A 121333-nucleotide genomic window follows, 5' to 3' on the forward strand; every position below is an offset into this window, starting at 1 on the left:
GGCACTATGGGACAATTTAGCACGGCCAACCCACCCTAACCTGCACATCCCTGGGCACTATGGGACAATTTAGCACGGCCAACCCTCCCTAACCTGCACATCCCTGGGCACTATGGGACAATTTAGCATGGCCAATCCACCCTAACCTGCACATCCCTGGGCACTATGGGACAATTTAGCACGGCCAACCCACCCTAACCTGCACATCCCTGGACACTATGGGACAATTTAGCACGGCCAATCCACCCTAACCTGCACATCCCCGGGCACTATGGGACAATTTAGCACGGCCAACCCACCCTAACCTGCACATCCCTGGGCACTATGGGACAATTTAGCACGGCCAACCCACCCTAACCTGCACATCCCTGGGCACTATGGGACAATTTAGCACGGCCAATCCACCCTAACCTGCACATCCCTGGGCACTATGGGACAATTTAGCACGGCCAACCCACCCTAACCTGCACATCCCTGGGCACTATGGGATAATTTAGCACGGCCAACCCACCCTAACCTGCACATCCCTGGGCACTATGGGACAATTTAGCACGGCCAACCCACCCTAACCTGCATATCCCTGAATCGTGGGAGGAAATTGGAGTACCTGGAAGAAACCTGCACAAAAACGGGGAGAACGTGCAAACTCCACACAGACAGTCACCTGAGGGTGGGATTGCTCCTTGATCCCAGTTCCTGTGAGGGAGTGGTGCCAACCATTGAGCCACCCCACCACCTGCTGCTCAACGTAAAGAGAAAACGATGCCAACTCTCTCTTTGTTCTGTGAGCAACTGGCTTGGTCTTGCTGTGTGAGAATTTCTGACCAACGAGATCCAACATCCCAAGGGAACCTGAGCCAGATTCGGCTCTGAATCGCTGCCAGGTTCTCTGGCAAGAGATTGGATGCTCCTAGAACAGCGACAGCACGGAGTTAGATGCACATTTGAGAGTCGGTGTGGACTCAATGGGCCGAATGTAAGGATTCCATGAACATGCGAACCAAAAGGAGAGCATTAAACCCTTGAAGCAACCTCAGCTTTCGAAGAAGTGATGCCTGGACTGTATCTCAACCTGCCCTGATGGCTCCACATCCCATAATAACCTTCTCTCTCTCTGCTGTGCCCTGAAGGGACTATGGATATCTGTATTGGCCCAGGTTCAGGGTCTTTGTAAGGTGCTGCATTTGCCCACCATGCCCTTTGCAGGTAGCTGACCAGAGGTCTGTCCCGTCCTTACTGCCTGCCACACATTAGAAGAGGTTCCAACCTGTCCAGCTGCATTGTGAACATGCCCTCCCTGTGCTTCAAGACCGGGAGTGAGACTTGAACCTGGAGTTTCCATCTCAGAGCAAGGTAACTCTCCCTCCTTACCCGACCAGTCAATGTCAGTTAAGAAAACACAGCGGGACCTCACTGATTGGAGCAGAATCTTTTCCAGCTTTCAAAGAGGAATTGGGGAAATGTTGGAATAAAGGATAAGTTAGAAGGAAGGGGAGAAGGCCAAGGGCTGAATGACTTCTCTTTGTTGCAAAGTCCTGGGATTATAAGCCCCGAGTTCACAGCTCCAAACACGGGCTAGTACAGCCAAGGGAAAGACACAAACATCAGCCTGCAATGGGTAAACAGCCACTCCTTCTCCTTGTTCACACTCAGTATCCAGTTCACACTCAGTGCCCTGTTCACACTCAGTATCCAGTTCACACTCAGTGCCCTGTTCACATTCAGTGTCCTGCTCGCACTCAGTGCCCTGTTCACACTCAGTGTCCAGTTCACACTTAGTGCCCTGTTCACACTCAGTGTCCTGTTCACACTCAGCGCCTTATTCAAACACTCAGTGCCTTATTCACACTCAGTGCCTTGTTCACACTCAGTGTCCTGTTCACACTCAGAGCCCTGGTCACACTCAGTGCCCTGTTCACACTCAGTGCCATATTCGCATACTCTGCCTTATTCACACTCAGTGCCTTGTTCACACTCATAGAACATAGAACATAGAACAATACAGCGCAGTACAGACCCTTTGGCCCTCGATGTTGCGCCGATCCAAGCCCACCTAACCTACACTAGCCCACTATCCTCCATATGCCTATCCAATGCCCGTTTAGATGCCCATAAAGAGGGAGAGTCCACCACTGATACTGGCAGGGCATTCCATGAACTCATGACTCACTGAGTAAAGAATCTACCCCTAACATCTGTCCTATACCTACCACCCCTTAATTTAAAGCTATGCCCCCTCGTAATAGCTGACTCCATACGTGGAAAAAGGTTCTCACTGTCAACCCTATCTAAACCCCTAATCATCTTGTACACCTCTATCAAGTCACCCCTAAACCTTCTTTTCTCCAATGAAAACAGCCCCAAGTGCCTCAGCCTTTCCTCATAGGATCTTCCTACCATACCAGGCAACATCCTGGTAAACCTCCTCTGCACCCGTTCCAGTGCCTCCACATCCTTCCTATAGTATGGCGACCAAAACTGTACAAAATACTCCAGATGCGGCCGCACCAGAGTCTTATACAACTGCAACATGACCTCAGGACTCTGGAACTCAATTCCTCTACCAATAAAAGCCAGTACGCCATATGTCTTCTTCACCGCACTATTTACCTGGGTGGCAACTTTCAGAGATCTGTGTTCATGGACACCAAGATCCCTCTGCTCATCCACACTACCAAGTATCTGACCATTAGCCCAGTACCCCATCTTTTTGTTACTCGTACCAAAGTGAATCACCTCACACTTACCCACATTGAACTCCATTTGCCACCTTTCTGCCCAGCTCTGCAGCTTATCTATATCCCGCTGTAACCTGCCGCATCCTTCCTCACTGTCAACAACTCCACCGACTTTCATATCATCCACAAACTTGCTCACCCAACCTTCTAGCTCCTCCTCTAGGTCATTTATAAAAATGACAAACAGCAATAGTCCCAAAACAGATCCTTGCGGAACACCGCTAGTAACTGCACTCCAAGATGAACCTTTACCATCAACTACTACCCTTTGTCTACTTCCAGCCAGCCAATTCCTAATCCAAACCTCCAACTCACCCTCAACGCCATACCTCCGTATTTTCTGCAGTAGCCTACCGTGGGGAACCTTATCAAACACCTTACTAAAATCCATATACACCACATCTACTGCTTTCCCTCGTCCACCTCCTTAGTCACCTTCTCAAAGAATTCAGTAAGGTTTGTGAGGCACGACCTGCCCTTCACAAAACCATGCTGACTCTCCTTGATCACATTATTCCTATCCAGATGTTCATAAATCCTATCCCTTACAATTCTCTCTAAGACTTTGCCCACAACAGAAGTGAGACTCACCGGCCTATAGTTACTAGGGTTATCCCTACTCCCCTTCCTGAACAAGGGAACCACATTTGCTATCCTCCAGTCTTCTGGCACTATTCCTGTAGACAACGAGGACATAAAAATCAAGGCCAATGGCTCTGCAATCTCCTCCTTTGCTTCCCAGAGAATCCCATGTTCACAATCGGTGCCTTATTCACACTCAGTGTCCAGTTCACACTTAGTGCCCTGTTCACACTCAGTGCCTTATTCACACACTCAGTGCCTTATTCACACTCAGTGCCTAGTTCACACTTAGCGTCGTGTTCACACTCAGTGCACAGGTCACACTCAGTGTCCTGTTCACACTCAGTGTCCTGTTCACACTCAGTGCCTTATTCACACACTCAGTGCCTTATTCACACTCAGTGCCTTGTTCACACTCAGTGCCCTATTCACACTCAGTGCCATATTCACAAACTCAGTGTCTTATTCACACTCAGTGCCTTGTTCATACTCAGTGTCCTGTTCACACTCAGTGCCCAGGTCACACTCAGTGTCCTGTTCACACTCAGTGCCTTGCTCACACTCAGTGCCATATTCACAATCAGTGCACTGTTCACACTCAGTGTCGAGTTCACACTTAGTGCCCTGTTCACACTCAGTGCCCAGGTCACACTCAGTGTCATGTTCACACTCAGTGCCTTATTCACACTCAGTGTCCTGTTCACACTCAGTGCCTTATTCACACACACAGTGCCTTATTCACACTGAGTGCCTTGTTCACACTCAGTGCCATATTCACAATCAGTGCCCTGTTCACACTCAGTATCCAGTTCACACTTAGTGCCCTATTCACATTCAGTGTCCTGTTCACACTCAGTGCCTTATTCACACACTCAGTTCTTATTCACACTCAGTGCCTTGCTCACACTCAGTGCCATATTCACAATCAGTGCCCTGTTCACACTCAGTGTCCAGTTCACACTTAGTGCCCTGTTACACACTCAGTGCCATATTCACAAACTCAGTGTCTTATTCACACTCAGTGCCTTGTTCATACTCAGTGTCCTGTTCACACTCAGTGCCCAGGTCACACTCAGTGTCCTGTTCACACTCAGTGCCTTGCTCACACTCAGTGCCATATTCACAATCAGTGCACTGTTCACACTCAGTGTCGAGTTCACACTTAGTGCCCTGTTCACACTCAGTGCCCAGGTCACACTCAGTGTCATGTTCACACTCAGTGCCTTATTCACACTCAGTGTCCTGTTCACACTCAGTGCCTTATTCACACTGAGTGCCTTGTTCACACTCAGTGCCATATTCACAATCAGTGCCCTGTTCACACTCAGTATCCAGTTCACACTTAGTGCCCTATTCACATTCAGTGTCCTGTTCACACTCAGTGCCTTATTCACACACTCAGTTCTTATTCACACTCAGTGCCTTGCTCACACTCAGTGCCATATTCACAATCAGTGCACTGTTCACACTCAGTGTCGAGTTCACACTCAGTGTCCTGTTCACACTCAGTGCCCTGGTTACACTCAGTATCCTGTTCACACTCAGTGCCTTATTCACACTCAGTGCCTTGTTCATACTCAGTGCCCAGGTCACACTCAGTGTCCTGTTCACACTCAGTGCCTTATTCACACACTCAGTTCTTATTCACACTCAGTGCCTTGCTCACACTCAGTGCCATATTCACAATCAGTGCACTCTTCACACTCAGTGTTGAGTTCACACTTAGTGCCCTGTTCACACTCAGTGCCCAGGTCACACTCAGTGTCCTGTTCACACTCAGTGCCTTATTCACACTCAGTGTCCTGTTCACACTCAGTATCCAGTTCACACTTAGTGCCCTATTCACATTCAGTGTCCTGTTCACACTCAGTGCCTTATTCACACACTCAGTGCCTTATTCATACTCAGTGCCTTGTTCATACTCAGTGTCCTGTTCACACTCAGTGCCCAGGTCACACTCAGTGTCCTGTTCACACTCAATGCTTTATTCACACTCAGTGCCTTGTTCATACTCAGTGTCCTGTTCACACTCAGTGCCCAGGTCACACTCAGTGTCCTGTTCACACTCAGTGCCTTGCTCACACTCAGTGCCATATTCACAATCAGTGCACTGTTCACACTCAGTGTCGAGTTCACACTTAGTGCCCTGTTCACACTCAGTGCCCAGGTCACACTCAGTGTCATGTTCACACTCAGTGCCTTATTCACACTCAGTGTCCTGTTCACACTCAGTGCCTTATTCACACACACAGTGCCTTATTCACACTGAGTGCCTTGTTCACACTCAGTGCCATATTCACAATCAGTGCCCTGTTCACACTCAGTATCCAGTTCACACTTAGTGCCCTATTCACATTCAGTGTCCTGTTCACACTCAGTGCCTTATTCACACACTCAGTTCTTATTCACACTCAGTGCCTTGCTCACACTCAGTGCCATATTCACAATCAGTGCACTGTTCACACTCAGTGTCGAGTTCACACTCAGTGTCCTGTTCACACTCAGTGCCTTATTCACACTCAGTGCCTTGTTCATACTCAGTTCCCAGGTCACACTCAGTGTCCTGTTCACACTCAGTGCCTTATTCACACACTCAGTTCTTATTCACACTCAGTGCCTTGCTCACACTCAGTGCCATATTCACAATCAGTGCACTCTTCACACTCAGTGTTGAGTTCACACTTAGTGCCCTGTTCACACTCTGTGCCTTATTCACACTCAGTGTCCTGTTCACACTCAGTGCCTTATTCACACTCAGTGTCCTGTTCACACTCAGTATCCAGTTCACACTTAGTGCCCTATTCACATTCAGTGTCCTGTTCACACTCAGTGCCTTATTCACACACTCAGTGCCTTATTCATACTCAGTGCCTTGTTCATACTCAGTGTCCTGTTCACACTCAGTGCCCAGGTCACACTCAGCGTCCTGTTCACACTCAATGCTTTATTCACACTCAATGCCCTGTTCACACTCTGCCTTGTTCACACTCAGTGCCCTGTGCACACTCAGTATCCAGTTCATACTTAGTGCCCTATTCACATTCAGTGTCCTGTTCACACTCAGTGCCTTATTCACACAATCAGTGCCTTATTCACACTGAGTGCCTTGTTCACACTCAGTGCCATATTCACAATCAGTGCCCTGTTCACACTCAGTGTCCTGTTCACACTCAGTGCCTTATTCACACACACAGTGCCTTATTCACACTCAGTGCCATATTCACAATCAGTGCCCTATTCACACTCAGTGTCCAGTTCACACTTAGTGCCCTGTTCACACTCAGTGTCCTGTTCACACTCAGTGCCTTATTCACACACACAGTGCCTTATTCATACTCAGTGCCTTGTTCATACTCAGTGTCCTGCTCACACTCAGTGCCCTGGTCACACTCAGTGTCCTGTTCACACTCAGTGCCTTATTCAAAAACTCAGTGCCTTATTCACACTGAGTGCCTTGTTCACACTCAGTGCCTTATTCACACACTCAGTGTCCTGTTCACACTCAGTGCCTTATTCACACACACAGTGCCTTATTCACACTCAGTGCCTTGTTCATACTCAGTGCCATATTCACAATCAGTGCCCTATTCACACTCAGTGACCAGTTCACACTTAGTGCCCTGTTCACACTCAGTGCCTTGTTCACATTCGGTGCCTTATTCACACTCAGCATCCAGTTCACACTCAGTGCCTTATTCACAAACTCAGTGCCCTGGTCACACTCAGTGTCCTGTTCACACTCTGTGCCTTATTCACACTCAGTGCCCTGTTCACACTCAGTGCCTTATTCACAGTCAGTGTCCTGTTCACAGTCAGTGCCCTGTTCACACTCTGTCTTATTCACACTCAGTGTCCTGTTCACACTCTGTGTCTTATTCACAAACTCAGTGCCTTATTCACACTCAGTGCCCTGTTCACACTCAGTGCCTTATTCACACTCAGTGTTCTGTTCACACTCAGTGCCCTGTTCACACTCAGTGCCTCGTTCACACTCAGTTCGCTGGTCACAGTTTTGTGTTAGCAGTTGCTGGGTTCTTAAAGCTGGGTTTGGAAGCTGTAATCTGTCGCTCCCTGTTATTACATCCCTCTGTCAGAGATTTCTCTTAATGTTTATTTCCTCCTGAGCTGGCCGATTGCCTGTGAGACAACCTATGTTACTGAATTTGCCTTTGTACAGAGTCAGTGTTTATTCAGCAGGGTAAGGGTCACTCACTGTGTAACCGTACAGAGTCAGTGTTTAGGATCACTCACTGTGTAACTGTACAGAGTCAGTGTTTATTCAGCAGGGTAAGGGTCACTCACTGTGTAACCGCACAGAGTCAGTGTTTATTCAGCAGGGTAAGGATCACTTGCTGTGTAACCGTACAGAGTCAGTGTTTATTCAGCAGGGTAAGGGTCTCTCGCTGTGTAACTGTACAGAATCAGTGTTTATTCAGCAGGGTAAGGGTCACTCACTGTGTAACTGCACAGAGTCAGTGTTTATTCAGCAGGGTAAGGATCACTTGCTGTGTAACCGTACAGAGTCAGTGTTTATTCAGCAGGGTAAGGGTCTCTCGCTGTGTAACTGTACAGAATCAGTGTTTATTCAGCAGGGTAAGGGTCATTCACTGTGTAACCTTACAGAGTCAGTGTTTATTCAGCAGGGTAAGGGTCACTCACTGTGTAACTGTACAGAGTCAGGGTTTATTCAGCAGGGTAAGGGTCTCTCGCTGTGTAACCGTACAGAGTCAGTGTTTATTCAGCAGGGTAAGGGTCACTCACTGTGTAACCGTACAGAGTCAGGGTTTATTCAGCAGGGTAAGGGTCACTCACTGTGTAACCGTACAGAGTCAGTGTTTATTCAGCAGGGTAAGGGTCACTCACTGTGTAACCGTACAGAGTCAGTGTTTAGGATCACTCACTGTGTAACTGTACAGAGTCAGTGTTTATTCAGCAGGGTAAGGGTCACTCACTGTGTAACTGCACAGAGTCAGTGTTTATTCGGCAGGGTAAGGATCACTTGCTGTGTAACCGTACAGAGTCAGTGTTTATTCAGCAGGGTAAGGGTCTCTCGCTGTGTAACTGTACAGAATCAGTGTTTATTCAGCAGGGTAAGGGTCACTCACTGTGTAACTGCACAGAGTCAGTGTTTATTCAGCAGGGTAAGGATCACTTGCTGTGTAACCGTACAGAGTCAGTGTTTATTCAGCAGGGTAAGGGTCTCTCGCTGTGTAACTGTACAGAATCAGTGTTTATTCAGCAGGGTAAGGGTCATTCACTGTGTAACCGTACAGAGTCAGTGTTTATTCAGCAGGGTAAGGGTCACTCACTGTGTAACTGTACAGAGTCAGGGTTTATTCAGCAGGGTAAGGGTCTCTCGCTGTGTAACCGTACAGAGTCAGTGTTTATTCAGCAGGGTAAGGGTCACTCACTGTGTAACCGTACAGAGTCAGTGTTTATTCAGCAGGGTAAGGGTCACTCACTGTGTAACCGTACAGAGTCAGTGTTTATTCAGCAGGGTAAGGGTCACTCACTGTGTAACCGTACAGAGTCAGTGTTTATTCAGCAGGGTAAGGGTCACTCACTGTGTAACCGTACAGAGTCAGGGTTTATTCAGCAGGGTAAGGGTCACTCACTGTGTGACTGTACAGAGTCAGGGTTTATTCAGCAGGGTAAGGGTCACTCACTGTGTAACCGTACAGAGTCAGTGTTTATTCAGCAGGGTAAGGGTCACTCACTGTGTAACCGTACAGAGTCAGTGTTTATTCAGCAGGGTAAGGGTCACTCACTGTGTAACCGTACAGAGTCTGTGTTTATTCAGCAGGGTAAGGGTCACTCACTGTGTAACCGTTCAGAGTCAGTGTTTATTCAGCAGGGTAAGGGTCACTCACTGTGTAACCGTACAGAGTCAGGGTTTATTCAGCAGGGTAAGGGTCACTCACTGTGTAACCGTACAGAGTCAGTGTTTATTCAGCAGGGTAAGGGTCACTCACTGTGTAACCGTACAGAGTCAGTGTTTATTCAGCAGGGTAAGGGTCACTCACTGTGTAACCGTACAGAGTCAGTGTTTATTCAGCAGGGTAAGGGTCACTCACTGTGTAACCGTACAGAGTCAGGGTTTATTCGGCAGGGTAAGGGTCACTCACTGTGTAACCGTACAGAGTCAGGGTTTATTCGGCAGGGTAAGGGTCACTCACTGTGTAACCGTACAGAGTCAGGGATTATTTGGCAGGGTAAGGGTCACTCACTGTGTAACTGTACAGAGTCAGTGTTTATTCAGCAGGGTAAGGGTCACTCACTGTGTAACCGTACAGAGTCAGGGTTTATTCAGCAGGGTAAGGGTCACTCACTGTGTAACTGTACAGAGTCAGGGTTTATTCAGCAGGGTAAGGGTCACTCACTGTGTAACTGTACAGAGTCAGGGTTTATTCAGCAGGGTAAGGGTCACTCACTGTGTAACCGTACAGAGTCAGTGTTTATTTGGCAGGGTAAGGGTCACTCACTGTGTAACCGTACAGAGTCAGGGTTTATTTGGCAGGGTAAGGGTCACTCACTGTGTAACTGTACAGAGACAGTGTTTATTCAGCAGGGTAAGGGTCACTCACTGTGTAACCGTACAGAGTCAGGGTTTATTTGGCAGGGTAAGGGTCACTCACTGTGTAACCGTACAGAGTCAGGGATTATTTGGCAGGGTAAGGGTCACTCACTGTGTAACCGTACAGAGTCAGGGTTTATTTGGCAGGGTAAGGGTCACTCACTGTGTAACCGTACAGAGTCAGGGTTTATTCAGCAGGGTAAGGGTCACTCACTGTGTAACCGTACAGAGTCAGGGTTTATTCAGCAGGGTAAGGGTCACTCACTGTGTAACTGTACAGAGTCAGTGTTTATTCAGCAGGGTAAGGGTCACTCACTGTGTAACCGTACAGAGACAGTGTTTATTCAGCAGGGTAAGGGTTACTCACTGTGTAACCGTACAGAGTCAGTGTTTATTCAGCAGGGTAAGGGTCACTCACTGTGTAACCGTACAGAGTCTGTGTTTATTCAGCAGGGTAAGGGTCACTCACTGTGTAACCGTACAGAGTCAGTGTTTATTCAGCAGGGTAAGGGTCACTCACTGTGTAACCGTACAGAGTCAGTGTTTATTCAGCAGGGTAAGGGTCACTCACTGTGTAACCGTACAGAGTCAGGGTTTATTCAGCTGGGTAAGGGTCACTCACTGTGTAACCGTACAGAGTCAGTGTTTATTCAGCAGGGTAAGGGTCACTCACTGTGTAACCGTACAGAGTCAGTGTTTATTCAGCAGGGTAAGGGTCACTCACTGTGTAACCGTACAGAGTCAGTGTTTATTCGGCCGGGTAAGGGTCACTCACTGTGTAACCGTACAGAGTCAGGGTTTATTCGGCCGGGTAAGGGTCACTCACTGTGTAACCGTACAGAGTCAGGGTTTATTCGGCAGGGTAAGGGTCACTCACTGTGTAACCGTACAGAGTCAGGGATTATTTGGCAGGGTAAGGGTCACTCACTGTGTAACTGTACAGAGTCAGTGTTTATTCAGCAGGGTAAGGGTCACTCACTGTGTAACCGTACAGAGTCAGTGTTTATTTGGCAGGGTAAGGGTCACTCACTGTGTAACCGTACAGAGTCAGGGTTTATTTGGCAGGGTAAGGGTCACTCACTGTGTAACTGTACAGAGACAGTGTTTATTCAGCAGGGTAAGGGTCACTCACTGTGTAACCGTACATAGTCAGGGTTTATTTGGCAGGGTAAGGGTCACTCACTGTGTAACCGTACAGAGTCAGGGATTATTTGGCAGGGTAAGGGTCACTCACTGTGTAACCGTACAGAGTCAGGGTTTATTTGGCAGGGTAAGGGTCACTCACTGTGTAACCGTACAGAGTCAAGGTTTATTCAGCAGGGTAAGGGTCACTCACTGTGTAACCGTACAGAGTCAGGGTTTATTCAGCAGGGTAAGGGTCACTCACTGTGTAACTGTACAGAGTCAGTGTTTATTCTGCAGGGTAAGGGTCACTCACTGTGTAACCGTACAGAGACAGTGTTTATTCAGCAGGGTAAGGGTCACTCACTGTGTAACCGTACAGAGTCAGGGATTATTTGGCAGGGTAAGGGTCACTCACTGTGTAACTGTACAGAGTCAGGGTTTATTTGGCAGGGTAAGGGTCACTCACTGTGTAACCGTACAGAGTCAGGGATTATTTGGCAGGGTAAGGGTCACTCACTGTGTAACCGTACAGAGTCAGGGTTTATTTGGCAGGGTAAGGGTCACTCACTGTGTAACCGTACAGAGTCAGGGTTTATTCAGCAGGGTAAGGGTCACTCACTGTGTAACTGTACAGAGTCAGTGTTTATTGAGCAGGATAAGGGTCACTCGCTGTGTAACCGTACAGAGTCAGTGTTTATTCAGCAGGGTAAGGGTCACTCACTGTGTAACTGTACAGAGTCAGTGTTTATTGAGCAGGATAAGGGTCACTCGCTGTGTAACCGTACAGAGTCACTGTTTATTCAGCAGGGTAAGGGTCACTCACTGTGTAACCGTACAGAGTCAGTGTTTATTCAGCAGGGTAAGGGTCACTCACTGTGTAACCGTACAGAGTCAGGGTTTATTCAGCAGGGTAAGGGTCACTCACTGTGTAACCGTACAGAGTCAGTGTTTTTTCAGCAGGGTAAGGGTCACTCACTGTGTAACTGTACAGAGACAGTGTTTATTCAGCAGGGTAAGGGTCACTCACTGTGTAACCGTACAGAGTCAGGGTTTATTTGGCAGGGTAAGGGTCACTCACTGTGTAACTGTACAGAGTCAGTGTTTATTCAGCAGGGTAAGGGTCACTCACTGTGGAACCGTACAGAGTCAGTGTTTATTCAGCAGGGTAAGGGTCACTCACTGTGTAACTGTACAGAGTTAGGGTTTATTCAGCAGGGTAAGGGTCACTCACTGTGTAACTGTACAGAGTCAGTGTTTATTCAGCAGGGTAAGGGTCACTCACTGTGTAACTGTACAGAGTCAGTGTTTATTCAGCAGGGTAAGGGTCAGTCACTGTGTAACCGTACAGAGTCACTGTTTATTCAGCAGGGTAAGGGTCACTCACTGTGTAACTGTACAGAGTCAGGGTTTATTCAGCAGGGTAAGGGTCACTCACTGTGTAACCGTACAGAGTCAGGGTTTATTTGGCAGGGTAAGGGTCACTCACTGTGTAACCGTACAGAGTCAGGGTTTATTTGGCATGGAAACGTTTCTTTATTAGAATCAGATAAATCCGTTGTTTTTGGACCACTTCCAAGAGAGAATATGCTCAATTCAGCTGAGTGCATGATGCAGGTGGGATAAACACACTCGGATCACTGATCCCTGTGGTCAAACTGTAGATCCTAAAAATTAGAAAACAAAACCACAATGATTGAAGGTTTGTTCAGAAATATCCCCAAAGCATCTCACAGACATCAAACTGACGTTATTGTGGAGAATGCAGCAAACTATCTGAACTGTTCAGATTTTGCAAACAGTGAGAGCGTTTTTTTTTGTGACCTACTGCGCACTCGTGCTGGTGTTTGGCAACGGGACACTGGATTCCATGTAGCTTTGACCAATATCATAGAATCCCTGCAGTGTGGAAGCACGCCATTCAGTCCACACAGATCCTCCAAAGAGCATCCCACCCACACCAACTTCCCCGACCCTGTAACCCACCGAGCCTGCATCATGGGGCAATTTGGCACAACCGATCCACCCTAACCTGCACACCTTTGGACTGTGGGAGGAAACCCAATGCAGTCACAGGGAGAAAGTGCAAACTCCACACAGACAGTTGCCGGAGGGTGGGATTGAACCCAGGTCCCTGGCGCTGTGCGACTGCACTGCTAACCACTGAGTCACCATGCCACCCATGATGACCAGGAGCTGTCATATGGCTATCTGAACGGGCAGTCAACATAATGAGTCAAATGAGACAGCAAGTACTTGCATTTATATTGGGTCTTTTACTCAGCAACTCACAGGATTGTCAATCTGAGAGATACTGAGAGACAGAAGATTTGGACCATATAGGAATCTTCCTGAAGGTTGAGTGGACTGGGAATAAACTCAATGGAATTTTGAAGAATGAGGGAGGATTTTATAGAAACATATAAAACGATGAAGGGAATAGACAGAATAGAAGCAGGGAGGTTGTTTCCACTTGGGGGTGGGGGAGGAGGAGGAGGGGTGAAACTAGAACGAGGGGGCACAGCCTCAAAATAAGGGGGAGCGTATTGAGGACTGAGTTGAGGAGGAACCTCTTCATCCAAAAGGTGGTGAATCTGTGGAATTCCCTGCCCAGTGAGACAACCTTGTTGAATTTTTTTTAAGGCAAAAGATATCAATCTTTGTTTGAACAGTAAAGGAATTAAGGGCCACGGTGAGAGGGTGGGTAAGTGGAGCTCAGGTCATGAAAAGGTCAGCCGTGATCTGATTGAATGGTGGAGCGGGCTCGAGGGGCCGAATGGCCCACTCCTGCTCCTATTCCTCATGTCCCTACGGTCTCATTGAAGGAGAGGACGCAGAGAGGGAAGAGGTGGAGAGATGTTAGAAGAGAATTCCAGAGATTAGGATCCAGGCAACTGAGAGCGTGGCAACCACCAGCAGTTATTCAGGAGCTTTGAGCTAATGAAACGCGCAGCAGGGTTTTGGGATAAGCTCCTGCTTGCTGTAGGGAATTAACCAGGTCATGTGACGGTGTCCACATTTCAAAACAATGGGTGAGTCATGAGGTCAGGTGACCCAATGCCCGGCCTACCAGGAAGGCTTTCAGGTAGCACATCCCAAACCTTGACCCACCATGACCCCAGAGTCGAGACTCGACAACCGTTCACTGAGAGCTCTGTCAACAGGGGGTGCCAGCTTTGACAAAGGGTCAGTTCGACTCGAAACATCAGCTCTTTTCTCTCCTTACAGATGCTGCCAGACCTGCTGCGATTTTCCAGCATTTTCTCTTTTGGTTTCATATTCCAGCATCCGCAGTTATTTGCTTTTATAGAGATGGTGCCAGTTACCGTAGGACCGCAGCTGATGTAATGCTGTCGGTTTTCCGATAGCTCAGTGGTCAACACTGCTGCCTCCCAGTGCCAGGAACCTGGATTTGATTCCAGCCTCAGGCAACTGTCTGGGTGCACTTTGCATGTTCTCCCCGTGTTGGTATGTGGTTCCCCCCGGGTGCTTCAGTTTCCTACCACAGTCCAAAGACATGCACGTTAGGGTGGATTGGCCGTGCTAAATTGTCCCATAGTGCCCCAGGGATGTGCAGGTTAGGGTGGATTGGCCGTGCTAAATTGTCCCATAGTGCCCAGGGATGTGCAGATTAGGGTGGATTGGCCATGCTAAATTGTCCCATAGTGCCCAGGGATGTGCAGATTAGGGTGGATTGGCCGTGCTAAATTGTCCCATAGTGCCCCAGGGATGTGCAGGTTAGGGTGGATTGGCCGTGCTAAATTGTCCCATAGTGCCCCAGGGATATGCAGGTTAGGGTGGATTGGTCATGCTAAATTGTCCCATAGTGCCCAGGGATGTGCAGATTAGGGTGGATTGGCCGTGCTAAATTGTCCCATAGTGCCCAGGGATGTGCAGGTTAAGGTGGATTGGCCATGCTAAATTGTCCCATAGTGCCCAGGGATGTGCAGATTAAGGTGGATTGGCCGTGCTAAATTGTCCCATAGTGCCCAGGGATGTGCAGGTTAGGGTGGATTGGCCGTGCTAAATTGTCCCATAGTGCCCAGGGATGTGTAGGTTAGGGTGGATTGGCCGTGCTAAATTGTCCCATAGTGTCCAGGGATGTGCAGGTTAGGGTGGATTAGCCGTGCTAAATTGTCCCATAGTGCCCAGTGATGTGCAGGCTAGGGTGGATTGGCCGTGCTAAATTGTCCCATAGTGCCCAGGGATGTGCAGGTTAGGGTGGATTGGCCGTGCTAAATTGTCCCATAGTGCCCAGGGATGTGCAGGTTAGGGTGGATTGACAATGATTCTAGATTAGAGTGGTGCTGGAAAAACACAGCAGTTCAGGCAGCATCAGAGGAGCAGAAAAATCAACATTTCGGGCAAAAGCCCTGAGGAAGAGCTTTTGCCTGAAACATCAATTTTCCTGCTCCTCGGATGCTGCCTGACCTGCTGTGCTTTTCAAGCACCACTCTAATCTAGAATCTGGTTTCCAGCATCTGCAGTCATTGTTTTTACGAGTTCAGTTTTGGAAACCTGGTCAGCACAGACGAGCTGGGCCAAAAAGGCTGCTTCCATGACCTTGAGTTAAGCCATGAACCGTGACTGACACTCATAAAGGCTTGCATGAGAGGGAAATGAAGAGGAAAATCAGCTCAAGGCCTACACTGTCCACATAATGTGGTCCACTGCTCCCCGGTGTCCCTTACCGAACGAGAAGAACTAAAGGCTAACATTTACTTTCTACCTGCGGGTGTGCTGTCAAAGGCTGGTATCTGCTCAGGGCTTGTGGAGGTGCATGAAACAGTCTTTAGCGGTGAAAATCATTGAACTTTGAGATGATCTGGGTCCCTTGGATCTCGGGAGTGCGGGTTAACATTATCACACGCTCCATTGACCAAGGAATGTGAATGATCTCCCACCAACAATGATACACATGCTCCCTCTGGTGACCCAAATGGGTCATTACTGCAGTTGGTACCATACACCAGTGTCAGGTCGTGGGCAGCGTGCTCAATCCCTGAGCCAGACTCTGCCCCCAGGCCTTCAGTATAAAATTGAGGCTGAGGAGGCAGTGTCCCTACATCTGAGCCAGGGGGCCTGGGTTCAAACCCCACCTATTCCAGAAAAGCATCCCTGAACAAGGTGATTAGAAAATATCTATAACGGAGATTGACACTCTCAGTGCTGAGGGAGTGCTAGACCGTCAGAGGAGTCTTTCAGATCAGAGTCTTTCAGTGAGGTCACATCTGCACATATTTCAGAGGTGTTGAGTCAGTAAACAAGGGGATTGAGGGGAAGGTTGATATTAAGACCAGTAAATCAGAAAGAAAGGACAGGCAGAGACAGGTAAATGAGCCCCTTGGTACCAATGGACTGAAGTGTGTTTATTTCACTTCAAGGAGGGCGATAGGGAAGGCAAATGGGCTTCAAGCCTGGCTCAGTACCTGGGACTATGATGTGGCGGTGATTACAGAGACTTGGCTGAGAGACGGACAGGACTGGCTGCTCAGTGTTCCAGGGTTTCGTATTTTAGCTGAGGTGGAGAGGAAGGGAAAACGAGATGGAGGAGTTGCATTACCAATCAGGGAGATTGTTACATCTGCACTCAGAGAGGATGTATGGGACGGTTCATCCACCGAGGTAATACGGGTATATCTCAAAAATAAGATGGGTGCAATCACTCAGACAGGTTCCCCAACAGCCTCTTGAGGAACAGGTATGCAACTGAAAATGTGTTGCTGGAAAAGCACAGCAGGTCAGGCAGCATCCAAGGAGCAGGAGAATCGACGTTTCGGACATAAGCCCGTCTTCAGGAATGAGGAAAGTGTGTCCAGCAGGCTAAGATAAAAGGTAGAGAGGAGGGACTTGGGGGAGGGGCGTTGGAAATGCGATAGGTGGAAGGAGGTTGAGGTGAGGGTGATAGGCCGGAGTGGGGGTGGGGGCGGAGAGGTCAGGAAGAAGATTGCAGGTTAGGAAGGCAGTGCTGAGTTCGAGGGATTTGACTGAGACAAGGTGGGGGGAGGGGAAATGAGGAAACTGGAGAAATCTGAGTTCATCCCTTGTGGTTGGAGGGTTCCTAGGCGGAAGATGAGGCGCTCTTCCTCCAACCGTTGTGTTGCTATGGTCTGGCGATGGAGGAGTCCAAGGACCTGCATGTCCTTGGTGGAGTGGGAGGGGGAGTTGAAGTGTTGAGCTACACGGTGGTTGGGTTGGTTGGTTGGTGCGGGTGTCCCAGAGGTGTTCTCTGAAACGTTCCGCAAGTAGGCGGCCTGTCTCCCCAATATAGAGGAGGCCACATCGCATGCAGAGGATGCAGTAAATGATGTGTGTGGAGATGCAGGTGAATTTGTGGCAGATATGGAAGGATCCCTTGGGGCCTTGGAGGGAAGTGAGGGGGGGGGGTGTGTGGGCACAAGTTTTGCATTTCTTGCGGTTGCAGGGGAAGGTGCCGGGAGTGGAGGTTGGGTTGGTGCGGGGTGTGGACCTGACGAGGGAGTTACGGAGGGAGTGGTCTTTTTGGAACGCTGATAGGGGAGAGGAGTGAAATATATCCCTGGTGGTGGGGTCCGTTTGGAGGTGGCGGAAATGACGCTGTATGCAGGCAGATGCAATAAGGTGCAATAAAAACAGAGTTGTCATAGTGGGTGACTTTAACTTCCCCAGTATTGACTGGGACTCCCTTAGAGCAAGAGGCTTACATCAGGCAGAATTTGTTAAGTGCGTCCAAGAGGATTTGCTGAAACAGTATGTGAAGAGTCCAACTAGAGGATGGGCCATCCTGGACCTAGTAATGGTGAATGAACCTGGCCAGGTGACTGACCTTTCAATGGGAGAGCAGTTTGGAAACAGTGATCATAACACCTTAAGTTTTCAGATAGCTATGAATAGGATAAGTCAGGACCTTATGGAAAGGGCAAATTATGGCAGTATTAGGTAGGAGCTAGGGAGTGTTAATTGGGAGGGGCTATTATCATGCAATCCACAACTGACATGTGGGAGTTGTTTAAAGACCTGCTAATGAGGGTTCAAGACTGGCATGTTTCAGTAAGAAGGACAAGATGGCAAGGCAAGGGACCCTTGCAAAACAAGGGAGGTTATGAATTTAGTCAAAAGGGAAAAAACAAGCATAAATAAAGTTTAGGAAGCTAAAATCCGACAGGACCCGTGAGGAATATAAGGAAGACAGGAAAGTACTCAAGCTGGGAATTAGGAGAGCAAGAAGGAGCCATGAAATGACTTTGGCAGGTAAGGTTAAAGAGGATCCCAAAGCATTCTATAGATACATCAAAACCAAGAGGAGAACGAGGGAGAAGGTAGGACCACCCAAGGATAAAGGAGGGGACTTGTGCTTTAAGGCAGAGGATGTGGGTGAGATCCTAAATGAGTACTTTGCGTCGGTATTCCCCCAAGAGAAGGATATGGAGGATAGTGAGACTTTTGTGGAGCGTGCTAATCTGCGAGGGCATTTTGAGAACAAGCGAGAAGTGGTGTTGGATCTCTTGAAGAGCATTAAGGTGGGTATGTCTGTCAGGGCCCCATGGTACCTCCCCCAGGTTATCGAGAGAGGCAGGAGGGGAGATTGCTGGGGCCTTGACTAAGATCTTTGTATCCTTGCTAGCCACTGGAGAGGTCCCAGAGGACTGGGGAGTAGCTAGTGTTGGTCCTCTGTTCAAGAAGGTATATAGGGATAATTTAGGAAACTAAAGACGGTGAGTCTCACATTGGTGATTGGGAAACTGTTGGAGAGAATTCTTAGGGATAGGATTTACGTGCATTTGGAAAAGCATGGTCTAATTCGGGACAGTCAGCATGGCTTTGTGCAGGGCAGGTCATGTCTTACGAACTTGATGGAAATATTTGAGGAGGTGGCGATAGTGATCGATGAGGGTACCGCAGTGGATGCTGTTTACATAGATTTGAGTAAGGCTTTCGACAAGGTTCCTCAAGTTAGACTCATCCAGGAGATTAAGATGCATGGGATCCCCGGTGACTTGGCCGTGTGGATTCAGAATTGGCTTGCCCATAGAAGGCAGAGGCTAGTGATTCAAGTGAGTTTCTCAGGCTGGAGGGCTGGGACTAGTGGTGTTCCATAGGGCTCTGCATGGGACCTCTGCTGTTTGTGATATAAATAAATGACTTTGGATGAAAATGTAGATGGGTGGATTCGGAAGTCTTCAGATGATACAAAGATCAAGGGAGTTGTGGATGGTGTAGAAGATTGTCCAAGGATACAGCGGGATAGGGATCAGTTGCAGATAAAGGCGGAGAAATGGCAGACGGAGTTTAATCCGGGTAAATGTGAGGTGCTGCATTTCGGGAAATTGAATGTTAAAGGAGAAGTTAATGGCAGGACCCTGAACAGCGTTGATGTGCAGAGGGATCTTGGGGTTCAAGTCTATAGCTTCCTGAAAGTGGCCACGCAAGTAGATACGGTGGTAAAGAAGATGTAAGGCATGCTTGCCTTTATTGGTCGGGGAATTGAGTACAAGAGTTAGGATATCATGCTGCAGCTGTATGAGACGTTGGTCAGGTCGCAGTTAAAGTATTGCGTTCAATTCTGGTCACCACACTATAGGAAGGATGTGGAGTCTATAAAGAAGGTGCAGGAGAGGTATCCCAGGATGCTGCCTGGATTAGAGGGTAAGAGCTGTAAGGACAAGCTGGAAAATTCAGGTTGTTTTCTCTGGAGATTGAGGGGAGACTTGATAGAAGGCTATCAAATTATGAGATGCACAGAGGGTCTGGTTTATGGTCTGAATCTTTTTCCCAGAGTTGGAATGTCTAATATGAGGAGGCACCTATTTAAGGTGAGAGGGGGAACGTTCAAAGGAGATGTGGGGGGCAAGAGAAAGGTAGGAGTGAGGAACACATGGCCAGGGGTGATGGTGGGGCAGATATGATAGGGGCGTTTAAGGGGCCTTTAGATAAACACATGACTATGCCAGGAATGGAGGGATAGGGACCAAGGGCAGGCAGAAGGGATGAGTTTAATTCGGTGTCAAGCTTGGCACAACATTGTGGGCCGAAGGGCCTGTTCCTGTGCTGTGCTAGTCTGTGTTTTATGTTCTGAGTACTGATGAGGGGTTCAGCCCAGGTTTTTGCATTGCTGCCTCTGCAGTAGTATAGGACAGGGGACATCTTGTTGCAGTTGTGCAAGATGTTGGTGAGGACACATTTGGATTACTGCATGCAATTCTGGTCGCCCTACTATAGAAAGGATATTATTGGTCTTGAAATAATGCAGAAAAAAATTTACTAGGATGTGACCCGGACTGGAAGGTTTGAGTTATAAGGAAAAGCTGGGTAGGCTGGGACTTTTTTTTCCCTGGAAGGTAGAAGACTGATGGGTGATCTTATAGAGATTCATAAAATCACAAGAGGACTAGATGTGGTAGGTAGCCAACTGCTTCTCCCCATGGGAGGGCCAGCTAGAACTAGAGGTGAGAGGGGAGAGATACAAGAGGGTCCTGAGGGGCAATTTGTTCACACAGAGGGTGGTGAGTGTCTGGAACAGGCCTGCCAGAGGTAGTGGTAGAGGTGACTACAGTTTTGTCACTTAAGAAACATTTGGACAGCTCCATGGATGGGATGGGTCTGGAGGGATATGGACCACATTCCGGCAAATGGGACTAGTTTAATTTGTGAAAACTGGGTGGCCTGGACTAGATGTGCTGAACAGCCTTTTCTATGCTACAAACGTCTTTGACTGTATGGGTGAATGCAATAAGCACCTCCTACTATTACAGGAGAAATCTGCAAACAGCAGATTGGAAACATCCAGCGTATAAGGGCAGGGTAGATTGCATTTGGAGTCACAGAGATGTACAGCACAAAAACAGACCCTTCACTCCAACTCGTTCATGCCGACTGGATATCGTATATTAATCTGGTCCCATTTGCCAGCACTTGGCCCATATCCCTCTAAACCCTTCCTATTCATGTCCCCATCCAGATGCCTTTTAAATGTTGTCATTGTACCAGCCTCCACCGCTTCCTCTGGCAGCTCTTTCCATACACACACCACCCTCTAGGTGAAAAAGTTGCCCCTTCAGTCCTTCATATCTTTCCCCTCTCACCATAAACCTATGCCCTCTAGTTCTGGACTCCCCCACCCCAGGGAAAAGACTTTGTCTATTCACCCTATCCATGCCCCTCATGATTTTATAAACCTCTATAAGGTCACCCCTCAGCCTCCGATGCTCCAGGGAAAACAGCCCCAGCCTGTTCAGCCTCTCCCTATAGCTCAGATCCTCCAACCCTGGCAACATCCTTATAAATCTTTTCTGAACCCTTTCAAGTTTCATAACATCCTTCCTGCAAGAGGGAGACCAGAATTGCACACAATGTTCCAAAATTTAAGGCACAGCAGTGGCTCTGGGCTCAGGATTGAGGTGGGAGAGAATAAATACTACTCCAATCCGCACCTCCTGAAGGACAACATCTGTTTTGGTGCTGAACGGAGAGAGAGTGGGGCTCAGTCAGTCACGTGGCTGACAAACCTGTTCACTGTGAGCCTTTCTACCTCCAGCCCAGGGAGCATGAGGGGTCAGGAAGACAGGGGATGCAAGAGTGGGAAGGCCCAGATATAAAACGAAGACATAAACCGTTGGCCAACTCACGATTCAACAATCCATCCCTTCTCTTTACAGTAGTAGTTAATGGACAATGGTAGGCATCCATATGCAGTGAAGGTCAAGATGTAGGGAACTGGAAAACAAAACGTGATGGTGTCATATTAACACGAGAAACCAGCAACAGAAATGTTAGCAACATCTGCCAATTGTCTATAAAGCAATAAACGCTGGGAAGTTTGCAGAAGCAGGGCCGAGTCATACAATCGTTAGACTATTAATCAACTGATCCAGGACACGATCGGAGAGACAGGTCTGAGATGCTGAAATTTCAGTTCAATAAATAGCTGGAATTAAGAGTCGAACGGTGAGCATGAAACTGGTGTCCATTTAGATAAGATTAGATTAGATTACTTACGGTGTGGAAACAGGCCCTTCGGCCCAACAAATCCACGCCGACCCGCCGAAGCACCACCCACCCAGCCCCATTCCCCTACATTTACCCCTTCACCTAACACTATGGGCAATTTAGCACGGCCAATTCACACTAACCTGCACGTTTTTGGACTGTGGGAGGAAACCGGAGCACCCGGAGGAAACCCACGCCAACAAAATCCATCTGGTTCACTAATGTTCTTCAGGGAAAGAAATTTGCTGCATTTTGGTAAAACAAACGGGGGCAGGACTTATTCTCATCCTGACAGGATTCCACACGGTCGACTCATTCTAACTAAAGTTAGATCACATTGCATTCAGGGTGAGCTTGCCAGTTGGATACAAATTTGGCTCAACGGCAGGAGATGGAGTGATAGTGGAGGGTTGTTTTTCAGAGGCCTATTACCAGCAGTGTTCCGCAGGGTTTAGGGCTGGGTCCACTTTTGTTTGTCATTTGTCTAAACGATTTGGATGAGGATATAGGAGGCATGGTCAGTAGGTTTGCTGGTGACACCAAGACTGGTGTCATTGTGAAGATGGTTATCTAAGATCACAAAGAGATCTTGTTTGATTGGGTCAACGGGCTGAAGACTGGCAAATGGAGTTTAATTTGGATAAATGCAAGATATTTCATTTTGGTAAAACACACAAGGGCAGGACTGAAACAATTAAAAATAGGGCCTTGGGTAGTGTTATAGAACAGAGAGATCTAGGCGATCAGGTACCTATTTCTTTGAAATTTGCATCACATATAGATAGGGTGGTTAAGAAGGCATTCAATGCTCAGACCACTGAGGACAGGAGTTGGGGTGTCATGTTGAGGTTGTACAGGACATTGGTGAGGCCATTTTTGGAGTGCTGTGTCCAGTTCCAGTCACCCTATAATAGGAAGGATATTATTAAGCTGGAGATGGTGCTGAAGAGATTTACCAGGATGTTACCGGGAATGGAGGTTTGAGTTGTAAGGAATATTGTGCGCCGTTCTGGTCTCCCTCCTGCAGGAAGGATGTTGTGAAACTTGAAAGGGTTGAGAAAAGATTTACAAGGATGTTGCCGGGGTTGGAGAATCTGAGCTACAGGGAGAGGCTGAACAGGCTGGGGCTGTTTTCCCTGGAGCATCGGAGGCTGAGGGGTGACCTTATAGAGGTTTATAAAATCATGAGGGGGCATGGACAGGGTAAATAAACAAGATCTTTTCCCTGGGGTGGGGGAGTCCAGAACTAGAGGGGCATAGGTTTAGGGTGAGAGGGGAAAGATTTAACAGGGAACCTAAAGGGCAACTTTTTCACCCAGAGGGTGGTGTGTGTATGGAATGAGCTGCCAGAGGAAGTGGTGGAGGCTGGTACAATGACAACATTTAAAAGGCATCTGGATGGGGACATGAATAGGAAGGGTTTAGAGGGATATGGGCCAAGTGCTGGCTAATGGTACCAGATTTATATATGATATCCAGTCGGCATGGACAAGTTGGACTGAAGGGTCTGTTTTTGTGCTGTACATCTCTGTGACTCCAAATGTAATCAAGTCATCAAGAGGGATGTGGGCCAAGTGTTGGCAAGTGGAACTAGATCAGACTGGGATATCTGGACCGAAGGGTCTGTTTCTGTGCTGTACATCCCTGTGACTCTATGAGAGGTCGGATAGGCTGAGAGTTCTTTCACAGGGTATAGGACGGTTGAGGGGTGACCTCATAGAGGTTTATAAAACGATGAAGGGTATAGATAAGGTGAATGGCATGTGCCTTTTTCTTGGGGTGGGGGATTTCAAGACTAGGGGCCATACTTTTAAGGTGAGAGAGGAGAGAGCTTTAAAATGAACACGAGATGCAACCTTTTTACACAGGGAGTGGTTCGTGTGTGGAATGAACTTCCTGGGGAAGTGGTGGATGCGGGTACAGTTACAACATTTAAAAGACATTTGGATAAGGACATGGACAGGAAAGGGATTGGAGGGATATAGGCCAGGAGCAGGCAGGTGGGACTAGTTTAGTTTGGGATTGCAGTCAGCATAGACGAATCGGACTGCAGGGTCTGTTTCCATGCTGTGTGACTCTATGTTGTCCTTACCTGAGCTGGTTTACATGTGGCTACAGGCTCACAGCAATGTGGTTGACAATTAACTGCCCTCTGGGAGGGCAATAAATAAATGCCAGCTCGTGAATGAATTCTTTTTCTAAGCGTCAAAGGTCAGTCCCAGCAACTTTGAGAAGGGGACCGTGCTGTCTCAGTTTGGCACAGACAAAGACGGCAACCTCGTACTCATTCCTGTCACCAGCATAGAGTCATACAACTGTACATCATGGAAACAGACCCCTCCGTCCAACTTCTTCATGCTGACCAGATATCCTAAATTAATCCAGTCCCATTTGGCAGCAGTTGGCCCATGTATCTCATTGGTTCACCTCCACAATCCCAACACTAGAAACATCATATTCCCAATTGTTACTGGGCATGCTTCCGGAAATTCTTCGGTCCAACGAGTCTGTAATCCCAAACTAAACTAGTCCCGCCTGCCTGCTCCTGGCCCATATCCCTCCAAACCCTTTCCTGTTCATGTGTCTACCCAAATGTCTTTTAAATGCTGTATTGGTACCCACATCCACCACTTCCACAGAAAGTCTGTTCCACACGTGAACCACCATCTGTGTAAACAAATTTGCCCCTTATGTCTTGTTAAAATCTCTCTCCACTCCCATTAAAAATATGCCCCCTAGTCTTGAAATCCCCCCATCCTCGGAAAAAATCGACTACCGTTGACTTGATCTGCACCTCTCATTACTTTATGAACTTCTATCAGATCACCTTTCAACTTGCTACGCTCCAGTGAAAAAAGTTCCAGCCTTTCTTTATAACTCAAACTTGCCCTACCCGGCAACATCCTGGTAAATCTCTCCTGACCCCCCTCTCCAGTTTAATAATATCCTTCCTGTAACAGGGTGACCAGAACTGGACACAGTACTCCAGACGAGGCCTCACCAATGTCCTGTACAACCCCAACATGACTTCTTCTTTCAGAATTGAAGAGAAAAAAATGATCTAAGATCTAAAATTTCTTCTGCATACCAAGAGTGGTTAGGACATCTCTCTCACAAAACGGCAAGTATTGCTGGGTTAATTGCAATGTCTATATCTGCAGAACAGCTCTTGTATGTAAGTCAGATGAAAATTGAGGCGCTGGAAAAGCACAGCAGGTCAGGCAGCATCTGAGGAGCAGGAGAATTGACGTTTCAGGCATAAGCCCTTCATCAGGAATGTCAGAGACCTCATTTGGAACTCATTAGTCTTTGGGTGAGGCCAACATTGACCTGACACACGATGCCCTCCAAAGTGGCACACCCCTGCCAAGGCCCTGAAGTGCTGATGACGTGCCAGAGAGTGAACAGTGTCCGCACACAGAGGCAACACACAGAGCGCGAGCAGGAGTCTGCCTTTACACTTACCACCGTCACCAGTTTCAACGTTCCAGATATTGGCCAGCACCCCCTCTTGTGGGTCAGAGGAGCCTCCAACGTATGTCTGAATGATTAATGTTGCATTAGAGGGAACTGCGATGTGCTGGAATGGAGTACGGAGAGCAGACTTCACACATTTTCTGCTCTCTGGGTAGAACTGGTAGCGGACAGACTGCAAGCAGAAGGAAAGAGAGAGAGATCAGTTACACAAGGGAACTTTGTGCCACAACCCAGTTCTGAGTGGAACTACATCAGTCCTAATGGCTGCATTCTGGAACAACAGAGACAGAGGCTGTTCCTGTAGCTGTTTGATTAGATTCCCTACAGTGTGGAAACAGGCCCTTCGGCCCAACAAGTCCACACTGACCCTCCGAAGAGTTACCCATCCAGATCCTTTTCCCTTTGACTAATGCACCTAACACTACGGGCAATTTACCATGGCCAATTCACCTGACCTGCACGTCTTTGGACTGTGGGAGGAAACCAGAGCACCCAGAGGAAATCCACGCAGATACGGGGAGAATGTGCAGGCTGGAATTGAACCTGGGACCCTGATGCTGTGAGGCGGCTGTACTAACCATAATGCCACTATGGCTGATCTTGTAGGGAATTCTGTTCATAACTTTTTACATATGTATTTTCAGTATGACCTGTTGAGATCAATAGCAAACCATACATCATGAAATTTGAAGCTGGAAAAGGAGGATGTTTAGATATAATATTTGAATCTATTGCAGAATTGCACACGGGAACTGTAGACAAAATACAGGTCATAGAGTCAGAGAGATGGACAGCACAGAAACAGACCCTTCGGTCCAACTTGTCCATGCCAACCAGATATCCAAACCTAATCTAGTTCCATTTGCCAGCACTTGGCCCATACCCCTCCAAACCCTTCCTATTCATGTCCCCATCCAGATGCCTTTTAAATGTTGTCATTGTACCAGCCTCCACCACTTCCTCTGGCAGCTCATTCCACACACGTACCACCCTCTGTGTGAAAAAGTTAGCCCTTAGGTCTCTTTTATATCTTTCCTCTCTCACCCTAAACCTATACCCCTCTAGTTCTGGATGTCCTACCACAGGGAAAAGACTTTGTCTGTTTATCCTATCCATGCCCCTCATGATTTTATAAACTTCTATAAGGTCACCCCTCAGCCTCCGATGCTCCAGGGAAAACAGCCCCAGCCTATTCAGCTTCTCCCTATAGCTCAAACTCTCCAACCCTGGCAATGGCCTTGTAAAGTTTTTCTGAACCGTTTTAAATTTCACAACATCCTTCCGATATGAAGGAGACCAGAATTGCAGGCCTAAGCAATGTCCTGTACAGCCACAACATGACCTCTAAACTCCGATACTCAATACTCTGACCAATAAAGGAAAGCATACCAAACGCCTTCTTCACTATCCTATCCACCTGCGACTCCACTTTCAAAGAGCTATGAACCTGCACTCCAAGGTCTCTTTGTTCAGCAACACTCCCCAGGACCTTACCATTAAGTGTACAAGCTCTTCCCTGATTTGCCTTTCCAAAATGCAGGACCTCACGTTTATCTAAATTAAACTCCATCTGCCACTCCTCAGCCCACTGGCCCATCTGATCAAGATCCCATTGTACTCTGAGGTAACCTTCTTTGCTGGCCAGTAAACCTCCAATTTTGGTGTTATTTGCAAGCTTACTAACTATATGCACACATCCAAACCATTTATATAAATGATGGAAAGTAGTGGACCCAGCACCGATCCTTGCGGCACAACACTGGTCACAGGCCTGAAAAACAACTCTCCATCGCCACCCTCTGTCTTCTCCCTTTGAGCCAGTTCTGTATCCAAATGGCCAGTTCTCCTTGTATTCCATGAGAAGTCCACATAGATCATGTCCTGCTCTGCCCTCATCAATCCTTTTCGTTACTTCTTCAGAAAACTCAATAAAGTTTGTGAGACATGATTTCCCACACACAAAGCCATTGCTGACTATCCCTACAACATGAGATGAGAAGGTAAGGCATAATTGAACTCGTGCTGTCCCTGTCCTGGGAGTGTTTGATGGGACATAGCAGAGGGAGCTTTACTCTGCACCTAACCCCGTTCTGTCCCTGTCCTGGGATTGTTTGATCGGGGACAGTGTAGAGGGAGCTTTACTCTGAATCTAACCCTGGGCTGTCCCTGTCCTGGGAGTAAGTGAGGACTGCAGATGCTGGAGCCCAGAGTTGGAAAGTGTAGTGCTGGAAAAGCGCAGCAGGCCAGGCAGCATCCGAGGAGCAGGAGAATCGACGTTTCAGGCATAAGCCCTTCTTCAGGAATGAGGCTGGTGTGCCAAGCGGGCCGAGATAAAAGGTAGGGGGTGGGGGGGGGAGGGAATTTGGGGGAGGGGCGCTGGGAATACAATAGGTGGAAGGAGGTGAGGTTGAGGGTGATAGGCCGGAGAGAGGGTGGGGGGCGGAGAGGTCAGGAAGAAGATTGCAGGTCAAGAGGATGGTGCTGAGTCCGGGGGTTGGGACTGAGATAAGCTGGGGGGAGGGGAAATGAGGAAGCTGGAGAAATCAACATTCATCCTGTGTGGTTGGAGGGACAACGTCAGAGGGGATGCAGGAAGTGGAGGAGATGCGGTAGAGAGTATCGTTGACCATGTCCCGTCCAACGTGGTCGACGATGCTCTCCACCGCATCTCCTCCACTTCCCGCTCCTCCGCCCTTGAACCCCGTCCCTCCAACCGCCACCAGGACAAAACCCCACTGGTCCTCACCTACCACCCCACCAACCTCCAGATACATCGTATCATCTGCCGTCATTTCCGCCACCTCCAAACGGTCCCCACCACCAGGGATATATTTCCCTCCCCTCCCCTATCAGTGTTCCGGAAAGACCACTCCCTCCGTGACTCCCTCGTCAGGTCCACACCCCCCACCAACCCAACCTCCACTCCCGGCACCTTCCTCTGCAACCGCAAGAAATGCAAAACTTGCGCCCACACCTCCCCCCTCACTTCCCTCCAAGGCCCCAAGGGATCCTTCCATATCCCCCACAAATTCACCTGCACCTCCACACACATCATTTACTGCATCCGCTGCACCCGATGTGGCCTCCTCTACATTGGGGAGACAGGCCGCCTACTTGCGGAACGTTTCAGGGAACACCTCTGGGACACCCGCACAAACTAATCCAACCACCCCGTGGCTGAACACTTTAACTCCCCCTCCCACTCCGCCAAGGACATGCAGGTCCTTGGCCTCCTCCATCGCCAGATTATGGCAACACGACGCCTGGAGGAAGAGCGCCTCATCTTCCGCCTAGGAACCCTCCAACCGCAAGGAATGAACTCAGATTTCTCCAGTTTCCTCATTTCCCCTCCCCCCACCTTATCTCAGTCCCAACCCCAGATTCAGCACCGCCCTCTTGACCCGCAATCTTCTTCCCGACCTCTCCGCCCCCACCCCCTCTCTGGCCTATCACCCTCACCCTCACCTCCTTCCACCTATCGTATTCCCAGCACCCCTCCCCCAAATTCCCCCACGCCCCACCCTTTTATCTCAGCCCGTTTGGCACACCAGCCTCATTCCTGAAGAAGGGCTTATGCCCGAAACATCAATTCCCTGTCCTGGGAGTGTTTGATGGGGTCAGTGTAGAGGGAGCTTTACTCGAAATCAAACCCCGTACTGTCCCTGTCCTGGGTGTGTTTGATGGGGGCCAGTGTAAAGGGAGCTTTACTCTGTATCTAACCCCGTGCTATCCCTGTCCTGGGGAGTGTTTGATGGGGGCCAGTGTAAAGGGAGCTTTACTCTGTATCTAACCCCATGCTATCCCTGTCCTGGGGAGTGTTTGATGGGGGACAGTGTAGAGGAGGCTTTACTCTGTATCTAACCCCGTGCTGTCCCTGTCCTGGGAGTGTTTGATGGGGGACAGTGTAGAGAGAGCTTTACTCTGTATCTAACCCCGTGCTGTCCCTGTCCTGGGGAGGGATTGACAGGAGACAGTGTAGAGGGAGCTTTACTCTGTATCTAACCCAGTGCTATCCCTGTCCTGGCGAGTGTCGGATTGGAACAATTTTACAGCCGATTAACACAGGGCGTGGCACGTTATTTGAATCCCTCATGATGGTATTTAAATCCTGAAGGCTGAAGCTTGGATCGTGAATGGTTTCCTTCTGTGCTGTATGGATCCGTGACTGCAGGAATAGTCCCTTTGAAGGCCTAGGTTATGGAGAGAGGGAATCAGAGGGGTTAACCTCAGTCATCTGTCTCTTGAAAACTCACCTCCTGAAATAGCAGGAATTCCATCTCTTGCAGTGTAGTGCCATTTGAAAAGTACTTTACTTTGAAGGCAAAAATCCTCTTTTGAACAGCATCGTAAGAGAACTGCCCCCCTTCAATCTCTCCGCTCTGATCGAACTGTAAAACAAGATTGGCAACAATGCATAATGTTCATACAGATGCTTATATCAATCTGGAAGAAGAGTAGGCCATTCAGCCTATCGCCCTGCTCCTATGTTCACCACGATCATGTCTGAACCGATTGTGACCTCATATCCTCCTCTGATGACCTTTCACCCCTCTGTGCTTAAACACCTCAGCCTTAAAGATACTCGAGGACTCTGCTTCATTCATGCCGATTCATGGACAGAGTTCCAATGGCTTGCGATCTTCTGAGAGAACATTTCACCCCACTTCCATTTTAAATGGGCCACCCCTGACTTTTCAACAGCGAGCCTTGCATTTTGGTTGAGGACTTCCCACCAAAGGATCATCTTGTCCACATCTAGGCTGCCTCACAACACCATGGACCTGCGTTCAATCCCACCCTCGGGCGGTATGTCTGCGTGGAGCTTGCACATTCTCCCCCTCTGAGATTGGGATTTCCTCTGGGTGCTCTGGTTTCGTCCGCAGTCCAAAGATGTGCAGGTTAGGGTGGATTGGCCGTGCTAAATTGTCCCATAGTGCCCAGGGACGTGCAGGTTAGGGTGGATTGGCCGTGCTAAATTGTCCCATAGTGCCTCAGGGATGTGCAGGTTAGGGTGGATTGGCCGTGCTAAATTGTCCCATAGTGTCCAGCGATGTGCAGGTTAGGGTGAATTGGCCGTGCTAAATTGTCCCATAGTGCCTAGGGATGTGCAGGTTAGGGTGGACTGGCCGTGCTAAATTGCCCCATAGTGCCCAGGGATGTGCAGGTTAGGGTGGATTGGCCGTGCTAAATTGTCCCATAGTGCGCAGGGATGTGCAGGTTAGGGTGGATTGGCCGTGCTAAATTGTCCCATAGTGTCCAGGGATGTGTAGGTTAGGGTGGATTGGCCGTGCTAAATTGTCCCATAGTGTCCAGACATGTGCAGGTTAGGGTGGATTGGCCGTGCTAAATTGTCCCATAGTGCCCAGGGATGTGCAGGTTAGGGTGGACTGGCCGTGCTAAATTGCCCCATAGTGCCCAGGGATGTGCAGGTTAGGGTGGATTGGCCGTGCTAAATTGTCCCATAGTGCCCAGGGATGTGCAGGTTAGGGTGGACTGGCCGTGCTAAATTGTCCCATAGTACCCAGGGACGTGCAGGTTAGGGTGGATTGGCCGTGCTAAATTGTCCCATAGTGCCTAGGGATGTGCGGATTAGGGTGGATTGTCAGTGCTAAATTGTCCCATAGTGCCCAGGGATGTGCAGGTTAGGGTGGATTGGCCATGCTAAATTGTCCCATAGTGTCCAGGGATGTGCAGGTTAGGGTGGATTGGCCGTGCTAAATTGTCCCATAGTGCCCAGGGATGTGCAGGTTAGGGTGGATTGGCCGTGCTAAATTGTCCCATAGTGCCCAGGGATGTGCAGGTTAGGGTGGATTGGCCGTGTAAAATTGTCCCATAGTGCCCAGGGATGTGCAGGTTAGGTGTATTAACCATGGGGAATGCAGGGTTACAGAAATACGGTAGGGTAGTGGATCTGGATGGGATGCTGTTTGCAGGGTCGGTGTGAACTCAATGGGCCGAATGGTGTACTTCTGCACTGTAGGGATTCTATGATTTACCCTGCATTTACATGTGCAATTGATTCTCTACTTTAAACTTAAAAAAATACAAGTTTAGCCCGTCCAACCTTTCCTCGGGCAAGCCCCAAGTTCAGGTATTAGAACATAGAACATAGAACATAGAAGAACACAGCGCAGTACAGGCCCTTCGGCCCTCGATGTTGCGCCGATCCAAGCCCACCTAACCTACACTAACCCACTATCCTCCATATACCTATCCAATGCCCGTTTAAATACCCATAAAGAGGGAGAGTCCACCACTGTATTAGTTTGATAAAGTGTTCTCTGAGCTCCTTCAATGCATTAGCATCTTTCCTTACATAGGGTAATCGAACCTGTGTATAATACTTCAGAAGCAGTATCACCAGTGTCCTGTTCACCATAACCTCCCTACTTTGAGTCTTAGACATATCGTGAGTGGAAACAGACCCTTCGGTCCAACTCGTCCATGCTGACCAGATAGCCTAAATTAATCTAGTCCCATTTGCCAACATTTGGCCCATATCCCTCCAAACCCTTCCTATTCATGTCCCCATCCAGATGCCTTTTAAATGTTGTCATTGTACCAGCCTCCATCACTTCCTCTGGCAGCTCGTTCCATACAGGCACCACCCTCTGTGTGAATAAGTTTCCCCTCTCACCCTAAACCTATGCCCTCTAGTTCTGGACTCCCCCACACCAGGGAAAAGACCTTGTCTATTTTCCCTATCCACGCCCCTCATGATTTTATAAACCTCTATAAGGTCATCCCTCAGCCTCCGATGCTCCAGTGAAAACAGCCCCAGCCTGTTCAGCCTCTCCCTATAGCTCAAACCCTCCAAGCCTGGCAACATCCTTGTAAATCTTTTCTGCACCCTTTCAAGTTTAACAACATCTTTCCTAAAGCAGGGAGACCAGAATTGCACGCAATATTCCAATAGTAGCCTAACCAATGTCCTGTACAGCTGCAACATGACATCCCCAACTCATACACTCCATGCACTGACTAATAAAGACAAGTGTACCAAACACCTTCTTCACTATCCTATCTACCTGTGACTCCACTTTCAAGGAACAATGAACCTCCACTCCAAGGTCTCTTCGTTCAGCATCACTCCCCAGGACCTTACTATTAAGCAAGGCTGAACTTATGTAGACAATTACCTTTGTAATCAATGATAACATTCTCTTATGGTCCTTTTACTCACAGCAATTCACAAGATTGCCACTCATAGTGTCCAAGGGATGTCATATGGTCATATGAACAGGCAGTCAGGATAATGAGTCAGAGCGAGCATGTGACGACAAATACTGGCATTTACATTGGGCCTATTGCACACAGCAACTCACAAGATCATCAATGGATGGATACTGTGGGACAGAAGACTTGGACCATGTGGTAGACCTCCAGAATCTTCTTGTACTCATTAGAATTTGGAAGAATGATGGGGGATTTATAGAAACATATAAAATTATGAAGGAAATAGATCAGATAGAAGCAGGGAGGTTATTCCCACTAGTGGGCAAAACTTGAACTGGGGGCGTAGCCTCAAAATAAGGAGGACCAGATTTAAAACTGAGTTGAGGAGGAACTTCTTCACCCAGAAGGTTGTGAATCTGTGGAATTCCTTACCCAGTGATGCTACCTCACTGAATGCTATAAAGGCGAAGATAGATCAATTTTTGAACAGTAAAGGAACTAAGAGTCATTGTGAGTGGGCAGGTAAGTGGAATTGGGTCCATGGAAAGATCAGCCATCATCTTATTGAATGGTGGAGCAGGCTCGACGGGCCAAATGGCCTCCTCCTGCTCCGAGTTCTTATGTTGTTCTAATAAATCGTAGACATTAGTCGCTGCAACACAACACTTAGTACGCCTTACCAACCTAAATCATAGAATCCCTACAGTGTGGAAGTAGGCCATTTGGCCCATCCAGTCCGCACCAACCCTCCAAAGAGCACCTCACCCAGACCCATCCCTCTACCCCACCACTGTAACCCTCCATTTCCCATGGCCAATCCACCTTAACCTGCACATAGGAGAAAGTGAGGGCTGCAGATGCTGGAGTCTTTCTTATGCCAGAAACGTCGATTCTCCTGCTACTCGGATGCTGCCTGACCTGCTGTGCTTTTCCAGCACCACACTCTTCGACTCTAACCTGCCTGTAGAGTCATAGGAAACAGACCCTTCAGGCCAACCAGTCCGTGCTGACCGTAATCCCAAACCCAACCAGTCCCACCTGCCTGATCCTGGCCCATATCCCTCCAAATCCTTTCCTATTCATGTACCCATCTAAGTGTCTTTTAAAATGTTGTAATTGTCCCCGCATCCACCACTTCCTCTGGAAGTTCATTCCATGCACGAACCACTCTCTGTGTAAAAAAGTTGCCCCTCATGTCCTTTTTAAAATCTTTCTCCTCTCACCTTAAAATTATGTCCCCTAGTCTTGAAATCCCCTACCCTTGGGAAACGACAGTTATCAGTCACCTTATCTATGCCCCTCATGATTTTATAAGGTCACCCCTCAACCTCCTACGCTCCAGTGAAAAGTGTCCCAGTCTTTCCAGTCTACTTTCATACCTCAACCCTTCCATTCCTGGCAAATCATTGCTGAACCCTCGACAGTTTAATAACAATAGGTGATCCCTAATTGCTGGGTGGCTTGTTATCCACAGATTTTCAACAAACTGAAATTCTGAAGACGGGTCGCTTTTCCCGAAACACTAACTCTGTTTCCCTTCCCACAGACGCTGAGTACCTCCAGGAATTTCTGCTTTGGCGTTGGCTACTTTTCCCACCGGCCGAGAAGCCAGTTGGCAAGCTGAAGTCTATATTTGACCACTTAAGTGCCTTTATTGCTGGTGAGTCAAGAAACCCCCCTTTTCTCGCCAAGCAGTGAATCTCTGGGAGATAAAGATATCAGGGTGTGCGATGTTGATACTTACAACAGTCTTCTTACCTTCCAGGAGCTCTGGTGAAGCTGTCAGAGACAAAATGGAGAGTCAGAGGCAGCGTTCAATTTGGATAAGTGTGAGGTATTGCATTTTGGTGCAACTAACAGGGGACGGGACTTACACAATAAAAGAGGCAGAAGTGGGTACTGCAGATGCTGGAGATTAGAGTCAAGATTTCCAGCACCACTCTACTCTTGACCTTTTCACAATGGTAGGGCCTTCAGTAGCGTTGTAAAACAGTGGGACCAAGGAATTCAGGTACATAATTCCTCTACTTTGTAATTTATTCCAGCAATCTGCAATACTGTCATTTTTATTTCAATGTTTTCTAGATGTTTCCTTTTCCTAAGAACTTGTACTGAAGGATCTGTACCTGGGTACCATTGTACCTAAGATGGTGCCACCATGTGGCAACTTGTGAACTTTTCACTGTACCCATGTGACAAAAAACTAATTCAATTCACACTCTTCCCTCATGCTGGGGCCATCCCTGAGGGAGGACGTTCCCTTTGTACCCGGCCTTTTGGAGCCCATTGTAATATCGATAATCTTTCCGTCGGCTCACCCCTGTATTTTTCACTTTTTCAGGGAAAACGACGACTCTCCCCTTTGTACTGTTTGCAGTTTTATGCTGATCGAACAGTCAGTGTATGAATGTTATGTACAGTTTAGAACTTAGAATCCCTGCAGTCGGGAAACAGGCCCTTCAGCCCAACAAGTCCACACCGAACTACCAGACAGTAATCTGCCCAGACCCATTCCCTTATTTCTTTACATTGCACCGAACACTACAGGCAATTTAGCACGGCCAACCCACCCTAACCTGCACATCCCTGGGCACTATGGGACAATTTAGCACGGCCAACCCACCCTAACCTGCACATCCCTGGGCACTATGTGACAATTTAGCACGGCCAATCCACCCTAACCTACACATCCCTGGGCACTATGGGACAATTTAGCACGGCCAATCCACCCTAACCTGCACATCCCTGGGCACTATGGGACAATTTAGCACGGCCAATCCACCCTAACCTACACATCCCTGGACACTATGGGACAATCTAGTATGGCCAATCCACCCTAACCTGCACATCCCTGAACACTATGGGACAATTTAGCACGGTCAATCCACCCTAACCTGCACATCCCTGGGCACGATGGGACAATTTAGCACGGCCAATCCACCCTAACCTGCACATCCCTGGGCACTATGGGACAATTTAGCACGGCCAATCCACCCTAACCTGCACATCCCTGGGCACTATGGGACAATTTAGCATGGCCAATCCACCCAAACCTGCACATCCCTGGGCACAATGGGACAATTTAGCACGGCCAATCCACCCAAACCTGCACATCCCTGGGCACTATGGGACAATTTAGCACGGCCAATCCACCCAAACCTGCACATCCCTGGGCAGTATGGGACAATTTAGCATGGCCAATCCACCCTAATCTACACAACTTTGGACTTTGGGAGAAAACCAGAGCACCCAGATGAAACCAGACACAGGGAGAACGAGCAAACTCACACAGACAGTCGCCCGAGGGTGGGATCGAACCCGTCTCCCTGGCGCCGTGAGGCAGCGGTGCTAACCACTGAGCCACCGTGACTCCCCACAGGTTTGTTGTATTCGAGGTAAGACACTGATGGCCACATCATGTCTGGGGCTGCATTCCTGAGGGAGGGTTATAGCCCCAAGCTAACAAACCTCATGCTGGAAAGATACTTACTAATTTGGAGCAAACCCCTATAATGTTGGGGAAACTCTGGCAACTCCTGCAGAGAGGGAAAACCAGTCAACGTTTCAAGTCCTTCCGAAGGGTCATTGGGGTTGAAATATTTACTCTGCTTCTCTCTCCACAGACCTGCTGAGTTTCTCCATCATTTTCTGTTTTTGTTTCAGATTTCCTGCATCTGCATTTCTTTGCCTTATGTTACCAGCTTTAATGGCTTGGTTTAGACATCAAGATTCCTTGACATGAAACAAAGAAAGTTGTTTCCTTTTCCTGAAAAAAGGTATTTATAGGTTCTTGAATGCTCGAGACATTTAAATGTACCATTTAGAATTATGATGTGGAGGAGCCAGTTTTGGACTGGGGTGGACAAAGTTAAAAATCACACAACACCAGGTTATAGTCCGACAGTTTTATTTGGAGGTACTAGCTTTTGGAGCGCTGCTCCTTCATCAGGTAACTTAGAATTAAGCAGACTTACTGCCTCTTGTGATGTCAGCAGAGAGCTGTAAATTCAGCAAACTAACAGGGAAAAGCTGCTGCGTGAAGCATGATCCCATGATCTTAGAGAACCAGTCAAGAGGCAGAAGGAAGTAAGGCAGCTATTGCCCTCAGGAAACCAATCAGAAATTGGGCACTCACACTCATCATCGCCCTCGGAAACCAATCAGAAATTGGGCACTCACACCCATCATCGCCCTCAGAAACCAATCAGAAGGTGACGTAGGTAGTGGATACGGGTAGTGCTGTGGATGGTGTGTATTTGGGCTTTCAGGAAGCACTTGTTACGTTGCCCCATGGCAGAAATTGATGGGGCCTCGGCAACATGGATTAGAAGTTAGCTTAAACACAGGAAGCAGAGGATAAGGGTGGGTGGGCATTTCTCAGACTGGAGACGAGTTGAAATGATGTCCCCCAGAGACTGGTGTTGGGATCCTGGCCTTTCTGATTTGCAGAAATGATTTGAAAATGGGTGTTGAGGGATAAATCTCTAAACTGCAGATGATACAAAGCTAGGGAGGAAACAGAATTGTGAGGATGATGTTGCACACCTTCAGAGGGACATTGACAAGGTCGACAAATGAGCAGATACAAAGTGGAGTCTCAGGTAGATAGGAGAGTGCAGAAGGCATTTGGTACGCTTTCCTTTATCGGTCAGAGTATTGAGTACAGGAGTTGGAAGGTCATGTTGTGGCTGTATAGGACATTGGTTAGGCCACTGTTGGAGTATTGTGTGCTATTCTGGTCTCCTTCCTATCGGAAAGATGTTGTGAAACTTGAAAAGGTTCAGAAACTATTTACAAGGATGTTGCCAGGGTTGGAGGATTTGAGCTACAGGGAGACACTGAACAGGCTGGGGCTGTTTTCCCTGGAAGTTTACAAAACTATGAAGGGCATGGATAGGGTAAATAGACAAAATCTTTTCCCTGGGAGTTCAGAACTAGAGGGCATAGGTTTAGCGTGAGAGGGGAAAGATAAAAAAGAGACCTACAGGGCAACTTTTTCACAGAGGGTGTTCGTGTATGGAATGAGCTGCCAGAGGAAGTGTTGGAGGTTGGTACAATTGCAACATTTAAAAGGCATTTGGATGGGGACATGAATAGGAAGGGTTTGGAGGGATATGGGCCAGGTGCTGGCAGGTGGGACTAGATTGGGTTGGGATATCTGGTCGGCATGGATGGGTTGGACTGAAGGGTCTGTTTCCGTGCTGTACATCTCTATGACTCCAGATGAATTTCAATGCAGAGAAATGTGAGGTAGCGCAGTTTGGTAGACAAAACATAGGGAGACAACACAGGCCTCAATGGTACACCTTGGAGGGGAGTACAGGATGAGAGGGACCTTGGGGTTCATGTGCATGGTTCTCTGAAGATGGACAGGCAAGTTGAAACAGATCGAAGAGAACAGAATAGAAATTCCCTCAGTGCGGAAGCAGGCCATTCAGCCCATCGAGTTCACACCCCACCCTCCAAAGTGTATCTCACTCAGACCTATCCAATCCCTGTAAACCTGCATTTCCAACAGCTAATCCATCTAACCTGCACAAACTTTGGACACTATGGGCAGTTGTTGAAAGGCTTATGGTATCCTTGGGTTTATAAATAGAGACATAGAGTGTAAAAGGAAGGAAGTGCTGCTACACCTCTACAAATCATTGGTCAAGACACATTTGGAGTGTTGTGTTCAGTTCTGGGCACCTTATTTAAGAAAGGATGTTAAAGCCGCTGAGAGAGTTCAAAGGAGATTTACTACCAGGAAGAAGGGATTGTGGATATAAGGAAAGATGAGAGAGATTGGGCTTATTTTCCTTGGAGCAGAGAAACTTAAGTCGTGTTTATCGACATGTTCAAAATTATAAACAGGGTAATGAAGGATATTCTGTTTCCACTAGACGGTAAGTAAGAGGGTCACAATTTCAAGCAGAGTGGGATGAGGAGAAACGTCTTTACCCAGAGAGCTGTTAGGATTTTGGGGTGCGCTGTCTGGGAGAGTGGTGGAGGCAGATTCCACAGGAGGTTTCAAAAGACATCTGGAAACATGTTTGGAAGGGATGAACTGAGAGGTCTGCAGAGACAGGACTGGTCAGTGGGACGAGCTGGGCAGCTTATTCCAGGGGCAGATACAGCCATGATGGGTCAAATGGCCTCCTTCTGTCCTGTAAAATCCTAAAAGTTTTTTGACTTGCGCTTGTGATGCCAAGGCAATGGTCAAGTGCTGGGAAGTGGGATTGGAATAGTTAGGTAGTTGTCTTTGATCATCACTGAGCCTGTTTGCAGTGCTGTAGATCGTTATCTGGATCATGTGCTATTCATGTGTTGGTAAGTGCCGGGGTTGGGTTGCAAGGGTTGACGAGAGTGAGTAAAGCATTTGGAGCAACATGGTGGCTCAGTGGTTAGCACTGCTGCCTCACGGCACCAGGGTCCCAGGTTCAATCCCACCCTCGGCCGATTGTCTGTGTGAAGTTTGCACATTCTCATCCCATGTGTGTGTACGGTTTGCTCCGGGTGCTCTGGTTTCCTCCTACAGTCCAAAGATGTGCAGGTTAGGGTGGATTGGCCGTGCTAAATTGTCCCATAGTGCCCAGGGATGCGCAGGTTAGGGTGGATTGGCCGTGCTAAATTGTCCCATCGTGCCCAGGGATGTGCAGGTTAGGGTGGATTGGCCGTGCTAAATTGCCCCATAGTGCCCAGGGATGTGCAGGTTAGGGTGGATTGGCCGTGCTAAATTGCCCCATAGAACCCAGGGTTGTGCAGGTCAAGTGGGATAGTCACGGGGAATACAGAGTTACAGGGGTGGGTCTGGGTGGGATGCTATTCGAAGGGTTGGTATGGACTCGATGGGCCGAACAGCCTGCTTCCACACTGTAGGGATTGTATAATTCTTAGCAACCAGGTGCACAATAAGGAGAGCTGTAATCAATAGAATGGAGCAAGATCCAGTCAGCTAGGGTGGTATGAGACAGATGAGGTGCTTTAAGAGGTGGGGGAGAGAGAGAAGGAGAGAAGGAGAGAGAGAGAAAAGTACCCTAGTATTTGACCTCGCAACATCAACTGGGGTCCTGGCCTAACTTTGTGATTCTCTGCTCTAATACTTATTAGAGCCTTAAATTGAGGGGTGATTGATGTCAGAGGTAGTTTCTTTATTCAGAGAGCAGTAGGGACATGGAATGCACTGCCTGAAACAGTAGTAGACTCGACAACTTCAAGGGCATTTAATTGGTCGCTGGGTAAACGTATGGATGGAAATGAAATAGTTTCGGTTGGATGAATTTCAGATTGGTCAGTGCAAAATCGAGGGCCGAAGGGCCTGTAATGTGCTGAAATGTTCCATGTTCTATGTGAAGCCCAGCGTATTATTCCAACGGAAAGTGGACCTGTCTCTGTCCTATTCCCTTGGGTTCTGACAGGGTGAGGTGTAAGGTGTACTCACTACAAGGTTTCGGTGCACTTCCTAAAGCGCCCAGGAAGAACAAGGAGCAGATGAACAGCACGGCCGCCATCTTCCCACTGTCACCTCTTGGTGTTGGAATTTCAAATCCTGCGGAGACACAGAAACGCAAAACCAGGGTTTCTTTACTTTTTTAAACATCTTTTGGAGATTGACTCCTGGTGAATCCCTGCTCCAACACCATCCCCTTGGCCCTGGAGACAGAGGCTCAGGCACTGAGAAACCCAGCTCGGGGTTCGCAGCACCACGTCCGCCCTGGATTGGGGCGTTCTCGCGCTCGTGACAGGAGCCAGAACTGGCCTCGGTAAAACCCGGGACAGAGACGGGGAGAATGAGGCAGAGTTGATCGGCCTTTCCCCCACCTCCACCACCTCAGCTGGAAAGAGCAAGCACCCGCAGTCGAATAGCTGGCTGTTGCACCTCCCCGCACCGTGGATGCGTGAGGCACTGCTGGAAGGAGTCAGTAGCTGCAGAAGAGGGGAGTGCGGGTGTGGGGTAAATGAATGGGGAAGCCAAGTCCCCACAGGAGTTAAACCACAGCAATATATTCTACAGCACTGGGTGGATGAGTCAATGATCAGTACTTAAACCATGAGGCCCAATCGCCAACGTGACCACAGGCTCATATAGTGACACTTACTCCATTACCCTGCCTGCCTTTAGACATTGCACTGGGGCTGCCCCATCAGTAAAACACTGAGGGACCCGTCAGCATTGTCCCCTCTCTAACCAGGATCCAAAACCAAGGCTCCATCAAATGGCTCAAGTGGCTCGATATTAAAGACTCGGTGTGGGAATTATTTGAACAAGGGATCAGAATTGATTTGGCGCCTTCAGCCGCGATCGTCCTGAAGGGAAATATTCTGCCTGAGGCAGTGCCCATACCTTCAGTGGGCGGTGCTGCTACTTCAGCCAATGGCTCAGATAGGGACTTGGGGTTGGACTGTTCGAGATCAGGTCCCACAGGGGAATTTCCAACATCTCAACCCAACGCTTACCTTTTGCCAGCTGCTGGAAAGCTCTTAGAAGATCGCACAACAACAACAAAGACATTTGTGTGGTACCTTTCTCACAGAGGAGTGTGACAAGGACATTGTCAGAGGTAAATTACAGAGTCACAGAGCTGTACAGCACAGAAACGGAACCTCTGGTCTAACTCGTCATACTGACCAGATATCCGAAATTAAACTAGTCCCATCTATCAGCATTTGGCCCATATCCCTCTAAACCCTTCCTATGCCTGTACAAATCCAGATTCCTTTTAAATGTTGTCATTGTACCAGCCTCCACCACTTCCTCTGGTAGCTCATTCCATACACGCACCACCCTCTGGGTGAAAAAGTTGCCCCTTAGGTCCCTTTTAAATCTTTCCTCTCTCACCTTAAAACTATGCTATCTAGTTATGAACTCTCCAACCCTGGGAAAAATATCTTGGCTATTTACCCTATCCATGCCCCTCATGACTTTATAAACCTCAAGAAGGTCACCCCTCAGCCTCCAACCCTCAAGGGAAAACAACCCCAGCCTATTCAGCCTCTCCCTACACCTCAAGCCCTCCAACCTTGGCAACGTCTTTGTAAATCTTTTCTGAACCCTTTCAAGTTTCACTGCATCCTTTTTACAGCGGGGAGAGTGAACTGAATCCAGTATTCCAAAAGTGGTCTGACCAATGTCCTGTACAGCTGCAACATGACCTCTGAACTCCCATGCACTGGCCAATAAAGGCAAGCGTACCAACCACCTTGTTCACCAACCTGCCCACCTGTGACTCCACTTTCAGGGGGAACTATGAAGCAAAAACCCCAAGGTCTCTTTGTTTGGTGGTGAACTCCAGCTCTTTGTTTGGAGTTTACTGATGTCAGCTACAGCGACAGAGGGAGGTTACACATTGGCTGCACTGAGCCCGCGCCCTCCTTGGTTCCGCCCCCAGCCTCGGTCCATCCTTTTTGCTAAGACAATTGCTCCGATGCTATATGGCCCAGCCACCCCATGGCCTGCAGCTCCCTCCAAACTCCACTGCCTTGTATTATAAGCCAATCTCCTTTCTCACTGACCGACATGGTCTGCCCACCTCACAGCGCTTTTAAATTCTCCCCTTCATTTTCAACTTCCCCGCTCCCCATCCCGTTACCTTGCCTCTTCCCCATCTGTGCGTCCTTCCCCCCAGCTTCGCACTTCCCCAAATCCTTTCCGTTCCTCCAGTTCCGAGCTCCTTTTTCCCACATTCCTCAATTCTACCGTTCCCCCCCCTCAGCCCCCTCAGCCTCGAAGTCCAGGAACCCTCTCTTTAAAACCCTCACTGCTCCTCATACCTGGCTGTTTGACCTGGCTTTAGCTCACCTCCTTCCTGGCCTGGACAGGAGTCACATTTTGTGAACACTCCTCCGAAACACTTTGGGACGTTTCTCCCCAATCAAACGCAAGGTACTGTTGGCTGAGGAAAAAGCTCAGTCCCTCCCCGAGCTCAGGAAAAGCCCTTCAAATAAAACTCTGCTTAACTATTTCAGGTTGGCAGTAATCCTGACAATCGCCCCACTCTGACTGAAGTTAACAAGCTGTACAATATGGAAACTTTATACAGGGCTGCCATACGCCCCCACACTCACTCGTCAATCGAACAGCTCCGATGTTGTCACACTCCTGAAGATCAACTTCAAACTATTACTCTTTATACTTCCTCATCACGGGATAAACATCAGGTGACACCGCGGTTACATAACTCAACACAAAGACAGCCAATGGACTGAAGAGATTATTCTCAAAGCAGAGCAAATACTCTTTCAGACCGTGGCTCGATGTTGAACTTTGTGTGGGGAGGTATTGGGCAATATGTTGGCCCTGGATGAAGGCAGTGAAAGTTGATATAATTCACTTCAGTGCAGTAGATTCACATCTTAACCATGTGAGGGAGTCTCAGGATTATGGACAGTAACACACCTTGTGTATCTCAAACCTCTCCGGCAGGGACTGCCTTGTGAGTAGTAACATACTTACAGGGATATGTGTGAGTATTGATAAGTTATTGTGTGACTTTCTGCCGCATTATTCGTCAGGGTTTGAGACGGAATAGTTAAGAAGAAAGCAAAGTTTACCATGTTATTCTGCATCTAATTTCTTACTCACAGCATTTATTATCAATTCATACCAAATACAGCTTTTGTTGGGAATCAGGGATATATCAAGCTGTGTTCTTATCGTTACATTATTGATGAACTGTTTTTCTGCTGCACGTTTATATACGTCTGCTCTCTCATTCTGTTCAGTTCCACCTCCCCGTGCTGTTTATACCCAGTGAAGAACATCATAACACTGTTTTGCCAAGGTGCTAACACCCTTACACAATAACCGAAACAAATCCCAGAGTGGCTAGAATATTGGCAAATGCACAGAATTATATACACCATATTCACACACACACACACACACACACACAGGCCATTTGGGACTGAGATGTGGGGAGAAATGGTCTCACCCTCGGGAATGGTGACCTGCGGAATTCTCCGGCGCAGGAAACCGTTGAGAACAAAACAGTCAATATTTTCAAGAACAACGCAGAAGTAGTCCTTAGGGCTAAAGGGTATGAGGGAGAAAGCGGGGAACAGTGGTCTGAGTTCGATGATCAGCCATGATCCTCTTGAATGGTGGGACAGGCTCGAAGGTCCAAGTGGCCTACTCCTACATTCTATGTTCCTATGTTCCCAAGTCCCACCTGCTGTAGAGGTGTGTAGTAACGTCTGTGAACAGGCTGAGTAGGAAATATCCTGGGGTGATGTCCTGGGCTTGAGATGGCTGAGTTCATTCATGTGAATCTCTGAATGTTTGCAGTCAGTTAGGAGACGGACCATAGCCAGTAAATACTGAGACAGAATTGGACGTTCAGACACAAAAGGTGACAGAAACCTTCTTGATCGCTTCATGAGTTTCATTGATCCAGCTCTGGACACCTTTGGACTGTGGGAGGAAACCCATGCAGAGAATGTTCTGAGGTTGGAGTGAGTGCTAAACACTGAACCACTGTGCCACCCAAGTCATCGAGGCATACAGCAAGGAAACACGCCCCTTTGTCTAACTTGTCCATGCCGACCAAGTTTCCCAAACCAAACCAGTCTCATTTGCCTGCAATTGTCCCATATCCCTCAGAACCTTTCCTATCCATGGACCTATCCAAATGCCTTTTAATGTTATAACTATTCCTGCATCCACCACTTCATCTGGCAGCTTGTTTCACATTTGAACTCCCCTCTGTGTAAAAAGATTGCCCCTCAAATTCCTTTCTCCTCTCATCTTAAAATGATGCCCTCTAGTTTTGAACTCCCCTACCAGAGGAAAAACACGTTTGTCGTTCACCTTATCCATGCTGGTCATGATTTTATAAACCTAAATGAGGTCACCCCTCAACTTCCTACACTCCAGTGAAGAAAATCCCAACCTATCCAGCCTCTCCTTGTAAGTCAAACCTTCCAGTCCCATTAACATCCTGGTAAATCTTTTCTGAACACTCTCCAATTTAATAGTATCCTTCCGACAGCAGTGTGGTCGGAACTGTGCACTCTACTGCACCGTTGCCCTGTACTACCTCAACATGACGTCCCAACTATTCTCAGTGGTCTGAGCAATGAAGGCAAGCGTGCCAAATGCATTCTTCAGCACCTTGTCTGGCTCAACTTTAGATTCAATTTGAAAACAAAAAATGCTAGAAATTACAGCGGGTCAGGCAACATGTGTGGAGAGAGAGAGAGCAAGCTACCATTTCGAGACCAGACTCCACACCTATCTTTCCATGTGATGGAAATAAACAAGGTGATGAACGAACCAAAATATTATCTGCAAATATGTTTGTGGGGGGTGTGGGGACGCCAATCAACTCAAGTCGACTTCTCATCAAGTGTGATTCCACTGTGATTTTCAGCGGTTTTGGTACAGATTCCAGCACCTGCAGTAATCTGCTCCTACATTAGATTAAGGGGTGTGGGTGTCACTGAGTGGGCCAACAGTTCAGGGTCCAACTCATCACTATGGGTCTGGAGTCACATGTAGGTCAGACTAGGTAAGGGTGGCAGTTATTGGTTGAATTTTCTTTCAACAATAAGATTTCATGTTTTAATTCCAGTTTCTCACAATGGAGTTTATCACCGTCTGCCGAGCTTGGGATATGAACCTATGTCTCCAGAGAACACAAACAAAACTGGAAAGTTCTGGAGGACTCAGCAGATATGTTTTTCTCTCTCCACGGATGCTGCCACACCTGGTGAGTTTCTCCAGCAGTGTCTGTTTTTTTTGTTGCTGATCTCCAGTGTCCACAGCTCTTTGTGTTGCTTCAATTCCAGAATATTATCTTCGAATGACAACTTCTTTGATATTTAGCACAACGCCACGGCCTTCCCTCTAATTGCCGATCAGGATATGATTTGGTGCCAAGTTGTGAAATTGAATTCATTGCCTCAGATCACTCCCCACCCTACCACCACCATGCCGCGAGATTGAATTGTGCGGTGACATTGTTGCAAAATGTAGTTTAGTCATTGCATTTGGCCATGTCCCATGAGCAAACAAAAATATAAACACTATCTAAAGTTGCCTGAGGCCAAGAGAAATCAGATCGGAATGTTCTTTGAGGCAGGAGTTGAACGTTTACCCATGATATGTTCAGAGATTTACAGAAAGGGAATCTACCACTACTGCGAAAGGCAGGCCTTGCCCAATTTACCACACTCAGCCATAGAATCATAGAGAAACAGATCCTGCAGTCCACCTCGTCCATGCTGATCAGATGTCCTAGCATAATCTTGTCCCATTTGCCAACACTTGACCCATATCCCTCTAAACCCTTCCTGTTCAGAGGATGGATTGCACCTGAATTGGAAGGGGACTAATATACTGAGGTAGAGAGATTTGCTAGAGCTGCTCGGGATGATTTAAACTACTAAGGTAGAGGGGTGGGACCCAGGGAAATGGTGAGGAAAGAGATCAATCTGAGACTGGTACAGTTGGGAAAAGGAGCGAGTCAAATAGTCAGGGTCGGCAGGAACAAGGCAGTGAACAAGGTAGGATTGATAAATTAAACTGCATTTATTTCAATGCAAGGGGCCGAACAGGGAAGGCAGATGAACTCAGGGCATGGTTAGGAACATGGGACTGGGATATCATAGCAATTACGGAAACATGGCTCAGGGATGGGCAGGACTGGCAGCTTAATGTTCCAGGATACAAATGCTGCAGGAAGGATAGAAAGGGAGGCAAGACAGGAGGGAGAGTGGCGTTTTTCATAAGGGGGATAGCATTATTGTTATACTTAGTAAGGATATTCCTGGGAATAAATCCAGGGAAGCTATTTGGGTGGAACTGAGAAATAAGAGAGTGATGATCACCGTATTGGGATTGTATTATAAACCCTCTAATCGTCAGAGGGAAATTGAGAAACAAATTTGTATGGAGATTGTATGGTCTGTAAGAATAATAGGGTGGTTATGGTAGGAGATGTTTAACTTGCCAAATATAGACTGGGACTACCATGGTGTTAAGGATTTAGATGAAGAGGAATTTGTTAAGTGTGTACAAGAAAATTTTCTGAATCAGTATGTGGATGTTCCTGCTAGAGAAGGTGCAAAACTTGATCTACTCTTTGGAAATAAGACAGGGCAGGTGACTGAAGTGTCAGTAGTGGAGCTCTTTGGGGCCAGTGATCGTAATTCTATTAGTTTTAAACTACTGGTGGAAAAGGACAGACCAGCTCTAAAAGTTAAAGTTCTAGATTGGAGAAAGGCCAACTTTGACGGTATTAGGCAAGAACTTTCAAAAGCTGATTAGGGGCAGATGTTCACAGGTAAAGGGACGGCTGGAAAAGGGGAAGCCTTCAGAAATGAGATAATGAGAGTCCAGAGACGGTATGTTCCTGTCAGGGTGAAAGGAAAGGCTGGTAGGTGTAAGGAATGCTGGATGACTAGAGAAATTGAGGTTATGGTTACCAAAAAGAGTATCCTTCAATGTTCTGATATTTTGAGTGCACATCCAAATATTTTTCAAATTTTGTTCGGCTTCTGGCTTCCATTACCTTCTCAGGCTGTCCATTCCAGACTCCCAAATGTGATTTTTCCCAAATCTCTCGGAATCTCCCGTCCCTTCCCATAAAACTGTGCCCCCCCCCTCGTGATCGACCCCTCAACCAAAGGGCACAGCTACTCCATTCACCCTGTCCGTCCCCCTCATAATCTTACGCACCTCAATCATGTCTCCCCCTCCTCCCCTCGTCATAGAGTCCTGAAGCACAAAGACAGGGGCCCTTTGGCCCAAACTGGTCCGGGCCAACCAAAATATCCATCAACACTGACCCCATTTCCCTGCATTTGGCTCATATCCTCCTAAACCGTTCCTAACCATGGATCCAGTTTAGTCTTCTCCACTCGAAAAGAAAACAATCCAAGCCTATCTCCATTTACCCTGTCCATTCCCCTCATAATCTTACACACCTCCCCCTAACCTCCTCCACTCGAAAAGAAAACAATCCAAGCCTGTCCAGACTCTCCTTGTAGCTCAATTTCTCCATCCCTGGCAACATCCTGGTGAACCTCTGCTGTACCTCCTCTAGTGTTATCTCATCCTTCCTGTAGTGAGGTGACTGGAACTGTGCACAGTACTCCAGCTGTGGCCTGACTAATGCTCTGTATAACTCCAGTATTACCTCCTTGCTTTTATACTGTGTACCACGACTGATAAAAGCAAGTGTCCCATATTCCTTCTTAACTGTCCTATTCATGTACTCTGCTGACTTCAGGGATCTGTGAGTCACTACCCCAAGGTCCCTCTGTTCCTCTAAGCTACTTCCATCATCTTGTTTCTTCTTCCAAAGTCCATTACCTCACACTTATCAGGGTTAAATACCAAATACTGGATTAGTGGTGCTGGAAGAGCACAGCAGTTCAGGCAGCATCCAACGAGCAGCGAAATTGACATTTCGGGCAAAAGCCTTTTGCCTGAACTGCTGTGCTCTTCCAGCACCACTAATCCAGTATTTGGTTTTCAGCATCTGCAGTTATTGTTTTTACCAGGGTTAAATACCAGACTATTGGTCTATCTAGCCAACCCATCTTTATCTCCCTGTAACGTACAACCACCTTCTTCACTATTAACCACCGTCCCAATCTTGGTGTCGTCTGCAAATTTGATCAACATCCCCCCTCACCCCCCCACCCCCACCCCCCCACCAAAGATCCGTAATATATCTGGACATGTATGTATCGGCAACTTCAAGAGTTTACAAGTTACACTTATTTGTGTTGTGAATATAGTTGGGATCGGTGCATGTTAAACATAGCCCATTGTTGAGGTTTGCATAAAGGTGGAACAAATGTTTTGAGGACAGGAACATAATCAGCAGATCGGAGAAACCAGTTATTCAACTAACTACGCAACGTCAACACCCTTATCACCTTCTTCCAGTCATTCCTCAGTGACTCCTGTTGGTTGTTATGTAGATTGGACAGATCACAATGACGCCCACCCACTATTTTGTTGTAATATGAGATTTGGTACTGCTGCCAGAGAGGTTTTAAACTAGTTCCTCAACGGGGTGGGAGTTTATAGCAGCCTGGAAACATTAACTGTTTCCCTCCCTGGAGATGCTTACCTAGTTTAGATTGGAAGCAGACCACTCAGCTCACTGAGTCCACACACCACCCCATCCAAAGAGCATTCCCAGTCCAGCCCACCCCTGTAACCCTGCATTTCCCATGCCCAATCCACCAAATCTGCACAACTTTGGACTGTGGGAGGAAACCGGAGAACCGGGAGGAGCCCCCATGCGGAGAGTGTGGTTTGGGAGAGGGACACCACCAGTTGGCTGGAAGATCGGAGGAACCAATCATTCAAGCAGCCCTGGACGCTCTTATCACCGTACACCAGTCATTCCTCAGTGACTCCTGTTCATCGGTGAAGGGGTGTTTAATGAATAGCAGGACACTGGGTATCACAGAGGGACCTTGGGGTGATCATTCACAGATCCCTGAAGTTGACTGACAGTGTGAATAAGATAGTTAAGAAGGCATATGGGACACTTACTTTCATCAGTCATGGCAAACTCCACGCAACAGTTACCTGAGGTTTCCTATCACAGTCCAAAGATGTACAGGTTAGGGTGGATTGGCCATGCTAAATTGTCCCATAGTGCCCAGGGATGTGCAGGTTAGGGTGGATTGGCCGTGCTAAATTGTCCCATAGTGCCCAGGGATATGCAGGTTAGGGTGGATTGGCTGTGCTAAATTGTCCCATAGTGCCCAGGGATGTGCAGGTTAGGGTGGATTGGCCGTGCTAAATTGTCCCATAGTACCCATGGATGTGCAGGTTAGGGTGGATTGGCTGTGCTAAATTGTCCCATAGTGCCCAGGGATGTGCAGGTTGGGGTGGATTGGCCGTGCTAAATTGTCCCATAGTGCCCAGGGATGTGCAGGTTAGGGTGGATTGGCCGTGCTAAATTGTCCCATAGTGCCCAGGGATGTGCAGGTTAGGGTGGATTGGCCGTGCTAAATTGTCCCATAGTGCCCAAGGATGTGCAGGTTGGGGTGGATTGGCCGTGCTAAATTGTCCCATAGTGCCCAGAGATGTGCAGGTTAGATATCCCAATCCCATGTTCCTAACCGTGCCCTGAGTTCATCTGCCTTCCCTAACAGGCTTCTTGCATTGAAATAATTGCAAGTGTAATTTATCAATCCTACCTTGTTCTCTGCCTGCCCTGTTTGATTTGCTCCTTTTCCCAACTGTACCTGTCTCAGATTGATCTCTTTCCTCATTAATTCCCTGGGTCCAACCTCCCCACCCCCACCACCCCCCCCAATTAGTTTAAATCCTCTCGAGCTCTAGCAAATTTCCCTGCCAGTATATTGGTCCCCTTCTAATCCATCCTCTGAACAGGAAGGGTTTAGAGGGATATGGGCCAAGTGTTGACAAATAGGACAAGATTATGCTAGGACATCTGATCAGCATGGACGGGGTGGACTGCAGGATCTGTTTCCGTGCTGTACATCTCTATGATTCTATGGCTAAGTGTGGTAAATTGGGAAAGGCCTGCCTTTCGCAGAAGTGGTAGACTCCTTTTCTGTGAATCTCTGAACATATCACGGGTAAACGTTCAACTCCTGCCTCAAAGAACATTCCGATCTGATTTCTCTTGGCCTCAGTCAACTTTAGATAATGTTTATATTTTTGTTTGCTCCTGGGACATGGCCAAATGCAATGACTAAACTACATTTTGCAATAATGTCACCGCACAATCAATCTCGCGGCATGGTGGTGGTAGGGTGGGGAGTGATCTGAGGCAATGAATTCAATTTCACAACTTGGCACCAAATCATATCCTGATCGGCAATTAGAGGGGAGGCCGTGGCGTTGTGCTAAATATCAAAGAAGTTGTCATTCGAAGATAATATTCTGGAACTGAAGCAACACAAAGAGTTGTGGACACTGGAGATCAGCAACAAAAAAACAGACACTGCTGGAGAAACTCACCAGGTGTGGCAGCATCCGTGGAGAGAGAAAAACATATCTGCTGAGTCCTCCAGAACTTTCCAGTTTTGTTTGTGTTCTCTGGAGACATAGGTTCATATCCCAAGCTCGGCAGACGGTGATAAATTCCATTGTGAGAAACTGGATTAGATTCTCTACAGTGTGGAAACAGGCCCTTCGGCTCAACAGGTCCACACCAACCCTCCGAAGAGTAACCCACTTCCCTCTGACTAATGCACCTAACACTATGGGCAAGTTAGCATGGCCAATTCTCCTGACCTGCACATCTTTGGACTGTGGGAGGAAACCGGAGCACCCAGAGGAAACCCACGCTAGACATGGGGTGAATGTGCAAAAATCCACTCAGAGAGTTGCCCGATGCTGGAATCGATCCTGGGTCCCTGGTGCTGTGAGTCAGCAGTGCTAACCACTGAGCCCCCGTGCCGCCCTAACATGAGACTTATTGTTGTAAAGAAAGCATCTGATTCACCAATAACTGCCACCCTTACCTAGACTGACCTACATGTGACTCCAGACCCATAGTGATGAGTTGGACTCTGAACTGTTGGCCCACTCAGTGACGCCCACACCCCTTAATCTAATGTAGGAGCAGATTACTGCAGGTGCTGGAATCTGTACCAAAACCGCTGAAAATCACAGTGGAATCACACTTGATGAGAAGTCGACTCGAGTTGATTGGCGTCCCCACACCCCCCACAAACATATTTGCAGATAATATTTTGGTTCGTTCATCACCTTGTTTATTTCCATCACATGGAAAGATAGGTGTGGAGTCTGGACTCGAAATGGTAGCTTGCTCTCTCTCTCTCCACACATGTTGCCTGACCCGCTGTGATTTCCAGCATTTCTTGTTTTCAAATTGAATCTAAAGTTGAGCCAGACAAGGTGCTGAAGAATGCATTTGGCACGCTTGCCTTCATTGCTCAGACCACTGAGAATAGTTGGGGCGTCATGTTGAGGTAGTACAGGGCAACGGTGCAGTAGAGTGCACAGTTCCGACCACACTGCTGTCGGAAGGATACTATTAAATTGGAGAGTGTTCAGAAAAGATTTACCAGGATGTTAATGGGACTGGAAGGTTTGACTTACAAGGAGAGGCTGGATAGGTTGGGATTTTCTTCACTGGAGTGTAGGAAGTTGAGGGGTGACCTCATTTAGGTTTATAAAATCATAACCAGCATGGATAAGGTGAACGGCAAACGTGTTTTTCCTCTGGTAGGGGAGTTCAAAACTAGAGGGCATCATTTTAAGATGAGAGGAGAAAGGAATTTGAGGGGCAATCTTTTTACACAGAGGGGAGTTCAAATGTGAAACGAGCTGCCAGATGAAGTGGTGGATGCAGGAATATTTATAACATTAAAAGGCATTTGGACAGGTCCATGGATAGGAAAGGTTCTGAGGGATATGGGACAATTGCAGGCAAATGGGACTAGTTTGGTTTGGGAAACTTGGTCGGCATGGACAAGTTAGACAAAGGGGGCGTGTTTCGTTGCTGTATGACTCGCTGACTTGGGTGGCACAGTGGTTCAGTGTTTAGCACTCAGTCCAACCTCAGACCACTGTCTGTGTGAGGTTTGCACATTCTCTGCATGGGTTTCCTCCCACAGTCCAAAGGTGTGCAGGTTAGGGTGGATTGGCCAAGCTAACCTTCCCATAGAGTCCAGGATAGGTGGGTCAGCCAAGGAAAATGGAGGGTCGCAGGGACAGAGCAGGCGGGTGGAGTGGGGCTGGCTGGGTTGCTCTTCAGGGGGTCGATGTGGACTGGATGGGCTGAATGTCCTGCTTCTCCACTGTAGGGACTCGAAGTGAAATCGGATCTAATATTCCTTCGATGCAGGAGCTGAATTGTTACCTGTGATTTATTGGCAGTTTCAAGGGTCCATTAGTTACACCAGCTTTGCAAAGACAAATAAATACCAGTCCCATTTCCTTGTAGCCTCACACTTGGACTGCTAGGGGCCTGTTCCATGAGAGCTGGATCAATGAAACTCATGAAGCGATCAAGAAGGTTTCTGTCACCTTTTGTGTCTGAACGTCCAATTCTGTCTCAGTATTTACTGGCCATGGTCCGTCTCCTAACTGACTGCAAACATTCAGAGATTCACATGAATGAACTCAGCCATCTCAAGCCCAGGACATCACCCCAGGATATTTCCTACTCAGCCTGTTCACAGACGTTACTACACACCTCTACAGCAGGTGGGACTTGGGAACATAGGAACATAGAATGTAGGAGTAGGCCACTTGGACCTTCGAGCCTGTCCCACCATTCAATAGGATCATGGCTGATCATCGAACTCAGACCACTGTTCCCCGCTTTCTCCCTCATACCCTTTAGCCCTAAGGACTACTTCTACGTTGTTCTTGAAAATATTGACTGTTTTGTTCTCAACGGTTTCCTGCGCTGGAGAATTCCGCAGGTCACCACTCCCGAGGGTGAGACCATTTCTCCCCACATCTCAGTCCCAAATGGCCTACCCCTTAATCCTGAATCTACAACCACCAATTCAGGACTCCCTGGTCACTAAGAATATGCTTTCTGCATCTGCCCTGTATAATCTAGTTAGAATAATTCCAGTTCTATGGTCGAATTTTGGTAGAATTAGTCCACCTACCACCCCGTTCTACAACCTCTCGTGAATATTATCATCGTGTTGGGGAAGGTGATGGCCTAGAGGCATTATCGCTCAGCCAGTATTCCAGCGAGTCAGCGAAGGCTTTGGGGACCCGGTTACAAAAACCGCCATGGAGGAAGTTGGAATTTGAGTTCAGTGAGAGAAGTATCTGGAATCCAGACTCTAATGATGACCATGAATCCATTGGTGATTGCCAAAAAAACCAAGAAGGCAATTCACCATCAGCTGCTCAAGGGGCTAGACTGTTAATCCACAGACCTAGGTAATGTTTTAGGGACCTGGGTTTGATTCCTATCATGGCAGATAGTAGAATTTGAATCCTATTAAGAGTCTAATGAAGACCATAAATCTGATCTTGATTGTTGGAAGAGCCCATCTGGTTCACTAATGCCTTTAGGGATGGAAATCTATCGACCTTACCCGGTTGGGGCCTACATGTGACTCCAGACCCACAGCAATGTGGTTGACTATTTACTGCGCTCTGGCCATCTAGGCACGGGCAATTAAATGCTGGCCCAGCCCACTTCCCAGGAACCAATAAGAAATATCTTTCACACTATATGCATTCAGGCAAACGGCTCTGTTTCCAAGTCAAAATGGAGTAGTCCTCACTGAGGTTAAGAAAGTCACCCTTCAGTCGGGGGGGGGGGCCAGTAGAGTAAGGCAAGGTCAGTGAACACTACCAGTCCAGGCGCTTGGGCTCAGTCCATCTCCTGCTTGAGGTACTCAGGGTCAGGATCCTCTCCTTGGAGCTGGTTGGGAGCTGAAGTTGAACACTGCACGGTGCACCTTGGCTTTTTCTGCCCTGTTATGGGCTACTTCCTCCTGGAAGGACTGAGGTAGGTGTGGGTTGGCACAGCAGTTACGGGGTCGGTCTAGCTCACTTGGCGTGATCGCAAGGATGCCAACATTTTGAGGTCAAATCCCACACAAGCTGACATCACCATGAAGGACTCTCCTTCTCAACCTCTCCCCTTGTCTAAAACATGGTGGCTCTCAGATTAAACCTCCAGCAGTCATCTCTCTCTAATGCGAGAGCAGCCCTTTGACCTGGTTAGACAATGGCAACTTTACCCTTATTGCAGATATGGGAAAGGTGGTGAGGCATCCTAAGGATTTTTTAAATTCACTCATGGGATGTGGATATTGCAGGTTGATCTGCTTTTATTGCCCATCCCTAGTTTCCCCCTTGAGAAGGTGGGGGTGAGCTGCCTTCTTGAACCGCTGCGGTTCACCTGCAGTAAGTTGACCCACAATGTCCTTACAGAGGAAATTCCAGGATTTTGACTCAGCGACAGTGAAGGAATGGCAATATATTTCCAAATTGTGATGGTGAGCAGTTTGGAGGGGAGCGTGAAGGTGGTGGTGTTCCCATGTATCTGCTGCCCTTGTCCTTCCAGATGGAAGTGGTCATCTGAGGATCTTTGGTGAGTTGCTGCAGTGTGTCTTGCAGATGGTGCACACTGCTGCTACTGAGCGTTGGTGATGGAGGGAGTGGGTGCTTGTGGATGTGGTGCCAATCCAGCAAGGGCTGCTTTGTCCTGGATGGTGTCAAGATTCTTGAGTGTTGTTGGGACTGTACTCATCCAGGCAAGTGGGGAGCATTCCCTCGTCCTCCTGCCTAGTCCCTTGTCAATGGTGGACAGGCTTTGGGGAGTCAGGAGGTAAGTTACTCGCGGTGGGACTCTCTGACCTGCTCTTGGAGCCACTGTCTCTATGTGGTGAGTCCAGTTGAGTTTCTGGTCAATGATAACCCCCAGGATGTTAATAGTGGGGGAATTCAGTGATGGTAACACCATTGAATGTCAAGGGATGGTGGTTAGAATGCCTCTTATTGGAGATGTTCATAACCTGGCATGTACATGTGCCAATGTTCCAGGCAATGTGTCAATGTTCACAGTGTGTGTGTGTGTGTGTGTGTGTGTGTGTGTGTGTGTGTGTGTGTGTCTGTGTTAATATGGTGTGTATAATTCTGTGCATTTGTCAATATTCCAAGCATTCTGGGATTTGTGTAAGGGTGTTAGCATCTTGGCAAAACTGTTTTGATGTGACAGAGCTGTTCATCACTGGGTATAAACAGCATGGGGAGGTGGAACTGAACAGAATGAGAGAGCAGACGTATATAAAAGAGCAGCAGACTGAATAGCTCATCAATAATGTAACGATAAGAGCAGAGCCTGATATATCCCTGATTCCCAACAAAAGCTGTATTTGGTATGAATTGATAATAAATGCTGTGAGTAAGAAATTAGATGCAGAATAACATGGTAAACTTTGCTTTCTTCTTAATTATTCCGTCTCAAACCCTGACGAATAATGAGGCAGAAAGTCACACAATAACTTAACAATACTCACACATATCCCTGTAAGTATGTTACTACTCACAAGGCAGTCTCTGCCGGAGAGGTGTGAGATACACAAGGTGTGTTACTGTCCATAATCCTGAGACTCCCTCACATGGTTAAGATGTGAATCTACTGCACTGAAGTGAATTATATCAACTTTCACTGCCTTCATCCAGGGCCAACATATTGCCCAATACCTCCCCACACAAAGTTCAACATCGAGCCACGGTCTGAAAGAGTATTTGCTCTGCTTTGAGAATAATCTCTTCAGTCCATTGGCTGTCTTTGTATTGAGTTATGTAACCGCGGTGTCACCTGATGTTTATCCCGTGATGAGGAAGTATAAAGAGTAATAGTTTGAAGTTGATCTTCAGGAGTGTGACAACATCGGAGCTGTTCGATTGACGAGTGAGTGTGGGGGCGTATGGCAGCCCTGTATAAAGTTTCCATATTGTACAGCTTGTTAACTTCAGTCAGAGTGGGGCGATTGTCAGGATTACTGCCAACCTGAAATAGTTAAGCAGAGTTTTATTTGAAGGGCTTTTCCTGAGCTCGGGGAGGGACTGAGCTTTTTCCTCAGCCAACAGTACCTTGCGTTTGATTGGGGAGAAACGTCCCAAAGTGTTTCGGAGGAGTGTTCACAAAATGTGACTCCTGTCCAGGCCAGGAAGGAGGTGAGCTAAAGCCAGGTCAAACAGCCAGGTATGAGGAGCAGTGAGGGTTTTAAAGAGAGGGTTCCTGGACTTCGAGGCTGAGGGGGCTGAGGGGGGGGAACGGTAGAATTGAGGAATGTGGGAAAAAGGAGCTCGGAACTGGAGGAACGGAAAGGATTTGGGGAAGTGCGAAGCTGGGGGGAAGGACGCACAGATGGGGAAGAGGCAAGGTAACGGGATGGGGAGCGGGGAAGTTGAAAATGAAGGGGAGAATTTAAAAGCGCTGTGAGGTGGGCAGACCACGTCGGTCAGTGAGAAAGGAGATTGGCTTATAATACAAGGCAGTGGAGTTTGGAGGGAGCTGCAGGCCATGGGGTGGCTGGGCCATATAGCATCGGAGCAATTGTCTTAGCAAAAAGGATGGACCGAGGCTGGGGGCGGAACCAAGGAGGGCGCGGGCTCAGTGCAGCCAATGTGTAACCTCCCTCTGTCGCTGTAGCTGACATCAGTAAACTCCAAACAAAGAGCTGGAGTTCACCACCAAACAAAGAGACCTTGGGGCTTTTGCTTCATAGTTCCCCCTGAAAGTGGAGTCACAGGTGGGCAGGTTGGTGAACAAGGTGGTTGGTACGCTTGCCTTTATTGGCCAGTGCATGGGAGTTCAGAGGTCATGTTGCAGCTGTACAGGACATTGGTCAGACCACTTTTGGAATACTGCATTTAGTTCACTCTCCCCGCTATAAAAAGGATGCAGTGAAACTTGAAAGGGTTTAGAAAAGATTTACAAAGACGTTGCCAAGATTGGAGGGCTTGAGGTGTAGGGAGAGGCTGAATAGGCTGGGGTTGTTTTCCCTGGAGGGTCGGAGGCTGAGGGGTGACCTTCTTGAGGTTTATAAAGTCATGAGGGGCATGGATAGAGTAAATAGCCAAGATATTTTTCCCAGGGTTGGAGAGTTCATAACTAGATAGCATAGATTTAAGGTGAGAGAGGAAAGATTTAAAAGGGACCTAAGGGGCAGCTTTTTCACGCAGAGGGTGGTGCGTGTATGGAATGAGCTCCCAGAGGAAGTGGTGGGGGCTGGTACAATGACAACATTTAAAAGGAATCTGAATTTGTACAGGCATAGGAAGGGTTTAGAGGGATATGGGCCAAATGCTGATAGATGGGACTAGTTTAATTTCGGATATCTGGTCGGTTTGACGAGTTAGACCAGAAGGTCTGTTTCTGTGCTGTACAGCTCTGTGACTCTGTAATTTACCTCTGACAATGTCCTTGTCACACTCCTCTGTGAGAAAGGTACCATACAAATGTCTTTGTTGTTGTTGTGCGATCTTCTAAGAGCTTTCCAGCAGCTGGCAAAAGGTAAGCGTTGGGTTGAGATGTTGGAAATTCCCCTGTGGGACCTGATCTCGAACAGTCCAACCCCAAGTCCCTATCTGAGCCATTGGCTGAAATAGCAGCACCGCCCACTGAAGGTATGGGCACTGCCTCAGGCAGAATATTTCCCTTCAGGACGATCGCAGCTGAAGGCGCCAAATCAATTCTGATCCCTTGTTCAAATAATTCCCACACCGAGTCTTTAATATCGAGCCACTTGAGCCATTTGATGTAGCCTTGGTTTTGGATCCTGGTTAGAGAGGGGACAATGCTGACGGGTCCCTCAGTGTTTTACTGATGGGGCAGCCCCAGTGCAATGTGTAAAGGCAGGCAGGGTAATGGAGTAAGTGTCACTATATGAGCCTGTGATCACGTTGGCGATTGGGCCTCATGGTTTAAGTACTGATCATTGACTCATCCACCCAGTGCTGTAGAATATATTGCTGTGGTTTAACTCCTGTGGGGACTTGGCTTCCCCATTCATTTACCCCACACCCGCACTCCCCTCTTCTGCAGATACTGACTCCTTCCAGCAGTGCCTCACGCATCCATGGTGCGGGGAGGTGCAACAGCCAGCTATTCGACTGCGGGTGCTTGCTCTTTCCAGCTGAGGTGATGGGGGTGGGGGAAAGGCCGATCAACTCTGCCTCATTCTCCCCGTCTCTGTCCCGGGTTTTACCGAGGCCAGTTCTGGCTCCTGTCACGAGCGCGAGAACGCCCCAATCCAAGGCAGACGTGGTGCTGCGAACCCCGAGCTGGGTTTCTCAGTGCCTGAGCCTCTGTCTCCAGGGCCAAGGGGATGGTGTTGGAGCAGGGATTCACCAGGAGTTAATCTCCAAAAGATGTTTAAAAAAGTAAAGAAACCCTGGTTTTGCGTTTCTGTGTCTCCGCAGGATTTGAAATTCCGATACCGAGAGGTGACAGTGGGAAGATGGCGGCCGTGCTGTTCATCTGCTCCTTGTTCTTCCTGGGCGCTTTAGGAAGTGCACCGAAACCTTGTAGTGAGTACACCTTACACCTCACCCTGTCAGAACCCAAGGGAATAGGGTATGGAAGGTTTGAGTTCTAAAGAAAGGCCGATAAGCCAGGACTCTTTCACTAGGAGGTTTAGAGGTGACCTTATAGAGGTTTATAAAATCCTGAGGAGCATAGATAAAACAAATGGCAGGTGGCTTTTCCCTCAAAAGGACAGTGTCAAGACTAGAGGACATAATTTTAAGGTGAGAGGAGACAGATTTAAAAATGACATGAGGGGCAATTTGTTTTCCACAAATTGTGTGTGGAATGAATTTCTGAGAGGAAGTGGTGGATACAGGTACAGTTACAACATTTAAAAGACATTTTGATCAGGACACGAATAGGAAAGGGTTTGGAGGGATATGGGCCAGGTGCAGGCAGGTGGGACTAGTTTAGTTTGGGGACAAAACCAGAAATTGCTGGAAGAGCTCAGCAGGTCTGGAAGCATCAGTGGAGGGAAATCAGAGTTAACGGTTTATGTTCTGAGGAAGGGTCACTGGGCCTGAAATGCTATCTTTCCTTCAAAAGGCCCAGTTCAATCCCCCAAACCCTGGACATAAATCGGCATGTGGTATGGCAATGTGGCTCAGTTGCTGCTGTTTCGACTCCACCATTGGGTAATTGGCCAATGAGGAGATTGCACATTCTCCTCCTGTGTCTACATGGGGTTTCCTCTGGGTGCCCTGGTTTCCTCCCACAGTCCAAAGATGTGCAGGTCAGGGTGGATTGGCCATGCGAAATTGTCCCATAGTGCCCAGGGATGTGCAGGTTAGGGTGGATTGCCGTGCTAAGTTGTCCCATAGTGCACAGGGATGTGCAGGTTAGGGTGGATTGGCGGTGCTAAATTGTCCCATAGTGTCCAGAGATGTGCAGGTTAGTGTGGATTGGCCGTGCTAAATTGTCCCATAGTGCCCAGGGATGTGCAGGTTAGGGTGGATTGGCGGTGCTAAATTGTCCCATAGTGCCCAGGGATGTGCAGGTTAGGGTGGATTGGCCGTGCTAAATTGTCCCATAGTGCCCAGGGATGTGCAGGTTAGGGTGGATTGGCCGTGCTAAATTGTCCCATAGTGCCCAGGGATGGACAGTTTAGGGTGGATTGGCCGTGCTAAATTGTCCCATAGTGCCCAGGGATGTGCAGGTTAGGGTGGATTGGCCATGCTAAATTGTCCCATATTTTCCAGGTATGTGCAGGTTTGGGTGGATTGGCTGTGCTAAATTGTCCCATAGTGTCTAGGGATGTGCAGGTTAGGGTGGATTGGCCGTGCTAAATTGTCCCATAGTGCCCAGGGATGTGCAGGTTAGGGTGGATTGGCCGTGCTAAATTGTCCCATAGTGCCCAGGGACGTGCAGGTTAGGGTGGATTGGCCATGCTAAATTGCCCCATAGTGTCTAGGGATGTGCAGGTTAGGGTGGATTGGCTGTGCTAAATTGCCCCATAGTGTCCAGGGATGTACAGGTTAGGGTGGATTGGCCGTGCTAAATTGTCCCATAGTGTCCAGGGATGTGCAGGTTAGGGTGGATTGGCTGTGCTAAATTGCCCCACAGTGCCCAGGGATGTACAGGTTAGGGTGGATTGGCCGTGCTAAATTGTCCCATAGTGCCCAGGGATGTGCAGGTTAGGGTGGATTGGCCGTGCTAAATTGTGTGCAGACTCAGTCGGTTAGCCTGGGAATTACAGGGATGGGCTAGGTCTGGGTGGGTTGCCCTTTTGAACAGTTGATGTGGGCTGAATGGGTGTGTTCCCACACTGGACGGACTGTATGTTTACTCTTGCCAAAGGACCCTGCCTGTTTCACGTTCAGGTGGACAGGGCATTGAGGACCATACATTTCCTTGTTCCTGTTATTCTGAACTGTTTATTTCTTTATTTTTCAGATTGATTACTTTGACTTTGTACTTAAGAATCTGTACATTGGCTACCTTTTGTGCCTTGTAAACTCACCGTACTCACGTGGGTACTTGTGATAATGAAGCTCATTTGATTCAATTCCCATCGCCACTTTAGCTAATTTCATCCACCTTCTCAAACTTTCCCCAGGGGCCAGGTCTTAAAAGGATCCTGAAGGCGATACTGCAGCAGCCCCCATTCAAAAGGGGAATAAAAGACTTTGGAGTATTGCTTTCTGACCCTTCCTGTGTGATGGAAATAAACAAGATGATGAATGAACCAAAATATTATCTGCAAATATGTACATACAAGCCAGACCCAACCCCGAACTCATGTCATCGTCTGCAGAAATACACATTAGCAGCACTTGGCAATGGGAGTATTGTTGGTGTATGACCAGCCACTAGCTCTGAGGCTGTTCTAAACTGCTCCTCATCCACCTGATGCATCTTTTCCTCTCCCGTTCCCTCAGTTTGGGAGGTAGATAACAGGGAGAAAGGGAATGTGCATGAATTGAGTGGACAGTGGGGAGGCAGTAACATCACAATATTGTCTCTGGACTGGCGGTTCAGAGTCCCATGGATTCAGTTCCCAGCATGCTAAAGGGCGAAAGTTAAATTCAGTTCACGAATCATAGTATCCCTGAGTGTGAAAGCAGACCATTCAGCCCATCTAGTCCACACCATCCCTCTGAAGAGCAGCCCAACAGATCCAATCCCCTACCCAATCCCTGTAACCCCGCATTTTGTTTTTATCGTGGCTAATCTACACATCCCTTCACACAATGAGCAGCACTACTGCCTCACAGCACCAGGTACCCGGGTTCAATTCCAAACTCGTGTGACTGTCTGCGTGGAGTTTGCACAGTCTCCCCGTGTTTGAGTGAGGTTTCCTCCGGGTGCTCAGGTTTCCTCCGACAGTTCCAAAGACGTGTGCAGGTTAAGGTGGATTGGCCACGCAAAATTGTTCCATAGTGTCCAGGGGTTGTGCAGGTTCGGGTGGATTAGTCATGAGAAATGCATGGATTAGGTGGAGGGGTTGGGATACTCTTCAGAGGGGCAGTGTGGACTTGATGGGCTGAATGGCCTGCTTCCATTGTAGGGATTCCATCGCTACAGGGCAATTTACCAGTTGATTCCAGAGATGAGAGGGTTGGCTTATGAGGACAGGTTGAGTAGACTGGGATTATACACATTGGAATTTAGAAAAATGAGGGGGCTCTTGTAGAAACAGATAAAATTATGAAGGAAATAGACACGATAGAAGCAGGGAGGTTATTTCCACTGGTGGATGAAACTGAAACTAGGGGGCACCGTCTCAGAATAAGGGGGAGCAGATATCGGACTGAGCTGAGGAGGAACTTCTTCACCCAAAGGGATGTGAACCTGTGGAATTCCCTGCTCAGTGAAGTCATTGAGGCCACCTCGTTGAACGTTTTTAAGGAAAGATAGACTTTGAATAGTAAAGGAATTAAGGGTTATGATGAGCGGGGGGGTAAGTGGAGTGGAGGCTACGAGAAGATCAGCCATGATCTTATTGAATGGCGGAGCAGGCTCGACGGGCCAAATGGCCTCCTCCTGCTCCTATTTATGATGTTCTATCCACCTAACCCAAACACCTTTGGACTTGGGCAGGGGTGGGGATGGGGGGTGTGGTGGGGGAACAGAGGGGGAAGGAAACCCACGCAAACATGTGGAGAACGTGCAAACTCCACACAAACAGTCACCTGATTGTGGAATCAAACCTAGGTCCCTGTCACTGTGAGGCAGCGGTGCTAGCCACTGAGCCACCCCATCCAGAACTTGTAAGGTCAGTCTCGGAAATGTGGACCATGAAACTATTATCAACTATCACAGAATCTCAGCTGATTGACTGACGCCACCTACCCCCCCTCACCTTCCCCCCACCCCCCAACAACCCACATGAAGAACATCTGCTCCCTTTGGCTGGTCTAGCCTACATGTGACTCCAGATGACAAACAATGTAGTCAACTCTTCATGGCCCTTCTGAAATCACCTCACAACCCGCCCAGTCCGGAGGCATTTAGGGAAGACCAACAAATTCCGACTTCGGCAGCAATGCCCAGATCACTTGAATGTGAAAATACAGAATTTTGGAGCTCATCTCTGGAGGAGTCAAGTATAAAGACGATAAAATAATATTAAATGAATGTGGAGTCTCATTTGCTCTACATTTAGAAGTTATACGCGTAGTTCCCAGACCACGTCATTTGTTACTGAAAGCACGGAAATGATTCACAGGTATCGGGCCAGAGCTCTGAGAATAAAACGAATAGAATAGAACCCTTGCACTCTGGAAGCAGGCCATTCGGCCCATTGAGTCCACACCAATCTGTTGCATAGCATCCCATCTGATCCCCATAACATTTCCCATGGCTAACCCACCTAGCCTGCGCATCCCTGGGCACTACAGGACAATTTAGCATGGCCAATCCACCCTAACCTGCACATCCCTGGGCACCATGGGACAGTTTACCATGGCTAATCCACCCTAACCTGCACATCTTTGGACTGTGGGAGGAAACAGGAGCACCCGGAGGAAACCCCACGCAGACACAGGGATAACATGCAAACTCCACACAGACAGTCGCCCGAGGGTGGGATCGAACCCGAGTTCCTGGTGCTGAGAGATAGCAGTGATAAACACTGTGCTGCCCCTCAAGATGATCATGAATGACTAAGCGGGATGGGGCTCAACGTTTTCTGGCCACATGGTGTGGGTCACATCGATGTGTTTGAGGGACATGAGAGAAAAGTGAAGAAAGGATAGGGGGAGTAGAGTAGGAGAGAGAGCAGAGGTCATTTGAATGGAGAGAGGCTTGTGTTGGACATAAACTCTGGTATAGACCTGTCAGGCTGTATTCTGGAATTTCTGGAGAGTATGAGTGTATGCAATGGTCCTTCTGATAAACACATGTTGCCTTCTTCTCTCCATTTGTCTCTTATAGCTTCCCCAGATCTCTTGGAAGGTCAGAGATATATCGTGAGTATCAATATCTGCAGAGCCTGATGATGTACCAATAAAGACAGAGCAAAACCTGACCTTCTGTTGCAAAATAAGGGCGGGCAAGTGACTTAGATGTCAGTGGGGGAGCACGTTGGGACCTGTGAGCATAATTCTACCAATTTTAAAATCGTTATGGAATAGGATAAGCCTGGTCCACAAGTAAAAGTTCGAAATTGGAATAAGGCTATTAGACAGGAACATTCAAACGTTGATTGGGGGGGACTGTTCCCAGGTTAAGGGACGATTAGCAAGTGGGAAGCTTTCAAAAGTGAGGTAACAAGAGTTCAGAGACCGTATGTACCTGTTGGTGTGAAGGGCAGGTGTAGGGAACACTAGATGACTAGAGATATTGATGTTCTGGTCAAGAACGTGAAGGATGTATATGACAGCTGGGACCAAGTGAACCTCTAGGGGAGTCTAGACGGAGTAGGGGCATACTTAAGCAGGACATCAGGACAGCAAAAGGGAATATGAGATAGATTTAGCAGATAAGGTTAAGGAGAATCCATTGAGATTCTACAAATACATTAAGGGTAAAAGAACAACAAGGGAGAGAATAGGGCCCTCCCTTAAAGATCAGCATGGCTTTGTGTGTGTGGAACCGCAAGAGATGGATGAGTTACTAAATGCATATTTTGCGTCAGTATTTACTGTGGAGGAAGACATGGAAGCTAGTGAATTCAGGGAGATAAAATACAAATACAGTGATTTCTTGAAGACAGTCCATGTTGCCGAAGAGGACATGCTGGAGGTCTTAAAACACATAAAGGTAGATAAATCCCTGGGAGCTGATCAAGTGTATCCTAGGACATTATGGGAAGCTAGAGAAGAAATTGCAGGCCCCCCGAGCACAGGTATTTTTATTATCTCCAGCCATGGGTAAGGTGCTGGAAGACTGGAGGGTGGCTAATATGGTGCCTTTATTTAAGAAAGGCTGCAAGAAAAAGCCAGGGAACTACAGACCATTGAGTCTGATGTCAGTGGTGGGTAAGCTGTTGGAGGGGATTCTGATAGGATTTGCATGATTTTGGAAAGGCAAGGAATGGATTAGGGGTAGTCAACATGGCTTTGTGCGTGGGAAATCATGTCTCACAAACTTGATTGAGTTTCTTGAAGAAGATAGATGAGGGTTGAGCGGTAGACATGGCCATCATGGACTTTAGTAAGGCCTTCAACAAGGTTCCGCAGGGTAGAATGGTCAGTAAAGTTAGATCACATTGGATACAAAATTGGCTTGCCAGTAGGAGATAGAGGGTGGTGGTAGAGGGTTGTTGTTCAGACTGGAGGCTTGTAACCAGCAGTATTAATTTATATAACCACGTATAATCATTCATATAAACAATTTGGAGGATAATAGAGGAAACACGGTTAGTACATTTGTGGATATCACCAAAGTTGGTGGTACAGTGGACAGTGAAGAAGATTATCGAAGATTACAACAGGATCTTGATCAGCTAGGGCCGAGGTGTTGCAGATGGAGTTTAATTTAGTTAAATGCGAGGTGTTGCATTTTGGTAAGACTTACAGTTAGTGGTAGGGTCTTGGGGAGTGTTGTCAAACAGAGAGACCTTGGGGTGCAGGTACATTGTTTCCTGAAAGTGGTGTCACAGGTAGGCAGGTTAGTAAAGATGTCATTTAGCACGCTTGCCTTCATTGGTCAGAGCATTGAGTACAGGATTTGGGATGTCACATTGCGGCTGTACAGGATGTTGATGAGGCCACATTTGGAGGACTGCATGCAGTTCTGGTCTCCCTCCTATGGGAAGGATATTATTAAATTGGAAAGAGTGCAGAAAAGATTTACAAGGATGTTCCTGGGACTGGAGGGTTTGAGTTAAAGGAAAGGCTGTGACTTTTTTCCTCTGGAGCGTAGGAGATTGAAGGATGACAATTGCAACGGTTAAGAGACAATTGGACAAGTACATGAATAGGAAAGGTTTAGAGGGATATGGGCCAAATGCAGGCAAATGGGACTAGTTAGTTTAAGTAAGATGAATAGCCAAGGTCTTTTGCCCAGAATAGGGGAGTCCAAAACCAGAAGGCATAGGTGTAAGGTGAGAGAGGAAAAATTTAAAAAGGACCTGAGGGGCAACTGCTTCACAAATAAAGATGGTTCGTGTATGGATTGCGATTGTTTTGAGAAATCATTTAAAAAACTCGTTTAAGCCGAACAACACAGATCCTTTAGAGGTCGCTATTTAACCACATAACTGCTGTGATCTGCTGGTAAGAGTCAACAAATTCCTCAATGAACCTTCTCGCCACGCACTGAAACTCTGGGAGATTGAAGATAGAGTCACCCTTCCTCAGAACTGTTGGTAGTTAGGAAAAGCTTGATATTTATACAGGAGATGCTGGGGTGGGGGGGGGTAAGGTGTACCTCAAACAGACAAAGGAGTGGCTAAAGTCAGTCTGGGAGAATGAATGGGGCTATTAGTGAGTGGCACTGCGTTGTGTGTAATAGCAGACCATGTGATGACAAGGCCTGGTGTGTTGGGGGTTGGAGTAAACCCTAAAACTGATGAACCCCGAAATTGAGTCCAGAAGGCTGCTGGCGGAGCCAAGTGGAGAATGAGATGCTGTTCTTTCAGCTTACACTGAGCTCACTGGAGCACGGCAGCAAGCCCGAGACAGAGCTATTGGCCAGGGGACACAATAGTGTGTTGAAGTGGCAGGCAGCTGGAAGCTCAGGGACTTTTTTGTGGGCAGAACATGGGTGTTCTGCAATGCGGTCACTTCGTCTTTGCTTTGTTTCCCCAATGTAGAGGACACCACTTTGTGAGCAGCAAACGCAGTATACTCGATTGTGAGAAATGCAGGTAAAGCACTGCTTCGCCTGGAAGGTATGTTTGAGCCCTTGGATACTGAGGATTGAGGAGATAAATCTGAAGTTGCAAGAGAAGGTGCCATGGGGCTGTGGAGGTCTGGCTGGGAGTGAAAGAGGAGTGGACCAGTGCCCCACCCTTGACAACAGGCTTGATGACAAAGTCAGGGTTGGATCTGAGAGCACGGCGTGCAGTCAGTTCACGGGAAGATAGGTTGGAATGGGTGAGGGGGCAGAGAAATTGAGGCGACCAGTGTCATGTTGATAGTTCTCGATGAACGGGTCAGGTGTCAGAGGGAGCAGTCAAGGTGGAGGGAGAGTGTCAGAGGCGGGTGAAGGGGTCTGTGGGGACAAGCTACTGTAGCCTGTGGCCAAAGCACACATGTCCGAACACCTTGACCAATAGATCACTTAAACGCATTTACCCAGGTATCTTGAGGTATGGAGAACAATAAACAAGTCACAAGGCAGAAAATTGGTAAAACAGTCACAACCTTTATAGAACAAATAGTAAAAATGAACAATATTTAACGATAGTATTCTCTTTATTTTCCTGAGACTCCCCAGGTATGCTTCCTGTGTACACTTGAACATGAGATGGGCTGGTGAAACCTCGCGAGGTTCAGTAGTCTCTCTCTGTCTTCTCCTGCAGAAGTGAATCTTTCTAGGCAAAGTCCCTCCACCTTGGGTGTAGCCCCTCTGTGGTAATGCTTCTAATGCTTTTCCGAGGCTAAATCCAGGGTTATAGACCTTTCAGACAGACTTCCAGAAAATCCTGTTGAGCCCTCCGATCAGAGTGCAATCCTTAATCATCGGAAATCACTTTGGTGTTCCGTTCTGGGGGGGGGGGGGGTTAATCTTTGATCATTTGGATTCCTTCCTCTATTCTCTACCAGGGAAGGATAAAAATGCAAACACAGCCTTTGTCTCTGTCCCTACTATGTCTTATTTTTGTTGATTAGCACTTGCTTGAGTACAGAGGACTTCATTAGCACCATTGTGTTGTGGCCTAATCAAGTCTGCATATTGCCTGCGTTTTGCAGAGAGCATATGTGCCAATTTTGCTCAAACCCCATCTTTTATTTTGATGTGATTTATTATTGTCACGTGTACCTAGGGACAGTGACAAGTTTTGTTTTGCATTCAGTACAAGCAGATCATACCTTACGAAGTGCATCGGGGTGATAGAACAGAGCGAGGAATACAATGTTACAGCTGCAGAGAAGGTGGACGTGAGACCAACATGAGATTTGAAATTTGAGAGGGTCTGTTCAGGAGTCTGGTAACAGCGGGGAAGAAGCTGTTCTTGAATCTGTCGGTCCGTGTGATTAAGCTTTTGTCCCTCCTGCCTGATGGAAGAGGGTGGGAGAGATTATAACCCGGGCGGGAGGGGTCTCTGATGATGTCAGAGGAGTCTGTGATGATGTCAGAGGGGTCTCTGATGATGTCAGAGGGGTCTCTGATGATGTCAGAGGGGTCTCTGATGATGTCGGCTGCCTTCCCGAGGCAGTGGGAAGTCTGGATGGAGTCAAGGTTGGCTTAGGTTATGTTCTGGGCTGTGTTCACAACCAACAGTAGTTTCTTACAGTTCTGGGTAGAGCAGTTGCCGTACCAAGCTGTGATGCATCTGGATAGGATGCTTTCGATGGTGCATCAATGAAAATTGGTAACAGTCTTTATGGACATGCCAAATTGACTGAGTCTTGTTGGTTACCTATCTTTCCATTTCTGTACTGTTGGGTGTCCTTTCTATACACTGTTGCAGAGAGATTCAGCTACTGTTAGAGTGGGGGAAGTGCCTTCTATTTGGTTATCACTGTCAACATCAGAGACCCAAGTCTTCCCCGTGAAAGTTTTCAACTCTTGGCTCAATTTATGACAGTAACTTGAATCCTGAGATCTGGGAGAAACTATTAAACAGAACTTACAATCAAAGAGTCTAACTTTGCCTAAACACAGGTTTCAAACATCAAATAACCCAGCGGTGATCCCTGGATTAAATGTTACAGGCCCCATTTGGAATATTGCGTGCAGTTCTGGTCACCACACTACCAGGAGGACATGGAAGCTTTTGCAGAGGGTGCAGAGAAGGATTACCAGGATATTGCCTGGTCTGGAGGGTTTTAGTTATGGGGAAGAGGTTGGATAAACTCATGGTTTTCTCTGGTAAGATGGAAGCTGTGGGGGTGACCTGATGGAGCTCGGAAAAATTACGAGGGGAATAGATGAGCTGGATATTCAGGGGCTTTATCTGCAGGGTGGAAAGGTCGACTACAAGAGGTTGCAAGTTCAAGGTAAGGTAAGGAAAGTTTAGAGGAGAAGTGCAGGGAAACATCTTCCCCATGGAGGCTGGTGGGTGTCTGAAACGCACTGCCACTGGAATTGGTGGATGCAGACACATTCGCAACATTTTACTCCTATCTCAATAGGCATGTGAATGGGAGGCAAACAGAGGGATAGAAACTGGGCACGGGCAATTTGGGATGGATTGTGGTTCAGAGGGCAACAAACAGGCAGTGATGTTCCCAACAGATTCGCTGTTCTTGTCCTTCCAGATGGTAGAGCTTGTGGGTGTGGAATGAAGGAGGCTGGATTGTTCTAGTCATGGCTGCCAAGGTGGAAAGTAGGGGATTATGGTTGGTGTTGGATGGATCGCATGAATATTCCATAAACTCATTGCAGTTTAGCTGCTTCATCCTGAACAAACCACATCCCATCCCAGCAGACCCCTGTCCTGTTATATAACATTACACAGCTACAGGGCCACAAAATGTTTATGCTCCGCAGAAATCTCTACATCTCCTCATCTCACCCCAGCAGCGTAATTCTTCTCTACCTTTCTGGCTTGTGGATATCCAACTTCCCCTCTATCACTGTGGCTACACCTACACCAACATGGATTGGAACAGTTCAAGAATAGCATGTCCAGTTCCAGTCCGCCCAGTTATAGGAAGGATATTATTAAGATGGAGAAGGTTCAGAAGAGATTTACCAGGATGTTGCCAGGTATGAAAGGTTTGAGTTATAAAGAGAGGCTGGATAGTTTTCCACTCGAGTGTAAGTGGTTGAGATGCGACCTGATAGAAGTTTATAAAATGATGAAAGGTATAAGTAGAGTTATTGGCAGTTGTCTTCTCCCTAGGTGGGAGGATTTCAAGCCTAGGGGACACATTTTTAAGGTGAGAGGAGAGAGATTTTAAAAAGACACGAGAGGCAGTTTCTTTACACAGAGGGTGGTTCGTGTGTGGAATGAACTTCCTGAGGAAGTGGTGGATTGTGGGTACAGTGACAATGTTTAAAAGGCATTTGGATAAGGTCATGAATAGGAAAGGGTTTGGAGGGATATGGGCCAGGAGCAGGCAGGTGGGACTAGTTCAGTTTGGGATAATGGTCGGAATGGACTTATCACTCTATAAGGAGGCAGGCTCCTTAAGGGCAATTAGGAATAAACTCTAGTTTAGTCAGCACTGCTCAAAGGCCAAGAGTGAATAAGGAAGTTCAACCTTGTGATTCATCTCAAGCGACTGTGTATTCTATCTCACCTGTCCCTAAATTCTTGATTGCAGTTATCCAGCAACTGTCCCCTACTCATACAGCATGGAAACAGACCCTTCAGTCCAACTTGTCTGTGCTGACCAAGTATCCTAAACTGAACTAGTCCTGTTTGTTAATGAAATAATATTAATGTAATGCCATAGTCTGGCCTCGCCTTGAAACAGAAATGAATTTCTCTATGTCAGAGCTATCAAACTCCATTCTAATTGTCAAGACCTCTGTGCAGGCAAAGAGCTCTCAGCCTGTGTGACCTTCCCTGATGGGTATCTTGAGGTTCAAGTCCATAACTCCCTGAAAGTGGCTGGGCAAGTAGACAGGGTGGTAAAGAAGGAGTATGGCATGCTTGCCTTTATCAGTTGTGGAAGTGAGTACAAGAGTCAGGATGTCAACTTGGAACTTCATAAGACTTTGATTAGGCCATACTTGTGTTCAATTCCGGTCACTACATTACAGGAAGGATGTGGAGGCTTTAGAGAGGGTGCAGAAGAGGTTTTAATCCAGGATGCTGCCTGGATTAGAGGGTATGAGCTGTAAGAGGAGGCTGGAAAAACTCGGGCTGTTTTCTCTGGAGCAGCGGAGGCTGAGGGGAGTCTTGATGGAAGTCTCTAAACTTATGAGATGCATCGATATAGGGTTGACGGTCAGAATATTTTTCCCAGAGTTGAAATGTCTCATCCAGTGGGGGGGCACATGTTTCAGGTGAGATGGGGAAAGTTCAAAGGAGATGTGAGGGGTACGTTTTTCCACTGAGAGAGGTAGGAGTGTGGAACGGGGTGCCAGGGAGTGGTGGTGGAGGCAGATATGACTGGGGCGTACAAGGGGCTTTCCGATAAGCATATGAATATGCAAGGAATGGAGGGATACGGACCAAGGGCAGGCAGAAGGGACTAGTTGAATTTGGTGTCACATTCAGCACAACATTGTGGGGCAAACTGCCCGTTCCTGTTCTGTGTTCTATGTATAACCTCTCAGTCATGGTATCATCTTTGTCAATCTTTTCTCAAAGGGTGACCTGAAGAGAACCTTTGGAGAAGAGGAAACATTTTCCTATGATGCTGTTCAAAAGAGGATATATCTGTACAGAAGCATGTGGGATGCATCTGGCAAAAAGCTGGCTGTGATGGACATCATGCTATTCCAGCAGGTGGGTTCATTGAGCTTATGAGAGCCTGAAATTCAACTTGGAAAGCACAAGATCCCCCTGTCTCCCAAATCTTGACCCATTAAAGTGACTGCCTCTGGAATTTTGTCAATCGTGCACCAGAAAAGGAAGGCCTGCTTCAGCTTTGTTCCATGCTGAGGGAAATAAGTACTGGAATGATTGCCACTAGTGATTCAGACAACAAGCTCCCCACTCCAGGGTAGAAATATGTAAAACTGTCCACATCAAACACTGCCCAGGACAGGGACAGCATGGGGTTAGATACAGAGTAAAGCTCCCTCTACACTGTCCCCCATCAAACACTGCCCAGGACAGGGACAGCACGGGGTTAGATACAGAGTAAAGCTCCCTCTACACTGTCCCCCATCAAACACTGCCCAGGACAGGGACAGCACGGGGTTAGATACAGAGTAAAGCTCGCTCTACACTGTCCCCCATCAAACACTGCCCAGGACAGGGACAGCACGGGGTTAGATACAGAGTAAAGCCCCCTCTACACTGTCCCCCATCAAACACTGCCCAGGACAGGGACAGCACGGGGTTAGATACAGAGTAAAGCTCCCTCTACACTGTCCCCCATCAAACACTGCCCAGGACAGGGACAGCAAGGGGTTAGATACAGAGTAAAGCTCCCTCTACACTGTCCCCCATCAAACACTGCCCAGGACAGGGACAGCAAGGGGTTAGATACAGAGTAAAGCTTCCTCTACACTGTCCCCCATCAAACGCCCCCAGGACAGGGACAGCACGGGGTTAGATACAGAGTAAAGCCCCCTCTACACTGACCCCCATCAAACACTGCCCAGGACAGGGACAGCACGGGGTTAGATACAGAGTAAAGCTCCCTCTACACTGTCCCCCATCAAACACTGCCCAGGACAGGGACAGCAAGGGGTTAGATACAGAGTAAAGCTCCCTCTCCACTGTCCCCCATCAAACACTGCCCAGGACAGGGACAGCAAGGGGTTAGATACAGAGTAAAGCTGCCTCTACACTGTCCCCCATCAAACGCCCCCAGGACAGGGACAGCACGGGGTTAGATACAGAGTAAAGCCCCCTCTACACTGACCCCCATCAAACACTCCCCAGGACAGGGACAGCATGGGGTTAGCTGCAGAGTAAAGTTCTCTCTGCACTGTTCCCCCATCAAACACTCCCCAGGACAGGTTCAGCACAGGGTTAGATACAGAGTAAAGCTCTCTCTACACTGTCCCTATCAAACACTCCCCAGGACAGGGACAGCACGGGGTTAGATACAGAGTAAACCTCCTTCTGCTCTTCTGGACTGCAAGCAAAGCTCCTTCGACACTGTCCCATCAAACATTTCCCAGGACAGATACAGCATAGGCCCAATAATGACCCATTTTCTAATCCCATTCCATCTACATTTTGTTTAAAATCTCTGTGAACAATTCTACAAGCGATCCTACAGCCCCCTGTGTCATTGTTGTTCTGAAATGTAGCCATTAGCGCCCAAGGAATCCCACTAGATGCTGAGTTCTATCGTGGTTTCTGAAGTCGAAAATGTTTGGTAAATCGTCAATCAAGGTGCGCTGAGTGAATTAGCATTCTCGCGACAAATGCATGTGTGAGATTTTGAGTTCAATGAATGGGGTATTTTCCATGAGGCACACCGAGCTCCTTGCCTGGGTCTCCTGCTCTGCACATCCGGGTTTGCAAAGTAAAGTTCCCTTGTGTAACTGGTCTCTCTCGTTTTCTCTGCTTGCAGTCCATCCGGTACCAGTTCTACCCTCAGAACAAGACCTGTGTGAAGTCTGCTCTCCGTACTCCATTCCAACGCATCGCAGTTCCCTCTAATGCCACGTTCCTCTCTCAGATATATCTTGGTGGCTCCTCTGAACCACGGGAGGGTGTTCTGACCAATGTCTGGATGCTTACGACTGGTGACAGTGGTAAGTGTAAAGGTAGACCTCAGTGTAAAGGTAGACCCCACCTCCTGCTTGCGCCTCGTGGGTGCTGTTCACTCTCGGGCACATCATCAGGGCCTGGCAGGGGTGTGCCACTTTGGAGAGCATTGTGTTGATATTGGCCTCACCCAATGACTAGCCACTACCACCACACTCCAAATGAGTTTTAACACAGGAGTGGGAACCCTGGCTGCTTATTTCTTTTCCTTTGCAACTTTTGAATTGAACAATTTTATTGTCACTCGAATGAGTGCAGTGAAAGGTTTGGACTAGATTAGATTCCCTATACTGTGGAAACAGGCTCTTCAGCCCAACCAGTCCACACCGACCCTCCGAAGAGTAACCCGCCCAGACACATTTCCCTCTGACTAATGCACCTAACACTATGGGCAATTCACCTGGCCTGCACATCTTTGGAGGAAACCCACGCAGACACTGGGAGAATGTGCAAACTCCACACAGACAGTCGCCTGAGGCTGGAATCGAACCTGGGACCCTGGTGCTGTGAGGCAGCAGCGCTAACCACTGAGCCACTGTCCCCAATGTCCCCATTTATGGTGCCCTCTTAGATACCTAGGTACCGATGCAGAGGAACCTCGATTATCCGGTATTCAATTAACGGAACTTCGGATCATCCGAACAAAATTGCAAGGTCCTGATGCATGGCTACCTATGTTATCCAGCGTCGATTATCCAGCATTCAATTAACCGAACACAATTCCCCCCGACCGCGGTCGTCGGATAATTGAGGCTCCTCTGTATTTATGTATTTGATCCAAAATGGAAAGAAAAATAAATAGAAGCCCAGCATAAGAATAAGAAGGAAAGAAAGAACTCGATTTACAATCCCAGATACATGGATATGTGTCACTGTCCAAGGCAGAGCACAGCAGACTGGGATATCTCTGATTTGATTTGATTTGATTTATTGTAGTCACATGTACCTAAGTACAGTGCAAAGTTTGTTTTACGAACAGGACAGGTAGATCATAGCAAACAAGGACATACAGATGATAGGGTGCTTAGACAGAACGAGGCGGACAGGTTACACTGCATGGGAGGCGTGCAAAGACAGATCAACATTAGAAAGATCTGCATTATTTGAAGTTAGACAGTCCATTCGTTAGTCTTTTACGGCAGCTAAGAAGCTGTTCTTGAACCTGCTGGTGCGTGTGTTCAAGCTTCTGTGTCTTCTGCCTGGTGGATGAGGTTGTAGGAGAGCATTGTCGGGGTGGGAGGGATCTTCGGTGGTGTCGGCAGCCTTTTTCACAGCAACGAGAAGTGTAAATGGAGTCCATGGATGGGGAGTTCACTTCCGTGAGGGTCTGGGCTGTGCACACGACTTTCTATAGCTTCTTATGGTCCTGGGCATAGCATTTGTGTTCCAGGTCATTCCGCAACCAGATAGTATGCTTTCTCTGGTGCATCTGTCAATGTTGGTGAGGGTCCTTGTGGAAAATGTCGAATTTCCTGAGCTGCCTGAGGAAGAAGAAGCGTTGTTGTGTGCAATTGACTGTTGCATCTACGTGGAAAGTCCAGGACAGGTTGTCGGTTATGGTCTCTCAGAGGAGTTTAATGCTCTCGATCCTCCCTGCCTCAGTTCCAATTATGTAAATGAGAATGACGATTAGATTAGATTACTTACAGTGAGGAAACAGGCCCTTCAGCCCAACAAGTTCACACCGACCCGCCGAAGCGCAACCCACCCATACCCCTAACCTAACACTACGGGCAATTTAGCATGGCCAATTCACCTGACTTGCACATCTTTGGACTGTGGGAGGAAACCGGAGCACCCGGAGGAAACCCACGCAGACACGGGGAGAATGTGCAAACTCCACACAGTCAGTCGCCTGAGGCGGGAATTGAACCCGGGTCTCTGGCGCTGTGAGGCAGCAGTGCTAACTACTGTGCCACCGTGCCGCCCACTTCTTTTGTTTGCCAACATTGAGGGAGAGAGAAATTGTTATCCTTGCACCACAGCAGCAAGTCATACTCTGTATAAGTTGGGGACAGGAGGGGGTCCCTTTTAAGACCATAAGGAACAGGAGGAGGCCATTTGGCCCTTCGAGCCTGCTCCACTATTCCATGGAATCATGGCTGATCCAACATCCCTCACAGCCACTTTCCTGCCCTTTCCCTCGATTCTCCGATTGATCAAGAACCTATCTATCTCAGTCTTGAATACAGCCAATGACCCCATATGTCTCCGAGGCGAGGAGATCCGAAGACTCACAACCCTCTGAGGTAAGAAATTCCTCCTCATCTCAGGCGCCCCTTTATTCCGAGACTGTGCCCAATGATTATAGATTGGTGAAGCCTTCACCATTCTTGGTGGACAGAAGAATTTACGAGCTTCCCTTCTGAAGGATCTGGACCTGATTAACCTCACCGCACCGTGGCTGAACACTTTAACTTTCTCTCATTTCCCCTTGCCCCCACATCTCCCCTCCGACCTATCACCTTTACCCCACCTCCATCCACCCATTGCACTCTCAGCTATCTCCCCCCACCCACCCACCCTGCCCATCTATCTTTCCATCCCCGAGGCTCCCAGCCTCATTCCTGATGAAGGGCTTTTGCTAGAAACTTTGATTTTCCTGCTCCCCGGATGCTAGCTGACCATCTGCGCTTTTCTAGCACCACTCTCTTGACTCTAATCTCCAGCATCTGCAGTCCTCACTTTTGCTGTTTTTCAGTTATGACTTCAGTAATGACAGTTATTCTTTCCTGATCAGCTGGGTGGTACAGAAACCCATTACCAGGCTTCAAGGCCTCCAGGTCATTGAGAAATCCAATCAGCACCGTTTCTGGATGCCCTGGTAAGGAAGGGCACAGTGTCTCCTTTCCCACTCAGGTTTCACAACATCCTTCCTATAGCAGGGAGACCAGAATTGCACGCAATATTCCAACAGTGGCCTAACCAATGTCCTGTACAGCTGCAATATGACCTCCCAACTCCTGTACTCAATACTCTGACCAATAAAGGAAAGCATACCAAACACCTTCTTCACTATCCTATCTACCTGCGACTCCACTTTCAAGGAGCTATGAACCTGCACTCCAAGGTCTCTTTGTTCTATCAACACTCCCTAGGACCTTACCATTAAGTGTATAAGTCCTGCTAAGATTTGCTTTTCCAAAATGCAGCGTTTTCCCTCCTTGCCCTGCAGAAGCTGGTGGTGAGCTGCCTTCTTGAGCCACTGCAGTCCACGTGCAGTAGGCACACCTCACATCAATGTCAGGGATTGACCCAGTGACAGTGAACGGCAATATGCCTCTGAGTCAGGATGGGGATGTGTGGCCCAGAGGGGAACTTGCAAGTGGTCATGTTGGGACTTGCAAGCCATTGGCGAAGGAACCTTGGTGAGGTGTTGCAGTACATCTTGTAGATGGTACACACTGCTGCGACTGAGCGTTGCTGGTGGAGAGAGTGGAATGTGAGCATAAGAGGTATAGTTGGTAAGTTTGCTGATGACACCAAAATTGGAGGTGTAGTGGACATCAAAGAAGGTTACCTCAGCTTACATCGGGTTCTTGACCAGATGGGCCAATGAGCTGAGACGTGGCAGATGGAGTTTAATTTAGATAAATGTGGGGTGCTGCATTTTGGGAAAGCAAATCTTAGCAGCACTTATACACTGAATGGTAAGGTCCTAGGAGTGTTGCTGAACAAAGAGACCTTGGAGTGCAGGTTCATAGCTCCTTGAAAGTGGAGTCGCAGGGAGATAGGATAGTGAAGAAGGTGTTTGGTATGCTTTCCTTTATTGGTCAGAGTATTGAGTACAGGAGTTGGGAGGTCATGTTGCAGCTGTACAGGACATTGGTTAGGCCCCTGTTGGAATATTGCATGCAATTCTGGTCTCCTTCCTATCGGAAAGAAGTTGTGAAACTTGAAAGGGTTCAGAAAAGATTTACAAGGATGTTGCCAGGGTTGGAGGGTTTGAGCTACAGGGAGAGGCTGAACAGGCTGGGGCTGTTTTCCCTGGAGCGTCGGAGGCTGAGGGGTGACCTTATAGAGGGTTACAAAATTATGAGGGGCATGGATAGGGTAAATAGGCAAAGTCTTTTTCCTGGGGTCGGGGAGTCCAGAACTAGAGGGCATAGGTTTAGGGTGAGAGGGGAAAGATATAAAAGAGACCTAAGGGGCAACGTTTTCACACAGAGGGTGGTTGGGTACGGAATGAGCTGCCAGAGGATTTGAGCTATAGGGAGAGGCTGAACAGGCTGGGGCTGTTTTGCACAGAGCGTCGGAGGCTGAGGGGTGACCTTATAGAGGTTTACAAAATTATGAGGGTCATGATAAGGGTAAATGGGCAAAGTCTTTATGCTGGGATCGGGGAGCCCAGAACTAGAGGGCATAGGTTTATGGTGAGAGGGAAAGTTATAAAAAAGACCTAAGGGGCAACTTTTTCACTCAGAGGGTGGTACGTGTATGGAATGAGCTGCCAGAGGATATGGTGGAGGCTGGTACAATTGCAACATTTAAGAGGCATTTGGATGGGTATATGAATAGGAAGGGTTTGGAGGGATATGGGCCGGGTGCTGGCAGGGGGGACTAGATTGGGTTGGGATATCTGGTCGGCATGGACGGGTTGGACCAAAGGGTCTGTTTCCATGCTATACATCTCTATGACTGTATGACTCTATCTGAGAATGAATGTTAAAATATTGTGTTGCCAGGAACTTCTCACTCACACAGCAAGTGGCTCAGGGCTGAGGTAAACAACGTGAGAGTTTGCTGGAGGTAGTTTCACTCGGGGCGTAAAAGATGGTCATTGGTAAAGGAAGGATGTGCAGTGCCGAAGCAGGAGATCAGCATTGGGTGGGATGCACCTCGGGAGAGCTAGAATAGACCTGAGGGCCTGAACAGGAGACAGTGAGGACTGCGGATGCTGGAGAGTCAGAGTCAAAAAGTGTGGTGCTGGAAAAGCACAGCTGGTCAGGCAGCATCCGAGGAGCAGGAGAGTCGACGTTTCGGGCAAAAGACCTTCATAGGGAGACCTGATCAGCCTCTTTATGCTCTGTCATCATCATCATCACCATCGTCATTGGCGGTCCCTCACAGACCAGGATGACTCTCTCCCGCACTCAGGGTGAGTCCATAGGCGGCTGTACAGACCGAGGGGGCTACCACAGGCTCTGTTACACTTGGGGCAGAAGGTGGTCGCGGGAAGGGGTGGGTGGGCCGTTGGCATGGCAGTGCACCCCTTACGCTGTTTCTGCCCAGCTTCTGCTTTTTCCCTGACGGAAAGTCTCCGAGGAGCTCGACGCCTTCCCGGATGCTGCACCCCCACTTTGGACAGTCTTGGGCCAGTGATTCCCAGGTGTCCGTGGGAATGTTGCACTTCCCCGGTGAGGCCTTTGAGGGTATCCCTGAAGCACCACCTCTCTCCCACCCTGGAGCCGTTTCGGAGCTGGGGATAGAGAACCTGCTTGGGGAGTGTTGTGTCGGGCATGTGGACGACGTGCCTAGCCCCATCACAGCTGATCAAGGGGTTCAGTGCCTCGATGCTGAGGACATTGGCTTAGTCGGGACATTGGTGTTGGCGTCTCTGTCTTCCCAGTGGATTTGCGGGATCTTGTGCAGGCAGCGTCGGTGATGCTGCTCCAGCGCCTTGAGGTGCCCATTGTAACTAATCTGTGAGGAACAGAATTCCTTCGCTGAAGTGATGGGAGTTCACAACAATCAGTGATAGTTTCATGATCACTCTGACTGAGACCAGCTTTCAATTCCAGATTTCTCAAGGAGTTGAATTTATGGTGTGATTTGAACCCATGACCCCTAGAGCATTAACCTGGTTCTCTGAATTACTAGTCCAGTGACATTCTCACCTCTTGGCTGTCTACTCAAAGATTCCCAAAAGTCATTTCCCATCAATCAGTCGACTGCCACTTCTCCTGTGTCCGAGTGTCCCTGCCAATCTTGGCTTCTGTATCCCAGCTCTAAGGTGTATCAAGCTCTGGAGCTGGGTCAATGCCAGAGATCCCCCTTCAATGTATTCATCCAGCCAAAGAGAGTGATCACTAAGTCCAGTCAGGAACCAGGAGGATATACACACCAAGTGATGGCGGACAGGTGAGTAGCATTGAGGTTGCAACCAGTTATGCCACAACCTTATCGAATGATTGAGCAGGTTCGACGGCATGAATGGGCAATCTCTGCTCCGATTTCCTCCACTTGTGAGACTAGGTAGGGAGAGTTGGGCAGAAAGCTTGAGAGAATGTAAGGAACAGTTGCGAATGTGATTTTCGTAGCAGGAGGTTGTGAAGGTGATCTAATGAGACACGTTAAGGGGACAGGATAGTCATTGCCTTCCAGTTCGATCGGGCGATTGTGACGATTGGAGTCTTGTTCTGTGCCAAACCAAAGACAGCGTGATGACATTTTCAGAGTTCCTCAGTCTGATTTTTGACCTGCTCACAGTGTATTACTTTACTCCGAGTACAGGTCCTTCTGCTGTAGCGCGCGTGTTTCGTTAACGCAGATTCACTATAACACGATTGACGAGTCAGGGACACTGTTCCGAAAGCGCGATCTTTTAAAGCATGTATTGGTCATATTGGTCATTCCAGCCCCATTGATTAAATGGTGCTGCTATTCTGATAACACGGGGTTGCACAATAACGGAACTACTGTGTGTTAGCAGGACCGACAATCAGAAGACGATATCATTTCTGCTGCTGGTCCCTCGTTGAAATGACCACCTTATGGTTTATTTTTCAGAATATTGCTTCCTGTCTTTCACGGAATCCAATTGTCTCCCTCTATCAGAGGTCTGCTTCAGCAAAGACAAGAGCTGGGTCTTCGCAACGTGAGTTGGTCAATGCATTCTCTACCTTTGCCTTTTGTACCTGCACCCAGCACCCTCACCCGCTCTGGTGTTTGCTCTGCCTATGTCCAGCACTCCCTAGGTTCGAGGTAGAAAGGTTGTTGGGGTGATAGGTCAATTGGTCATGCTTTTGTAACTGAGCCCATTTTCCTCCTCATGCAGCAGTGGGACAGACTGGTTCATCCATTGGGATGGTGAGTGGTATTTGTAGTGGTTGTAATGAGGTCAGCCAGGTGGACCTCATAGAATGTGAGTTAATCAGATCCAATCAGGGAGCCCTGGCTGACAGATATAAACAGCAGTGTCAGAGGTTCTGCTCACTCTGAGAGCTGGCTCTGAGGAAACCAGACCAGTGTCAAGGACTTTGCGTGTGTAAATAAAAGGTGACTTGGTGATGGACCGTGGCCTCTGTGGAGCTATTTATTTATCCCCGACTCTGAGCCCAGAGCCAATCCCAATTGCCTTTCAAAGGCAATTGGGCCCCTTGACACTGGCTTCCAATGTTACTCTGCCCTTGTATTAGCTGAGGACATTCTCTGGGCTTGTCTTACCTCAGAGAAATCAACCCAAAAATCGAAACTCCCTCATAGCACCAATCCTCAAGGACTCCTGCATGCCACCAGAACTGCTGAGTTTCCCCAATAATCTTTATATTTTAAATTGAGATCTCCAGCATTTTGATTTTATTTAAGACCATAAGACCTAGGAGCAGAAATTAGGCCATTCAGCCCATTGAGTCTGCTCCACCATTCAATCAAGACTGATATATTTCTCAACCCCATACTCCCACTTTCTCTATGTAACCCTTGATCCCCTTGACAATCAAGAACCTATCTATCTCAATCTTAACTATACTCAGTGACCTGCCCTCTATAGCCTTCTGTGGCAGTGAATTCCATAGTTTCACCACCTTGTTGGCTGAAGAAGTTTCTCCTTATCTCCATTCTAAAAGGGCTTCCCTTTACGTGTGTGAGAGTGCTTATCAAACTTTGCTTTATACCTCATTTGAGAGTCCCCTCTGACTGTGAGCAGTCCCTCAGCACTGAGAGCATCAGCCTCAATTAAGACCATAAGATATAGGAGCAGAATTAGGCCACTCAGCCCATAACCCTTGATCCCCTTCCCAATCAGGAACCCATCTATCTCTGTCTTAAAGACACTCAATGACTCATTCTCCACAGCCCTCTGTGACAATGAGTCCCACAGACTCACCACCCTCCCCCCCCAACAGGCTGAAGAAATTCCTCCTCATTTCAGTCCCTTCCCTCTGAGGCTGTCCCCTCGGGCCCTAGTCCCTCCTCCTGGTGGAAACATCTTTTCTATGGCCACTGTATTCAGACCGCTCAGTATTCTGTACATTTCAATCAGATCCCCATCCCCCCCCCCATCCTTTTAAACCCCATCGAGTACAGACCCAGATACCTCAACCGCTCCTCATACGACAAGCCCCTCGTCCCCGGGATCGTTCTTGTAAACCTCCTCTGGACCCCCCTCTAGGGCCAGTAACATCCTTCCTTAGAAACGGGGTCCGAAACTGCTCACGATATTCCCAATGTGGTCTGACCAGAGCCTTATATGACCTCAGCAGCACATCCCTGCTCTTGTATTCTAGCCCTTTTGAAATGAATGCTAACATTGCATTTGCCTTCCTGAATGCCAACTGAATCTGCATATTAACCTTTAGAGAATCCTGAACTAGGACTCCCAAGTCCCTTTGTGCTTCAAATTTCAGAAGCCTTTCCCCATGCCTCTATTTTTCTTACTAAAGTGCATGACTCACTTTCCCACATTGTATTCCATTTGCTACTTCTTTGCCCACTGCCTGTCCAAGTCCTTCTCTAAGCTCCCCGCGTCCTTAACACTACCTGTATATGAGGATAGCATGGATGCCTACGGAACTCCATTAGTCACTGGCCGCCATCCAGAAAAAGACCCCATTATCCCCACTGTCTGCCATCTGCCAGTCAGCCGATCCTCTATCCAGGCCAGTACCTTCCCCTGAACATCCTGGGCTGTTATTTAGCAGCCAACCTTGTCAAAGATCTTCTGGAAATCCAAATAGAACACACTCATCGTCTCTCCTTTGTCTAACTTGCTTACAGCATCATAGAACTGTACAGCACGGAAACAGACCCTTCGGTCCAACCTGTCCGCACCGATCAGATATCCTAAACTGATCTAGTCCCATTTGCCAGCATTTGGCCCATATCCCTCTAAACCCTTCCTATCCATATACCCACCCAGATGCCTTTTAAATGTGTAATTGGACCCAACTCCATTGGCAGCTCATTCCAAACACGCACCAGCCTCTGTGTGACAAAACTGCCCCTTAGGTCCCTTTTACATCTTTCTCCTCTCACCTTAAATCTATGCCCTCTGGTTTTGGACTCCCCTAGCCTGGGGGAGAAGACCTTAACTATTTACTCTATCCACGCCCCTCATGATTTTATAAACCTCTATATGATCACCTCTCAGCCTCGACGCTCCATAGAAAAAGGTTGCAGGATATTCAATCCCTCCTTACAACTCAAACGCTCCATGGTACTTAGATCAAAGATTCCCTACAGTGTGGAAGCAGGCCATTTGGCCCATCAAGTCCACATCGACCCTCTGCAGAGCATCCCATCTGGACCAATCCCTGTAACACTGCGTTCCCCATGGCTAATCCACTTAACGTACACATCCATGGACACTATTGGGAATTTAGCATGGCCAATCTTCCCTAACCTGCGTGTCTTTGGACAGTGGGAGGAAACCGGAGCACCTGGAGGAAATCCCATGCAGACACGGGGAGACTGTGCAAACTCCACACAGTCAGTTGCCTGAGGGTGGAATCAAACCCAGGTCCCTGTGCTGTGAGGCAACAGTGCTAACCACTGTGCCACCACTCAAAGAATTCTCACAGATTGTCAGGGGTGACCTACCTGTGACGAAACCTTGCTGACTCGACATTATGTTTGTCTCCAAGGGCCGGGAATGGGACTTCAACCTGCAACTTTCTAGTTTAGGGCAAAAGTCCTCCCCACTCCCTCACAGTAGGCACTGGAGTACTGTATGTGTTGTGATGATTTGGAGATGCCGGTGTTGGACTGGGGTGTATAAAGTTAAAAGTCACACAACGTCAGGTTATAGTCCGACGGGTTTACTGTATTTGGAAGCTAGTGCTCCCAAATAAACCTGTTGGACCATAACCTGCTGTTGAGAACAAAGAACAATGAAAATTTACAGCCCAGGAACAGGCCATTCGGCCCCCCAAGCCTGACCTGATCCAAATCCACTGTCTAAACCTCTCGCTCAGAATGGAGGTATTGTGTTGTGTGATTTTCAAGTATGTGTTGTGGTGATGACCCACTAGGGTCACCAGAGGGAGCACACACATCAATTCTTGGCTCTCAGGTGATCTTCCCTGGTCAGTGCAGTACATGGTAATGATGACTCATGCTCCAGAGATTCACGTGTCATATGGAGGGTACATCATTGTACACTGAGGGCGCACCACTCAGACCCTGAACAAATATGCATCTTTAAAAACACAACTTGTACTCACCAGAGGGAGAAGCAAGCCATCCCTCCTTCATCCTTGGCTGGGGACTTCTCAGTTATGCAGAGGACATTCAGGAATTCATTGCTGGTGATCCACCCTTAGCCCAAGATTCCTCTTCATTTCCCACTTATGCGAGGCTTTACGGTTAGAAGCCAACGGGTTCAATATTTCAGCTTCCGACTTCACTGAAACCCTTGCCTTCGGAAGCTTCCATCTGGTTGATCTCTCTCCCTTTTCTCAGCCTGGGCTTATCCAAAACTCCACTCTCTGTAACATACAGTCTCATGCAGCACGGAAACAGACCCTTCGGCCCAACTGGTCCATGCCGAACATAATTCTGAGCTGAATTAGTCACACCTGCCTACCCCTGGCCCAGATCTCTCCTTTCCTATTCACCTACTTGTCTAAGTGTCTTTTAAACATTGTGACCGTTCTCATGTCATTCCACATCTGTGACATTGACCAGTCTGCCTTCGCCTCAGCCCATCTGCCAACGTTAGGTCTGACTAACCCAGCACATCCCTGGCCAATCAGCCTCCATAAACGTGAGATTACTGTAAATTTCTGCTGCCCCGTGTCCCATCTTACATGTTCATCCATCACCTCCTCTGTTTGCTTACTTCCCCTGTCTCAGTTTTCATCTTTAGATTAGATTACTTACAGTGTGGAAACAGGCCCTTCGGCCCAACAAGTCCACACCGCCCCGCCGAAGCGTAACCCATCCATACCCCTACATCTACATCTACATCTACATCTACATCTACCCCTTACCTAACACTACGGGCAATTTAGCACGGCCAATTCATCTGACCTGCACATCTTTGGAGTGTGGGAGGAAACCGGAGCACCCGGAGGAAACCCACGTAGACACGGGGAGAACATGCAAAGTCCACACAGTCAGTTGCCTGAGGCGGGAATTGAACCCAGGTCTCTGGCGCTGTGAGGCAGCAGTGCTAACCACTGTGCCACCATGCCGCCCACTTTTAACCTTCTTCTTAATCTTAATCTTCTTAACCTTTCTTTCAAATGCTCCCCACAGAGCCTCTTCTTCCCCGTTACCCCTTCCCTCCTCACAGCTCCCGCACCCTATCTCTGCAACCTCCTGCAGCCGAAACCTCAATCCGAACCCCAAGATCTTTCGACACTGCACCAGTTTCTGACCTCTTACACCTGCTCCATTTTCATGACTGCTATGTGTGAATGTGACCAAAGGTAAATTTCCCCTCGCCATTCTTCCCTAGCTATCTGGTGTCTTTCACACAGTTCACCATTCTTCCAGCATCTTTCCACTGTCATTCATAGTGTTGTACAGCACAGAAATGCAGACCCTTTGGTCCAACTCGTCCAGATATCCTAAATTAATCTTGTTCCATTTGCCAGCATTTGGCCCATATCCCCCCAAACCCTTCCTATTCATATACCCATCCAGATGCCTTTTAAATGTTGTCATTGTACCAGCCTCCACCACTTCCTCTGGCAGCTCATTCCATACACGCACCACCCCCTGCGTGAAAAGGTTGCCCCTTAGGTCCCTTTTATACCCTTCCCCTCTCACCTTAAACCTATGCCCTCTAGTTTTGGACTCCCCTACCCTGGGGGAAAAGACCTAGGCTATCCAAGCCTCTCCATGCCCCTCATCCAATACACACCCCTGCAGACATTAATGACATAGTGGGTCATCAACTTTATTAATCTTCACAATGGCATCACAATTCTTAACATTGGCCAACCTGGAGTTGTAATTCCGTCTGATGAGTCACCCCGTCAATTACCCCATTGTGGCCAACCAGCGTCCTTTCCTCCGTCTCTACTTATCTGGACTCCAGAAACTACACTGTCTCTCAGGCACAGCTCCAGCTTTTCACTGAGCGAGAGCTGCACTTGTATTTTTTTTTCTGAGCTCTAACCTTGCTCACTTGCATTAATCCTGCACGTGGATTCCCTTCACTGTTAGCATAGCTTCACTGAACTACGAGTGAAGTCACTATGGCTTCTTCTGAGCTGCACAGCTCCCAAGACGTTTCCTGAGCCCTAACTCCAACAATTTGTTGCCTCAAACCTCTACCAACAACTAGTCGTGGATTTCTCAGTGGGTTCCCCAGTACAAAAACTCAGTGCAGTTCAGTTGCGTTTTCAGCAGTGCCTCTAACAACAACCCAGCCTAACATGACGTCAACTTTTCTGTCTCCAATACTCATCGACTGTCCCAAGTGCGGTAACCTTGGATCTGCTCCTTAGTGACTTCCGCACTGTCCTGGGTAATCTCCTATAAACCTTGCCCTGCCCTGGTGCTGTATAGGATTGAATGCTATCTCCTAGAAACTCTTAGAATTGAGTCTGCTCTGAATGTTACAATTCAAGATGGCTTCCCCTGTTCAATTGGGTAAATTGTCCCACAGTGTTCAGGGATGTGCAGGTTAGGGTGTACTGGCCGTGCTAAATTGCCCCATAGTGTCCAGGGATGTGCAGGTTAGGGAGATTGGCTGTGCTAAATTGCCCCATAGTGCCCAGGGATGTGCAGGTTAGGGTGGATTGGCCATGCTAAATTGTCCCATAGTGCCCAGGGATGTGCAGGTTAGGGTGGATTGGCCATGCTAAATTGTCCCATAGTTAGGCAGGGAGACTAGGACCCGTGGGTACAGCCTTAAAATTAGAGGGGGTCAATTCAGAACAGAAATGCGGAGACATTTCTTCAGCCAGAGAGTGGTGGGCCTGTGGAATTCATTGCCGCGGAGTACAGTGGAGGCTGGGATGCTAAATGTCTTCAAGGCAGAGATTGATAAATTCTTGATGTCACAAGGAATTAAGGGCTACGGGGAGAATGCGGGTAAGTGGAGTTGAAATGCCCATCAGCCATGATTAAATGGCGGAGTGGACTCGATGGGCCGAATAGCCTTACTTCCACTCCTACGTCTTATGGTCTTATGGTGTGCAGGTTAGGGTGGATTGGCCATGCTAAATTGTCCCATAGTGTTCAGGGATGTGCAGGCTAGGGTGGATTGGTCGCGTTGAATTGCCTCAAAGTCTCCAGGGATGTGCAGGTTAGGGAGGATTGATCGTGTTGAATTGCCTCATAGTGCCCAGGGATGTGCAGGTTAGGGAGGATTGGTCGTGTTGAATTGCCTCATAGTGCCCAGGGATGTGCAGGTTAGGGAGGATTGGTCGTGTTGAATTGCCTGTCATATTAGCCATGGTAGATGCAGGGTTTACAGGGTTGGGTACAGCTGAAATGTGTCTCAGAGAGTTGGTGCAGAATCGATGGGCCACTTGGCCTTTTTCTGACTTTGGGGATTCTATGATTTCATTACGGAAGGCATAAATTATCACATGTTCTCTGATGACACCATTAATTCTGTTGACTCTCCTGTTGCTAATTTATCAGGCAACTTATTTGACATATGTCTTCATTAAGTTTACCTATTTCCACCTCCATTACTTTGTCCCCATCTCAACTCACTTGCTGGTGAAACCTTTGTCATGTTAATGCTCATCACTAGCTTGTTAGGGAATTGGTTTAGCTCAATTGGCTGGAGTATTGGTTTGTAGAGCACTATGATTCCAATAGCATGGGTTCAGTTCCTGTTATACGAAGGGCTTTGCTCTTCTTTCACCTGATGTTTGGTGGCCCTCAGGTTAAATCACTTGCTTCTCTCTAATAAGAGAGCAATACCGATGGTCTGGTAAGACTATGACAACCACCTTGTCATCAGTATGTATTTCATGGTCCAGGTATTCCAGTTTCAACCTATAGCGTTTAGATTGGGAATTATGTTTAACTTTAGGACATAAGATAAATGCAGTTGAAGTCTATTGCACTGAAACATTTAGGGTAATTTTGTTTATAAAGAGGTTAACAGCAAGGAAGGTGGGAGCTCTAAACACAAGGAAAGCATAGAAGATCTAATGACCCCTATTGGAAAGTAATTAGAGAGCTGTCTTTTTTCCAGATCTGAATAGTTGCTGCATTTTCTCATTTCGTGAACAATTATGTGAAGTGCTTTTTGGATATTTATGAACTAGCCTTCACTTCTTCTGTTTTTAATTCCTAGATCTTTCAACTTGACTAAAACAATCCAGGATCCAAGCGTGTTTAATCCTCCTTCAGAGTGTGCTTGAATACAAACTAATCTCTGAGAATATTCTCTTGGCGAACTAGTGGAACTATCTGATTTACTCTAATAAAGAACGATTGTACCACGTGTTTGTACGTTTATCCACGTCAATAATTTTCCTATTTTCTCTCTCTCTCTCTTCCCAGAAATACAGTTCATGGTAAAGTCCTGGGGGAGTATTGCCAAACAAAGTCCAAAGATGTGCAGGATAGGTGGATTGGGTTTAGATCAGAGTGGTGCTGGAAAAGCACAGCAGGTCAGGCAGCATCCGAGGAGCAGGAAAATCGGCATTTTGGGCAAAAGCCCTTCATCAGGAATAGAGACAGGGAGCCTCCAGGGTGGAGAGATAAATGGAGGGGGGTGGGGAGAAGGTAGCAAAGAGTACAATAAGTGAATGGGGGTGGGGATGGAGGTTATAGATCAGAGAGGAGGGTGGAGCGGATAGGTGGAAAGGGAGAATGGCAGGTAGGACAGGTCATGAGGACAGTGCTGAATGGGAAGGTTGGAACTGAGGTAAGGTGGGAGGAGGGGAAATGAGGAAACTCTGATTTCTAGCATCTGCAGTCCTCACTTTTGCCTAGGATAGGTGGATTGGCTATGACAGGTGGATTGGCCATGCTAAATTGCCCATAGTGATCAGGGATGTGCACATTAGGTAGATTAGCCATGGAAAGAACAAGGTTCCAGGGATAGGGAGGGGGGATGGGACTAGGTGGGATGCTGTTTAGAGAGTCAGTATGGACCCAGTAGGCTGCAACCACATTATAGACATTCTATGTTTCTATGAAAGAGACCTTGATGTGCAAGTTAATAGTTCCTTGAAAGTGGAGTCGCATGTAGACAGGATAGTGAAGAAGGTATTTGGTATGCTTGCCTTTATTGGTCAGTGCATTGAGTACAGGAGTTGAGATGTCATACTGCAGCTGTACAGAACATTGGTTAGGCCACTTTTGGAATACTGTGTTCAATTCTGGTCTCCTTGCCAAAGGAAAGATGTTGTGAAACTGAATGGATTCAGAAAAAAAATTACAAGGATGTAGCAGGCATTGGGTGGTTTGAGCTCTTGGGAGAGGCTGAATAGGCTGGGGTTGTTTTCCTTGGAGCATTGGAGGCTGATGGGTGATCTTATAGAGCTTTATAAAATCATGAGAGAGGTTGGATAGGGTGAATGGGCACTGTATTTGCCCCAGGGTAGGGAAGTCCAAAACTAGAGGACATAGGTTTAAAGTGAGGGGGAAAGATTTAAAAGGAACATAAGGGGCAACTTTTACACGCAGAGGGTGATGTGTGTATAGAACAAGCTGCCAGAGGATGTGGTGGAGGCTGGCACAATTACAACATTTAAAAGGCATCTGGATGGGTCCTGGAATAGGAAAGGTTTAGAGGGATATGGGCTAAATGCTGGCAAATGGGACTGGAGTAATTTAGGATATCTGGTCAGCGTGGACAGGTTGGACCGCTGGGTCTGTATTTCTGTGCTATATTTCTCTATGACTCTAAGTCGTCATACCACAGCTCCTAAGTTAATGACAGAAATGATCATTATGAAGAAAAAGAAAGTAAAATAACATTACAGTTCAATTAAACGCTATTGGGTTTGGGGTATGCTGGACGACTGGAATACCAGGAAGCAACCAAGCCTATACTCCCATGCCAGGCCTTTGGAACTCTCCTCAGCGCCAGGCCTAAAGACGCATTCTGCCAATGTCACCTTAAAAGAAGGTAAGGTATCATAATAAATGGAAACATTCAAAGAAAAGTGTAGAAAGAAAAAGAAATCTGAAGCGGATGGAGTAGATGAGCTCTGGGCTCCTGGGCCGAGAAGCCTGCACATTGGGCTGCTGCTGTGCCGCCACCTTGAAAGAAAGGATCAACACCACTTGCCAATCCAGCTCCCAGTCAAGTTGTGCCGTTGATCTCAAAATTCTCAACCTGGTTTTCAAATCCATCAATGTTCTCATCCCCTCCTGATCTCTGTGATTATTAATTCACTCATAAGGATCGCTGGCTAGGCCAGCATTAATTTCCCAACCCTCACTGCCCAGAGGGCAATAAAGAGTCGATCATATTGCTGTGGGCCTGGAGTCACATGTAGGCCAGAACTGGGTAAGGATGGCAGTTTCCTTCCCGAAAGGATATTAGTGAACCAGATGGGTTTTTTGAATAATTGACAATGGCTTCGTGGCCATCATTAGACTCTTATTTCCAGTTTTTAAAAATTGAATTCAGATTTGACGATCTGTTATGGCGAGATTCAACCCAGGGGCTGCAGAACATTACCTGGATCTCTGGATGAATATAGAATCCATTCAGTGCAGAAACGGGCCATTCAGCCCAACAAGTCCACACCCACCTTCCAAAGAGCATACCATCCAGACCCATTCCCCTCCCCTTTCCCTGTAGCCCTGCATTTGCCATGGCTAACGCACCTAACCTACACATCACAGAACACTGTGGGCAATTATCCCATGGCCAATCCACCCAAACCTACACATGTTTGGATCGTGGAAGGAAACCGGAGCACCAAGAGGAAATGCCACACAGACATGGGGAGAATGTGCAAATTCCACACAGATGGTCGCTAGAAGCTGGAATTGAACTCAGGTCCCTGGTGCTGTGAGGCAGCAGTGCTTACCACTGAGCCACCATGTCGTCCTTAACAGTCCAACCATAATAACACAAAGTCATCACCATCCTATAGCCATTATCTGAAATCCCACTGAAATCTGTGGACACTTCCTAGCTTCTTGCGCATGAACAGTTAGAAGTCTGACTTTCAGCTCTTTCTAGGTTTGACTTAATTTCAGGGCCTGTAGAAAATCAGCACAGTGTTAAGGGGCACACGCGAATGGTACAGAAACGAATGGGACCGGTTCTGGGACCATCGTTAGATTTGTGACAGGATTGAGTGAGAAGCATGGCAGGGACTAACTTGACATTGGGAGCAACTTGCTGCATCTCTTATATGCATTGCCAAGCACAAGGGTTTAAGGTGAAATTCCTTCTAATTGCAATTTAAGTTGAGGATGTCAAGAAAATAAAACTGGACCTCAGTTTAAAATGTAGACAGATTCATAGCCGGATCTCACACTTGAAGCGCATTGTCTAACCTGAAATATGACCTCTTGTATATTGATAAAACATTTAGTTATTGAGGGACAAAGACTTGAAAGAAATCTGGATTTTGCAATTTAGTCAGAGGTCTTCTGATTAAAGGATTCAAAAGGGCAGCTAGTTTTAAAGCTGTTAACTTTTTGCCTATAAATACTGTGTCTTCTACCTCCCTATCATACCACACCTGAGGAAGGAGCTGAGCTCCAAAAGCTTGCCAAGTTTGGTATCCATGAGAATATCCTCAACTGGGATCTTGGGATCATGTCACGTTACAGGTGACCCCACTACACTATACACTCTCTCTAACACACACATTCTTACATACTCACACAGACCCCCTCTCATACGCATGTTCTCTCTCACACATACATAAGACCAGCTCAGGACCTGGCTGGGACTGGGATAACTAATGGCCAGAGCTTTGTTTCCCGTTCATATTCCTTTGACAACCCTCGTCAGTTTGAAGGCGATGACGGTTCCTGGGCAGTGGGGTCACACCGCGAGCAGGACAGGTATATTTCTTACTTAAAATTTCTGTGTCTTTTGGTTTGGTCAAAGAGAAAATTGTGCTCTGATAGTTGCACAGAGTTTTTTTGCGAATGTATCAAGCAGGGTGGACTAAGGGGAAACCGGTCTATGCGGTGTTTTTATATTTCGAAAAGACACTTGATAGGGCACCACGTAAAAAGATTTCTATGCAAGACTCTGAACATCCATCATCACATTTCGGCAACCTCTCTGTGCCAGTCCAGCTCAACTCTCATTGGTGGGTGGCACAGTGGTTATCACTGCTGTCTCTACAGTGCCAGAGACCTGGGTTCAATTCCCACCTCAGGCGACTGACTGTGTGGAGTTTGCACGTTCTCCCTGTGTCTGTGCAGGTTTCCTCCCACAGTCCAAAAATGTGCAGGTTAGGTGAATTGGCCCTGCTAAATTGCCTGTAGTATTAGGTGAAGAGGGAAATGGGTCTGGGTGGGTTGCGGGTCGTTATGGAATTGTTGGGCTGAAGGGCCTGCTTCCACACTGTAAGTAATCTAATATACACTTCCCATACTCGTGCACACCCTCTTGCAGGCTTATACTCCACTACACCCACATAGACTTTACCAAATATTCACACATGCAAGCACACATTCACTCTGTCTCTTATGCACACATAGGAGTCATAGATATGCATGGGGTGAATTTGTATTTGCAGATACATTCTATTTTGCTCAAAAATGCACAATCTGCAGGCAATCAATACATGTTTCTATGTAATATTTTGTAAATTCCACTTTGGAAACATAACCAGTCTGACTCAAGATCAGGATATAGACAGACTCTGACCTCACACACCTTTAAAGTATTTCCTGAGCTGAGATGTCACCTTTTCTTATAAAACCATATGTTATCTCAAGAAGGTGACTTAAAAGGAGTTCTGGGATTTACATATTAATGAACCAAAACCTGCAGCCCATTCTAAAAGATGAAAGATTTAACAACAATCCAGGTTTTCAATCTATCATGTCAGTTGCATGACACTGTAATTTTTTACTATAAATTGTGTCTTATGATCTTATACTCCACAACCACCTGATTAAGGAGCAGCACTTTGAAAGCTCGTGCTTCTAAATAAACTTGTTGGACTATAACCTGGTGTTGACTTTTGACCCTAAAATCAAAGCAGTGGGTGTTGCAGCATTGCATGCACGCATGCGCAAGTGTCGGTGTTATGCGAACTTCTACGAAACGACGGGAGTGAGCAGGCGCAGTCGACGGGATTAGCGTGCGGCTGTCGGCCGGCCTCCCCATTGTGTATTGACGGGAATGAGCAGGCGCAGTCGGCGGGTTATGCGTGCGGCTGGTCGGCCGGCCTCCCCATTGTGTATTGACGGGAGTGAGCAGGCGCAGTCGGCAGGTTACGCGTGCAGCTTGTCGGCCGGCCTCCCCATTGTGTATTGACGGGAGTGAGCAGGCGCACTCGACGAGATACGCCCTGCGGGCTGTCGGCCGGGCCTTCCCATTGTGTATTGACGGGAGTGAGCAGGCGCAGTCGGCAAGGTACGAACGCGGGTGGCGGCTGACCACCGCGAACTGACGGGAAGGAGCAGGCGCATTCGGCGGGATACGCGCGCGGCTGCCGGCCGGTTTCCTCACTGCGTACTGACGGGAGGAGGAGGAGGGGGGGGGGAGAGAGGGGCGGGTAGTGAGCAGGCGCAGTGGGCAGCGGCGGGTCCGCAGGCGCAGTCAATCCGGGGTGTGGGACCGGTGGGGGTGGGGGTGGGGAAATAAAGAGCCGCCGGCTGGCGCGCAGGCGCAGTAGGTCTCCCCTTGACGGATTTGAAGGGTCCGCCGCTGAGCCTCTCCGCTCCGAGTGAAATTCAAAGCGAGAGGCGCTAAACGGAGTTTTCACCCGCCTGGCGGTCGCGCGGCAATGTGACCAGGAAGGATGAAATGGGAGGTGAGAATGGGGTTCGCCGGCGGAGTTTGTTTTCCGGTTGACGGAGAGTTTGGAGAGAGATGAGGGGTTTGACAGAATGTTCCATTGAGGGAGAGCTCGGGGGGGGTGGGGGGTGTCTCGGGATGGAACCACCTTGACACCCGCTAACCCCCCCCCCCCTCACAAACACACAATGGTCTCGGCTGGTCCAACCTGTGCAGAAGGTGGTCCCCACAAAACCATCCAGAGTGAGGGATGGGATGGGGGCAATCTAGGCAAGGGCCAATCATCAATGGGGAACGGGGGGTGGGGGAGAGAGAGGAAATCCTCAGGTCACACTTACCAGGGGATAGGGGCTTCCTCAGGACTGTGTTATGGGGGGGGGGGGTAGGGGCTTCCTCAGGACTGGGTTATTGGGGGGGGTAGTGGGCTTCCTCAGGACTGGGTTATTGGGGGGGGTAGGGGCTTCCTCAGGACTGGGTTATTGGGGGGGTAGTGGGCTTCCTCAGGACTGTGTTATGGGAGGGGTGTAGGGGCTTCCTCAGGACTGGGTTATTGGGGGGGGTAGGGGGCTTCCTCAGGACTGGGTTATTGGGGGGGGTAGGGGGCTTCCTCAGGACTGTGTTATGGGAGGGGTGTAGGGGCTTCCTCAGGACTGGGTTATTGGGGGGGGTAGGGGGCTTCCTCAGGACTGGGTTATTGGGGGGGGTAGGGGGCTTCCTCAGGACTGGGTTATTGGGGGGGGTAGGGGGCTTCCTCAGGACTGGGTTATTGGGGGGGGTAGGGGGCTTCCTCAGGACTGGGTTATTGGGGGGGGTAGGGGGCTTCCTCAGGACTGGGTTATGGGAGGGGTGTAGGGGCTTCCTCAGGACTGGGTTATTGGGGGGGGGGGGTAGGGGGCTTCCTCAGGACTGTGTTATGGGAGGGGTGTAGGGGCTTCCTCAGGACTGGGTTATCGGGGGGGGGTAAGGGCTTCCTCAGGACTGGGTTATCGGGGGGGGGTAGGGGCTTCCTCAGGACTGGGCTATCACTGGGTAGGGGCTTCCTCAGGACTGGGCTATCACGGGGTAGGGGCTTCCTCAGGTCTAGGGTATCGGGGGGGGTAGGGGCTTCCTCTCGACTTGTTTGTCGGGCGCTTCCTCAGGACTGGGTTGTCAAAGGGGCGGGGGCTTCTGGGATTCTAGGGGGTGACGCTACATTCTAGTTATGGTCAGATCTGTCTGAGGTCCAGTAACCCCTCAGCCTACAATCGCTGTATCTCTCGGTCACTTATAGTCTTGAGCTGTGAAATCAATTAGAGATCTGACTGTGGGGGTGGTTCCAGTGATATTTATTTTCACTGAGTAGGTTTCTCTATCTGCTGCTTCTTCCCATTAGGTCTACAGAAATCCTTTTATGATAGGACTCAGCAGTTGCAGAGTGGCAGCCTCAGGACCTTGTGTTGATTTATTCATTGGAAGTGAGTTAGGCCTGTATTTATTGCCTGTCCTTCATTGCTGTTGAGAAGATGGTGGTAAGCCTGTTGAACTGCTGAAGTCCACGTGTTGTGGACCCACAATGTTGATTGGAAGAAGACTCCAGGACTTCGATCCATTGGCACTGAAGGAACGTCTGATATTATGCTGGTCTGGACTTGGAGGGATTTTGTAGCTGCGAGTGGCCCCTTGTCCTCCTGGGATATAGAGAAAAACGAACAGGAAATGACATCACCACAAACCCCAGGAACCCCATCCAGGAGAAAGATATAAATAGAAAGCAGGAGACAACAGCTTCGCTTCACTTGGAGGTCACCACTGATGATGTTACCTAGCCAGGTAATGAATGTCTGGATATCAAACCTACATTCAGCGAGCAAACCTACACCCTAGAGATTACTGAATTGCAAGGTGTTGCTGAAGAAGCTTTGCTGAGTTAGTGGTGTGTCTTGTACATGGTGCGTGTTTTGGCCATTGTGTATTGGTGGTGAGACAGTTCCAGTTATAGCAGGCTCTTCTGCTCTGAAGGGTGTCAAACGTTTTGTGTTGTTGGAGCTGCATCTATCCAGACAAGGGGGGAATATTCCCTCGCACTCCTGACTTGTGCCTTGGCGGTTTCTTTTAATTTCTTCAGCCAGAGGGTGGTAAATCTGTGGAAGCCAAGTCATTCAGTGAATGTAAGACAGAAGTAGGCTCTTGATTTAGTAAGGAGATCAAAGGGTGAAGGCAGGAGAACGGGGTTGAGAAACCTATCAGCGATGGTAGAACAGACTCTGGGCTGGAAGGTGTAATTCTGCTCCTATCTTCCTGTGAGATGAAGGAGAGGCATTGGGAGTCAGGAAGTGAGCTGCTCATTGCAATGTTCTCAATCTATGTCCTGCTGTTGTGGCCATGCTATTCATACACCTGATCCAGTTCATGTCCTGGTCATCCATGGGATGTTAACTATGGGGGATTCAGTGGTGTATATGTTTGTTCATTCAGCAATTCTAAACCTGATAGTGGGGAGAAGCAGTGGTATCGGCTCATAGTTCAGTACATGGCTTTGTTTTTTAGATTAGGATTTTACTTTCGTTTATGAAGGGATAAGATGAGCAGCAGCTAACTTGTTTTAAATGTTTATCCCTGAGGTGACTAAAGCATTTCATGCCACATTTATTTTCAGTTATATCAGCCAGTGATTTTCTTTTTCCTTGAGATTCATTTTAATGAATGTCTTTATGTTGTTGACTGATTTCTGTCTGCTGTAGCGTGGCTTGGGGTTTTTAATGCTTCCATTCTTGTACAATGAACAGTAACAGCTCTTGTTACAGAAAGGAATACTCTTTTTTTTTTTTGTTAAGGGAGCTATGGTGCAGCTCATGGCTTAAATGTCTGACATTTTCTCCCTGTAAACTTCTCGCAGTTTCCAAGACCTCAAACGGATATTCGGCTGAAGTGAGATTTATTTTTTTATTCACTCAGCAATCCTGCATTAAATTCCTGCGGTCCAAAGTGTGCATCATTGGGACGGAGTTTATGATTTTTGTGGGAAAATGACCAATCTTTGAGAGGTTGGCCAGGGAGGCTTAGAAACCAGAACACTGTAGCAGAATGTGATCAAAGTGAGCACTTCCCAACAGAATAGTGGTTAGGAGTCAGTCTGAACTTTACAACCATCTCACTCTTCTCTGTTTGTGTGGTCACAATTTATTGTGAAATTTTGATTGGAATGATTGAAGCAATTCTGCTTCTCTCTAAAATGTTTGGTGGTTCCTCCTGTCCCAATTCTGACATGTTTATTTGAAACAACATGTACGTTATTTTAAGGGATAATAAGTAAGTTGAAATAGTTTCGAAGAAGATCTAGTCAGTTCTGATAACATTGTCAATCTCAAGCCATTATCAGAACCAATCCCTTATCTGAAGCTGTACGTAATGAGATCATGCCTTTGTGATCACTTTGACACACTTCTTTTTAATCCATCTGACTTTTTGTTTGAGCTTGTCAGTGAGGGAGTGGAATGTTTTGTGTTTCAGTCATGCGGTGTCCATATTGAGAACTCCCAGGGCAGCTATGGTGAAGCTTTCTAAACTGTCTCCATCAATCATTCCAAGAACAGGTATAGCATGGGATTAGATGTAGAGTAAACATGTCCCTACACCTGCCCCATCAAATGTTCCCAGGACAGCAATAGCATTGGGCTAGATAAAAAGTAAAGGTCCGTTTACACTGTCCCTATCAAACATGATTGGGACAGCAAGAGGTTAGATAAAGCTCCCTCTACACTGTCCCCATCAAACACTCCCAGGACAGGGACAGCACAGGTTTAGATACAGAGTAAAGCTCCCTCTACACTGTGGCAAGTACTTTGTGTTACATGTCACTTGCAACAAAATTGATTCCTTGAGTTGAGTTGCTTGGGTTGGGAGCAACCCAGTCTTGACTTAATTATGGTGCATGATGTTACGATGTATGGTGGAATTATGTGAGAGCATTGCACTTGGTGATGATGAAGAAGTGTAAAAACCCTCTCCTCTTATTTAGCAGGTGGAAGAGGAATGTTCTGTACATCCGCTGATTGCCAAAGACTGACAGTGTGCTGGATCAAATTGAGCCATGCCGGGGTAGATGACAAGTGCCTTTGAGGGGCTTTGGGCAACTTTCACCCAAGCCGTGCACTCCAAGGGAAGAGGACGCTAATCCAGTCCTGCGTTAATGACAGTTTCTCAATGGTGGGGATGGGACCAGCTTACCTGCAATTAACATTGGTGCAGTCCATCGAAGGAGCAACATTGTGGCCCTTTCAGTGCGGCCAGGGGTGTGGGAAGGTTCGAAACTGGAGACCTATTTAAACTGTGAAGAAGAAAGACCATCCAACTTTGCGAACACGTTTAATATCACTTTGTAATTGACTGGCCGATTTCCCCACACAGTTTGGCACCAGCTGACTTGAGGAAGAAAAGCTGGAACGAGCAGGCTGATCTTTTCCATCTTCCAAGTCTTCGAGCTGTTGTCTGTGCTCAACCTCCTGTTGCACGTCCTTTTGATAAGGGTGCTGGAAACTCTCAATACTGCTGCGCATTTCAGGTCTACATTCGCCTTTTTGGGAGACTCATCTGTGCACAGTATAAGTAATTGGGAACTCATTTAAATAGTCAATCGGGTGGATGTTTGATATTATTGTTTCACTTTTCGCAAAGGTTAAGCTGTCTTTCTTTTGTGTTTTTATCCACTGTGTGGGGTCCGATTCTGGATTAGTGGTGCTGGAAGAGCACGGCAGTTCAGGCAGCATCCAAGTAGCTTTGAAATCGACGTTTCGGGCAAAAGCCTTCAAAGCTACTTGGATGCTGCCTGAACTGCTGTGCTCTTCCAGCACCACTAATCCAGAATCTGGTTTCCAGCATCTGCAGTCTGTTTTTACCTCTGGGGTCTGATTCTCTCCTAGAGTCAGACAGCACCGACACTGACCGTTTGGTCCAGCCAATCCAGGCTGGACCATATTCTCACACTAAATTAGTCCCACTTGCCTGTTCCTGGTCCATATCCCTCCGAGCATCTTTTATTAAAGTCCTTATCCAAATACCTTTTAAACATTGTAACTGTACCCGTGTTTGCCATTTTGTCTGGAAGTTCATTCCACACGTGAACCACTGAGTGTAAATATGCCCTCTAGTCTTGAATTCCCCCACCATAGGGAAAACACACTGCCCAGAAATGTGAAATCCCATTTTTCCTTTCAATTGCAAAATCACCCAAATGTCACCTCTTTGGAAGGCACCCGGGAGAAACCCTGGCACGCGTGGTAATTGTCGGTTGAGGTTTCAGCCTCTGGATCCATTTCAGAGTTTGTGCGTTTCCCCCCTCTCTTCCCCCCCCCACCCCCCAAACCATGCCGATTCAGCATCTTCACTTTGGACAGCTGATGCTGGTAGTGGGATAATATCATGCTACCATCCCCTTTTCGCCAAGAGTTTCACTGTATGTGCACTGGAATGGATCGGGTACCATGGCAGGGTGCCCAAAATAGGGAAAGCACCAGCTGGTTCTTGTTTAAAGGGTGTATTTGCCAATCGGATAACGAAGGTGTGGTGGGAGCTGATGTTCATGACCCTGGTAAAACAGTAATGCTGCAGGTCAAATGATTCCCTCTGAGATATTGGCTTTCATGGCTGACAGTACCTCCCCAAGGATCAGTCTTGTGCTTACAAAAGTTGACTGAATTTCTGTTTCTTTATGATTGCTCAGTGCATCACCTTGAAGTTATAAATTACCCAGAAAGGTTAAAGACCAGTGGGTGGGGGTTGTGGTGTTAGCTTGCGGCTCTGAGTGGTGCCAAATCCCACTTCAACACCATTCACCATCTCACTACTCTGCGCATCTGAGTCTTAAGCTGAATGGGGAGCATTACAGCTGAACCCTCACTTAACATCCCCAAACTGTCTTCTGCTTGAAGAAAGAAATCACTGCACAGTGCTCTGGCCGTGAACCCTAGCCCCCTCTCTCTATCTGTTGCTCAACCAGAATTCAGGCTTCTGAATTCCCCTTCCCACCCCAGCAACTGCTAGTTTTGAAAGTGCGCTCGTAGTTTTGGTCAGAGCGGGGTTGTTGAGCTGCACATGTGTATGTATTCAATACTCCCTTCCATTGGAGGTGATTGTCTGTTTATCTGCTGGCTGACTGATCATTACAGAGAGTTAAAGTTTAAACTTGATTTAAATTTCTCTCCTGGTAGGTTATTCTGACATCAGTCAGTGCATGGTGCCACCATGGTTCCAGACCTGAAGATGGAAGATGCACGAGTTATGGATATCATGTTGAACACAGTGAGCCCTGAACCCCTGCAGCCTGCTGTTCCGCTCTCGGTAACGCTGGGACTGACCATTGTCTACACTGCACTTTATGGACTCCTCTTCCTCCTTATCTACATCCAGCTCTGGCTGGTGCTGCATTACAGGCACAAGAAGTTCAGCTACCAGACTGTCTTTCTCTTCCTGTGTCTCCTGTGGGCTGCTCTGAGGACTACCCTCTTCTCATTTTACTTCCGAGACACCATCAAAGCCAACACCCTGGACCCTTTCTCCTTCTGGCTGCTCTACTGCTTCCCGGTCTGCCTGCAGTTCTTCACCCTCAGCCTCATGAATATGTACTTTGCTCAGGTAATCGTGATAAGCTTCTCGCAGCTTGGGAGGGCTGATTTTGTTTGTCTTCTGACCTGGGCAGATGAATGATTGTAGCAAATTGAAAATCTCCCTCAGGCTGTGGTGGTTAATATTAACTTTTGGAATATTGCGTGCAAATCTGGTCTCCTTCATGTTGGAAGGATGTTGTGAAACTTGAAAGGATTCAGAAAAGATTTACAAGGATGGTGCCAGGGTTGAAGGATTTGAGCTTTAGAGAGAGGTTGAACAGGCTGGGGCTGTTTTCCTTGGAGCATAGGAAGCTGAGAGGTGACCTTATAAAGGTTTATAAAATCGTGAGGGGGCATGGATAGGGTAAATAGGCAAAGTCTTTTCCCTGGGGTGGGGGAGTCCAGAACTAGAGGGCTAAAGGTTTAGGGTTAGAGGGGAAAGATTTAAAAGGGACGTAAGGGACAACTTTTTCACGCAGAATGTGGTATGTATATGAGCTGCCAGAGGAAGTGGTGGAGGCTGGTACAATTGCAACATTTAAAAGACTTTTGGATGGGTATATGAATGGGCTGGGTGCTGGCAGGTGGGATTAGATTGAGTTAGGATAGCTGGTCCGCATGGACGGGTTGGACTGAAGGTCTGTTTCCATGCTGTACGTCTCTATGACTCTATGATAGGTGCGTGCTCTTTTTGATTTTCTTTGAGCTGGAATCTTTGTTTTAGAGAGTTTCAAACCTGGGTCAAACAGGAAGTGCCTCAGTTTTTAAATTCAGTGACAAGATGTTGGCATTGCTGGCTAGGCCAGCATTTATTACCCATCCCTAACTGTCCTCTGCGCAATTAAGTGTCAACCACATTGCTCTGGGGTCTGGAGTTACACATCGACCAGACCGGGTAAGGATTGCATTTGCCTTCCTTAAAGGGCACTAGTGAGCTAGATGGGGTTTTTCTGACAATCAATGGTTTTGTGGTTATCATTACACCCCTAATTCCAGAGGTTTATTGAATTAAAGTTCTGCCCTCAGCCATGGAAGGATATGAACCTGGATTCCCAGCGCATTACCAGGATCTCTAAATTAAAAGTCTAGCATTAATACCACTAGGCCATCAGCTCCCCATCTGCTCCTGAGCTAAAGGGTATGTTCAAATCCAGCTCCTGATCATTTGAGCTTAGTTTGAGACAGTGCTCCTTCTTGGAGGTGACATCTTTTGAGATAAAAGTGAAGATAACGTGTGGTTCAAATAAAGGTTAAAGCCCCAAATTACACTGCCCACCTGTGTCCCCACACAGGCTCTCACTCTCGTGTACACATGCACGTTCTCTCATGCTCGCACACGCACCCCATGCCAAATGTAAAACAAACAAACAAACTCAATCCATTTATTATTTTCTGGCGTCTAGTTGAATGTACGTTAACTCTCACTATTAACAGCACTTCAGGAATCTCTGTTTCTCAGAGGTATGATATGTGTAAATGCTGTATGTTTCCTTTTTCAAAAATGCTTGCACCTTAGACAGACCAGAAATACAAAGACAATTCAGCCACCTCCATTGTTCAAATCACAGAATGTAGAATCCCTACAGTGTGGAAGCAGGTCATTTGACCCGTTGAGGCTATGCTGCCCCTCTGAAAGACATTCCACCCAGCACTAACCGCTAAGCCACTGTGCTGCCCTATCATCAAGCTCTTGGTGTGGCTTGCCCTCCTTAATTCTCAACAGAAGAGCTAACTTATCAACTCTCCCTGATCCTTCAGATGTAGAAATAAAGACCTCTGCTGCAGTGCTCTTTGTGATCTCGGGAGGCCGCAGAGTGGTTTATAGTCAGCAATTTGTGGTTGCCAGTTTGTACAGAAAAAGCTCCCATAATGCCATGTAGTTGTTTTATCAGCTAACCTGGTTTGTTGACGTTTGGCTGAGAGAGGAAATGTTGATTGGAACCCCTCCCTTAGCCCTCACTGTTGCCCTGTTTGCATTTGGCCCCTTTATTGTTCAGTGCCTTTCCATTAATTGCTTCCAGGTAGTTCCAATTCCCAATCTCTCTTGTGCCCGGTCACTTGGTGAAATGCATTGGTTCACTCTCTGCTCCTCCGTCCTGCAGCATGAACCATTGCCTTAAAACTCTTGAATGGTGCGACAGAAAACTCCTGTTCAAAGGTTAAAACTGCCCTCTCTCCTTTCAGTATGACTGATGTACTGCAGATAACGATGCACATGAGCCAGCAATAATCAGCCGAACCGAGTTTATTATTTTTGTGAACGCAAATTGAGATTAAACTGGTTGAGAGTTCTAGCTTAATAGAAGATAGAGCTGAAAATGTGTTGCTGGAAAAGCGCAGCAGGTCAGGCAGCATCCAAGGAGCAGGAGAATCGACGTTTCAGGCATGAGCCCTTCTTCACGAAGAAGGGCTCATGCCTGAAACGTCGATTCCCCTGCTCCTTGGATGCTGCCTGACCTGCTGCGCTTTTCCAGCAACGCATTTTCAGCTCTGATCTCCAGCATCTGCAGTCCTCACTTTCTCCTCCTAATAGAAGATAGGCTTCAGATTGGTTCTATCTATCCTACACTATTCCACTATCATCCATATATTTATCCAATGACCATTTAAGTGCCCTTAAAGGCAAGTCTACTACTGTTAGAGGCAGGGCATTCCATGCCCCAATACTCTGAGTAAAGAAACTACCTTTGACATCTGTCCTATATCTAGCACCCCTTAATTTAAAGCTATGCACCCTTCTGCTATACATCACTATCCGAGGAAAAAGACTCTCACTGTCCATCCTAGCTAACCCCCTGATCATCTTATGTCTCAATTAAGTCACCTCTCAACCTCCTCTCTAATGAAAACAGCTTCAAGTCCCTCAGCCTTTCCTAATAAGAGCTTCCCTCCATACCAGGCAACATCCTGGTAAATCTCCTCTGAACCCTTTCCATAGCTTCCACATCCTTCCTGTGATGCGGTGACCAGAACTGTGTGCAATACTCCAAATGCGGCCGCCCCAGAGTTGTGTATAGCTGCAGCTCTGAAACTTAATCCCTCGAATCATAAAAGCTAATGTTTAGTTCACCCTTGCTTTGGGGACGTTCACTTGCATTTCATCATTGTCAGACATCAGACTGGCCCCTTGCCTTTTTTTGTTTCTGCTTTGTGCGTATTACAAGGATTTTGTGACGCGACTGGCAGTTTGATGGTTGTGTGTCAATTCAGAGGTCATTGTGCAATGCTGAGATGATCTGCAGCTGCAGACAGGAGAGAAATTGGCTTCCTGCGTGCGAAAGTGAAAAGCTCATTCAGATTGACAGCCAGGCTTTATTCCCACCCTGCTCAGTCAGGGTTCCTGCTTCTAAACATTGCCTGGTGACTGCTTGGCAAGCATGCCCACAGGGTTTGCATTAATCAAGACCTTTTGGTTACCTTGTCGTTGAAAAGCTGCTGGCTCAGTGCATTTGCTAAGACGAGCTTTCTGAAGGTAGGCAGCATGTGTGGATCAGAAAGGAATTGTCATGTTCAGCAAGCGAGATGGAAGAAAGCAAAGTACTGGTCTGAAAATAGTGCCCAGTGGATCTGTGGCAATTTCAAATGCAAAGGTTCCTCTAAGCAGTGTGTATTGCTGGATGTCGGTTTGCTCGCTGAGCTGGAAGGTTCATTTCCAGACGTTTTGTCACCCTACTAGGTAACATCTTCAGTGGGCCTTCGGGCGAAGCACTGTTTCCTGATGATTCCTGCTTTCTATTTATGTTTGGGTTGGTGATGTAACTTTCTGTTCTTTTTTTCTCAGGGGGTGGTAGATGGGGTCTAACTTGATGCGTTTGTTGATAGAGTTCCGGTTGGAATGCCATGAATCTAGGAATTCTCGTGCGTGTCTCTGTTTGGCTTGTCCTAGAATGGATGTGTTGTCCCAGTCGAAATGGTGTCCTTCCTTATCTGTATGTCAGGATACTAATGAGGGAGGGTCATGTCATTTTGTGGCTAGTTGATGTTTATGTATCCTGGTGGCTAGTTTTCTGCTTGTTTATCCAAAGTAGTGTTTGTTACAGTCCTTGCATGGTATTTTGTAAATGACGTTAGTTTTGCTTGTTGTCTGTATAGGGTCCCCTCATGGTTTGTGATGGTGCAAGGAGGGTGGTAATAGGGTAGGGGAGGCCAAAACCAGACGGCACAGGTTTAAGGGGAAAGATGCAAAAAGATCCTGAGGAGTAACTTTGTCATGCAGAGGGTGGTGCTTGTATAGAACGAGCTTCATTCTCTCTTTCAGAGAAAACAGTTCCCCTCGTCTCTGTCTTTAAAGCGAGACCTCCTATCCTTACATGGTCCCCAAGTTCTAGGCTTCCACACAAGAGGTACCATCCTCCCTATATCCAGTCCCATCAAGTTCACATTTAAATAAGAGGTCACCTCTCATTCTTTTAAACTCCAATGCATATAAGCCTGACCCATTCAACATTTCGCGCAGCAGAATTATTTTCATCGTAACACTGGAGCAAAGGAATCCTGTTGTCATAGCACCAGTGTTGCACACTGCCTCCATAACATAACTATTTGATAGTTGCAAACTCCAATACGTTGTATCAGAAATCACAGAGTGCACTTATACACTTAATGTCGGGTCCTGGGGAGTTTTGCTGAACAAAGACCTTGGAGTACGAGTTCCTACTTAATTGAAAATGGAATTGCAGGCAGACAAGGTGGTGAAAGAGACGTTTGGTACACCTGCCTTTATAACCAATTGCATTGAGTATAGGAGTCGGGAGGTCATGTTGTGGCTGTCCAGGACCTTGATGAGGCCACTTTTGGATATTGTGTTCAATTCTGGTCTCCCTGCTATAGGCAGGGTGTTATGAAGCTGTGAATGGGTTCAGAAAAGATTTACCAGGATGTTTCCAAGGTTGGAGGGTTTGAGCTATAGGGAGAGGCTGAATAGACTGGGCTACTTTCTCTTGAGTACTGGAGTCTGAGGAGTGACCTTATAGAGGCTTAGAAAATCATGAAGGTCACTGATAGTGTGAATAGCCAGGGTAAGGGAGTCCAAAACTAGAGGGCATAAATTTTAAGGTGAAGGGGGAGCAGGCAGATACAAAGGGGATGTAAGAGGCAACATTTTCACGCAGAGGGTGGTGTGTGTCTGGAATGAGGTGGTAGAGGCTGGTACAATGACAACATTTAAAAGGCATCTGGATGGATGAATAGGAAGGGTTGAGAGGGATATGGGCCAAGTGATGGCAAATGGCACTAGATTAATTTAGGATATCTGGATGAGTTGGACCAAAGGGTCTGTTTCCTTGTTGTACATCTCTGACACTCCAGAAGTTAAACAGCCGAATGCATACGAGTCAGCAATTAGTTCCAGCAAATGTAAGCAACTGCCACCAAAGAAACGATAGAAAGCGAAGTTACTTTAACATTCTATACATTACTGGGGAATTTGTTTCATCGCTTTGCTTCTTAATTAGGAGGGTGAGCATTCAGCAATGTGGTCAAAGGCAGGACTCCTCCACAGCCGGCTTCTGGTGCAGGAGGTGTTTGCTCATTTCCCCCCCACTCCCCAGATCAATCCTGTTCATTCCCTGCTGTGATTTCTACCACGTTTCGCTTTGAGTGATCGCGTTTTAAAAACTTTCATTCCAGGTAGTCTTCAAGACGAAAGCAAAATATTTCCCCGAGATGGCCAAAAAGCTGTAAGTGACGCTTCTGCTGTTACGTATTCGGGACCAAAGCGTGCTTGTCGAATATAGAGAATTAATAAAAGAAACAGGGGGAAAAAAAAATGATTGATTGAAGTGTGCTGGAGAATGGTGCCATTGCTGCTTCAGTATTCCCGGTGTGGGTACACGGCATAATGCATGGCTGGAATTGTTCTGGGATCTGAGCCTGAAATCACCAGTGCAGAACCCAGTATGGGAGGACTGCACCACCAATATGGTCGTGGACCAGACCAACCCCCCTCAAAATATTTTAAGGTGATAGTCTCGACTCTAACCTTTTTTCTTACTTTTAAAAGGCAAATGTGAATATTACTTGGAATATTGTGTCCAGTTCTGGTCGCCCTGCTATAGGAAAGATACAGAGGCTTTGGAGAGGGTGCAAAGCAGGTTTACCAGGATGCTGCCTGGACTGGAGGGCTTGCATTATGAAGAAAGGTTGAATAAGCTCAGACCTTTCTCTCTGGAGAGAAGGAGGAAGAGAGGAGACCTGATCGAGGTATACAAGATAATGAGAGGAATAGGTAGAGTCAATAACCAGAGACTTTTCCCTAGGGCAGGATTGACAGGTATGAGGGGTCATAGTTTTAAGATATTAGGAGAAAGGTATAGAGGAGACGTCAGAGGTAGGTTCTTTTATGTAGAAGAGAGTTGTGAATGCGTAGAATGTGTTGGCGGTGGTGGTGGAAGCAGAGTCATTAGGGACATTTAAGCGACTGCTGGACATCACCTGGATAGCAGTGATTGAGGGGTGCATAGGTTAAGTTGTTATTTTTTACATCAGGATTAAACCTTGGCACAATATCGTGGGCCAAAGGACCTGTTCTGTGCTGTACTTTTCTATGTCCTATGTCCTATGTTCCAGATGCAATGCAACTAGTTAAACTATTTGGCGTTAAGCAAAACACAATTTATTTAAACACTGTAGTTAAAGGTACAACCAAAGGAAAAGGAATTTAGAATAATAACTCTATTGGAAAAGTTAACAATAATAGATACAGTAACCATTACTAACTAACTGTTCCAATATAGTAACATCCCATATGCGCACACGTTGGCTAAAAGGCAAATTCAGACACAGATTCTCACATGCAGTTCTTCCCATCAAGAGAAAACCTAGAGAGAGTAGCAGCCAGGAGACATTCACTGAAGCTTCCAACCCCGTTGAGACCCCAATAGCTTCTGAAGCTACTGGAAATAAAACCCAAAACCCAGAAATCTGGATCTGGGCGAGCTGGCCACACCCATTCAGGCTGTTAAACAAAACACAAGGCCTCCCACTCTGTTTACAATACCCCAGGCTGCTCGACACCTCTGTCTTACAGCCTCTCTTCAGAAAACAAGGCGCAAAAATAACCTTCCAAAGTCATAACATTGTCACAATGCAAAGTTTCATGATATGCGTATGCACATTGTCCTATGGTGTCCACGGTTACATGGTTTCACACAGGGTACAGCACCTCTTGCTCTGTAGTCTCCAATGGGACATTGAACATTTTGTGCAGAGTGAGGGGCATCTTCTGCGTGAGCCCTTGTACTGAAATTAGAGAGTTAATGCGTTGTAATTCCCAAAATGGAGGTTTTGCCATGATTCAACTGTGGGGCCTTGGTGGGGCCTTGTCTTAGCTGTGCTGTAAGTTTCTTTTTCGTAAAATAATTGATGATGGTAAATCCAAGATGGTGGCATGGTAGGTAGTTTCTGGGCTTGTCAGAGTCCGCCCACTCCAGGCCGGCAGCATCTGTGTCTATATGTACATTTCATCTTTGTCTTTTTCTTTTCTTTCTTCATCTTTGGGACGATCGCTGCAGCATTGGTGGCATGGATTTGGACTTTTGACAGTGGCTGGGCCCAGAGCCTGGGCCCTTGGCGACGGCTGGGCCCGATGTGGTAGTGCCCAGAGCAGTGGCTTTTTGCGGAATTAGATGGCAGTAAAGCCTGTGGCACTGTTGTTGTTCCTCCTGGAGTGGGACTCCTTAAGGACTGGAACACATTTCAGAGACCTATCAGAAGCCATGATTGAGACCCAACTTACACAGAAATAAATAATTTCTTTTTATTCTTTTCGTAACTCACAATTGCACCGGATTTTGGCGACAACACTTTTCACTGTTTCTTCAAGTATGTGCGACAATAAAAGTAATCGTTCATTCATTCAACCCAGGATTTGGAGATGCTGGTTCTGCTGGCTTGATGACAATGTTGTGATTGGTTTTGAGAGCATTGTGATCAGGTGATGTTCTGCTCTACCTTTTTCGGTACGGCTGATGAATCTGACATTTATATATTTCCTGACAGTTTGCGCATACTTGTCAAGCCCAGGGCAGCAGTCTTCCAGTGGGGTCCAAGTTGACCCCTTCTTTGGTCGCTTCTCTACAGGTTCCTGTGATGATTGTTCTGGTTTGTCGGTGGGCTCATTGGGACCACAACTGGCAACTTGAAAGAATTCCTGGAGTCTTGTTCATCTGGTGAATTCTTCCATGTCTGCTGCAAGAACCATGGGGTCCATTTTGGCAGAAATTGAGACCCCTGCTAAGAACTTCAGTCTCTTGCGGTTGAAGGGTGTGGTCCAATAAGTTGACAATTGACTTCCCCGTGGTGATAACATTATCCATTGTGGTGCCAGGTTGGGCTTGGCTACTGCTGGTGATGCCAAGTTTGTCCAGTTTCTTCTTCTTGGTGTGTGTGTGTGTATGTGGTGTAGTTTTGTTGCCTTGTCTGTTTGGCAATGTCCCATAACTGTAATGCTGTATCCTGAGTGCAGGCTGAGAGTCTGGACTCCATCTTAATTTCAAGGTTGTGGCGCCTGCTGTAGAGTGGGTGCACAAGATGATTGAGGAGTTTGCGCGAGCTGTGGTGGCAAAGTCTCTCCGCGTAGACTGTTGTAGGTTGACTCGAGTGGATTTGAGATCCGTAATCCTTTTTGGGATCTTTCCTGCTTGAGTGCAATTCTGTGGAAACTTGATGTCTGTGACGATATGTTTGATCTCCTTGGAGATCCTCTCCACTTTAGGCCGGCAGTTAGTGTTGTCGATGGTAGTCATGATTTGGAGAACCAAGTAGTTTACTGGAGAAGTGGAACCTGAAAGAGTTCAGAAAAGATTTACAAGGATGTTGCCAGGTTGCTGCATTTGAGCTATAGGGGGAGGCTGAATAGGCTGGGGCTGTTTTCCCTGGAGCGTCGGAGGCTGAGGGGTGACTTTATAGACGTTTATAAAAGCAAGAGGGGCATGGATAGGATAAATAGACAGGGTCTATTCCCTGTGGTGGGGGAGTCCAGAACTAGAAAGCATAGGTTTAGGGTGAGGGGGGAAAGATATAAAAGAGACCTACGGGGCAACTTTTTTACGCAGAGAGTGGTAAGTGTATGAACTGCCAGAAGAAGTGGTGGAGGTTGGTACAATGACAACCGTTAAAAGACATCTGGATGGGTATACGAATACGAAAGGTTTGGAGGGGTATGGGCTGGCAAGTGGGACTAGATTGGGTTGGGATATCTGGTCGGCATGGACGGGTTGAACCGGAGGTGCTGTACATCTGACTCCATGACTCTATCTGCCACGGCGGGATTTGTTCCCAGAGTGTTACCTGAGTATCTGAATTAACAGTCCAGCGATTAATACCGATAGGCCATTACACAGCAACTCCCCTGGAATATTGCACAGAAACTATCTCCTTGCGTTTGATTCGGGACCGGGTTCTGAAAATGATCCTCTGCACCGCTCTGGCCGTCAAAATATTTTTCTGACTCGGAATGAATGAAATCTCTCACTTCCTGTGTTCTGTCCGGGCTGACATCTAAACTGATGCCTCTTCAGATCTGTAGTTCTTCTTGTGGCCTTTCTTTTCACCCACACTCTCTTTTTAACTTCCTCTTTACCCCAGCTGCCTTCCGATGTGATTTCTGCAGCTGCAATTATTTTTTTTTTAAAGAGAAGTGAGTGGCTGTTTGTTGTGGAGAAGCTGAAATGGCAAGTCCGTTCCCAGTGCTCACAGGAAGCTGGGTGGAAATGCATCACCGCAGAGTGTTTCCATTGCCTCGGCCAAGCCAGTAAACTTTGTGGTTTCAACTTGCACTGTTTGCTCTCCGTGTCTGCCACCTGGATCAACTGCAGTTTACTCCCTACATTCACACTCTGAGGGATGAACTTCTCAAGGTTTTATAAAATCAAAGGTAAGGTAGAATAGCTAACAGCTTTTTCCCCACGGGAGGGGAGTCTAAAAGTAGACGGTTTTCAGGTGAGCGGGGAGAGACACAGATGGGTCCAATATTTTTCGCACACGAGGTGATGAGTTCATGCCAGTTGTGGTAGTGGAGGCGAATACAATTTTGTCATTTCAAAAACATTTTTTTTGGATAGGTAGGTGGATGGATGGGATAGGTATGGAGGGATATGGACCAAACACAGGTGAATGGGACTAGGTTAATTGTGAAAACTGGGTGGTATGGATAAGTTGGGTCGAAGAACCAGTTTCCATGCTGTAGACCTGTATGACACTTGTGTTTTGTGCAGAACCTCCTGCACAACATCTCTGCCTTTATGTTTTGGATTAAAGCATTTTGATGAAGAAAGTAATGGCTGTGAACTTTGTGCGGCTGTGGAGTTAACAGAACAATGCAGTTTTCTTAAGCAATACGAAAATAGGAAGAGGAGTAGGCCATTTGGCCCCTTGAGCCTGCTCCGCCATTCAGTAAGATCATGGCTTTTGGTCCCTCAGTTTGGGTTGGCTCCAAATCAATTCACAAAGACACCTCATAACTACTTTCATAGAATTCCTACAATATGGAAGCAGGCCATTCAGCTGGTCAAATTCACAGTTAGTTGTCATGCTTCCCCAGTTGAACAGCTTGTTGGATTATGATGAAGAATGGCTACTCAGTTGGTGAGCGGTGCATTACTGCACTGGGCAGCATACGTTGGCTGACCCCTGAGTCAACTTGCCCAACTCTGAGTTTGATCGAGGTGGATGTGCCCTCTCTCAAGCATCTTTCTGGAGAGCTTTAACATTTCTGCCAACTTACGGGAGTGCCGGACTTGTGACTGACCAAGATTCATTTGAGAAGGCACCAAAACCAATTGAGAGACTTCTCTGCGAGCACACTGTCGATGGCACACTCTCTCCAGCTCAATCTCTGTCCCATCTTCTGCCTGTCCTGAATGGGGCAGGGTCTGCGGCTCGCACCTTGGACCTCTGGACACAACTGGCCAATGAGGAAACAGGCCATCCTCAATCCTAAGTGTCTGTCTCATCATTAGGACTTTTGGCTTTGGCTGCAATTTGACAACACTCGATACTGATAGCCAGGGGTATAATCATGGAATCCCTACAGTGTGGAAACAGGCTATGTGGCCGAACAAGTCCGCCGACCCTCCGAAGAGTAATCCACCCAGACGTGTTCCCCTACCGTATTACTCTACATTTCCCCTGATGAATGCACCTAACCTATACACCCCTGAACAATGGATCATTACAATTAATTGCGTGGCTAATACTTGTTTGGACACCAAATGACACACCTCTGGGGCAGGTGGGTGCTGAAGTGGCCTTACTGGCCCTGAGGTAGGGACATTACTACTGTGCCGCAAGAGCCTTCTAGTTGCGTTGTTAGATGCTGAGCAAAGTAACTGCTACTTCCTGGTCCATTGAAGGTGGTTGACCATGTTGAGCTGAATTCGGGTCATCTTTTCTATCATGGGAGTGAGTTAATATTTTTGTAAGGTTGTGTTCACCACTGGCAGTTCCTGGGTTATTGTTTGGAGCACGTGCAAATAAGAGACACTGATTGGATATCTAGCAAGCACTAAGGACGTTCAGTGAGTTTGTACTCCAAGCAGAGGTTGATATTTGTTTTTGTGTGTCTGCATGGCCCAGGAGAGGGGTTTATATGCTTGCTGTGGTCCTAGGGCAACCTGGATGCATTGTCCATCACTATATGCTAGAGCAGGGGCAAATTAATCTCCCAAAATGCCAGAGAAACATTGGGGCATTGTATGAGGAATTGTCCGGAGAATTGCTGCTCCTCCAGCCATAGGGTGGTCTCCTGTGCTTGCTGTTGGTAGGTTCAGCCAGAGTCATACAGCGTGGCAACAGGCCCTTTGGTCCAACTTGGTTAAAAACAATGACTGCAGATGCTGGAAACCAGATTCTGGATTAGTGGTGCTGGAAGAGCACAGCAGTTCAGACAGCATTTAAGTAGCTTCGAAATCGACGTTTCGGGCAAAAGCCCTTCATCAGGAATAAAGGCAGTGTGCCTGAAGCGTGGAGAGATAAGCTAGAGGAGGGTGGGGGTGGGGAGAAAGTAGCATAGAGTACATTGGGTGAGTGGGGGAGGGGATGAAGGTGATAGGTCAAGGAGGAGAGGGTGGAGTGGATAGGTGGCAAAGTGGATAGGTGGAAAAGAAGATGGGCAGGTAGGACAAGTCCGGACAAGTCATGGGGACAGTTACTGAGCTGGAAGTTTAGAACTAGGGTGAGGTGGGGGAAGGGGAAATGAGGAAACTGTTGAAGTCCACATTGATGCCCTGGGGTTGAAGTGTTCCGAGGCGGAAGATGAGGCGTTCTTCCTCCAGACATCTGGTGGTGAGGGAGCGGCGGTGAAGGAGGCCCAGGACCTCCATGTCCTCGGCAGAGTGGGAGGGGGAGTTGAAATGTTGGGCCACAGGGCGGTGTGGTTGGTTGATGCGGGTGTCCCGGAGATGTTCCCTAAAGCGCTCTACTAGGAGGCACCCAGTCTCCCCAATGTAGAGGAGACCGCATTGGGAGCAATGGATACAATAAATGATATTAGTGGATGTGCAGGTAAAACTTTTGGATGAGGAAGGCTCCTTTAGGGCCTTGGATAGAGGTGAGGGAGGAGGTGTGGGTGCAGGTCTTACAGTTCCTGCGGTGGCAGGGGAAAGTGCCAGAATGGGAGGGTGGGTTGTTTGGGGGCGTGGACCTGACCAGGTAGTCACGGAGGGAACTGTCTTTGCGGAAGGTGGAAAGGGGTGGGGAGGGAAATATATCCCTGGTAGTGGGGTCTGTTTGGAGGTGGTGGAAATGTTGGCGGATGATTTGGTTTATGCGAAGGTTGGTAGGGTGGAAGGTGAGCACCAGGGGCGTTCTGTCCTTGTTACGGTTGGAGGGGTGGGTCTGAGGGCGGAGGTGCGGGATATGGATGAGATGCGTTGGAGACTTGTCCATCCTGGTCAGACATCCTAAATAATTCTATACTCATTTGACTCATATATCCCTCAATACCCTTCCTATTCATGGACTCATCCAGATGCCTTCGCAATGTTGTAATTATACCAGCCCCCACTACTTCCTCTGGCAGTTCATTCCAGACATACACCATCCTCTGTGTGAAAACATTGCTGCCGAGGTCCCTTTTTTTAAATTTCTCCCCCCTCGCCTTAAACCTATGCCCTCTAGTTTGGACTCCCCCACCCTGGGGAAAAGGCCTTGGTCATTCACCCTATCCTCACCCCTCATGACGTTGTAAGGTCAACCCTGAGCCTCTGATACTCCAGGGACTGTGAACCTGTCCAGCCTGTGACTGGAGGGGAGATACATGGTGGGGGTGGGGGGTGGTTGTAGCAGAACTGGGCCCAGGAGGTACCTGTTTGTGGAGGGTGAGGCAGGAGAAGCGCAAGATACTGCAGCAGGTGAGGAGAGAGGGGGTTCCAGTAGTTGGGTTGTGGAAGGGAGATGGGGAAGTAATCAGGAAATGGGTTGATTAGGTTGGGGAGGGGAGATGGGGAGATGGGGAAGCTGCATCAAAAGGTAGAGTGAGAAAGCGATGCTGCAAATGGAGTGGAGAGAGATCGGGACAAATTACAAGCATTGACAGAGAAAACAGGTAGGTTGCAACGGTGAAGAGAATGAGACTGCAAAAAAACTGAGCAGTTTTAAATCTGACAACAAAGGAATACTTAGTTATGTAACTAGGAAAATTGGGTATTTCTGAGGTAATGTATTTGTTACGAAAAAATGTGGAATCTCGAGCTTAATTCTGCGAATGTTCAGGGACTATTCATTATAGGTGTCTGCATAGACACTGTGTCAGTTATTTAAGTTAAATCAGAGATGTGTTGGGAATGGTAGTAACTTTGCACACGTCACATTTAATGCATTGTCATCACATCAGTCTGTGGAAATTCCATCTTGGATGATGGCTTTCATATGTAGAAGGGAGTTGGTTATTTCTTGCCTGTTTCTCATGCAATTTAAATGCCAGGAAGACTAAAGAATGAATTATTTCAAAAGGCTGGGACTTTCAATGTAATAGAAGGTTAACAATTGCAAAGGGTATTAATGTTTTTCCGTAGGCTCTTCTGTGTGAGCCCAAATACCCCAATTTTAGATTAGATTAGATTACTTACAGTGTGGAAACAGGCCCTTCGGCCCAATAAGTCCACACCGCCCCGCCGAAGCGTAACCCACCCATACCCCTACATCTACATCTACCCCTTACCTACACTACGGGCAATTTACCCTGGCCAATTCTCCTGACCTGCACATCTTTGGAGTGTGGGAGGAAACCGGAGCACCCGGAGGAAACCCACGCAGACACGGGGAGAACGTGCAAACTCCACACAGTCAGTCGCCTGAGGCGGGAATTGAACCCGGGTCTCCGGCGCTGTGAGGCAGCAGTGCTAACCACTGTGCCACCGTGCCACCCACATTACAGAAGGCCCTTGTTTTATGACGGCATTACATAATGTTGGGGGGCGGGGGGACACATTTGGATCCCAGTTCCCAATGATGAAGAATGTGAGGAGGAGAGTTAAAGGTTGCAGTAAATTACTGCAGATGCTGGAATCTGTACTGAAAACACACAGTGCTGGAAATCACAGTGGGCCAGGCAACATCCATGGAGAGAAAGCCCAGAGATGTGCAGGTTAGGGTGGATTGCTCATGCTGAATTGCCCATCGTGTCCAGGGATGTGCAGGCTATGTGGGTTCGCCATAGGAAATGTGTCTGGGTGGGGTGCTCTTTGGAGGGTTGGTGTGGACTCGAGGGGCTGAATGGCCTGCTTCCATAGCGTAGGGATTCTATGATTTCTTTGAAAGCAAGTTACCGTTTCAAGTTGAGATAATGCTTTGTCAGAGCTCTGATGAAGAGTCATCTAGACTTAAGTCGTTACTTTACTTTGCTTTCTGTCTCTGGATACTGCCTGACCTGCTGTAATCTCCAGCAGATTTTGCTTTCAGAGTTAAAGGCTGGGGTTATCAGGTGGAAGGGGCCCTGCAAACAATAAAAGCACTAAGGCCCATGATTTCTCTCCCCTGGGCTGTATAGAGGTGTGTGTATGTCAATTTCAACCTCCAAAAAATGTTTCCTTTGGGCCCAAAATGACATTTACTGCACATGTCAGAGTGTACTTGCTAATTCTGTAAGAGGTCACAGTCTGGTGGAGAGTCACTGGACCCGAAACATTAACACATTCTTTCTCTCCACGGTTGCTACCAGACCTGCTGAATTTCTACAGTGCATTCTGTCTTTGTTTCAGATTTCCAACAGCTGCAATTTTTTTTGCTTAAAATGACTGTAATAGTTTTTGTGCGCTCAGAGTTGTTGAAGCTTGCAAAGATCTTGAGTATTCATCCTTTTTGAGGTATGAGCACCTTGCCAGTCCCTGTTGGCCATCTTTCATTGGCGTTGCACTGAATGGCTTGGCTGACCATTTCAGTCCTCAATTAAGAGTAAACCACATTTACTGTAGAGCCGTCAGACTATACAGGCAGCAGATGATGTGTTTAAAGTACCTGTTCGAGACCGCTCAGGGAATCCCTGATGGACTCGACCTGTAGCCTCTCTTGGTTCATCCTGGAGATTATGTTCTGTGGTAGCCACAGTTTAGTTTAAATTATTACCTTTATTTAACCAATAGATACCTACAAGGTTTTAGATCAAACTGGGGAGAGAGAGAAGAAAAAAAAAATGCCATTCATCTCTATTCCTGATGAAGGGCTTTTGCCCGAAACATCTATGCTGCCTGACCTGCTGTGCTTTTCCAATACCACTTTGCTCTAAACTCTGGTTGCCAGCAGCTGCAGTCCTCACTTTTGCCTTGTACGTTCCTACAAGTCAGGCTTTAGCAGAGGAGCAGCATCAGCCCTTACCCCCTCAGAGCTCTCTCGGGCTGTTCCCTTATTGCTGCTGTCTTCATACAGGATTTGGTATTTAAAATTACAAAAACGCCACAATAAAATGGCAAAGGTTTGCAGAGGAAGAGAAACTGATTGACAGGTCTGTGTACGCTTGACTAATTAAGCTACATGCACATCCAAGTGGGGGACACCCTTGATCTAGCCAGGCCAATTGAGATGATGCTCTTCTACCGTGCGCTGAGCTACACTGGAGCGCTGCAGCAAGCCTGAGATGTTGGCCAGGGAACACAGTGGTGTGTTGAAGTGGTGGATTACTGGCTTACTAACCCACTGGCATAAACAACATGTCACTGTCTTCCCCATAATGTCCAACCATCCCAAAATTTGACACAGGAAGAAAAACGCTTCCAATAAATACAAAGACATCTTGCTGAAACACTGCTCAATAAAAGAGGAAATATGAAATTAGTCTCAAATCCCTACCATAGGGCTCTCCAGCAAAGTCTACCTACATACAAACATTCCAATAAACATGACAGATGATGCACACATGCAAGCACCTTCTGTATCTTAATTTTTTTATCTAGTTGTTGATAGTCTCAGATTTCTCTCTTTCCTGAAAGCTGTGTTGCTCAAGATGGTGCCAATAAAGGTGAACTCTTTGCACGCTCCCTACAGCAGATCTTATTCTCACATGTTGTTCAAAAGTGCAGAACAATTGAAACTCGATCCTAAGTACCTCTAGTACAGCCATAACTTTTTGTATGCATCACTTATTCAATCACCCTGTGATTTGCATGTCCTTGTATGTTATGATCTGCTGATACTGCACGTAAAACAAAACCTTTCACTGTCCTTAGGTACGTGCGACAATAACAAATCAAATCAATAATAAATGACGATTGGATGCATAATGGGGGAGGGGGGAAAGTGGTGTACATTATTTTGGAGCAGTTAAGCAAATTCACAAATAGTAGGACTTTACAACTGTATTGTATGCTGGGCAGAGAGGAAAGGAGTGGGGAGGCGGCGGGGGGGGGGGGGGGGCGGTGTGGGGGGGACAGGAAAAGAGGTTTTTAAGAAAAAAGGGCTTCCACAGATGGCATTGGCAATTTAGATTTAATGTTTAATCAGATCATAATCAGTCGCAAATGTGTGTTGGGGTGGAAGTGATTGATTCGTCATTGGGCACAGAAGACAATAAACCACTCATGTTTTGATTCACTGATGGTTTTATGAGTACCATTTGAACTCCTGGGTGAGCTTGCCATGCCAATAATCATACCCACCCACCATCCCTCCGCTGTAAATACAATCAGTTCCCATTCATCACACACTGGGCTTTTGTTATCGTCAGGTTTAAGAGCCTAATCACGGATAATGGAGTTCCCGGCTCAATGATTCCTGCAGTTTTGCAGAAGCCTGTCAACTGAGAAAATTCCACGGGCTTGAGGTTAAGGAATGGATAATGGGGAATAAAACCCAGAAGGGACATTTTTTAAAAAAAAAATACGCTGAATAAAAATGTCCGAGGATGTGGAGGGAGAGACAGTGAAAAGGAGGGCTCCTTTTCAGAATGGCAAGAAACAAATTTAATAAAATACCTTACATACATATAAAAGCAAACTACTGTGGATGCTGGAATGTAAAATAAACACAAAAAGGCAGGAGAAACTCATCAGGTCTGCCAGCATCTGTGGAGAGAGATATGACACTTTTTCTGAAGAGCTCTTCAGTTCTGAAGAAGAGTCGTATCAGGTTTTACACATTAATTCTAGGCCTGCTATGTTTCTACAACATGTGCTGCTTTCACATAAATATTACATGCAATATTAGCATTGGTCAGAGTGGTGGGGACATGAGCGTGTTAAGTTGCACCTAAAGGAAAGGAAGTGAAGGGTTGGAAAAGGTCTCGGGAGCTAGTATACACAGTGGATCCATGGTTTTTTAAAAAAAAACTCCTCCGAGAACTGTGCCAAACCCAGCCTGTCCAGCTGGACTGAAAATCTGCTCTCTCTGCTGTCTGGGTAAGACAACTTCAGTGGAGACTGCCAGGACACTAGTAATCCAGAGGCCTAGTATAATGCTGTGGAAACAGGAGTTCAAAGCCAGGCATGGCTAGGAATACTGTGGTAAGTAAACTCACTGCCAGACTCCCCAAAGCCTGTCCACTACCTACGAGTCAGGGGTGTGAGGGAATACTCCCCACTTGCCCCTAGATGGGTACAGCTCCAACAACATTCAAGAAGCTCGACACTATCCAAGACAAAGCAACCCCCGCTTGATTGACACCACATCCACAAGTATCTGCTCCCTCCACCACCGACGCTCAGCAGCATGTACCGTCTACAAGGTGCACTGCAGAAATCCACCAAATATCCTCAGACAGCTCCTTCCAAAGTTTGGGAGAAGATCTGTAGCTCGGGTGCTCGTTGTTGTGGTTCTGTTCGCCGAGCTGGGAATTTGTGTTACAGACGTTTCGTCCCCTGTCTCGGTGACATCCTCAGTGCTTGGGACCCTCCTGTGAAGCGCTTCTGTGATCTTTCCTCCGGCATTTGTAGTGGTTTGTCTCTGCCACTTCCGGTTGTCAGTTCCAGCTGTCCGCTGCAGTGGCTGGTATACCAGTATACTGGACCCAATATACCGGCCACTGCAGCGGACAGCTCGAACTGCCAACCGGAAGCGGCAGAGACAAACCACTACAAATGCCGGAGGAAAGATCACAGAAGCACTTCACAGGAGGCTCCTAAGCACTGAGGATGTCACCTAGACAGGGGACGAAACGTTTGCAACACAAATTCCCAGCTCGGCGAACAGAACCACAACAGCTCCTTCCAAACTCACGACCACTTTCTACTCAAAGGACAGGAGCAGAGGATAATTGAGAACACCAACCCCTGCGAGTCCCCTCCCAGCCACTCACCATCCAGACTTGGAAATGCATCGGCCCTTCCTTCAGTGTCACTGGGTCAGAATCTTAGAACTCTCTCCCTAACGACATTGTGGGTCTACCCACAGCACATGGAATGCAGCGGTTCAAGAAGGCAGCTCTCAACTCCACCTTCTCAAGGGGCAAGAAATACTGGGCCCAGCCAGCGACACACACGTCCCACAAATTCATTTTTTGAGAAAGGCAGTTTACGGAATTTTTAATTAAGCTAATAACTCTAAGAACGTAAAACCCATTTCAGTAATGGCGCTATGAAGCTATCGCCAACTGTCATTTACAAAATACCTGGTTCACTAACGTTCTTCAGCAAAGGAAATCTGAGAAAGCTTTTAGCCTTACACATCCGCTACAGGAGATACAGGAAAGTGCTCGACCACGGGGGGGGTGGCATTTGTTCAGTAGAATTAAGGGCATCTGTTCTTAGCAACAATCGGTGTAAATAAGGTGATAACATTTGTTCACTTGTGGAATGTGTGTCAGTACTTCCCTCTCACCCTGAGGGCTGGAAGCTGCATGTATTTCACAATGGGATGGTACATAACTGAGTTTCTGGTTTAGATTGAAGACTCTTAACAAAACTTATACTCCATAGGAAAAGAACTTGTAATGTAATAAGCTGAGTGGAATATGCACGTAATAGAACAATCCTGACACATTCTCACGTATACCACACTGAGCAGATTTGAATTTGTGAAGCTCAGCTCCCTAATCTTGATTGTTCTGGAATGTGAATGTCTCATTACCCTTACAAGCGAGGAAAACGCAAAGGCTAAAACTGGCAGAGTAAGTACTTGTCTGCAGCCTTCTGGACTTCATTTCAACAATGTTAGGGCTTCAGGCAACTTCTCCCAAGTCCTTACCCCAACCCCCTCACACAGCAGGTCTCATTATCACATGGGCACACCGCCCGTTGTTAGCCACTAATTGTCCCTGATAGCAGCTCTTTATTCTCTCAGGCTGAATGTTATCCACTCGTTTGTCCAACTATTCTTCTCTCTCTTTGGGCCCTATCTCCAACTATTGTTTACTCCTTACCCATTTTATCCATTTTCTAGCTACCATCAGGTTCTGAGGAACTGATTTCTCTCCATCGATGCTGCCGGGCCTGCTGAGCTTTTCCAGCAGTTTTTTGTTTGCTAATAATCCATAGGCCCAGCCTTGAGCTCTGGACTGATTTGTCTGAAATTCCAGCATGCCAGCTGGTGGAATTAATGGGGACCATTGTCAGATTGTTGGAACAAATAACCGATCAGGTTGTCCTTTATTTAAGGCTGGAAATCTGTCATCCTGCCCACGGTGGCTTGAATAGGTTGCATGGTGGCTCAGTGGTTAGCACCGCTGGCTCACAGTGCCAGGGACCCGGGTTCAATTCCAGTCTCGGGCAACTGTATGTGTGGATTTCTCTCTCTCTCTTCTCTTTCTCTCTCTTCTTCATAGAGTCATAGAGATGTACAGCATGGAAACAGACCCTTCTGTCCAACCCGTCCATGCCGGCCAGATAACCCACCCCAACCTAGTCCCACCTGCCAGCACCCGGCCCATATCCCTCCAAACCCTTCCTATTCATATACCCATCCAAATGCCTCTTAAGTGTTGCAATTGTACCAGCCTCCACCACATCCTCTGGCAGCTCATTCCATACACGTACCACCCTCTGCGTGAAAAAGTTGCCCCTTAGGTCTCTTTTAAATCTTTCCCCTCTCACCCTAAACCTATGCCCTCTAGTTCTGGACTTCCCAACCTGAGGGAAAAGACTTTGCCTATTTATCCTATCCATTCCCCTCATAATTTTGTAAACCTCAATAAGGTCACCCCTCAGCCTCCGACGCTTCAGGGGAAAACAGCCCAGCCTGTTCAGCCTCTCCTGTAGCTCAGATCCTCCAACCTGGCAACATCTTTGTAATCTTTTCTGAACTCTTTCAAGTTTCACAACATCTTTCTAATAGGAAGGAGACCAGAATTGCACGCAATATTCCAAAAGTTAATATTAACAACCACAGCCTAACCAATGTCCTGTACAGCCGCAACATGACCTCCCAACTCCTGTACTCAATACTCTGACCAGTAAAGGAAAGCATACCAAACGCCACCTTCACTATCCTATCTACCTGCGACTCACTTTCAGGAGCTATGAACCTGCACTCCAAGGTCTCGTTGTTCAGCAACACTCCTCACCATTAAGTGTAGAAGTCCTGCTAAGATTTGCTTTCCCAAAATGCAGCACCTCGCATTTATCTAAATTAAACTCCATCTGCCACTTCTCAGCCCATTGGCCCATCTGGTCAAGATCCCTGTTGTAATCTGAGGTAACCCTCTTCGCTGTCCACTATACCTCCAATTTTGGTGTCATCTGCAAACTTACTAACTGTACCTCTTATGCTCGCATCCAAATCATTTATGTAAATGACAAAAAGTAGAGGACCAGCACCGATCCTTGTGGCACTCCACTGGTCACAGGCCTCCAGTCTGAAAAACAACGCTCTATCACTGCCCTCTGTCTTCTACCTTTGAGCCAGTTTTGTATCTAAATGGCTAGTTCTCCCTGTATTCCATGAGAGCTAACCTTGCTAATCAGTCTCCCACGGGGAACCTTGTCGAACGCCTTACCGAAGTCCATATAGATCATATCTACCGCTCTGCCCTCATCATTATCTTTGTTACTTCAAAAAACTTAATCAAGTTTGTGAGATATGATTTCCCACGCACAAAGTCATGTTGACTATCCCTAATCAGTCCTTGCCTTTCTTAAATACATGTACATCCTGTGCCTCAGGATTCCTCCAACAACTTATTCTTCTTCTCTTTCTCTCTCTCTTTCTTTCTCTCTTCTCTTCTCTCTTCTTTCTTTCCCTCCCTCCTCTTTTTCCCTCCCCTCTCCCTTTTCCCTCTCCCTCTCCCTCCCTTTCCCTCTCCCTCTCCCTCTCCCTCCCTTTCTCTTTTTCCCTCCCCCCTTCTTTTTCCCTCTTTCTT

The 121333-nt window shown here is 47.5% G+C and overlaps 3 protein-coding genes across 5 annotated transcripts in view; 2 read left to right on the top strand and 1 right to left on the bottom strand.

Annotated features, from left to right (window-relative positions):
- Positions 1-12528: 12528 nt before the first annotated feature.
- Positions 12529-42851, bottom strand: LOC140457043 (ependymin-like). Of its 2 annotated transcripts, none has more exons than XM_072550971.1 (7): positions 42682-42851; positions 40058-40165; positions 34379-34413; positions 29712-29846; positions 25447-25630; positions 21621-21708; positions 12529-12683 (listed from the first exon to the last, which is right to left on the bottom strand). In XM_072550971.1, exons 2-7 carry the CDS (start codon positions 40125-40127, stop codon positions 12608-12610), a joined length of 588 nt encoding a protein of 195 aa, XP_072407072.1. In that variant the 5' UTR covers positions 40128-40165; positions 42682-42851; the 3' UTR covers positions 12529-12607. The 2 variants fall into 2 exon arrangements, with proteins under 2 accessions (XP_072407072.1, XP_072407071.1); XM_072550970.1 differs by lacking the exon at positions 42682-42851 and adding an exon at positions 41074-41143.
- A 12962-nt stretch (positions 42852-55813) lies between these two features.
- On the top strand, positions 55814-87580 carry LOC140457044 (mammalian ependymin-related protein 1-like). Of its 2 annotated transcripts, none has more exons than XM_072550973.1 (7): positions 55814-55979; positions 58496-58603; positions 63477-63511; positions 70921-71058; positions 72806-72989; positions 79732-79819; positions 87431-87580. In XM_072550973.1, exons 2-7 carry the CDS (start codon positions 58534-58536, stop codon positions 87495-87497), a joined length of 582 nt encoding a protein of 193 aa, XP_072407074.1. In that variant the 5' UTR covers positions 55814-55979; positions 58496-58533; the 3' UTR covers positions 87498-87580. The 2 variants fall into 2 exon arrangements, with proteins under 2 accessions (XP_072407074.1, XP_072407073.1); XM_072550972.1 differs by lacking the exon at positions 55814-55979 and adding an exon at positions 57518-57587.
- Positions 87581-92893: 5313 nt separating this feature from the next.
- Positions 92894-121333, top strand: part of LOC140457045 (G protein-coupled receptor 137Ba-like) — a 47381-nt gene continuing 18941 nt past the window's right edge. The window contains 5 exon segments of the mRNA XM_072550974.1: positions 92894-93050; positions 94407-94843; positions 97032-97618; positions 99220-99643; positions 105244-105293. Coding sequence (XP_072407075.1) covers positions 99254-99643; positions 105244-105293 — 440 coding nt within the window. The 5' untranslated portion in view covers positions 92894-93050; positions 94407-94843; positions 97032-97618; positions 99220-99253.

Source organism: Chiloscyllium punctatum, chromosome 31 (genome assembly GCF_047496795.1).
Source record: "Chiloscyllium punctatum isolate Juve2018m chromosome 31, sChiPun1.3, whole genome shotgun sequence".
NCBI classification, from domain to species: domain Eukaryota; kingdom Metazoa; phylum Chordata; class Chondrichthyes; order Orectolobiformes; family Hemiscylliidae; genus Chiloscyllium; species Chiloscyllium punctatum.

Bases quoted from the DNA above. Each gene is read 5' to 3' on its own strand.
- LOC140457043 (XM_072550970.1), bottom strand. From the start codon at position 41,128: ATGTCTTTGTTGTTGTTGTGCGATCTTCTAAGAGCTTTCCAGCAGCTG. The intron at 40,166-41,073 runs GTAAGCGTTGGG...GTGTCTCCGCAG, and splicing joins TTTCCAGCAGCTGGCAAAAG to GATTTGAAATTCCAACACCA. The intron at 25,631-29,711 runs GTGAGTTTTCAA...TTCTGCTTGCAG, and splicing joins AATTCCTGCTATTTCAGGAG to TCTGTCCGCTACCAGTTCTA.
- LOC140457044 (XM_072550972.1), top strand. From the start codon at position 57,533: ATGTCTTTGTTGTTGTTGTGCGATCTTCTAAGAGCTTTCCAGCAGCTG. The intron at 63,512-70,920 runs GTGAGTATCAAT...CTTTTCTCAAAG, and splicing joins TGGAAGGTCAGAGATATATC to GGTGACCTGAAGAGAACCTT. The intron at 72,990-79,731 runs GTAAGTGTAAAG...TTTATTTTTCAG, and splicing joins GCTTACGACTGGTGACAGTG to AATATTGCTTCCTGTCTTTC.